General features: G+C 38.7%; 7 protein-coding genes and 1 long non-coding RNA gene across 13 annotated transcripts; 3 read left to right on the top strand and 5 right to left on the bottom strand.

Annotated features, from left to right (window-relative positions):
- Window positions 1-324: 324 nt before the first annotated feature.
- On the bottom strand, window positions 325-8,731 carry LOC114252915 (inositol oxygenase). Its single transcript, XM_028187606.2, has 7 exons — window positions 8,649-8,731; window positions 7,471-7,651; window positions 6,384-6,592; window positions 4,274-4,410; window positions 2,893-3,027; window positions 1,954-2,049; window positions 325-1,200 (listed from the first exon to the last, which is right to left on the bottom strand). The coding sequence occupies exons 1-7, from the start codon at window positions 8,661-8,663 to the stop codon at window positions 1,092-1,094; spliced, it is 882 nt and encodes a 293-aa protein (XP_028043407.2). The 5' UTR covers window positions 8,664-8,731; the 3' UTR covers window positions 325-1,091.
- An 11,085-nt stretch (window positions 8,732-19,816) lies between these two features.
- su(w[a]) (suppressor of white-apricot) lies at window positions 19,817-34,974 on the bottom strand. 2 transcript variants are annotated; one of them, XM_028187511.2, is made up of 13 exons: window positions 34,706-34,974; window positions 33,986-34,155; window positions 33,489-33,649; window positions 32,902-33,118; window positions 31,635-31,696; window positions 30,608-30,791; window positions 29,779-29,970; window positions 27,664-28,590; window positions 27,082-27,212; window positions 26,156-26,243; window positions 24,824-24,878; window positions 24,122-24,154; window positions 19,817-22,804 (listed from the first exon to the last, which is right to left on the bottom strand). In XM_028187511.2, the coding sequence occupies exons 1-13, from the start codon at window positions 34,897-34,899 to the stop codon at window positions 22,489-22,491; spliced, it is 2,730 nt and encodes a 909-aa protein (XP_028043312.2). In that variant the 5' UTR covers window positions 34,900-34,974; the 3' UTR covers window positions 19,817-22,488. The 2 variants fall into 2 exon arrangements, with proteins under 2 accessions (XP_028043312.2, XP_028043313.2); XM_028187512.2 differs by having other exon boundaries at window positions 34,499-34,954.
- Window positions 34,975-35,671: 697 nt separating this feature from the next.
- Window positions 35,672-74,135, top strand: LOC114252861 (eukaryotic translation initiation factor 4E transporter). Of its 3 annotated transcripts, none has more exons than XM_089733615.1 (26): window positions 35,672-36,128; window positions 46,338-46,509; window positions 47,123-47,219; window positions 48,165-48,372; window positions 50,411-50,558; window positions 51,713-51,805; window positions 52,640-52,705; window positions 52,996-53,095; window positions 53,461-53,562; window positions 55,704-55,817; window positions 56,221-56,329; window positions 57,610-57,726; window positions 58,463-58,581; window positions 58,901-58,975; window positions 60,363-60,503; window positions 60,634-60,669; window positions 61,671-61,770; window positions 62,682-62,803; window positions 63,286-63,367; window positions 64,427-64,486; window positions 65,048-65,247; window positions 66,367-66,462; window positions 68,384-68,461; window positions 69,437-69,499; window positions 70,288-70,378; window positions 71,371-74,135. In XM_089733615.1, exons 1-26 carry the CDS (start codon window positions 36,050-36,052, stop codon window positions 71,541-71,543), a joined length of 2,841 nt encoding a protein of 946 aa, XP_089589741.1. In that variant the 5' UTR covers window positions 35,672-36,049; the 3' UTR covers window positions 71,544-74,135. The 3 variants fall into 3 exon arrangements, with proteins under 3 accessions (XP_089589741.1, XP_089589739.1, XP_089589740.1); XM_089733613.1 differs by lacking the exon at window positions 35,672-36,128 and adding an exon at window positions 41,579-41,951; XM_089733614.1 differs by lacking the exons at window positions 35,672-36,128; window positions 64,427-64,486 and adding an exon at window positions 41,581-41,951.
- Window positions 74,136-81,360: 7,225 nt separating this feature from the next.
- On the bottom strand, window positions 81,361-87,965 carry LOC149501233 (uncharacterized). The gene is made up of 2 exons (XR_016324335.1): window positions 87,826-87,965; window positions 81,361-86,881 (listed from the first exon to the last, which is right to left on the bottom strand). It is a non-coding gene; the product is annotated as an uncharacterized LOC149501233 (long non-coding RNA).
- LOC114252753 (uncharacterized) lies at window positions 86,626-112,126 on the top strand. Of its 3 annotated transcripts, none has more exons than XM_028187369.2 (9): window positions 86,626-87,041; window positions 94,195-94,372; window positions 94,544-94,610; window positions 94,689-103,320; window positions 103,829-103,923; window positions 105,335-105,520; window positions 105,925-108,164; window positions 108,724-109,158; window positions 110,296-112,126. In XM_028187369.2, the coding sequence occupies exons 2-9, from the start codon at window positions 94,203-94,205 to the stop codon at window positions 111,587-111,589; spliced, it is 13,119 nt and encodes a 4,372-aa protein (XP_028043170.2). In that variant the 5' UTR covers window positions 86,626-87,041; window positions 94,195-94,202; the 3' UTR covers window positions 111,590-112,126. The 3 variants fall into 3 exon arrangements, with proteins under 3 accessions (XP_028043170.2, XP_028043171.2, XP_028043172.2); XM_028187370.2 differs by having other exon boundaries at window positions 86,851-87,902; XM_028187371.2 differs by lacking the exon at window positions 86,626-87,041 and adding an exon at window positions 88,091-88,287.
- Window positions 112,127-113,192: 1,066 nt separating this feature from the next.
- On the bottom strand, window positions 113,193-116,655 carry LOC114252918 (uncharacterized). The gene is made up of 4 exons (XM_028187608.2): window positions 116,460-116,655; window positions 114,935-115,048; window positions 114,083-114,276; window positions 113,193-113,445 (listed from the first exon to the last, which is right to left on the bottom strand). The coding sequence occupies exons 1-4, from the start codon at window positions 116,530-116,532 to the stop codon at window positions 113,254-113,256; spliced, it is 573 nt and encodes a 190-aa protein (XP_028043409.2). The 5' UTR covers window positions 116,533-116,655; the 3' UTR covers window positions 113,193-113,253.
- Window positions 116,656-120,820: 4,165 nt separating this feature from the next.
- Window positions 120,821-127,300, top strand: LOC114252925 (uncharacterized). Its single transcript, XM_089733935.1, has 3 exons — window positions 120,821-120,866; window positions 125,856-126,049; window positions 127,073-127,300. Exons 1-3 carry the CDS (start codon window positions 120,821-120,823, stop codon window positions 127,235-127,237), a joined length of 405 nt encoding a protein of 134 aa, XP_089590061.1. The 3' UTR covers window positions 127,238-127,300.
- A 906-nt stretch (window positions 127,301-128,206) lies between these two features.
- On the bottom strand, window positions 128,207-135,644 carry LOC114252916 (uncharacterized). The gene is made up of 4 exons (XM_028187607.2): window positions 135,410-135,644; window positions 133,601-133,714; window positions 129,467-129,663; window positions 128,207-128,331 (listed from the first exon to the last, which is right to left on the bottom strand). Exons 1-4 carry the CDS (start codon window positions 135,492-135,494, stop codon window positions 128,245-128,247), a joined length of 483 nt encoding a protein of 160 aa, XP_028043408.2. The 5' UTR covers window positions 135,495-135,644; the 3' UTR covers window positions 128,207-128,244.
- Between the last annotated feature and the right edge of the window lie 8,535 nt (window positions 135,645-144,179).

Raw genomic sequence — 144,179 nt, 5'->3', positions numbered from 1 at the left:
TAATTTAATGCAGTTGTTCCTCTATACAATACTTATTAAAGCTAAAAATATCTATATAATAAAATAAAATAAGTGATATTGACATTTATCCTGTGTCAATCAAAAGATGACATGAAAAATAGATTTAATTAATTGAATAATGAATTAATGTAAAGATTTAATTTATTAATTAAATGATAATATTCGACTATGGAACTACCACCAGAGCTAGTCGGAAATTGAAAATATTTACAAAAGTTCTAGAAAGACGTTTGGTGACGTTTACTTAACTATAAACAAATTCTAATGAAATTTACTTTTGGTCACTTGTATGTTATTAATTAATTTGCTTTTTTTTTTCTATTTTGAAATTCTCCCCATAACGTCCAGATATGTTTTTAATAAAACTAATGTATTTCACAACCAATTATTCAAAATTAAATTCCATCTAATTGTTATTTAATTCTAATAACGTTAAATTAACTAAAACCAAATGTTGACTCAGTTAAATGCTGTCAAATTTATCTTTTTAATAAATTAACCTGGAATCGCGGGTACTTGCATTTTAATGATTCAATGTCCAGTCCGTCAGTATAATTGTTCAATGAGATACAAACTTAAACGTATATAGAATCTAGATGGAGTAAAATAAAACAAAAGGGGCAAGCGAGTTCTTCTTTTTTTTATGTTTGATTACTGGTGGCCCGGAGGCCTTTCCGGTTTTACCAGGACAGGTGGGCGAGCAGGCTCAGCCAGGAGAGGTGGGATTTGCTAACAGCTACAACAGCTACCCGGGCGCCTCCAAAGGAGACCTAACAACTCAAGAGTAGCTGTTTTGCGAATGAATCTACTACCGGATCGGAATCGCAACCCGCTGAGAAGATCCGGCGTGAAACTCAGCGGGCTGATGTTTAGGTTAGGAGCGAGTTGTTCTCTGCCTTGTTATTGAGTTGAGTCAAACTACAAATGTCAAAAACAATTTAAATTTTCGCGCGGTTTTCTGCACTGAACGCCCAAAATAAGTGGCCACGAGGGTGATAATACTATTCATAAATATAATTTACTTATATAACTACAGTAATTATGGTTGTTTCGGTAAAGATGTGATGTTATCACCATTCGCAGATTCCGGGGATGTACTTCTCAATGAGCTTTTCGTAGTACGGCCAAAGGGCCTCAATGTCCGGCACCTTCTCACTCTTCGTGTACAAATCATATTTGCTACAAGGAAAACAGAAGTCGTTAGTTTATCCGGTGCGAAACTAGAGCATTTACAAACTGATTAGATACAAACATAGTTTTATAGTATTTGCTTCGAGGTTTTATATTTAGTTATAGTTAATTAGTTTTAATATAGTCTTATAGTATTTAGATTCATTTAATTCTTGTACTAAATGGACAAGCAACCCTGCAGTCAACTGGTGTGAAATGATTGCCTAAATCCACACACGTCCCAATGTGCCCTCATTTTGTCCCCTGTTTCTATTTGGGTGGCAGCACTGTGATTTTGGCTGTAGAAATCACTTAACATTAACCGAACCGTGATATCGTTTACCAATGTAATCATGAAAAAAAATGGCATCGCTCGATAGGTACGTGTCTTGTTCAATAGACCACATAACATAATGTTTACTTTGCTATTATTGACATCAAGTATCTAACGCCAAGATACAACTCAGTTTGACTTATCAGGAATTAGCCTTTACCAATTACATAATGTTCTTTATTCAGCAAAACATTATTTATAATTCAAAATGTGTATGAATAAATAAAAAAGGACACTGAAAATCTTCCGAATTCCGGCTTAGTAACGAGCCAAACTAAAGTGTTTTAACTGATGATCCTTGTCAGGATTTTAGTTTGGGGTTTGGTGATTGTTTTTTTTTTCAATTTTTTTTTCAAATTTAAGAGTAAGAACAAATTCTATTTTCAAGTTATTCCTATGTTTTGAAATTGTTAAAATGAAAGACTTACTTAAATTCGGTCACCCATTTTAGAATTTCTTCGTCTTTTTCATTGCTCAGATGGCGGTAGTCTCCGCCTGCGTGCCAAGGATAGAATGAGTGGTACCTGCAATTTAAACACATTTATTTTGTCCGCCTTTATATAGTAATTAAGACATCACGTATACTCGTACATATGTACGTAGGCTATGTAATTATGCCGACATGATATTTTCGTATATAATCTATTAATCGAAAGTGTGGTCACGAATGATTGCCATGATAAATATACAATATTGTAATGTAATGAAACTTTCAATTCTTTTGCTTGGTAATTACTAAACACCGAGCACCTGGTTGAGCGCGCGCTCGCCCGCCTGCCCAGGAGAAACTGGTATGGTATCTGAGCCACAAGCAATATCTATATACCTATTATATAAAAATGAATTGCTGTTCGTTAGTCTCGCTCAAAACTCGAGAACGGCTGGATCGATTTGGCTAATTTTGGTCTTGAATTATTTGTGGAAGTCCAGAGAAGGTTTAAAAGGTAGATAAATATGAAAATGCTCGGATTTAAAAGAAAATAACAATTTTGTTTTCCCTTTGATGTCCCCCCGTCAGACGGATTCCTTTTGTTTACGTCTTTTATTTATCGATTAAGGCACTACGAAGTATGCCGGGTCAGCTAGTCTCCACTAAAAAAAAAACTAGATCTGTGGTGTTAATACGGAACCGGTAGAATTAGACTTCTAATTTTGTAGGTTAAGTTCGTGGGCCCACAATTGCAGCCGTAAAAGCACAATAGCGACTATAAAACAAATGAATTTTTTAACATGACGAACATGCATCCGCCTTAAAATCTATTGACATATTCATTAACAGTGTCGCCGGGATTCCAATATTCTCATTATCAGCTTATTAAATAATAAATAAGTTTGTTTAAAATTTTGATTTAAACAATGTTAATTACCTGATCATGTATAGACCCTTCTCAGGTATCGTAGACTTGTTATGAAGCAGGAATTGATACAGATACTCATCGTGGCTCCAGGACATCAGCAAATTATCGATTCCGCAGTGGGGCTTGTACATTCCATATTTGGTGCTAGAATTTTGTTTTTTAAAGACTTGCTTTATTGGGAATTTTACTTACGCAAAGTTTGACAGGTGAATTGTTCAACATTCTTTAGTTATTACTTAATAATTATGTTTATAAATATGATTCTAAATGCGAATAGTACGAATTTTAATGAAAAGGAAAGTAGACTTAAACAAAACGAAATAAAATTAGAATTTCGTTGCTTTGGTGAAAATAGTGGTTGAAGTCAATAATTATAATTAAGCATTATAGAGAAAAACTTAAAAAGTTTTTGTTTATAACTTTATAATATTTAAAATTTGTATAATCTTTGTAGCGTAAGTAGAACTACTAGAAGGGGAACCGAGACCTTGCTGGTCGCGGGAATCAAGTGGATGCGAGTATCGCAGGGCAGACTTAGGTCCTGATGATGCTCTTTGTTAAAAATACTGTTTGTTATCAAACAAAATATCGTTTGATTTATTATAAATAATTAACATATTATTTCGTTAACAAACAGAATGTTTACCCTATTTAACCTATCGGGGTAAACTTATTTTTTCGTTTTCAATTTATTTTTACCCGTTACGGTTTTAAATGTATTCATAATAATATATTCTTCGACCCTTGTCCACACAATGCCGAGTGTAGGTCTCTTCAAATGCACTCCATATAATACATCATAATATATCAAAATATCATCATAAAATAATAGTTTTGATGTTTATCTAGGTAGATACAGCATATACATCTGAGGCTACACACTTGTACTTAGCATTATACGTGTTAGGGTTGTCCTTGAAGCTCCAAAATATCATCATTACTATTATAAAATAACAGTTTTGGAGTTTATCTACGTAGATACAGCATATACAGATATCTCAGGCTACATACTTGTACTTAGGATTATAAGTGTCAGGGTTGTCCTTGAAGCTCCAAAATATCATCATTACTATTATCAAATAATAGTTTTGGAGTTTATCTACGTACATACAGCTTAAACAGATATCTCAGGATACTTAGGATTATAAGTGTCAGGGTTGTCCTTGAAGCTCCAAAATATCATCATTACTATTAGTAAATTGTATTTTTTTGGAGTTTATCTACGTACATAGAGCATATACAGATATCTCAGGCTACATACTTGTACTTAGGATTATAAGTGTCAGGGTTGTCCTTGAAGCTCCAAAATATCGTCATTATTATTATTAAATAATAGTTTTGGAGTTTATCTACGTACATAGAGCATATACAGATATCTCAGGCTACATACTTGTACTTAGGATTATAAGTGTCAGGGTTGTCCTTGAAGCTCTCGGGACCATAGACGATAGAGTCAGCCCATTTACAACCAACGGGGAAAGTGTCTCCGACCACGCACCACTGCGGCTCGTCATAAAATGCCATTACCTAAAACAGACATTTACAACATGTTGTAGGTATTTTATCTTGCCTCCTCCCTCTCCTTGTTTGTAACCTTGTAATCCCGAATGCTGATGGCCATGGCCCCCTCTTATAACTGTCTCCTGGAGTATCCTGCGCCACTCCCGCCTATCCTCGGCTTTTCTTGCGTAGTCAGCCTAAGACGAGCTTTTGTCTATGCCTGTCTTAAGGCAATTAGTACTAATCTGGACGCTAAAAGGTTGTCGCAATATACCATAAGATTCCGACTATGCTGTTACGTTATGTTTCAAATATTTTACGATTAATTTCAGCAAAGCGTGACAATGAATACTTACTTAGATATAAAATTGCGCGTACCTACGTCACATGAAAAGTATGATAACCTTCAGTTTTTACGAGTGTCTTGACTTTTCATTAAGAAAACAATGTCATGTACACGAAGGTCTCGGGGCGTTGATAGCCGAATTATTTGCCGAGTAGAAAAGTAAGGTTGTTTATCTTGGCTCCCCTAAATACGAATCATTTTTTTTGTATTTCAACTTATTTAACTAGAAAAAAACAATTTAATGTAAGAAAGCACAACAAAACAACTTTCATTTAACTAAAAAAGTATTTTTCTTCGTTTAGATCAGGGGCTCCCAAACTTATTTTGTCTACTGCCCACTTTGAGAATAAATTATTTTTAGCGCCCCCATTTTTGTCATCTACTTAAAAACCACTATAGCGAGAGCTCAGTCGGTCCTCCTAGATGAAATTACAAATCGCCTCGCAAGCCTCTACACAACGTCCCCATTTTTTTTCTGAGTCTCTTACCGCTCCCCTTTAGGATTGCAGCGCCCACAGGGGAGCGTTATCGCCCACTATGGGAAAGGCTGGTTTAGATCGTTACGCCACTGTGGAGTCCATAACCGATTGTGTGTGTGAGGCGATGGTGAGGCGACTCGCGGTAATTGTCAATCGTTTTTGAAACAATACCAGAAGGTTCCCTAATCCTAATAGCAACCTAATTATTCATCAAGTACTTGAGTGAATTCAAACTCAAACAAACAGCCCAATAAATAAACATTCGTTTAACTACAGCAGATCAATAGAAATTTAAACTCAGACTAGGTATTCCAAAAAAATCACAATTTCTTTGAGTTTCGTAGAATAAGATGACGCCAATAATAGGATAGACGAAGCAAAGCTAAATTTAAAATGAATATTGAAGCTGTTACAGTGAAATCGTTGTTGTTAAATTATGAATTCTTAAAATATATATTGTGACAATTTACCAAGAAATAAATTGTGACAATGTATCAAGTCTAAATGCAATGGGTCATAATTGAATTAGCGCAAGATAATGAGAAAAAAACTGGGAGAGAAAAACAGCCTGAGTAACATTCATTGTAATATTTACGACGCAATTTTTGAGCCACGATCGATTTGAATAGAAGTTGATAAGTAGATTAAAAACGCAAAGAAGTAATTTGTATTACATAAGTCGTATTATTTTCTCTAAAACTGCAGAGAGTAAATTAATCTATATATTAATATGTGAAGCAAAACTTTGTACTCTTTTTTACGAAAATTGCGCGGACGGAGGATTACGAAATTTCCCACACTTATTCAGAATATAGAGAAGGAGTGCACAATGTTAATATTATTTTAAATTATGCATAAAAAATACATTAAATATATGAATAAAAACATTACACACACTGCCATGTATTTGACATACACACGCATGCATTCTACTTGTTTATTGTCAAACTTTTCTTATTGCTTATAGTCTGTGGTCAAATTGAGAATAGTTTAAAATATATCATTGTTTATCTCTATTAATATTTGTCTAAAGTGTAGTCTTGGCGAAATCTATGATTATAGAAGTGTACAAACTTATAATTACAACTAATTATAGTCGAATTTCGACTACTGCGGGACCACTAGTCTTATTTATTCTGCTACAGAGATTGACTTTATCTTCTGGACAACGTTACCTTGCCTAAATCATGAATGAGGCCAGTAAGGTGGAACCAGTCCTCATCAGGGTGATCCTCTCTGATCCTTTCAGCGGTCTGGAAAGCGTGCACGATGTTTGGTAGGTCCGTGTCGGGGTCTGACTCGTCCACCAGCTCATTGAGCTTGATGAGAGCATCCTTCACTGTGGCCTTGAAGTGGTTGAACTTTAGCCATTTCTCGCGTTTTTCTGGTTATAAACATTACATTTTTATTACTTATTCGATTTTTCCTGTAGTACTTTGATTTGAATAAAATAATAAGACATTATTTTTTTACATAAAAACGTACGTATAGACATTTTACGTAAAAATATCATTATATTATCGAGAGGTGAAAGGTTATTTGGTTTAAGCGACATGTAACTTTACAAGAGAGCCACATAAAGTTAAAAAAATATCATAACAAAAACTCAAAACTTCCTCAGCTATTTGATTGAATAGGCTAAGCTTAATTGAAGTTCAATCAAAACATCGAACTGTTGATGCTAATGCCAAAGCCAATACCAAATTTTAAGTCGTCGTGGCCTAAAGGATAAGACGTCTGGTGCATTCGTATGTAGCGATGCACCGGTGTTCGAATCTCAGGCGGGTACCAATTTTTCTAATGAAATACGTACTTAACAAATGTTCACGATTGACTTCCACGGTGAAGGAATAATATCGTGTAATAAAAATCAAACCCGCAAAATTATAATTTGCGTAATTACTGGTGGTAGGACCACTTGTGAGTCCGCACGGGTAGGTACCACCTCCCTGCTTATTTCAGCCGTGAAGCAGTAATGCGTTTCGGTTTGAAGGTTGGGGCAGCCGTTGTAACTGTACTAAACCTTAGAACTTATATCTCAAGGTGCGTGGCGCATTTACGTTGTAGATGTCTATGAGCTCCAGTAACCACTTAACACCAGGTGGGCTGTGAGATCGTCCACCCATCTAAGCAATAAAAAAGGCAGCGGCTTAGCTCTGCCCCTGGCATTACTGAAGTCCATGGGCGACGGTAATCACTCACCATCACCTGGGCCGTATCTAGTCTGCCTACAATGGCATTTAAAAAAAAATAGATGCTCACGTTTGACCAAATCGACGGTAACATTGGAGTGCATCAAGTAGTAAGTGCGTCGGACCCGTTCCTTGATGGGGTCCGTGTCGTCGACGCTGTAGTCCCTGAACGCGTCGATGGGCTTGTCATTGAACGTCGGCTCTGGACGCAGAAGCTGCGACGGGTCGATCATGGACACGGGCTTCTTTTCCTATTTATTAGTTTGAAAGCAGATTTTAAGAAGTCGTCGTGGCCTAAAGGATAAGACGTCCAGTGCTTTCGTATCGAGCGATGCAACGGTGTTCGAATCCCGCAGGCGGGTACCAATTTTTCGAATGAAATACGTACTTAACAAATATTCACGATTGTCTTCCACGGTGAACGAATAACGTCGCGTAATAAAAATCGAACCCGTAAAATTATAATTTGCGTAGGTAATTACTGGTGGTAGGACCTCTTGTGAGTCCGCACGAATAGGTACCACCGCCCTGTCTATTTCTGCTATGAAGCAGTAATGCGTTTCGATTTGAAGGGTGGGGCAGCCGTTATAACTATAGTGAGACCTTAGAACTTATATCTCAAGGTGGGTGGCGCATTTACGTTATAGTGGTCTATGGGCTTCAGTAACCGCTTAACACAAGGTGGGCTATGAGCTCGTCCACCCATCTAAGCAATAAATACAAACGATATAATAAAGTATAGTAAGCTACGACGGTGTGAGGCCTAAAATCGCAGGGCCGCATCTTTTGCAGTAAGGGTCGTAAAGGAGGTTAACCGCCTCACCGGAGATTGAACATCAGCCTGCTCCGACGCAGTGTAACCGTCAACTGGTCTATACTAGTTATATTATAAAGCCTATTAAAATCCTGAAGCAATAATGCGTTCCGGTTCGAAAGGTGGGATAAACGTCTCAAGACGCATTACGGTTTAAAAAAAATCCGCCTGTTAAATACTGTGACGAGGAATCCATTGGCGGTCGAATTCTAACTTATTTGAATGCTTCACGAAAAAAATAGACAGGATAAATATATAATATTTGATATGCTTGATTTTTTAATTAGTTACCTAATTGTTAGAATTTTTTAAATACACTTAGTAGATACATAGCTATTTAGAATATCTTTGTACCGGCATAAAACTTATATTAATACTCTTCGCGATCACATTTTTAAATTTATTTTATTAACGTAACATCTTTAGCTACTTACAACTTCGGCGGCCATTTTGTTATTTGTTAAAACACACAATAATACAAAGACTAAAAACGAACGTCAAATGTTAAATATTTATAACATCTTAGTTATTTAATATGGATTTATATACCTGTCGTTAACATCTCGAGTACATGTTATCTGATAATGGTGGCTTTAGTTAACTTTGATAAAGTTAATTCTATATTGGAGTGTTTTAGTGTACTTCAAATGTTTAAAAATATATATATATTTAAAAACAAGAATATATCAAGAATATATAATATTTAGTCTACGTGGCCTAAAGAATAAGACGTCCGGTGCATTCGTGTTGAGCGATGCACCGGTGTTCGAATCTCAGGCGGGTATCAATTTTTCTAATGAAATACGTACTCAAGAAATGTTCACGATTGACTTCCACGGTGAAGGAATAAAACATCGTGTAATAAAAATCAAACCCGCAAAATTATAATTTGCGTAATTACTGGTGGTAGGACCTCTTGTGAGTCCGCGCGGGTAGGTACCACCACCCTGCCTATTTCTGCCGTAAAGCAGTAATACGTTTCGGTTTGAAGGGTAGGGCAGCCGTTGTAACTATACTGAGACCTTAGAACTTATGTCTCAAGGTGGGTGGCACATTTACGTTGTAGATGTCTATGGGCTTCGGTACCCACTTAACACAAGGTGGGCTGCGAGCTCGTCCACCCATCTAAGCAATAAAAAAACAAAATATTTTTTCTCTACCAAAGAGACTTCGTGTGTATCCACTTAGAACGAAGTAATCTCTTGATAGACCTTCATTGTACGTAAAACTGCTACAACTATAACCCTTATACACCCTACTATCATCCCGAGTGACGATGCATTTTTTTTTAACTATAAAATCAAAGCGACTTAAATTGCTGCTACAGTTCAAAAGACAGCTTCACTGATTGTTAGTTTAATATTAGCTCATTGTATTGTAAGATAGGCATTTAATGCACGTTCCAACAATTTCTTGTGTAAGCTATGTCTTGTTCTTGTTATAATTACTTATTGTTGTTATATTTCTTATAAATATTATTATTTTTATATTGTTAATAAAAATTGCTTTGTCTCTACTGTCTGTGTCAATTCAATCAATACTCGAAGGAAAGTCCTTCCACAAAGTCCTTCTATTATAACTTAAGTCTTAAATTTAAGTCCTCGTGGCCTAAAAGATAATATGCCCGATGCTTTCGTATTGAGCGATGCGACTGTGCCGATGTTCGAATATAGCGGGCAGGAATAATTTAAAAAAAATATTGAAATACGCACTTAACACATGTTCACGGATGACGATCATGGAACAATGATGATGAATCCACGATGATGGAATGTTATTGAATAAAAATCAAACCCGTGAAAATACTTATGGTAGGACCTCTTGTGAGTCCGCACGGGTAGGCACCACCGCCCCGCCTATTTCAGCCTTGAAGCACTAATGCGTTTCAGTTTTAAGGGCGGGGCAGCCGTTGTACTGTATAAACTGAAACTTAGAACTCATATCTCAAGGTGAGTGACGGCATTTACTTTGTTCATATCTATGGGCTTCGGTAACTTAGAATCAGATGGGCGCTAAGATCGTGCACGCATTTAAGTAATAAAAATAAAATTAACCAACACAAATCATAATTAGTATATGCGCATTCTACACAAAATTCGTTTCAATTCGTTTTATTTTAAATCCACTACTTGTGTTTTGTTTAATAAAATTAAATAAACTAGAGGACCCGCAGTAGTCGAAATTCGACTATAATTTATTGAATCGTAAGTTTGTACACTATTATGATTGTATTTTATACTTCTATAATCATAAATTTCGCCAAGGCTACACTATAGAAAACATTAATAAAGACAAACTATATTTATTCTATTCTCAATTTGACAAAAGACTTAAAGAACAAATGTTTGACAATAAATAGCATTCATGCGTGTGTGCGTCATATACATGGTATGTAGTGTGTGTAACGTTTTCTTTATTGATTTAATGTATCTTTTATGCATTATTTAAAAAAAAAAATATTAGCATTATGCACTTCTTCTCTATATTCTCTATAAGTGTGCAAAATTTCATACTCCTCCGTCCGCGCAATTTACGTAAAAAGGGATACAAAGTTTTTGCTTCACGTATTAATTAAATAAATGTCCGGAACCAACGTTCATTCAATATCAGTAGCTCCCCCCATTGCGTATCAAAGTCAAACATAACATACAGAGGAGGGCCGTTCGGATTGTCGATAATCCCGGTCTCACGGATCGTTTGGAACCTCTGGGTCTGCGGAGGGACTTCGGTTCCCTCTGTATTTTGTACCGTATGTTCCATGGGGAGTGCTCTGAGGAATTGTTCGAGATGATACCGGCATCTCGTTTTTACCATCGCACCGCCCGCCACCGGAGTAGAGTTCATCCATACTAATCCGGCTATGGAATGAGCTCCCCTCCACGGTGTTTCCCGAGCGCTATGACATGTCCTTCTTCAAACGAGGCTTGTGGAGAGTATTAAGCGGTAGGCAGCGGCTTGGCTCTGCCCCTGGCATTGCTGAAGTCCATGGGCGACGGTAACCACTCACCATCAGGTGGGCCGTATGCTCGTCTGCCTACAAGGGCAATAAAAAAAAAAAAAAAAAAAAAAAAAAAAAAAAAAAAAAAAAAAAAAAAAAAAAAAAAAAAAAAAAAAAAAAAAAAAAATAACCCAAAGCTGGAAAACGTACATCATATTAAATGATATGAATAAAAAACAAATGAAGTGAATTTCGACAGTACGACAGTAAACGGAAGCTTTAAATTTTATCTTTAACACAGACGCGCAGAGTTCAATCTATATATTAATACGTGAAGCAAAAACTTTTTATCCCTTTTTACGAAAATTGCACGGACGGAGGAGTATGAAATATTCCACACTTATAGAGAATATAGAGAAGTAGTGCACAATGCTAATATTTTTTTAAAATAATGCATAAATGATACATTAAATCAATAAAGAAAACATTACACACACTACATACCATGTATTTGACGCACACACGCATGCATACTATTTTTTGTCAAACTTTTGTTCTTGGCGTCTGTTGTCAAATTGAGATTAAATATTGTTTGTCTTTGTTAATATTTTTTATAGTGTAGTCTCGGCGAAATTTGTGATTATAGAAGTATAAAATGCAATCATAATAGTGTACAAACTTACAATTCCAATTAATTATAGTCGAATTTCGACTACTGCGGGACCTCTAGTTTTTTTTAATTCTCTTTTAAAGCATAGACGAATGTACGGCCCGTCTAGTGTTCAGTGGTTACCAGAGTCCTTAGAAACCACTACGTCACCGCCGCCCACCTTGAGACATGAGGTCTAAGGATCAATGGTATCTAGTACAACGGCTGCCCCGGTAAGCCCACTGAGTTTCTGAAAAAAAAAGGTGCTACGCCGTGCAAACGGAAATCATAAGTAAAATTATCGTAATTAAAAAACCTACTCGTGCGGGATCAAAAGTCGTCCTAGCAACGGTAAAATAATGATTTTTTTATTTTATTTTTATTGCTTAGATGGTTGGACTAGCTCACAGCCCACCTGATGTTAAGTGGTTACCGGAGCCCATAGACATCTACAACGTAAATGCGCCATTCACCTTATAAGTTCTAAGGTCTCAGTATAATAGTTACGTATAGTTGAATTAAAAATGTGGATTTTTTTTAAAACAGCGATTTACTAACATTGATCCCGAAAACATTATTCAATCCCAAGTGACGTAATTAATCCGCCTAACGATCAGATAAGCGATGTAAGATACAATAGGCGTGGTTGCTGGTTAGTGAAGCCACCACGGTCACCGTCCTCGTCAAAACTAGTCGCTTGCGACGAAGGGCTCGACGAGCGAATTAACCCACAGACACAGCCCACTGAGTTTCTCGCCGGATCTTCTTAGTGGTGGTAGATTCTGCAAAGCACTGCTCTTGCCAGGGTCAGTGTTAGCAACACTCTGGTTTGAGCCCCGTGAGCTCACCTACAAACGTTAGGGTGAAACTGAAATAGCCTCTCAAGGCTATCATCAGTTATCAGCATAGGTAGAAAAAAAAAGAAGCCACCTATTGCGCGGAAATCATATTACAATGGAAAATATAGACATTCCAGATAAGATACATGGATTTCTATTTGTGACAAGTTAAGATGTTTTGCATGTCCGCTATTTGTTAAAGAAAAAAACAGATGCGAAATCTCTTAATCTGCAACTCGAGATATCAGGTCGAGATGCGATTCTGGTTTTTTCACATTTTTGTTTGTGGTTCGTGGTAATAACATTTTGAAGATTTTAAGGAATCTTAGAGCTGAATCGGTAAGCTGGAGTGTTCATTCCCTACGCAAATAATATATATTTTTCTATCCTGTTGTCGTATCTGCGGGTTGGAGGTTTGGTGGATCACTTCAATGAATAAAAATATAAGCTTTAAACTTCATGTATCGTGGTACGTAGTGTTTTTTTTTTGAGTGAACTTTTTGCATCAATTAACCCGCGTGGACAACAATGGTGGAACGGGCCATAGTTTACAATGTCATAAATAAAATTAAATAATCTAGTACGATCAGTTTTAATCTAGACCCTCTGTAACCAGGAAGCCTGGCTCGTTACTGCATAACTTCATCCATTTGTGTGACGGATATCTAAATCTGTCCACCCCTGATTCCAAATTACAAAAATATGGATGTGGCATTACGAAGTATAGAAATAGCATGTAAGTCTTTTTTCAAATATCTTCTATCCTTTTCTTGTTCTTAAAGAGGATTTTATTTTATTTGGAAAATAATAATGATACATAATTTTTCATGCTCGAAGCGAATGATTTCCTTGATTTCAATTTATCAACGAAAACTATACTACCACTTTAAAATTAAGCAGTATACTTTGAAACACGAAATCGAAATTCGTACCTATCGATTTATTTTTTGTTGCATATTTGTATAGATCTGTGGTGGGCAAACATTTTCAATGGCGGGCCACAAAGTTTCAGAAATTCTAGAGGAGGGCCAGAATTATAGAAAAAATGCATGCATATGAAGCAATGCATGTTAGATTTTATTTTACGCGCAAAAATACTGACTAGAATATTTAGGATGGATGGATTCTCGGCGGGCCGGATTAAATACGGCCGTACTTTGCCCGTCACCGGTATATATGAAGGAACTCACAGCCGGCTTGTTATAAAGTGATTATAGAAGCCCATAGATATCATATCGTGAACGCCACTAATGTTAAGACTTGAAATTTTGAGACAAGTCTCAATTGACGCCTGTTTCATCTGTTCCCGTGCGGGCTGATACGTCCTAACATTAAATGCTGAATTGTGATCGCAGTAAGCTGATTAAGACTCGGAAAACGCTGCCGCCAATTCCACAAAAGCCTTAGTTACGTTTTAAAACACCTACGGGAAGATTTGGATTGGTTTATTCTATTGTATTTTAATATATTATATAATATTATAGACAGATATATATATAATATTATAGACAGAAACCACACAACCTGCTACGACACGAATTGTACTCATAAGCAACATATCTGCCGTGTTTCCAACATCCAAGCTATAGGTCAATTGACCTAACCTTCACACTTGTTGCGTATTCACGTGCGGACTTCTTTTAAACCAAGCAAGGATCTGAATGAGGACACATTAATTGATAGAATTATTCTGTAGCTATACCTAAATGGAGGTATTGTCGGTTTAAATGACACGAAATGATCAATCAGTTCTTCTTGAAAAGCTTAGGTACCTTTGAAGGATTCAAATTGTTTCAATTCATATGATTGTTACTACTGTAGTCTATTACATGTATACGAATAACTCAAGTTTAAGAACAAGGAAAGAGCTGATAGAATGGAATTATTTTAGGCAACTTTAACAGCTTACAAGCCCCGTGATCTTTGATTTTGATGTGATTATCATTACGTGAAAAATGTTTACCACTGCCAAAAATTGTGGGCCGAATATTTTAGATTTAACAAAACAAAACACAAGCTGTAGGCAGCGGCTTGGCTCTGCCCCTGATGGTGCTGACGTCTATGAGCGACAGCAACTATTTACCATCAGGCGGGTCGTATGCTCGTTTCGTTGCAAAATAAAAAATCACATAAAACCACCCAAAAAAAAACCACTTCATATTAATCGAAATGATGTTTTGACAAATGAATAACAACAAAATGATTAACTGTGTGAACTCATTATCTTAAATTGCGTTGATAACGACGTTTCACGTCACCGAACAAATGACCATGAAATCGTACCAACAAGATGTTAGGGTTCGTTTTTGTTTACACCAAAACTGTTATGTTATGTTTACTAGAGGTCCCGCAGTAGTCGAAATTCGACTATAATTAATTGGAATTGTAAGTTTGTACACTATTATGGTTGTATTTTATACTTCTATAATCACAAATTTCGCCAAGACTACACTATAAAAAATATTAACAAAGACAAACAATATTTTATCTATTCTAAATTTGACAACAGACGTCAAGAACAAAAGTTTGACAATAAATAGTATGCATGCGTGTGTGCGTCAAATACATGGTATGTAGTGTGTGTAATGTTTTCTTTATTGACTTAATGTATCTTTTATGCATTATTTAAAAAAAATATTAGCATTGTGCACTTCTTCTTTATATTCTCTATAAGTGTGGAAAATTTCATACTCCTCCGTCCGCGCAATTTTCGTAAAAAGGGATACAAAGTTTTTGCTTCACGTATTAATATATAGATTATGAATTACGCCTACACTATATTTAGACAGCGTATTAGAATTTTACACTGACATGACACGAAGCGAAAATTAATGACTTAAGGGCGGTTTAAGCTGACTTATTTAAGCTATTATACATCACAGCTTAGACAGCTACCTCACCATTCAAGGCTTGCATCATTTGCGTTATGAATAAATTTTATGTGCACTGTTTGCTCTTATATATTAAGTGTATTATTCACGCTCCAGAGAGCAGAGCTACATTATCTATGTTTACAAATATTGAGAGATCACGTGGTTAATGGGTTAGAATAACGATAGATTTACCTTCAACGTATAGTATTCAATGAACTAGACTATGATATTGTACTAAATTTTTTACTTGTGGTAGAACCTCTTGTGAGTTCACACGGGTAGGTACCCTACCTATTTCTGTCGTGAAGCACTTACGCGTTTCGGTTTGAAGGATTGGGCAGCCGTTGTAACAATACTGAGACCTTAGAACTCATATTTCAAGGTGGGTGGCGGCATTTACGTTCTAAATGTCTATGGGCTCCGGTAACCGCTTAACAGCAGGTGGGTTGTGAGCTTGTCCACTCATCTATGCAATAAAAAAAAATACAAAATGCCCTCCGCGCCTTCAGCTACGATTTTTTTTAATTCCTGAGAAATGAGTTTTTCAGAACAGAAATAGCTGAAATAGTGGGTAATCAAATTAACACACTTATTCCTGTTTATCATCTGCATCCTGATATTGTAAGTAGGTATAAGATGGAAGTGTTCAGAATTCGCCAAGAAAAGAAGTAACAGTGGCATACCATTACTAACTGTGATTAATGTTTACACCACAATTTCTAAAGGGTATTCAATTACTAATTTACATTGAGCTTGACACTCACTAAAATTATCGAAGGCTGGATCTTAAGAGAGTTCTTCCAAGATCGACATGTAGTTTTGTTTAACTGTAGAGAACTCATAAGTTATACATATTTTTTTTTTAATATCACTTATATCAGAATTGACCTGTAATTTTACGAGTTATTTGACAGTGTTATCCGTTATGATTTATGACTTAATAAGTACACTACCATACATACATACGTATGATAATATGCGCAATTAAAAACAATGTTTACTTTGATAATTACGCGGTTTGTATATTACGTAGGTACTAACTACACTGGAAGAACTCGAAAATGGTATTGATAGATAAAATTTAAAAAAACAAAATGTGTACAATTCACACGTGGTAGAAGTGAAACCTTCCCATAAAATACAATTATCCTAAACGTCTTAAGTATATGTAAAATTTTGTCATTAGTAAATAATTGTAAGGTAGCGCCCTCTGTGAATTGATATTTTAATTTCACGTATAATCCTAAATTAAAATTCACTACAAGAGCTTTCATACACACGTTAGTATTAAAAAATCTCACAGATGGCGCTGTATTAAATAGTATGTATATTTCTGTCTCATTCTTTGCTGGCTTCATCCTACACATTTTTGTATTTGTGTCTCTTACCTGTCGTTTTTTCCGTTGCATCCGGTTTGAAATCACAACGATTCTAAAGAAGTTTTCACTTCAAAAACAATTATTTTTCAAGCTAATCGCCATTTTATTTTTTGTTGAATGTTCCGTGATGAATTCGGAATAAACGTTCTTGGTTAATAAACAGCGTCAACAAGCTTCCAACCTAAGCAAATCCATATATACATCACATACGACCTGGAATATTCTTGTCCTGGTGAAACTGGAAAGGCCTCCGAGTCACCAGTTATCCTTCAATCATAAAAAAAAAGCTGGAATATTGAAACTCTAGTTTGAGGAATAGGACAGCCGACGATTCAGTTGATTCAATTTGTAGATGGGTGAAAGAACTCGTTTTGTGATGTCTATATATTCTGGTGTCTCGAGGTGGGTGGAATATTGTGATGTCTATACATTCTGGTGACCATTTAGCACCTGTGAGCATGTTTAACCATTTAAGCTATAAAAACTAACACAAACTATTTATTAACCTAACGCTAACAAGAAACAGTATTAAGTATCGCATTAAATTATGATTTCTTGCTAAGATGGCTCGACGAGCTTTCGGACCACCTGATGCTAAGTGGTCAATGGAGTCCATAGACATCAACAAGCACGTAAAATTTCGCCGCCCATCTTGAGAAATGAGTTTTAATCTCCGTTTTTACAGTACAACGGCTGCCCCGTCCTTCAAACCGAAACGCATTACTGCTTCACGGCAGAAATAGGCAGGGCGGTGGTACCTACCCGCGCGGACTCGCAAATTGCCCTACCACCAGTGCAAGACGTATGAGACATGTTTGTAGATTATGTTAACAACAGGAAATTCATAAAATATCGTTAGCCTGGATTCACCGCATTAGCTTATAGCTATTTTTTTGCAATTGTAGGTAGACAATACGATCCACCTGATGGTAAGTGGTCATAATGGACTTCAGCTATGACAGGGGCAAAGCCAAGCCACTGGCTACCGGCATTAGGGCATTACGTAAACTAATTTTAATAATTAGTCTTCTTGTTTCTCCAGTTCTAAATCCGCTGACGAGTATGTTTCATATATTCCACCTAACCAATGTACCATGTAGCATTGACCTTTGTTTTAAAATTGCTTTGATTGAAAAACCTTTTCGAGGAACACGTAAGGCGACTACAGAATTTATCTTCCGAATCCTGATCACGCAGGAGCAAGTCACCGTCGTTGCTCTAGACACGTCCTTACGGATCCATCAGATCCAATAACTCTTGCATTAGATACCTTCAGCTCTAACACTAGGAGCAGGCTGAGGAACCCCGGTAACCGTACTCGTCGAACTCGACAAAGAGGTCGACGTGCCACCTAACCTATGCATCAGCCCGCTGAGTTTCTCGCCGGATCTTCTCAGCGGGTCGCGATTCCGATCCGGCAGTATAGTCGGATTTTTTATTAGACGAAGTCAACTGACGTTTACTGTGTTGTCAGTTTTTTATGAAATAAAAATAGTGTTGTGACAAAGTGAACGATTGAAAAAACTCCTGAATTAATGAAATTGCCTCGATTGTCTAGTGAATAGTTGGTGTGCCGAATTGCCGATATCGGGTACGGGATTCGAATTTTAGGCGTGTTTTGTACATACCAACGAGTTTTCGACGAAATATTATGTTCCTATAGTATCTACCTGAAATGAATACCGAGTGTTTTAAACATTAAGAAAAACATTGCGGGGAAGCTTGTTAGACTGTCCTATTTCCAATACATCATATAGTTGAAACTATAGATGTATAAAATATAACAATTATAGGTAGGTTATGAAAATAAAAAAAAACTGATTGTAGTTACATACTACTAGTAACGTATATTGGAGCACTTTAATACAATTTTATTGTAAAATATAAATAATATTCTTTTATAGTTTGAATTTAATGATTAACTCTTCACACTCATTGTTCATTCATGTGATTGAACGAGAACCGAACGCATCACTATTACTTTAAATATAGCAACATTATTTCACAAAGTGACATTAGCTACTGTCAGCTGGCTTCGTCTAATTAAAAATCCGACTATAGATTCATTCGCGAAGCAGCTGCTCTTGAGTTGTTAGCTCTCCTTCGGAGGCGCTCGGGCAGCTGTTAACAAATGCCACCCCTTCTTGCTGAGCCTTTGCTCGCCCACCTGTTCTGGTGAAACTGTAAAGGCCTCCGGGCCACCAGTAAATCTTCAACTACGAAAAAAAAGATTTTTTCTTAAAAAATAAATCTATGAATATCAATATTTTTTTATCAAATCTGTTTAACCTTTGTCCTTAAATGTCGTCATCATTGAGTTAGTTAATTTTAGTCTATATTTTTATTCACTTTGTGTTACAACACAAATGTTAGTATTGCATAGGTAATAAACACTTAATATTTAAAACAATTTTATTATGTTATTGATAACCCCAAAACACTTTTTTAATTTCAATTCAAAGCATAAAGCGTAGTCTTAATTAAATTACTTTTAAATATGTAACAATCTGAAAGTGCTTTCAGGGATTTGTAGTTACTCCTAGAAAAAAATAATTAATAATTAAATTAAGTATGTACATATTTATTTAAATATTATTTAATAAATGAACGGGTAACATTGATTAAACTAGTTTTTTTTTTTTTGAGGCGACGGCTCCACTTTCATTATGCCACTAACGATGCCATAACTTTAAGAGCGATGAGATTTTCAATTATTAATTAAAAATGAACTACAGTGATTAAGAAATGTTTAAATTTAATTACTTAAATTGGTACATATATATACCCTAAAAAAAAATTGAAACCACAACTCATATTTACGTTATCTATTCCATTTTTTTTACTGATACAAGCTAGTATGACGTTTTGGAAAATGAACCTTAAAATAAAAGAATTAAGGATAATCATGAATCAAAAACAAAACATTAGTTAAAAGAATTATTTTTAATTTATTTTATGGTATCAATTGTACAGAAAATTATAATAGCATTAAAAATATATACAACTTTTTGTTGAAATATCTTTTATTTTAAACCTATGAACGAGCTTGCGGTCTATCTAGCATTAAGTGGTTACCGCTCGAGTCTTGAGGTCTATTGTCTTAATTTTTTTTCTTAGTTGCGTAGACGAGCTCACGCCGACATCGACGAGGCCCGACTCGAAAGAAAAAAAAATGCTGCAAAGGCGAATAAGACACTCACCCAAGTCCCCCCCCAAGTAAGTAGTACAATTTTAGTTAATTCTAACGCATAGCAGTGACGCGTTCCGGTTTGATGCGTGAGACAGAGGCCTCATGTCTCAAGACGGCGGCGTTTACGTTTCAACGTGTGACCACTTCACGGAAGGTGGGCCGAGAGCTCGTTCCCTCCCATAACGACCTCCATGTCGTAAGCAACACATTCCCGGTCAATAAATACAAGGTCAATCTCAAATAACTCACACGAACTTTTCTTTCTGTAATTAGTTTTAACACAACTCAGAAAAAGCATCGATTTCAGATGATAGATTATATTATATCGATAGGTAAAAGATCATTTGGTTTAAGCGACATTTAATTTTATGACACTTTACAGGAGAGTGACATCTTTACAGTGAGTGCCATTTAAAGTTTCAAATTTCGAAAAAAAATATCGTTACAAAAAATACTACTGCCGCTATATCAATAGAGTAAACTTAATTGAAATTCAATGAAATACATCAAACTGTTGATGCTAATCTATACATATAAATAAAATTGGAGTGTCTGTTTGTAATATTGAAATGGCCTCTTTTTACTACACGCATATGAATATACCTAGTCAGGTCATAAGTATTGTCACACAGTAAAAACTTTTCTTTTAGAATGCTGGCCACAAAAAAGTTTATTGAATTCGAATTTCAAATTGTTCATGAAAATAAAAATGTATACTTTTAGAATTTTACTCATTTTTAAATATGGAGTGGACGCTTAAAGAAGACCGTGTTGCAGTTATTGCGTTGCATCGTTGCGGTTATGCGCCAATTCAAATTTTTAACAAACTGAAAATTTTGAATATAACCAAAAGATTCGTTTATCGTACCATCAAACGATACAATGAAGACTCTAGTGTAGATGACAGGTCAAGAAGTGGTCGCCCACGGTCTGTTAGGACTCCAGCAGTGATAAAAGCTGTTAAGGCGCGAATTCAAAGAAATCCCAAACGTAAGCAGAAACTGTTGGCCCTTCAGATGGGGTTAAGCAGAACCACGGTGAAAAGGGTGTTAAATGAAGACTTAGGGCTTCGGGCATATCGAAGAAAAACAGGACATCGTTTGAATGCTCGTCTAATGGACCTGAGACTGAAGAGATGCCGCGCTTTGTTGAAGCGGTACGCGAGAAAAAAATATCGGGAAATTCTTTTTTCGGATGAAACATTTTTTACCGTAGAAGAGAGCTACAACAAACAAAATGATAAGGTGTACGCACACAGTAGTGAAGAATCGAGCAACCGTATTCCGCGTGTCCAACGAGGTCATTTTCCATCCTCGCTCATGGTATGGTTGGGAGTTTCTTCTTATTGGGGCTTAACAGAGGTACATTGTGAGGAAGGTGTAAAAACGAATGCAGTTGTGTATCAAAATACAGTCCTGACGAACCTTGTGGAACCTGTTTCTCATACCATGTTCAATAACAGGCACTGGGTATTCCAACAAGATTCGGCGCCAGCTCATAGAGCGAAGAGCACACAAGACTGGCTGGCGGCGCGTGAAATCGACTTCATCCGGCACGAAGACTGGCCCTCCTCCAGTCCAGATGTGAATCCGTTAGATTACAAGATATGGCAACACTTGGAGGAAAAGGCGTGCTCAAAGCCTCATCCCAATTTGGAGTCACTCAAGACATGCTTGATTAAGGCAGCCGCCGATATTGACATGGACCTCGTTCGTGCTGCGATAGACGACTGGCCGCGCAGATTGAAGGCCTGTATTCAAAATCACGGAGGTCATTTTGAATAAACTTTAGTGTCATAAGAATCTATGTTTTGTTAAGTTTATTTTGGTATATGAATGGTTACATAATGAATAAACTTGTTTCAATTATTTTACATTGAACATGTGACAGAATTTATGACCTGACTAGGTATATACGGTACATACACCAATATATATTTTTTTACAATTTTTGTCTGTTTGTCTGTCTGTTTGTTCCGGCTAATTTCTGGAACGGCTGGACCGATTTTGACGGGACTTTCACTTATTGGTAGCTGATGATATAAGGAGAAACTTAGGCAACTTTTTTTTAGACTAGCTTCGCCCCGCGGCTTCACCCGCCGTACGACAATAACCGCGAGTAACATCGCGGGACTCAGCTATCAATAATAAAATTTAATGTTTCCGAAGCAAAGCGAGGGCGGGTCGCTAGTATCCAAATAAAACAAAATTTTAATTACAAAAATAAATGTCGCGTATTAAGCTAAAACCAATTAAACCTTTTATCCCTTGATATTATCATTTTGAACAATCACACTGCCTAGTAACTAAGCGAATCGTTGCTTCTAAACTCATAGAGCTAATAATAATTACAATACAATGACAATCATTGTTATCTTCAACGGATACAAAAAAATAAAACTTAATATTATCCGTGTTGACTCTCCGAAGACTTTGAATCTTCCTCACTATCGCTGGACCACTCGCCCTCGCTGTACTCTCTGTCTTTCTTTCTCTTTCTATTCTTAGCTACGTCCTCGTCGGAGTTCCGTCTGGCGGTCGTGTTCACTTCCAAGTTCTGAAGCACCAAGTCTTTGGTCGGAGAGTTGGTCCGCAGCTCCTTGAGGGTGTGCGTGAGGTCAATGTCCGGCAACCTCTGCTCACTGTCCTCGTCCTCTTTTCTCCTCTTCTTCTTGCTTTTCGAGGCGTGTTTCTTTTCCTTCTTGCGTTTCTTCTTTTTCGAGCTGAAATTTAATGGTGATGATATTATAAATGCGAGCAATTTTTTTTTTATTGCCATGATGGGTGGACGATCTCACAGTCTACCTGATGGTTCAGTGGTTATTAGAGTCCATCTACAACGTAAATGCGCCATCCACCTTGAGATATAAGTTCTAAGGTCTCGATATAGTTACAACGGCTGCCCCACCCTTCAAACCGAAACGGATCACTGCTTCACGGCAGATATAGGCAGGGCGGTGGTACCTACCCGTGCGGACTCACAAGAGGTTCTACCACCAGTTGTCTGAACGGACGGACGTTTGAAAACTTCACAAGGCAATGGTTTATATAGGGTGGACTATAATATAGTACCTTCAACGACCGACAGGTGGCGACTAATTTCAAGAAATCGATATTTTTCATACAACTAGCGATCCGTGATCAGTGGAACGTGCCCGATTGAATTCGTATATATTAAATGTTATCATATAAATCTACAGTGGTTATTACGGATGTTCCGTTATAACTACTGAACCGTGCATCCGATTGACTTGAAACTTGGTATCCATGTAGAAAATACATCGACGCTTGAAAGGCAAACGTGACTAAGCGACAATGCGTGAACTTTACAGTAGACTAATTTAAAGTTGAAATACCTGAAAACAAAATTTATTTTAACGAATCTAGCTGTAGTAGAATCTAGCTAGTAGCTGTAGGATTAAAATGATTTTAATAGACCTAGAAATATATTTTTTTTTGCGCATCGAATATGGTTATTGGCTATCATTTATGTACAAAGCAGTTATTGTCGCTTAGTCACGTTTGCCTTTCAAGCGTCGACATGTACTTAATGGATAGGCTAATATTTATAATATGAGTGTTGGACTCCCTAATAATAATGACGCATAACATAGATGTGTTCGTTGATAAGTAGATGTCGGTCCGGGGTCCACACGAATACATCACAAATAGCGCAAACCGGCTAAGACATAAGGTCGAATTTTGCATTTCATTATATAAACGGATGCCTTCAAATCGAAAATCCGAACTGCTTCGCGGCAGTATTAGGCTAGATAGTTGGACCTATCTACAGTTTTATATGCGTTTAGATATTCAATCTAATTCAAAAAGTTTTAAATGTTAATGAAATTTAAAACATTTCATTTTTTAATAGATTTTAATTTAGAATAAAATTCCTTTCAATAATTATTGATATATAAAATATAGTGTATAAGGCGAATGGAGTTTTTTAACGGACATCCGACCTCATGGTTCTTTGATCAGGTAATACTTACTGTATTCTCGAACACTGTCATTGATCGGATATTGTTTTAACTCACCCATCGTTATCGGCGTCTTCGCTTTCAGACGATCTGCAAAGGAATAAAAACAATTAATTTCAATCATTAATAAACGACTGATGAGTATTTGTATGTACTTCTGTAGTCGAAATTCGACTATAGTTATTTGAAATTATAAGTTTGGACATTATTATGGTTCTATTGACAAAGACTATTTATTATACTTCTATAATTACAGATTTCACCAAGACTAAACTATAGACAAATAATATTATTCTATTCTCAATTTGACCACAGACTTTCAACAATAACAAAAGTTTGACAGTTAACACAGAGTATATGTGTTGTGTCAAATACATGGTAGTGTGAGATAATTAAAAAAATATTAAAACATATTCCGCACTCCTTCTCTATATTCTCAATAAAGAAATGTGTTTTTGTCCGTTTCTAATCGTCACTGTCTAAAATGACGTCACAAAACACTACGCGCGGCATATGACGTCACAAGACACTACGTGCGGCATATGACGTCACAAGACACCGCGCGCGTCATATAACGTCACAAGCGCGGCCTATGACGTCACAAGACACTGCGTTGAATGGACAGTTTTGCCAGAAATAGTTATTTCTGAAGTGTTCTAATGAACCGCCGTGGAGACTCCGACCTCATGTCTCAAAGCGCAACTCACGAGCCATTCATTATCTTACAACTCATTTTAACGTATTAAAACCCTAACTAACCTGCGCCTTCTTCTTTTGCTTTTATGATGCATTTTTTGAGACTCATCGTCGTAATCTGTAATAAAAGAAAAAAAATCATTAAAAATTATTGTATAAGAATAAGGTCCTAATTTAATAATTTATTTTTTGTTTAGCTTTTAATGAAACATCACCTTTACGTTTGGTCAAGTAAAACTAATTACATATATTTAGTTTGTATTAAAATAATTGCTTTATATTTAATTATATTTAATAATAATAATTGTTAATTTTCGACTTTAAACGAAAGTACAGGTTTTAATATATATTTTTTAATTTTTGGTATTTTTTTATTTATTGCTTAGATGGATGGACGAGCTCACAGCTCACCTGGTGTTAAGTGGTTACTGGAGCCCATAGACATCTACAACGTAAATGCGCCACCCACCTCGAGATATAAGTTCTAAGATCTCAGTATAGTTACAACGGCTACCCCGCCCTTCAAACCGAAACGCATTACTGCTTCACGGCGGAAATAGGCGGGGTGGTGGTACCTACCCGTGCGGACTCACAAGAGGTCCTACCACCAGTGAAAAAAAAGCTCAGAGCTCAAAGATTTTGCATACAAAAAGTCGTTGCGAAACCAAAATCTGCTATGTGCACTTTTTGAGATTTTTACTTTTTGACCTTTTCGTATAGTTCACAGCCCTATCTACCGTATAAAAAAAAAACTGTTATGTGTCTATAGCTTTAATATTTATCTATCTATAGCTTTCATTTGATATAGTTCTTAAAAATTCACCTTCATATAAAATTTTATACGAAAATGTTGTTACTCGTTAATTCAAAATAGAGTTTTTGCACATAGCAGATTTTGGTTTGACAGTGACGATAATTTTCATAAAAGCATATACTTTCAAATCCGTTAACATATGGTTGAAGGACGGCTTTGCATTGCCGGAGTCTGCGACAGTGACCACTCTCCACCAGCTGGACTGCACGTTTGTCTACTTACTGAGCCAATAACAAAAAAAAAACTATATCGCTACCTTTTTTCGGTACAATTTTCACTAGTCGTTTCAAACGTTCTGTGTCGTTCGTCTGCTGTCGAACAGATGGCGTTAGTGTCGTATTTGTTAGTAACCGCTACACGCCAAGAGATGGCTCTCGCTATAAGCCGGGTTTTAAGAATATGTGAATTACACCTTATGACCTCTACACTGCAGATTTCTGTTACTGTTATATGTTTGAAGTATATCACAGGTTCTGTAAAATTGCGACTGGGTTTTCATTTAATAGTAAGGCGGGCCGTGGGCGACGGCCGCGTGTCGGTCCATATAATTATGTATACACATAAAACATGCACACTCTCACATTTTTCTCGATGTCTTCTCTTTTCTCTTCTCCGTCTTTTTTCTTCTTCTTCCGCTTTCTTACGTTTCAAAGACTCCAACGTATCAACCTGGTAAATTTTATCAATTTTTAACTTCGCATTACAAATTGGCACGACTGTCCACTATCATGCTACTTGTACCACGAAGAACCAGTAATAACAAAAGAACACCAGTAATCTGTACATTTAAATTTACGCAATCAAGAATGACCTTTAATAAGCAGATCCCCTACACACTTTACTGTGGTCCGTCTGTGTCGACATTTCAAATATTTCGTGTGCGCGACAATTTTGACAAGATAAAATTTTAAACCTACTTGTATGTTTCAGTGGCTGCTCAGTGTACACTAAGTAAAGGAATACAATGGAAGGATGAATCCAGAGTAACTATACTGTGGGATTAACTATACTGAGACCTTAGAACTCATATCTCAAGGTGGGTAGCGGCATTTACGTTGTAGATATCCATCATACCCGATCCTGTAGACCGAATGGTAAACAGTCGATGTCGCCCAAAACACGTCATTACGGATCCTCCCGATCCATTAACGGTGCTTTTAGGTACCACAAGCACCGGTCGCCGACCTCGTCGAACCCGTCGCTTGCGACGAAGGGCTCGACGAGCGAATCAACCCACAGACACAGCCCACTGAGTTTCTCGCCGGATCTTCTCAGTGGGTCGCGTTTCCGATCCGGTGGTAGATTCTGCGAAGCACGGCTCTTGCTAGGGCCAGTGTTAGCAACACTCCGGTTTAAGCCCCACGAGTTCCCCTACATGTTAAGAAGAAACCGAAATAGCCTCTCAAGGCTATCAACATAGGTAGGAAAAAAAAATTACATCTATGGGCTCCAGGAACCAGCTGAGCTAGTCTACACATCTATGCAACAAAAAAACAGTGTCGTTTACCATGGCGCTGGCTAGCGAGGAGGTGGGCAGCGCGGCGGCCCCGGGGTCCACGCCCACCTTCTTGAGGAACTCGGCCGCGCGCCGCCGCCGCTCCCGCTGCCTCTCCCGCCCGTGCTCCGCCTCGCCCTCCACTGTGGGAAACCAACCAAGATCATCGAGTTGTAGCCAGTTCATTCACTCATATTATCTCACTATTTTATGAAATTAGTACTGGTGGTCTTGTGAGTCCGCGCGGGTAGGTACCATCACCAGGTGAAGCAGTAATGCGTTTCGGTTTTAAGGGCAGGACAGCCGTTGTACTGTTACAAGTGAGACCTTAGAACTTATGTTTCAAAGTGGGTGGCGGTATTTACGTTGTAGATGTCTATGGACTCCAATAACCACTGAATACCAGGTGGGCTGTGAGCTGGTCCACACATGTAAGCAATAAAATAAAATAAAAATTGTTTTGTTTATTCCAAACGTAGGCCAGGATAAAGTATATTTTCCACTAGAAGTGTACCGCCGATTCAGAATCAGGCATCAGAATCGTCTCAACTTGTTTGTTAACTTTTTAAAGTTTAATTTTCATTAGAAACTTACGTTTACTGTCGGACTGATCGCCGGTGAGATCAATCAAATCATCTCCGTTGTCTTCTAGCGAAATAATTTCCGTCTCAAAGTTTTCCTTGACCGGTTCACTCTTCTTACTACTACTAACTTTCTCATCTTTTTCCCGTTTTTTCTCTTTCACGGAATTCCTCACCGGACTTCTTCTCTTACTACTTCTACTCCTAGATTTCGACTTGTATTCTTTCTTGCGATCTTTCTTTCTCTCTTTTCTACGTTCAGAGTTATCTTCTCTTGTTTTATGCGTGTTTTCCTTGACATAAGTATTAGTTACCGGTCCGACAAGTTGTGGCTTCTCTACGAGACCGGGAGGATCTATTTTAGGTATTTCTTTTACTTCGTGTATGACTGGCGTAAGCTTCGGTGGGCTTGTTTGGGATGTCGGCGGCTTGACCGGCTCGATCGTTCTGACGACGGGGAAATCGTGGATCAACCCGTCCATCTTGTACACTACTATAGGCGGCAGGACACTTGGAGTCTGAGCGACTAATTTCGTGTGATCCTTTGGCTCAATGTGTTCCTGATTCTCCGTTTGCTTATCCTCGTTCTCGTCGTCCGTACTCGACTCGTAAGGTAGAGCTGGTTTCGGCAAAATAGGATCGGGCTCTTTCAATTTCTTTATAGAAAAAGAAACAGGCAAAGAATTCTTCTTGTCCTTTTTCTTTCCATTCACGTCGACGCCTTTCTTCTGCTGCAGTAATCTTTTATAATACGGATGATGTTCGTGATCGGGCTCCAGAAACGTGAACCTGGGATCGTTTTTCGAACGCACTATGTCGGCGAACTCGTCGCCATTTCGTGCAACGTAGGCGGCCATCTTGTCGATCACCGTCTGGACGTCTTCCGGGGGCGTCAATATTATTTGATCTTTACTGTCCGATGACGAAGAATCTTCAGAATCTGAATATGGAATGAAATTAAAAATTAGAAATTATTTATAGAAAATAAATAATAATTATTATTCTTCTTATTCTTTCTGCAATCAGGCAAAATTATCGACTATAATCAGAAGGGTTGTTGGCAACATAGTTAGGCGTTGAGAACAATACCCCCAGCAATGTGCTGGTCTATATGAAATCTTTAAATTTATTCGACTCATTGGTTCTGGTTGAGTTCTATGATGTGCGCCTTCTTGAGGCGAAAACCGAAAATTATTTGTATTGTAATGTTTTTCTCCTACCTACGCCGAAAGTTCGGTTTTCCTCCCGCTGTACAGGGAAGAAAGTGTAACTTTTCCTCCCTGGGTACTGACAAGTGCGCATGCGCGTTAGTGTCTACGTCTGCTCTCACGCACCTAAAATTCTCCGCCATTGTTGTGCTCGGGTAATTTGCAATATTGTGTTTAGTGTAAAAGTGAAATAAACAAAAGGCAATAAAATTTAATAGTGAAGTATTAAACAAAGATGAGTTCATCAGACAGTTCTTATTCAATTAGTAGTAGTTTATTTAAAAATTAAAAAACAGTTAAATTGTTTTTTTTATGAGTGGCCACCCAACCCCCTGCCAGGGCTTCGCTCCTGGACCCCGGCTCGGTACTCCACGGGTGCTAAGTTTTTTACAAGGTCCAACTTTCGGCCTGGTAGGAGAAAAAATAGTATGTGCACCGTGGGCAAAAAGTAGGACATCTCATCCCGCGTGTTTGCCATTTTACACGCGGGAGGAAATGTCCTACTTTTCTGCCTTGGTGCACATTCCTTGGGCCCGCGGTCTGCTCTCAACACCTGCAGATCGTAGAGTCTCACATACCCCGCGCGCCCCCTAGGCGCGGGGACCTCGTAGGAGGTTCGGCCCTCGGCCCGGAAAAAAAAAAAAAAAAAAAAAAAAAAAAAAAAAACAATTACTATTCTTATGAATGTTCATTTAAATCGTATTTTATGTATTAGTTTCACATCGTAACTGTTGTTAATTATTTACGTATTTAACAATTCTTTTTATATTCTTACAACTATCAAAACTGAAAATTTCAGTTGTAATGATAGATAGTAATGCAAATTACATAAAAATTTGAAGGATGCAATCTTTTTTTAACACTTACTATGGGTTATGCAATGGTTGCTTGGTTTAATAAATAAGATAAAAATTACTCGCCAGTATCGTCGGACCCGGAATCAGAGTTATAGTTCTTCATGAGACTAAGTCCAGTAGATTTCGTTACGGTGATTTCTTTTTTTTGTTCCGCACGTGCTTGTGCTTCAGCCTGCGCCATGTACTGGTGGTAGTACGCTGCGTACTGCTGGTAGTACGTTGTCTGTGCTGCTTGTAGCCTTGGATCCGATGTTCCTATGTTGCAAAAGATGATTTAGTCTATTAATGTGTTTACCTCAACCTTTGTCTTACTGTGTAATCTTAATTATATTTATACATAATAAACATGACATTTGCAATATAAAAAAAAGTATTAAATTTTATCTCACTTAGAGATATATAATGTAATTTTAAACTATGAAGGTGCCGACCATATTTACTGGTGGTAAAGCATATTGTAAATCAACACAGGGCAGATATTGCCTAAACCAGTGATTCTCAACCTTTTATTTGTTGCGGCACATATTTAACGATTTTAAAATTAGGCGGCACACATTAAACGATTTTAAAATTTGGCGGCACACAAAGAAAAAGATTTAAACTATTTACTTTCTAAAACAATGCATAAAACGTTTATAGAAAACCATTAAATATACGAAATAAACTAATATATGCTTTAATAATATTTAAACGTTTAAAAAGGGATTAATTACAAGCTAATAATAAAAAAAAAATTATATGATATAATTTAATAATATTAACATCATTATATATTGGCAAAATTTGGCGGCACACTTTTGAAATTTCGCGGCACACAAAAGTGCCGCGGAACAGTGGTTGAGAATCACTGGCCTAAATACTTGTAACACTTTAAATACTATAAAGTAGATACCTTGCGTGTTATACATGATGGGTTCCTTGGAAATATGGGGATGCGGAGCGGAAACTTCGGTCCCAGGCGGGGGCTCCTCCCCGGGACAAGGCTCCTCGGGCGGCGGCCCCACCAGACTGGACACCAGCATCGTGTAGTCACAGTCCGCTGATGGCTTGTATTGGATGCTCGGAATCGATGGAGCCTGTATCATGTAAAAGTTACCATTAAATACATTTCACTACTCCTTAAGAGAGACAAGTCTTTTGAGTGGTGTCATGTGTGCTTAGTGTTCGTAATTTAATGTTCTCGATAGCGTAAAAGTTAACTCAAATTTGTATGCAGTTGGAACAGCGCCCCTAGCGGCAAACGTAGGCAAACGTCGCCTGCGCGTTTGGTATAGCTGAAGTATAACAACTTAAATTGACTATACTTAGGCCAACCAGACGAGATAATAAACGTAAACAAGCGGACCGTTACTGAGTTACATTGCGATAGCGAGGGATTATTATCTCTGTCCTTATCACTCGTACGCGCAGTTATGGCGTCAGTTGGTCGACAACAGCTGTCGTTGTGTGTTTCGTGGTACAGGAAAGCACTGAGTACCGCAGTTGTCAACATTTGGTCCGCCATTTTGTGAACAAGTTTATTCCTGTTTGGATTGCGTTCGAAGTGTTATAAAAGTCGAGGACAATTTTTATAGCAATATTGACAACATGATTGATAATACAATAGATAGTTTTATCATAAACACAGCTGACTCGGACTCTTCCGACGAATCATCTTTGTCTAGTACAGATGACAGCGATTAAAATTCAAACTTTGTAATAATTTATTTAAATAAAAATGTTTTTTACTCCTGAAACTTTGTTTACATGTTTTATCTCATCTGGTTGGCCTTACTTTAGTTACTACTAGACCAGATAGTTTTATGGGCCAGAGAGTGGCACAGGCAACATTTTGTAGCAGAAAGGTGATAATATAAATTCTTTCAGAGCAAAAATTTAAAGAGAGTAAAAATGTGTGGTCAATTTTAAATACGACTTACAGATTCAATTATGGTTGATGCTAAGCTCGGATGGAGATATTCATCATTGTCAGGTGGTCGTTCTGAAATTATAAGTTTATATGAAGTCAGTATTTTGTTGGTTATCAGAATATATAGTTAAAACTACTTGTTAGCACTTCGCAAAACACATTATTCAAATATCAATGAATAATTGCTGTCGTTAGTGACCACGAAAACTGTAAATTTGTCTGAAACATCAGATATAATATAAGGACAATAAAAATGGGAGATTAAACCATAAAACTAGTTTTAATTATAACAAAAAATAATTGGGCTTTTTTTTTTTTTTTTAAGTTATTTGTGTAAATTTAAAACTTATAGTGAACAATATATTTTAATTTTGAAACAAATTTTATTATAATGTTACAAAGAATAGCTGCTTTCATTTACTGACGATTATTAAAAGAAACACTCTGGTACTGTTATAAAGTTAGACTATTAAAAAGCGAATTTCTCTCGCATATATGTTTTCATGTTTTGTTTGCGATTGAAAAGGGATTCTTTATCCCTATTGCTATATAATTAACTTTTGTATGAAATAATGAAAATCCGTCAACATGTAATAAAAGAAAAAATCAACAGATCAGTCAATATCATGAATAGATTCTTAATTAGAATCATGCACAGTTTTCTATTTATGGAATATACTATCTTCCAAGTCAATTCGGTAGTTTTGGAGTAAATTCGATCTGCACTTTGAAGTCGTCGTGGCCTAAAGGATAAGACGTCCGGTACATTCGTATCTAGCGATGCACCGGTGTTCGAATCCCGCAGGCGGGTACCAATTTTTCTAATGAAATACGTACTTAACAAATGCTCACGATTGACTTCCGCAGTGAAGGAATAACATCGTGTAGTAAAAATCAAACCCGCAAAATTATAATTTGCGTAATTACTGGTGGTAGGACCTCTTGTGAGTCCGCACGGGTAGGTACCACCACCCCGCCTATTTCTGCCGTGAAGCAGTAATGCGTTTTGGTTTGAAGGGTGGGGCAGCCGTTGTGACTATACTGAGACCTTAGAACTTATATCTCAAGGTGTGTGGCGCATTTACGTTGTAGATGTCTATGGGCTCCAGTAATCACATAACATCAGGTGGGCTGTGAGATCGTCCAAACACCTAAGCAATAAAATATATATATATATATATATATTTGAAAATTACCGCAAGCAATGTAATCTTCAAATATGTATTTATTTGTTGATTGATTTGTTTTGTAGTAAGTAATAAAAAAACAGGACTCACCTTCAACAGAATCGACTTTCTTCTCAGGCCATTTACCGGCTTTGATGAGTGCAATGAGCGCACTATAATATGGGTGCAAAGGGGAGTCTTTGTTGAGGAACTGGAACTGAGGATTGTCACCCTGCTTGGCTTTGATGAGGATCTCCATCTGGACACCCTGACTTGCTATAAAGTTGGCTGTCTTCTCTATGATGGCATTCAGTTTTTGTGTCTCAGGCTAGTAAAAGAATTAAATGATTTTTATTTATAGTTTTGGTGTACCATTTCTGATAAATGATAGAATGCACCAAACAGATCAAATATATTATGTGTTACACTTTTGTCTTACTTATATCACTATTAAGATTAAAATCAGCCAAAGAAATAGCTCATTGTTAACTGAAACAGATCGCTACGAGACATTAAAACAAAAGAGAGAAAAAAAACCACTTGTCTTCTTTCATTATGTCTGTATACTTCTTAGTACGTAAATACAGTAATGCACTCGATAGTAAACATGTAATGAATCATGTGACATTAATAGTAAATATTATCTTGTCCAATTATTGAGATTCAATAGCAATTGAAATTAATAAAATTATACTTACTAAAACAATATCTTCAGGTAGCAGAGTTTCAAGAGTTGAAGACGGAACAAATGGTTCATCTACCTCAACTGGCTTCGCGGGTGGCTTAGGTGGAGCTAATGTATCATAATTGAAACCAACTTGTCCGTAACCAGCCGCATGGAGACGCTTCAGTTCTTCCTCTGTTTAAAATTATTTAGAATTTTATGTTTGTAACCTTCTTGCCTCAAAGGCAGACTGTGATGTGATATGATGTAAGATTCCTACCACCCATGGTCTTAAATAATGGATTCTTTTACCTATTAGAAAATAGGTAAAATGGTCCTGTAGCCTCCCTTATTACCTCCAGTACTTCTGGTACTCTCAGGAAACAACTTTAGACACTTCAAGAAGTAATAAAAAGTAAGAAATATATAAAATTGGTTATGAATACAACTCACAACTTACAATACTATAGCAGTCAAATTTATTAACAATACAGATAAAACATTGCAAAATAATGTCTAAGGTGCTTTTACCTTTGTACATTTCTTCTTCATCTTCATTTGTGTATAGAGCTCGGTAACGTTCATCATCGCATAGTTGCTCCACATCAAGCTCAGATTTTGTTAACTCCACCCGCCAGTCGTATCCTCCCGGCGGGGCTTCCAATGCTGACACATCGTGTAGGGCTCCTCTTGCATCATACCTGTTCACATAAATAGCATGATAATCCATGAACTATCTTGTCATTAGACCTGCAAATAATGTGAGGTTTTTAATATAATTTCCAAACTTAATTTCCTATGTTGAATGACATTTTAGCTTTCAGTACATCCATTGGAAGTTTTCATTGTTACCGGTAAATTACATAAATTATTTCAACTGTAGATTTATACTAAATACACTTCGTTTTTAATACTATAAACAGCATATACAACGTAACCATAATCAAAATTTTAATAATAAACTATGGTAACATCATTCGCATGTGAAACAATTAGATTACATTTTTATACATACTCAATTATTCCGTTGTAAGTTATACATACCACCGGAGAGTGTCACCATAAGAAAAGACGTCACCACGACGGGCCCGCGCCCCTCTCTAAGTCCCGTCCCGCTGTAGGCTTTACTCATCATCCTCTGCGAAAATCTTATAAGTCTTCCAAAATTTTATTACATTCTGACAAATTATTATCGTTTTTTATGGTTTTAGCACCACAGTTAGCAGTCTGATAGTAAAAAACGGATCGAACCTGTCGATTTTCAACGTTTCATCCCCCATCCACGGAATGAGGTGTTTCCCTTGGTCAATGAACAAAGCTTTGTCATCGTCCCTGAATATTTTGCATGAATAGCCGAACACGAGTAACTCTTCTTTTTTCTCATTGATTTCATTCTTTCTTAATATACCGGCTTCACTACGACGTCTAGTCCATTTTGATGCCATTTTTGATAATTTTCCGTGAGCATTTCAACTATAATGGACACAACGCTGTCATACTGTCATTGAGCTACAATCAGTGACATTAGGCAATTATAATTTTTATTTGATTGATTTGTATACATGCAAAGGAAAAGAGGCTGATAAGGTTCAATCTTTCAAAACAAAGGCCAACGGAATATTTATTGTATAAAAACAGAAACCAGAAATGAACGAAATCAAACTAAATATTAAATGATACGAAATATTACAACTTACAAGGTGAAATAAAACAACATTGTAAATATTCGATGAGATGAAATAAATCAGTCAATAAAATGGTGGTAATCTAAAAGATAAAAGGATTTTATAATTGAACTTGAAAAGCCATGTTCCGTGATTTTGTATCATTTTTCCACACTCTTGCTAAGGCTTTGGTAACCGCTTAACACTGCATTGGTCGTAAGTCCATTTACCATTTCAGAATAACAACACTTTTCATGATAGAGAACGAGTAAGGTAAGAGTACTGGATTAGTTTTTTGTTAAATATATAAATAGTGTTCTACGGAATCTTATATTTTAGTAGGTAATTAGATCTGCTTAATATTTAAATATATTTATAAAGTTGTAACAACATACATATTTGATCGATATAGTAGGTATACAATTTATCTGGTTACATTCTCAAAAAAATGACCCTAAACAAAAGTAGTGGCAACTGGATATAACCTCATCAAATAAAACGTATTCTTGTGTTCTATCTGGACACGTATTCGCTACTGACTTTTAGTTTACCAGGTTAATCTATATTTTCAAAAGGCATATGGCGGACGTTTTATATATTTTTGCATCGAAAACTGATAAATTATTTTAGTTATGAGTATCTTGTGACCGCTAGAGCGTATTTGTTAAAATTAGATTGTAAACGTTAGTTTTTAATGTGTAAATAATTTTATTATATCTAGAGTCACATAATTATTATTAAAAGTATTTAAGTGCGTGGACGTTTTGATCCGTATTGTTGAAAAACGAAAAGTCTGTGATATAAACAATACTTTAGGCTATAGTTTAGTTTCATTAACAATTTTGTAAATATTGTATAGTTGTTAAAGAATTTTAATAGATTTAATATATTGAAAGAAGACTGAATAACTTTGTGAGGAAGATTGCTAGCTATGTCAGCTGTAAACCTATTGTCTTCACTGAAGGAGAAACCAAATGACGAAAAACAGAAGGATGGCTCAAACCAGCAGGGTGAGTATTTTTTACACCCTACAACATAATTCAAATAAAAATCTACGAACCTACCTTCATAATTTATGATAAAAGTACGATTTGTAACGATTTTTTTGAGGCCCTAACTGAAATTTCTGGATTTTTGTTTTGCTTAACTTCTCGAAAACATAAAAAGTAAAAACCTCTTCGTAAAAAAGTAAACATGCTATTACTATTAGATTCTTAATCAAATCAAAACAGTTATATTCAAAGTAGGTCAACTGTGTCACTATGATAGTGTTTACACTGCATTAAGTTATGCTCCACTTGTTTCTTGGTACCATATAAATACGCAGACTGTACTCATTATTGATACTAAAGAAAATTATGAAAATGCACTCCTATTTGCTTCTTTAAAAATGCTCATTTGTTAAGTATATTTAATATGAAAAATTACCATTTCGATCATTATTAACGTTCAAGGACTAATTTATAATATTACTAATATTGCATTTTAGTGTGAAACCACGAATGATAAGTATGATTAAATATATCTTATTAGAAAAATTAAAATTTGTAAATATGATAATTTATTGAATAGTGTGAAGTTTACAGTAAACTTCATTTCATATTGTGCATGTTTGCAAGCATAAGATTATAATAATATTAAATAAAAATAACAGAATAAATCTGTTAATTCATACATCATTTGTTAATAAATCTAGTTGGCCAACATGTTTCATTTTCTACACAAAAAAATACAGCAAGTTCTTATTAGACTTTGTCAGGTTGTATAGTTGGGACGAATGCACATATAGTCAATTGAGGCTATGAAATACAAGTTATCCACTTAACCTATTTGTTTGTGTGAAAAATTCCTGTAGTTTTTATATTATATTCTTTTTTCTTAAGTCAAACTCAGATTAAGATTGATGGATAGACTTATGGAGAACATGGTCTTAAACTATTATAAAATTTCTTTGAAGTAATGCAGTGGTGGCAAGTATTTTCATGTAGTTGCCCAGTTGATAGACATACAATCTCACCAACTCACTCTCACTTTCTTTTTCTTGCATAGTTTGGTTACCAAGCTACCAGTGCCCTTGATATTAAATAGTTACTAGACTTAATAGATATGAAAATGTGGATGCCGTTTTCAACCTTGAGACATGAGATCCAAGTCTCAATTGTATCGTATAACAACTGCCCCAACCGTTTTAATGAAAAAGTATAACTGCATCACGTTAGAAACAGGTAGGTGGTGGTATTTGTCTGTGCGGGCGTGCAATACTCCCTGCCACCAAGAATAAATATATGTGAAAATAAAAACAAGTTACAAACATGCTTATGGAAAAATATTTTAAATTTTACATTCCTTAAAGAATTCTAGGTGTGTCTGTTGCTAAATAAATAGATTGTTTTTGAGGCAGGTAACAATTAAAAGTGTCTTTTTTATGTTGTTAGGTAATTTGTCAGTGCCACAGTAAAGATTTACAAAGTTTATTAAAAAACTATTAAGATTATTAAAGAGGTGAAATTTGCCTCCTTGGATTCTACTGGAAACCTCTTAATAATATACTGCAGAGATTCAAGAAAATCATTCACTATCAGTTAAAATAAAATATTCCATTACAAATTAATTTTTATATGGTAACAATGGGTACACAGTAATTACATAGTAACTTAATTGTTCTGGTCATTATTAAAAGCTTAGATAGAGGAGAAGGATAACAGTTGAGATTCACTCTGGCCTTGGAAACAATTATCAATCAATTAAAATTTCTAATGTCTAACTTTCAGACAAAACACAATTTCAAGTCGGAGTCATATATGATATCACAATCATATATAATATCACCACGATCATGAATTCTCTCGCTCAATGAATCTAGCATGACCTATCGAGGTCATTAGAATAGGTAGGAAAAAAAAATTAAGTCTGGCCCCTATGGGCCCTTAGTGAAAATATACAAATGGTTGTGAAAAAAAATTAGCTACACCATAGAGAATGTAAACATCGACCAATCTGTCTTTTTCTGAAATGAAACATATTTTTTTTAAGGTTTGAATTTCCTTAGCAAAAAAATACATCTTTAGCGACTTGAGAAAGGCGATAATTTTATAATATATTTACGATCTTGCCATGGTGAAATTGCGCAACTGTATACTCCATGCACCCTAAATTCGCGTGCTGGGGCGAAGCGGCTGTGTCTGAAGGTCAAGGGTAGCAACCCCTCTATATAACACAATAGACTTAAATTATTACACACAGATGGATTCTACGTTCGCTCATTTGTTATGCATATTTACTGTAACAAAAACTAACTAAAATAATACTATGGACTCATTTAGATATAGAATTCTCCTGGCCACTACATTCTACATATAGATTAAACTGACAGGAAGTTTGAAGTACCTTTATTGCTAATCTCTAGGCTCCTTAATATAGAAAGTCAATATTTAAGACACTTTATGTTCTGTTGCAATATCAATCAAGTTAATAATGCATTGACAACCAATTCAGAGTTATCTTTAAAATTTCAAAGCTTTAGCACATTGGGAAATAAATTTAAAATGTTTTATACCAAAAAATTCAAAAGAAAGCAAGTTCATAAGAAGATTTTTCATTAAAATAAGTTATTAAATAAATACAAAACAAATACAGTTTTCATTTTAATGACACTAATGCATCCTCGTAATTTTTCAAGAACAGTAGTAGTAGTAAGACAGTACCATAATGTGTGCTGCATAATCGCATGATTCAACGGATACCTCAAAAACTTCATCTATTAAGCCTGGACACTTTGTATTATTTTGTGAGCACATTATAACTCATCACGATCATCATTCCACCCTTTCTTAGTGTAAACATTTTTAGAACTGGCCCAACAACTCCCAAAGACCAACATGCAATGCAAACAAACAAAATCACCGATTTCCTATCAATCAGTTTGATTGTAAATTGCATCTAATACTGTATTACATTATATAGATAATTCTATTAATTTCAAAGTAAACATTTTAATCAAAACATACAATAATAATTTATGACTCCATGGCGGTCATTCGACGATTATCTGTGGACTCGATTTTAGAGATAAGAACTTTTATTAAATATGCTGTCAGCATTTTAATATTGTTTTTTTTTTTGCATGGTCAAGTGCAAGGTTACTCGATACAGCCCATTTAGTGCTTAGTGGTTACCTGAGTCCATGGGCATCACAACGTGAATGACTACCCGACTGGAAACGCCACGAAATGGAATTCTTAAAGTTTAAATATAATAAAGATTCCAATTCAATCTAATTGATGTCTAATTTGAAAGGAAGATTATTGCAATGCGACTTGAATTTAACTATACTTATTAACGCGACATTCCACTTTTGGTGGAAATTGACTACATTTAACAAACCGTTGACTACTCACAACCAATAGTTTTTATTTATTATTTTTTTATCTTCTAAAGTATTTATGTCAATAATATTTGTGATGCCTTTGTGTTGTACTTTGGGGTCCGTGAAAAGATGAACGTGACGAAAGCTACCAGTTTTTTTTTGTCTAAAGGGAACCGCATTTTTATGTATAGCGATCATAACATAAGGGTAGGCCTGTCTTTTTCATTGGTCACTTTAGTGTCCGTGCCTAGGGCCCCCTAGTCGTTGCCGGATCACGAAGAGATTACAGTCGAATGTAAAATCAGACAGCACTCGGTGTATGTGTGTGTGTGTGTCTTATTTATTTTGGATGTATTTAGTAAAAAAATATATTATCTGTTATGTATTTTTCTTAGTCCGAGAAGCGTCATTGCTGAAGTTCTAAACCAACCAGCCCAAGTTTTTCTTTCTTGTCGAAATCTTTAGGTTAGACTATCACCAATAAACATGTATATTCGACATTTTACTGGTGGTAGGGCCTCATGTGAGTCCGCACTGGTAGGTACCACCACCCCGCCTATTTCTACCGTGAAGCAACAATGCGTTGCGGTTTGAAGGGTGGGGCAGCCGTTGTAACTATACTGAGACCTTAGAACTTATATCACAAGGTGGGTGGCGAATTTACGTTCTAGATGTTTATGGGCTCCAGTGACCACTTAACACCAGGTGGACTGTGAGCTCGTCCACCCATCTAAGCTATAAAAAAACAAAAAAAAGTTAATAGTCGGTAAAACATTCTCGATCCTGCGGCCCGAATGGTAAACAGTCGACTTCGCCCAAAACACCTCATTTCGGATCCGCCCGATTCACTAACATAATATTATGATCTCAGACAAAATTACGACAAATAATTCATATCAACGTCGGTCCATATTTAATTTAAATATTTATTAAGATAACATTGGTAAGTTTGTAGGGTAATTTTGAATTAAAGTTTAAATTTTTATATTATTTCATAAGGGTTAACGCATACTTCCGTTGTAGAAAACATTAATTACCCTTTAGGTTTTATTAACTGTTTGTAGATGTTCCCATTTTCAATTAAGATCTATCATCATCTCGGTCTGTTAGTACTAAACCATAGTTTTGTAGTAATGATTCAAATCAAATCAATTTTTTATTTTATCAAATCACTCTTAACACCGTAAAAAAGTGTTGCAGTTAAGGTAAAAATTCACCAGAACCTATTTTTTTTATTAAAAATTCTTATTAAATACATATTATTGTGTACATGTAATTAATTATAAGTTTTGCTAAAGAATGCGCAGCATGAAAAAAGTATTGAATATTGAACATAAACTATTGAATTTTTTTTTTGTTAAAGAACTTCTTAATGCTTGCGGCCTGTGCGCACAATAATTTTTTATTAAATTTTTTATCGCATTGATGGGTGGACGAGCTCACAGCCCACCTGATGTTAAATGGTTACCGGAGCCCATAAACATCCAAATCGTAAATGACGCCACCCACCAAATGTGTAAAGCGTATTTATTACTACTACTAACAAACACCCGGAAATTCACATGTACTTTATTTTACTTTTTTTATTTTTTTATTTCCCTTGTAGGCAGACGAGCATACGGCCCACCTGATGGTTAGTGGTTACCGTTGCCCATGGACTTCAGAAATGCCAGGGGCAGAGTCAAGCCGCTGCCTACCGCACCTACGTAATTTGATTTTGATTTTTTTTCTGAACAGCGTTAAGTCTAAAGCGAACCTTAACCTACAAAGATATTATTAAAACGAAGGTAGTTTAAATGTTTTAATGTCTACACGTATTTCCTTTTGTCTTCAGTCTTTGAGACGAACCCTTTAACTACGCGTGTCCCGCGATAGATTTTGGTGAAAACTATTTGTTTTTTCGATAATTTATCAAGTTATTTGTCCATCTCACACTGACAGCAAGCTGCGTAGTATCTTACGCAGACATTAACTGTACCTACGGTTCTTTGAAAATACGCGTGACGGATTTCGTCTCTCAGACATCTAGTCTTAGGTTTAAATAAATACTATATATTCATATATATATTTTTAAATATTTATTTATTTGTTATTTTAGTAGTTTAAGTGTTAAGTTTAGTTTTTGACTCGTTAACCGCCATTTTGTTGTGCCGTGTCACGTGTGAACTTTTTCGAGTTTACGTCATGGTGAGCAAGGATCCACCACCGGCGAACGAAACCATGAAGAAGGGCCGTCGTAAGAGACGCAGGGCCGGTAAGAGGGCGTCTAGGAGGCGCTCAAGCAAGACATCGGCAGCCCTGGCCGTGGCAGCAGCCGTGAGCTATGAGAAGTACACTTCTCCCATGAAATGTGCAGTTCACGCTTTCCTGCTGCGTTACCAAACTTCCTTGAGGAAGGTCCCGACCAGCCTACCCCCGAAGGTCCACGCCGGCCCGCCAACGAAAAGAGTCAAGCGTGTATCATGGTGTAAGTGACGTCAGCTTATAACTGCACTGAATTTAGACTTTGAAAATCGAATTATGTAACGACCAAGTCGGAAGCGATGAGTACCTGTAACGTATAAATGTCGTTGGCTGTTCAGGCGTAACAAATTTTTAATACAAAAAGCGCTAATGTCTGTTTTATGGCAATATAGCGACCCGCCCTCGCTTCGCTTCGGAAACTGTAATTTATTATTGATTTCTCCACTATTTCATGGGTGTTATTATACATATAAATCTTTCTCTTCAATTACTCTATCTATTAAAAAAAATCGCATCGAAATCCGTTGCGTAGTTTTAAAGATTTAAGCCTACATAGGGATATAGGGACAGAGAAAGCGACTTTGTTTTATACTATGTAGTGATTAATTCCGATTCGCAAATCGTAATGCCGTGTTGGTTCGTTCGATTGGAACGGAAATGTTTGTGACGAATAAAAAATATAACCGGCACGGGTAGGTACCGTCTTTAATATTTGCAATAATGTCACTAGCTCAAATGCACTAGCAGGTGTAGACCTGCTAGTGCATTTGAAAATACGATAATATTTACTGGTGGTAGGACCTCTTATGAGTCCGCGCGGGTAGGTATCACCGCCCTGCCTATTTCTGCCGTGAAGCAGTAATGCGCTTCGGTCTGAACTAGCCGTTGTAACTATACTGAGATCTTAGAACTTATATCTCAAGGTGGATGGCGCATTAACGTTGTAGATGTCTATGGGCTCCAGTAACCACTTAACACCAGGTGGGCTGTGAGCTCGTCCACCTATCTAAGCAATAAAAAAATAATAATGAAAAAAGCACACACGGCTTGACCTGTGGAGGTGGGTTTAAATTCGAAACAGTATGGCGTATTTTATTTTCCATTAGCTTCTTCGTAATTAAATATTCTTAAATCGGATTTCATTCAGCGGACATAGACTTGGGGGATCTAACTTCATAAAATATTTTTCGAACATGCTGCTGGAAATTGAGATGATTTTTGTCTTCGAACCGTGATACGAAAATGTTTTGAGAAATTTACATGTTTCGATGTGTAGTGATTAAATGTAGGTAGATGTAAATAGTATTGGAATTCAATTTGAAATTATTAACTTGTTTACTCTATTGATTCAAGGGCTCATTAACTTTTTCCAATAATGTATTTTTAGATTAATTGAGGTTGTAATGATGTGCTATTTAAATTGAGATTATGAGTTATCTATGACAATTTTTATGTAAACAATTGAGAAAATAACCCACTGAGTTTCTCGCCGGATCTTCTCGGTGCGTCGCGATTCCGATCCGGTGGTAGATTCAGCGAATCACGGCTCTTGCTAGGGTTCTAAGGCTAATCATTTTTTTATTATCCAAAATTAGTACATATTTATAAAATTTGAAAGGACCAAGCAAACAGTTAATCGTCGTTGGGAAATCACTATTTTGAAATTCATGTCGAGTAGGTATGTTGGTCGATGCGACGCTTTGATTTTGAACGAATCCTGTATCCTGTAATTAAATCTTCACGTGACCTAGAATAACTAGTGCGTCAATATTTCCCGGGGTCTAGTTCATCGATCGCATGACCTAACCGTCCCGGTAACAACAAACTGATTTATCCGGGAACGCAGCCCGCCCCTATTAGATGAAGTCAGTAGCTAGGTACATCTAAAAGGGTTCCCGGAATGCGTTGTTGCACCGACCACCGCCCTACGTGGATACGGCAGTGTCGACCGTAATTCGGTCGTGCAACTAGTCTCAATATATGGGCGTCAAAGAGGCCTGTCCATAGAAAATGGAGTTTTTCGATGTTTCAAAGATTTTCGGTATTCATTTTTCTCAAATTCTCTAGAACTTTCTCCGTTGGCTCGGGCTTGTAAACAGTTAGATTATTTGTAACGTGTGGACGATGTAGCCGATTGTTGTGCGGCTGATTTTTTTTTTCAAATTACCTGTGTATTATTGATTGGAGCCTAAAATTTGTATTGATCACCTTAACAGATGATAGTCTATTGGATGCGAAGTGAGCTGTATTACCGATAGTAACATGCTATGACAATGAATACGGGCTGACGATCTGATCAAGAGTGCGGGACATATTGCGAGAAGGATGCCCCGCATTAGTCACTTCGAAATTAAGGAGATAGAGAATAAGGAACGGGACATGAATAAAAAAAAAAACTTTTAAATTACTTAGATGATAATGCGTGATGTCATATGTGGCTAATCGATGTGTTTTGGTGCATTCTCTATTAGCTTTCAATTTCAATAGCTATTAGCTTTCAATTTCGAATGATGTCACACCTAAAGAATTTTCGTGTAGCATTTTGTAAAGTTGACGGAGTAATTTTGAAATATCGATGTTCGTCGAATTATTGAAATATTAACGCAAAAAATGTTTGTTTAAATTCTATTGACGCTAGAGTGCTGGATATAAGTTACAATAGGTATACAATACATACATATCCATTAACGGTACTAAACTAGGAGGGGAGGGGAGGTCTAAATTAATATTTTTATCCATTTTACTATATAATCATAAACCAACATATGTTTCCAAATACGAATATGTAGAGTGATAAAGAGAGTAAGTGAGTGATAGAGAGAGAGTGTGACTGAGTGAGAGTGAGAGAGTGTGACTGAGTGAGAGTGAGAGAGTGTGACTGAGTGAGAGTGAGAGAGTGTGACTGAGTGAGAGTGAGAGAGTGTGACTGAGTGAGAGTGAGAGAGTGTGACTGAGTGAGAGTGAGAGAGTGTGACTGAGTGAGAGTGAGAGAGTGTGACTGAGTGAGAGTGAGAGAGTGTGACTGAGTGAGAGTGAGAGAGTGTGACTGAGTGAGAGTGAGAGAGTGTGACTGAGTGAGAGTGAGAGAGTGTGACTGAGTGAGAGTGAGAGAGTGTGACTGAGTGAGAGTGAGAGAGTGTGACTGAGTGAGAGTGAGAGAGTGTGACTGAGTGAGAGTGAGAGAGTGTGACTGAGTGAGAGAGAGAGAGAGAGAGAGAATATACAATAATGCGCACTAAAACTCTACATTAAAAAAAACCCGTCAACAAGCAGATATATTTGTACAATGTAGGTATGAAAATATTTGTACAATGTATAAATATGTAGGTATAAAGAAAAAGAATCGTACAAGTCAAATCGCCTAGCTCCTTAATTTAAAACTATTGTTTTTTATAAACTATGAATTGAACAGCTATCGTGCGGTTATTGTTTACATTTAACATGATTTAATTCAGTTTTATTTACACAACGTTCGCTTTTATCTGCATACGTTAGGAAGTTGTGTCGTTTGATAAACTGGAGCCAACAAATTGTTTATCGATTGTGTTTAAACAAAGCCCCTTTCCGCTTTTAAATGATTTCGTCACTCATTACCTCTAACCGTTTAGGTTATTTGACACGTATTTTGGTTTTGTCAAGTCGTCTAATGATTGTGGATAAATAAACTTGCGTCGTTTATAAAAATAAAAGCGTTGTGATCTAGTTAATAAAGCCACTAAGGACCTAAGGACTAACGATTAATAAGGTCTTCTTTGCCACGTACCATCCGGCTATGGAATGAGCTCCCCTCCACGGTGTTTCCCGAGCGCTATGACATGTCCTTCTTCAAACGAGGCTTGTGGAGAGTATTAAGCGTTAGGCAGCGGCCTGGCTCTGCCCCTGGCATTGCTGAAGTCCATGGGCGACGGTAACCACTCACCATCAGATGGGCCGCATGCTCGTCTGCCTACAAGGGCAATAAAAAAAAAGGTCGGTTCGTCGATTCGAGACCAATATATTTTGTAATATAACAGCATACGTACAAATAAATACGTATTTGTTTCAACGATAGTCTAGTTGGAGAAAATTAATAAAACACAAATATCTGATTAAGGTTATAATTTGTTTGATAATATGCTTAGGTACTTGACTCCGGTAACCACTTAACACCAGGTGGACTGTGAGTTCGTTCGCTAATCTAAGCATTAAAAAAAAGTACTGGATACAAAAACATCAGTATCGATGTTTTACGAAGATAAATGGTTTATGCTTTGTATATGCTTGGCCTATAAATTGAGATTATTTATTGAGATTACTGACCCGGCAGATTTCGTAGTGCCTCAATCGATAAATAAAAGACCTAAACTTTTGTATAAAATAAACTTAAAACAAACAAAAGGAATCCGTCCGACGAGGGACACATCAAAGGGAAAACAAAATTATTTCTATCTAATTCCGAGCATTTTCATATTTTTTTCTTTTAAACCTTCTCAAATTCCACAAATAATTCAAGACCAAAATTAGCCAAATCGGTCCAGCCGCTCTCGAGTTTTAGCGAAACTAACGAAAAGCAATTCATATTTATATATATAGATTTATTAGAAATTGAGGGTTTTTTTTTTGTTTACAGGTCACGAAGAAAACGGTGTGTCGAGTGGCGGCGGTGATCCGGCAGTACTCGCCGTGGGACCAGCTCGGAAACCTCTCACGTATACTCGAGAGGAGCTGATGAAGCTGAGGAATTCTCCGCTCGTCAAACGGAACTTGGAGAAGGCGTTCGTTGGCTGTGACGCTTTGGCGCTGTATGTTTTGCTACATTGTCATAGTTTTTATCGGCCGTTATTGCTTCTGCCATTTCGATAAAGCGGCACGATACGAGAACCCTCTCATCGTGGCCGCCGGTAACTACATTCGCGATCAGAGGACGTAATGTAGAGATGGATTGATTCATGGTGAGCAGTGTTGTATGCATACGACTCATCTGATGGTATATACTCGTAGTAAACGTCGTTCAGGAACATTAGTAATGCCAGGGCAAAAGCTGAGCCGCCGCGTATTTCTAATTAAAAAAATCTCTAAAAATCAACTATTCATTTTCGATGGTTTCGTTCGCTTTTATAGTTTAAAATGACTTTAATAGTCACAGTGATGAAAAAACCTTTGATACATTGTGGTTTTTTTTTATTCCTTAGCTGGGTGGACTAGCTTACAGCTCACCTGGTGTTAAGTGGTTACCGGAGCCTATAGACATTTACAACATAAATGCCGCCACCCACTTTAAGATATGAGTTCAAAGGTCTCTATATAGTTACAACGGCTGCATCACCTTTCAAACCAAAACCCATTACTGCTTCACGGCAGAAATAAGCAGGGCGGTGGTACCTCTAGTAGTAATAAATGTTGTCTTTTTTACAGAGTCTTGAAGAAACGGTCCGAATCGCCTAACGAAGATGACCGAGGCACCAAAGGCGATGCTCCCAATGAAAATCATAATAATAGTAATAGTAATAAGGTAAAAACCATATCTATAATACCTTAAAGCTTCTAGATTTGAAAAAATAACATATTTATTTCAATACAAAAGGCAGCTAGCTATATTTAATACATGCGGAATAGTGAGGTCCCTGCAGCTTGAAGAAAACCAAACTAATTACACGTAATAACTAACGTATTAACTTTATTTTATTGCTTAGATGGGTGAACGAGCTCACAGTCCATCTGGTGTTAAGTGGTTACTGGAGCCCATAGCTATCTACAACGGAAACGCCGCCACCCACCTTGAGATATAAGTTCTAAGGTCTCAGTTTAGTTACAACGGCTGCCATGCTCTTCAAGCCGAAACGAATTACTGCTTCACGGCAGAAATAGGCGGTGGGGTGGGACCTGGTCGTGCAGTCCTACCACCAGTAATTACGCAAATTATAATTTTGCGAGTTTGATTTTTATGACACGATGTTATTCCTTCACCGTGGAAGTCGATCGTGAACGTTTGTCAAGCACGTACTTCATTAGAAAAATTGGTACTCCCCTGCGGGGTCCGAAAACCGGTGCATCGCTAGATACTCATGCACCGGACGTCTTATCCTTTGGGCCACGACGACTTCAAAACTGTACAAATCGTTATAAATTTACAGTACAGATATAGTTATAAGGTGTTGCGTCGGAGAGATGTATTTGAAATGAAACCAACGAGAGTCTGAATAATACTCTGCTTTATTTGATAGACACTTAGTTTATATAGGTTTACATTAAGTAAGTTAACATAGAATAAAAGGAATGTTTCATACATCACACATACACATACATACAGTATATAACGTGTGAAATCGCGGCGTTATATCGAGGAATAGTGGGAATACCCATGTTGTACGGGGGACTGAAATCGCGTAATACGAAAACGCGTTACAAGAGTACCATGTTATAAGGGAGATTACAGTATGTATTTGCGTCACGTCAGGGCGTATACGGTCGCGGAGGTCGCGCGGCCGACCCTCGTGAGCGCGTGCGGCGGGAGAGCGAGGCGAGCGCGGGCGGCATCGTGCTGTCCCCGCAACGCCGCTCGTTCACGTCGGGGTGCGGCGCGCCCGCCCCCCGCGCCGCCTCCCCCGCCCCCGCGCCGCCGGGTAACGCCCCCAACGCGCACGCACACCAAAAAACCGAACAAGGTATACTATATTAGTAGTCTATTATATTTAGCCTACCTATGTTGTAGTTTGTAGTTAGCTAGTAAGGAAAAAAAAAACCGGAGCCGACGACAGCACGACGCCGCGCCGGTGGGAGCTTGCTGCCGGGCGTCACTCCTGGCAGGATTCGATTCAAGCCATCGTATTATATTTATGTATGTTTGTCGATGTAGGTGTGCTGAGCACGCTGCGAGCAACCCCCTCTCATGTTCCCCCCGCATCAACTTCACCCCTGCCTTTCATAGCAGGGAGCTTCTGCCCGGGCAGTGGGGTTCGCCCCGAGGCCCGTTCCGTGCCCCCGTAAGGGGGTACGACGACCCCCCTTGCTACCGCTGGTAGCCGGCTGGTAGGTTCGCCAGAAATAGGTAAGGTGGTGGTACCGATCCGTGCTCACAAGACGCCCTACCACAAGTAATATAAGTATGTACTCTATAACACGGACTTATAGTTTAGGACCAGGCGACCGTGTGTGATTTTCCCTCCATTTTTTCCCTACCTATTCGCTGGTAGCCTAAGGGGCTATTCCAGCTTGGCGCGGACGGTTAGGTGAGCCCTCGGGCTCAATCTGAAAGCCCTAGCCCTAGCCTCCTTAGCAAGAGCAGTGCTTCGCTGAATCTACTACCGGATTAAAATCGCGACCCACTGAGAAGATCCGGTGAGAAACTCAGTGGACGTTGACGGTTACTGTAGGATATCACTAATGCCTATTGGAAAAAACGCTCAATATAAGGCGGTTTACGTGTCAGATACAAATTTGTAAATCATAGATTAAAGCCTTCGTCAAACAGAACGCGTACTTAACGACGCGTACTTAACGTCGCGCTCTTCAAATTGACCAGATGAGTCTAACGCTCCTTGACGCAACGCATTCGCCAAATCATAGTGCCTTTCGATAGCAGTGTCAAAATTTAAAAGTATTAAGAAATCGAGTGATTCAGATGTGGCATTGTATAAGCATGTGTATTTTCTAACTATTTATATAATTTTTTCGGGCATAATCTAGTATTTTAATACACATTCACTCGGACGCTAAAATAAAATTTGTAAAAAATTACAACGCCTGACGTCAAAGCGTCCTAACGCCGCGACAGAGCGCTGCGTACTTATAGCGCTGGGGCTCTGTTTGACTGTATGTTACCATAGTAGTACAACACATCTCGCCGTCATAGCGCGGCGTCAGTTTAGCGCTCTGACGCGCGCTAATTACGCGTTCTGTTTGACGAAGGCTTTATAGGAACAATAATGCACTCTGAAAATCAATTTAATATGCTTTGTAAACAACCTTGCATGTATACAGCGGCGCAAAATGTTTTCGATTTGCAAATGGCGTTTTGAATTTCAAATGTGGCCTCTTAAATAGTAAAACGTGTTCTGGTTTGTATCTGTTGTATCTAGTCGCATTGGAGGCCTAGATGATAAGGCAGTAACAGGTGACGCGTGTCTTCAGACTGACACGACGTTGTAAATTACGGCCGACATTTTGTAATCTACTTTTTTCATTATTATCAATATGTATTAGCTTCGTGTTAAAAAAATCATTTGGGGATGTAGTTGGAAATAAATAAATAAAACATATCGCACTCGGTGTATCGATATCCCAAGATAAATCCCGTGGAAACGTTCTCGTATGTAGCAAGCACATCAGTACGTTTCTGTTATTTATAATCGATAAATAGCTTTTGGCGGGCTTACGATCATACATTCACGTGTAACTTTTTTTTTTTTAATAAAAATATTCCGTGTTTAATTTGGGAAGTTGCTACTCGGGCTTTTTAGGCATTACGGTTTATTTTTCTTCACTAATTTTCCCTTGCTCATATTGATAATTCAGTTAATGCACAAAAGGCTAAATATTCCTGGATTCTCAGTAATGTTGCCAAGAATTTAAGAAGAAATAAAAAAAATGAGTTTTCATTACATTTTGGGTAAGAAAGTTTCGGCAACACGATTAGTGATAATTAATATAGATAAACTATATAATTGAAGATGTTGTGTTTGAACGTTCGTTGTTTGCACGCAGCGGGTCGTCGTATAGGTTCGGGTCGCATCATGGTGCGCGAGGCGGGCGGGGTGGGGGGAGCGGGAGGGCCGGGCGGCGCGGCCTGGGAGGAGCCCGAGTACCGACCGGAGCCCTACCGACCGCCGAGGGAACGACAGAATGCTGACAGGTCAATAATTCATCATTATCTATTATCTCTATATACAATATATAAAAATGAATTGCTGTTCGTTAGTCTCGCTAAAACTGGAGCACGGCTGGACCGATTTGGCTAATTTTGGTCTTGAATTATTAATGGAAGTCCAAAAAAGGTTTAAAAGGTTTAAAATATGAAAATACTCGGAATTAAATAAAAATAACAATTTTGTTTTTCCTTTAATGTGCCCCCCGTCGGACGGATTTCTTTTGTTTGTTTTAAGTTTATTTTAAATAAATGCTTAGGTCTTTTATTTATCGATTGAGGCACTACGAAGTCTGCCGGGTCAGCTAGTTTGAACTAAAAACCGCCCTTTGTAACAAACTTGTTCGTTCTTACTTAAGTAACACAACAGTCTGTTGTTAACAAACAGTACTGTTAGTTTACGATTGAAATCGAATTTTAATTGTATCCAACATTATCCTTTTGGAAATGTTGTTTAATTATAAATTACGTATTTGAGTTATATGTGAGCGAAAAATTACTTTTTCATCCATTGGATTTTGAGTCTGGTATTACCAAAGTCCGGAAAGTCGTGGTCTCATGAGGTTTTGTTGGAAAAATACATATCGTGGGGCCCCGCGTCCTTCCACGGCAGTGCTTTTGGATTTAGTGTTTTGAGGCCGCTAAAGCCTTCTTGGGTCCGGCTAATTAACCACCGCCAGACATTCGGCGTTAACTCCAACTCAACCCCTCCTTTTTCTCATCCGGACTTTGGACCGGCATTGGCAGAGATACATAGAATCTAATAATTTCAACAGCTCATGATTTGTAGAGTCGTTGCCTGCACTGATACTCTATGACTATTTACCGAGGTATTATTAGAGTGCGCTAACATTTGAAAATACTAGTGATTTTTCTACACGGTAACTGCCGTGAAACGTCATTAAGGCTCAAGTCAATAGATCAAGATCAAGTTTGTAGATTATAACGAAAAAGGGAAGATCTTCCACCGAACTGGTGATATTGCTTGGTAGACCGACGGTCCGATTGTTGTTGTTCGGAACTTATATATATGCAGGCTTATCTTGAAAATGTCGTAAGCGAGATTCAGGCATCTGTCAATTATCTTGCGTTGTATGATGGCTACCGCCACACTTAGTAATGTTTCTGTGATAATGTAACAGGTACGAGCGTCGTTCTTTCGGCCGCGACTCCTACCCCTCGGACCTGAAGCGAGAACGCGACGACCGCTTCAACAACGACAAGATCAGGGACAGGTGAATATTTATTTATTTTATTTATTTATTTGGGAAACAAACAGTACAATACAAACATATAATATTTAAAAAAAAGGTAAAACAATAACCAAAATATGTTTTCACAATCAAAATCACATATAAGTAGAAAGTGAACAAAGAGGAGAAATTTAGAAATTTAATTGTGAAAGCTTTACATTATTTAGTTTAGAAACTGCCAACCCTACCGGTCAGTGGTAGGGATTGGACCGCCATTACTCTATAGGAATTGGTAGACGATGTTTTTATTTTCTCCGTAAGCTGATGATAACCTTAGAGGGTTATACCAGCGTAACCGGGCAAGTAGGTTCAAGGGGCTCAATCCTGACGTTGTTGTTAACACGAACCCTAGCAAGAGCAGTGCTTCGCAGAATCTAACACCAGATCGGAAACGTGACCCACTGAGAAGATCCGGCGAGAAACTCAGTGAGTTGTGTCTGTGGGTTAATTTACTAGACTAGACCTTCGTCGCAAGCGACGGGTTCGATAAGAAAGTTAGGGGTGTGCGAAAGTTGGATTTTTGATTAATTTAAATGCAATGGTGCTTCACATTAAGCTTTGATGCACTAGAAAGCAATGTCTTAGTTTCGTTTGGGGTACTGTAAGATTACTTTTGAATGGTGTTAGATATATTCGATTTAAATACTGAGACCTAAGAACTCATATCTCAAGGTGGGTGGCGGCATTTACGCTGTAGGTATCTATGGGCTCCGTTAACTACTTAACACCAGGTGGGTTGCGAGCTCGTCCACCCATCTACGAAATAAATAAATAAAAAGTGCTGATAAATCTTACAAGTTGATTCGTCCGTTTCAGAGACGAGCCCCGCAGGAATAACCGGTACAACCAGCGCCGATACGACAAGGAAGAGGAACCCGAGTGGTCGGTATACATTGGATTAATTTTATTGCTTTAAATGGGGTTTGCAATTAGTAAGCGGGGGTTCCACGACAATTTATTCGATGTGTAGAACTAAAAATATGTCGGTTTGACTTCACCTATCAATGTAGGCACATAATATTTTAAAAAGCTCAGCGATTATTACCTATAAAGACTTTCATATTCCGTACAAAAAAATACTATTTTTAATTTTTACCACTCCGAATAGGTAGTTTTCTAAATGAAATAATTGAGAATTGACTTAGATTAGGAGCATTCAATATTGATCACAGGTTCAGTGGGGGACCGACGTCTCAACTGGAGACCATCGAGCTACGCGGCTTCGACGATCCGCCCAAGAAGAACGGGACCGCCAGCGAAAAGGAGACCGATGTAATTAATAAAATTTAAGTTTTTGTCATCTTCCATTGTATGACGCTGTTGTCCACGTGTAGCTTGCCGTTTGTTTGCAATTCTGAGCTCTTAGACTACATTTTCTTTATTGCGTTTATGGGTGGACAAGACACAGCCCACCCGGTATTAAGTGGTTACCGGAGTCCATAGACATCTACAATGTAAATGCGCCACCCACCTTGAGATATAAGTTCGAAGTTCTCAAGTATAGTTACAACGGCTGCCCCGCCCTTCAAACCGAAACGCATTACTGCTTCACGGCAGAAACAGGCAGGGCGATGGTACCCACCCGCGCCGACTCACAAGGCGTCCTACCAGCAATAAGTCGAGGCTGAATGTTGCAGAAGCGCAGCAACAGCGGCGGCTCGCGGTCTCCGTCGGAGCGGTGGCGCGAGACGTCCTCGCCCCTGTCGCAGCCCACCATCGACTCTGTCAATACCAGCAATGTAAGTAGATTTCATTTAAACTTTTCCGCGGCCTCCCTGACGGCGAGTGGTCGGTGGCAACGCGGGCGGACAGTACACGTGTTGTATTGACTATAAGGCACAAGAGCGCATTATGCGGCATAATGCTCAACTAAGCTTCAGCATAATTTGGCATTGTGCGGCACTGAGTCGCATTATGCTCTGTAATTGGAAAACTACCATTAAGTAATGGTTAATGGAATGGTTAAAGGAAAATCACCTGAACAATCAGTAGTATTCCTTAAAATTGAATTTAACGCGTTATCACATCACTTACGGAATGATTGAATGTTAATTATTAGTTGTCACTGTCAATCTGTCATATGACGATTGACAGTTGTTTAAATAAATATTTTTCGGTTTTAATGAACGTTGTAAAAGAAAGTTTTGTGTGTGATAAAGAATTATTGAAATAAATAATTAAACCTGAAGAAAGGGCATTAAATGTTGTTTCTTGTTGTTTTTTCAGAGAAACGCAATTTCGTCTTTTCTTTATTGAACACCATAAATACTATTATCTTCTTATTCTTCTTTGTCGTTTCCTCATTACTGAGGGTCGTGACCACCTTGGTCCAGTTTTTGCACCAGCTTCCACCAATGTTGCCTGCATTCGGCCTGCTTAATGGCGCCCGGGACGTTGGTGTTTGTGGCATCCTTGACAATGTCCGTTCACCAGGTTGGCAATCTTCCTCGACTTCTCTTTCCTTCCACGTGACCTACAACTATTAATTTTTCCAAGTTCTCAGGATTTTGTCGGGCCACGTGTCCGAAGAACTTGAGGAGACGCTGCATACAGATTGTAGATAGACGGGTCTTGACGTTTAGCTCCTCGAGAATTGACACATTTGTTCGGCGCTCCGTCCATGATACGCCCAACATTTTGCGCCAACACCACATTTCAAATGCGTCTATACTCGATCAGGTACGGGCCTTGAGGGTCCACGTCTCAGAAGCGTACAAGAATATAGAGAAGATAAGGGTTCTCATGAGCTTTATCTTAGTTTTTTTGTTTAGGCTGCGATTTCTCCAAATCTTCTCCAATCGCTTCACGGCTGATTTTTACATCTGGGCCTTCCTGACCACCTCCCTGTCACAATCACCGTCACTGGATATGAATGACCCCAAGTACACAAATTCCTGCACCACGTCCAGGTCACGCAGTTCGTGAGTGCATGTCATTGTGCCAGCTCTATCGAAAAACATCAATTTCGTTTTGGATCGGTTGATAATAGGTGTACTTAAAATAGGGAATGTATTAAATTTGTTTTTATTTTATTTATTTCGTTAGTGGGTGGACGACCTCACAGCCCACCTAGTGTTAAGTAGTTACTGGAGCCCATAGACATCTACAACGTAAATGCCACCGCCCACCTTGGGAAAGAAGTTCTAATGTCTCAGTATAGTCAAAGGAACTATATCTGTCGATTTATGTGGGTAGTTCATCTTCTTCTTGTTTACACTAGGGCACAATTGACTATAAATACTCCTTTGTTATATAAAAAAAAACATTATAAAAAAAAGTAAGCAATAAAAAAAAGCATTGAATATCTACAACATGCAGCTTACCATAGAATTAAACAAATTAAGAAACTTTGTTAAATGTTTTTTTTTTGTATAGCATCGCATTACTCGTAATATTAACTTTGCAAATCATGTAATGGCTACCTTTTTATTTAAAAATAAACCAAATATAAATTTTGTTTCAAAAATACATGAGTTATGTTAAACTTTGCTCCTATAGAAATAATGTACATTTTTCCTTGAAAACCCGATACGTCGAAACGAAATTAGCGTGAAGAGTTAGTGATACATTCTATCGGTTTGAGTGATATATATCTTTTAGATTACTCACTCAGGAGCTACACATCTTTAGATGTAACAAAATTACGTTCCAGTAAAACGGTAGTGAATTTACTGAGACTTTGTGGGTTTTTTTTTTTGTTAAACCCGAATGGCCTCCTCCGGCGACTGTTATTATATTTTCCCAATACTTATGCACATTCAATGAACTGACAAAACAAAACAATCCGCACAACTTTGTTCCTCGCGTTACCGCCAAAAATTACTAGGGGGGGTACATTTAATTTTTTTCATGTGATATTTTTTTTTTTGATGTATTCAAGGACAAGGATTCAGGAGTGGAGTCGAAGACGGAAGACGTTCATCAGAACAACGACCAGCCGGAGTTCAATCTGGACGAGTTCCTCAAGTTCGACACGATTCCTGATGTACTCACGGTAACCGGTCATTTAAATACATTATACTCCGTTCGCTTCTATCGTTGTGACGTCATTGAGTTTGTACCCTGTGCCCCCAGGGATTGTCGTTGTCCATGCCCATCGGACCCCTGGACATCATAACGTGAATGCCGCCACCCATATTGAGACGTGAGGTCTGATGCCTCGATTGTAAAGCCGGTGACCCAATACATTTTATTATAGGAATACATTACAATACGGCGCATTATAATTGCAGTTTCTTAATATAATACTTGGACAACTGCTGTCTATTCGCCGGTGAATCCCCTGGAATCTCTTTTACAACACCCACGAGAAGGGGGGGGGGATATTTTAATAATGATGTTGAATCATGATTCTAAGTCTGTATGTAAACTTAATTCGAATCATTTGTACGTTTTAGAACGGCGGAAGCGAAACCGAAGGCGGAAGTCGTTTTAGTCAATGGTTCAGACGGGAGAGTCCGACAAACGACAAGCATTACGAGAGACTGCTCCACAATATTGTCGATGGTAATATATATTTTTTTCTATCTATTTCTAAGGTGTGGGTCAGTGAAAAGCGTATTATTTCCATGCTGACACTGTATTTGAGGTTTTCTATTGAGGTTGGGCCAGTGAAACGGTTGAGGACTTTATACAAACTTGATTTTTTATTTCGCCTTAATCGTCTTAATCTATGTAACTAAAATATAAACGTCTTACGTCTCGGAGTTACACTCCTCACGCTTAAGAAATAAAACTAAGTGTTCCGCATTCATTCGCCGTCTTTCTTACTTTCTAACACGACATCTCCTGTCTCTCTCACTCAGTCATGCTCCAAATCTGTCATTTATCCATACCGTTCCGTTCCTGCATTTATTTGAATCGAATCAATCTTATTTGCCGATTCCAGAAACATCAGTAGGCTAAGGAACACTGGTAGGTCGTGAGCTTCGTCAGCGATCTAAGCTATAAAAATGTAATAATTCGCGACTATCAGTGTACCTTTATTGTTCTGTCACCTGTCACTGCTCTTGCTAGGCCTAGTGTTAGCAACGTCACCAGATCAGAGCCCTGCGAGCTGTAGCATCACCCCTCGAGGTTTTAGGTATACGACAAAGGGAAGATCTTCCATCGAGCGGGTGATATTGCTTGGTAGACCGACGGTCCCAATGTTGTTGTTCGGAACTTGTATATATGCAAGCTTTTCTTGAAAATGTCGTAAGCGAGATTCAGGCGTCTGTCAAATATCTTGCGTTGTATGATGGCTAACCGCCACGAGGTCACTAGAATAGGTAGGAAATGTACATGAGCCCATAGACATCTACAACGTAAATGCGCCACCCACCTTGAGATATAAGTTCTAAGGTCTCGAGTATAGTTACGACTGTCCCACTCTTCAAACCGAAACGCATTACTGTTTCACGGCAGAAACAGGCAGGGCGGTGGTACCTACTCGTGCGGACTCAAGACTCATTCCTGATCCTGTGGACAGAATGGAAAGCAGTCGACGTCGCCCCAAACACGTCATTTCGGATCCTCCCGATCCACTAACGGTGCTTTTAGGTACCTCAAGCACCGGTTCCGATCCGGTGGTAGATACTGCGAAGCACGGCTCTTGCTAGGGTTTGTGTTAGCAACGTCGCCAGGTTCGAGCCCCGTGAGCTCACCTACTAGTTAGTAGAGTAACTAGTAGGTAACTTAGGTGCGGAAAAAAATACAAGAGGTTCTACCAGGATTAGATTGTATTGTGTTATAAAGTTGTAGTCTTAGATCGTAGTTATAGTGGAGCGGGGTTGGTCGCGTTGCAGAGCTGGAGAGTCCGCCGCCGCGCGAGGCCGTGTTCGCGCCCATCGCGCCCGCCGCCCCGCCCCGCGCGCCCCCCTCGCTGCTCGACCTGCTGCTGCGCGCCAACGACGCCCGCCCAGGTACGTACGTGCGCGGATAATGCCCTCAACTTCTAATGAAAAAAAACGGTGCGCGTGCAACTAACTTGGTGCACGTGAATGAAGTGGAACTTCTTTTTCGATGTGTAGTATTGTGGTTTTTGGTTTTTTTATTTTATTTATTGCTTAGATGGGTGGACGAGCTCACAGCCCACCTGGTGCTAAGTGGTTACTAGAGCCCATAGACATCCACAATGTAAATGCGCCACCCACCTTGAGATAAAAGTTCTAAGGTCTCAGTATAGTTACAACGGCTACCCCACCCTTCAAACCGAAACGCATTACATTACTGCTTCACGGCAGAAATAGGCGGGGTGGTGGTACCTACCCGTGCGGACTCACAAGAGGTCCTACCACCAGTTGGTGTTGTTGTCCTTGGTTGTTTCAATTTTCTAATTTCAACCCTTGAACGTGTGCTTGCGTAGCGGCAGAAATATACAAGGCTGATTCTGCTAGCTGATTCTATGAGCGGTCGCCCGCGATGCGCTCATTTAATCGATATTTAATTGTAGCTGCTGGACAAATGTTGCCTAGTCGGATTGTCGGACTAGATACGCTCAACTCTTAACATTTTAGTCCACGTTGCTATCCACACAGCCGAGGATAGACAGGAGTGGCGAGGATAATACGGGAGGAAGTTGTTAGAGGAGGCCACGACCCTCAGCATTGAGGATTATCGACGCAAGGAGGATGTATGTAATATGTAAATATGTTTCAGAGGCGACATCGATTGGCGGCAAGGTGCACAGTCTCGAAGAGTTGGAGGCTCGACTCCGGCCGCAGCCGGTGCAGCATCACAACGTTCCCGACCACGATCTCACTGCATTTAAACGACTCGTGAGTTTTGTATAACTTTTAATTTTGCCTAAATACGAGGTAACAATAAATATTTTGGTATAAAAATCAGGAGCAAATATCAAATTATATTAAATTAATGTATAAAAAAAAAAATTCAGTTTAATATCGACATTTGATAGTATTTTGTCTTTTGCATTAGCATTTCAAACATGATCGATGATATTTATTGATAAAAACCTAGAAAGCATATTTGTGTTACTTTCTAAAGTTGCATTCGTTGGCTTAAACCGTATTGATGTCATTTTGGCTTTGCAATTGTATGAATTGTAACGTACGATGTGTCGATGTTTTGTTCCAGCTGGCGCAGGTGTCGGGCGGACACGCGGTGGCAGCCGGCGACCCTCCGCGTCATCAACCCATGACCTTACTGCAGGTATACCACACGCACACGCTCGCACACAATCACACAAACTGAAATATGCACTCACACGCACACACTCACTTACTCAAACAAATACGCATTCACTGGCACAGACTCACTTATTCTAACTGAAAAACGCACTCACACGCACACATTCACTTACACAAACTGAAATATGCACTCACACGCACACATTCACTTACACCAACTGAAATATGCACTCACACGCACACATTGACTTACTCAAACAAATACGCACTCACGCGCACACACTCATTTACACAAAGTGATATACGCACTAACACGCACACACTCATTTACACAAAGTGATATACGCACTAACACGCACACACTCATTTACACAAAGTGATATACGCACTAACACGCACACACTCATTTACACAAAGTGATATACGCACTAACACGCACACACTCATTTACACAAAGTGATATACGCACTAACACGCACACACTCATTTACACAAAGTGATATACGCACTAACACGCACACACTCATTTACACAAAGTGATGTACGCACTAACACGCACACACTCATTTACACAAAGTGATATACGCACTAACACGCACACACTCATTTACACAAAGTGATATGCGCACTAACACGCACACACTCATTTACACAAAGTGATATACGCACTAACACGCACACACTCATTTACACAAAGTGATATACGCACTAACACGCACACACTCATTTACACAAAGTGATATACGCACTAACACGCACACACTCATTTACACAAAGTGATATACGCACTAACACGCACACACTCATTTACACAAAGTGATATACGCACTAACACGCACACACTCATTTATACAAAGTGATATACGCACTAACACGCACACACTCATTTACACAAAGTGATATACGCACTAACACGCACACACTCATTTACACAAAGTGATATACGCACTAACACGCACACACTCATTTACACAAAGTGATATACGCACTAACACGCACACACTCATTTACACAAAGTGATATACGCACTAACACGCACACACTCATTTACACAAAGTGATATACGCACTAACACGCACACACTCATTTACACAAAGTGATATACGCACTAACACGCACACACTCATTTACACAAAGTGATATACGCACTAACACGCACACACTCATTTACACAAAGTGATATACGCACTAACACGCACACACTTACACAAACTCACACACTCAAAATTAAGGACGCACACGTGCATGTACCCACACGCGCTCATACGCACGCACTCAAAGTGCGAAGAGAATATAATGAATAATTGAACAATATTGCTTACTTATATTAGTCTGAATTTTAGATTTGTAACACTTTGAAACTGAATTGTTAATGTGATCAAGAAATAAAAAAAAATTGTTTAAATCAGATGCTAAATAAAAGCATGGAGCAGCAACAGCAGCAACAACAACAACAGCAGCAGCAACAACAACAGAAGGCTCAGCAACAACAACAACAACAACCGCATATACCTCAAGAGCTCCTATACAAGCTCTTACAAGTCCAACAGGTATTTAGTTTTAACTGTTAATTTTAAAGCTTTTTTTTTTGTGATGATTCCATTATAATCGAACCAAAATTCCGCGTTGCAACAAAACTCAACTAATTTGTTACAAAATTAAAATATTATATCATTTCAGCTGACCAATACTGACGAGCATCCAGCCCACACCATGGTGAGTAATAATCAATAATTATGTTTTATAATAAATATGTACTTTAGAAGTAATATATAAGCAGATGGTAACGTAAGAGGAGGGGTGTCCTAAAAATACTAATGGATTGCGTGAAAGACGATATCTATATGCGAGAGAGTTCTCTGAGCGCAGAGGTGACGCACGGATAGGCTTCAATGGAAAAAGAGGAATGCTGCGCCCACTCCGCGTCGTGGATGAGATAAGGGACAAGAAGAAGAAAAGTTTGGAAGTATGTAATTGATAATACTTGGGGATGTTAAGTGGACTATTAATACTAAAAACTTCGTTATCTGCTATATATAAAACATTAATTTGTTGTTAGTTTTCTCCTTCCATACTCCTCTATCATATACCATTCTTCGTTCACTCCCCTTTTACACATATCGTCTTTCACGCAATCCATCCATTTTTTCTTAGGTTTTTTTTATTGCTTAGATGGGTGGACGGGCGCACAGCCCACCTGGTGTTAAGTGGTTACTGGAGCCCATAGACATCTACGACGTAAATGCCGCCACCCACCTTGTGATATATTATGAGTTCTAAGGTCTCAGTATAGTTACAAGGCTGCGCCACCTTTCAAACCGAAACGCATTACTGCTTCACGGCAGAAATAGGCAGTGTGGAGGAACTGTTACATATACCCCTCAATAATAACGCAATATAGATAATAATGCAGACTAAGGCATTCTTGACTGCATTGTTTCTATATAAGGACGATTTAATACTAAAGCGTGGCAGAACAGATTTGGCTTGAGTAGCGGAAACACATATCAATTGTTCTACTTCTTTAATAAAATGAACTCCGTGCCAGTCACCGTTTCCTTTTTTTAAAAGAGCTCCTGGACCCACCCCGTAAAAGTACCTACCCATGCGGACTCATGAGAGGTCCTACCACCAGTAAAAAGTAAAAGTCTACCTCTTCCTCTTCCTCGTCCGGGTGCCTGTCATTAAACTGTTGTTGATCGTTGTGATGTTAACAGCGACCGCAGCAGCCGCCGGACCTGCCAGCCCACGGAGCCGTCATCACGCCCTCGGACCGCGAGCTGCTACAGAGGCCCGAAGCTCAGGCTATCGTGCACGGTCAGTACCGGAACCTCGTCAAGCAACGAGCTTGGTGTTCTCACGAACCGTAGACATCGTTAAAACAACTCTTACGGTTTTTGAAGTGAAACTATTTTAGAATCGTTGTGATTTCAAATTCGATGAAACGAAAAAATAAGTCCATAGAGACACAAACACATAAATGTATAGGATTCAGCCGGCGAGAGAATGAGATAGAACACATTAGACGGTCTCAGTGTAGTGTTTTTTTATTTTTTTGGCAAAAGGTAAATTGATTAAACAGCCAAACCTCAAGACACTGCGTGAAATGAAACATAAAAGTCTAGAAATATTTTTTAGAGAAAAATAAACGGTAGCTGTCACCATAATATATGAATGTCTCGGAATTCGAAAGGTTCACAAATTTTTAAAATCAAACAGCCGTAGTAGAAATTGTTAATAATATAAATATAATAACCTCGTATCGAGATTGGAACTGTACCCGATAATGGAGACATTATGGTTATTAAATAGAGGTTGACAACAGTTGACTTCTTTGTTTGATGTTTACTCGGACCGAAATGTCTGCATGCTTGAAACTTATAAATGATTGCAGATGAAGAGTACAAGTTTAGGAGGATCATAAAATATCTTTAAGGGTTGTAATGTCAGATAACTCTCTCCTCAACCCCCTTAATAAATGAAGACATGAGTGGATGAAGGGGATATGACACAATTTGTTAATTTTGAGAAAACGGGCAACAAACTTGTTACTTGTAATTTTTCTCTAAAATTTTTTCGCTCTAAATAGCATAAAAAATCTAATCTACAAACAAAACTACATACCTGCTCTGCGGTAGAAACAGGCAGAACAGTGGTATCTGTCTGTATTGAAATTACGCCCTACTTACTACTAGCTTGAAGGAAACACTAATATTTAATTGTTATAGGCTTAAAAGCTGGCGAGATCACGGTCCAGCACCTCATGCAGCAGCTCAGCAACCCGGGCCTGCAGAGCAGACACCGCGAGATACTTCTCACCATCCTACGTTTGCATCACCAACAACGACAGGTACCGGAGTACACTGCACTGTAATTTGTTCGCTAAATATACACCAGATCATGGTATGGTGGTCTTATAAAACCAAACTGATATATATTAGTGTTATATTAGATTGGCATGTAATAAATAAGACCAATAAACTCTAGTAGTGTAGTGACAAACTACTTCCCACTTCGAATATGATTTGACTCAAAACCCACCCTGGAACACTGTTAGAAATTCATATAATTTTACTGAGATTTATAATTTGCGTAATTACTGGTGGTAGGTACCACCACCCTGCTTATTTCTGCCGTGAAGTAGTAATGCGTTTCGGTTTGAAGGGTGGGGCAGCCGTTGTAACTATACTGAGACCTTAGAACTTATATTTCAAGGTGGGTGGCGCATTTACGTTGTCTACCAGGTGGGCTGTGAGCTCGTCCAACCCATCTATGCAATAAATAAAAAATGGTTGTAGAAGGTTTTCAATGTTCATTTTGTTGGTCGTGCAGATGAGTTCCCCCCTCCCGTGCGGCGCGCACCTCGCCCCCCCGCCGCACCAGCCGCTGCGCCTGTCGCCCCTGCCGCACCAAGGTACGCAGTCGCCGGTGGGACTGGCAACACTAGACGTCTATGATGATGATGACGCACAGTGGCGGATTTACCCTAAGGCCCGGTAAGGCCTAGGGCGGGCAGATTTAGGGGCAGCCACGATCGTGTCAAAAAACTTATATGGCGGGCTGACTGCACTGCATGGTGCAATCTATGCCGCATCCTTAAAAACTCTTCTGTTTTTTAAACTATTTTTTTTCCTAAATTTTTAAATCTATTTAAATAAAAGTTGGCAATAAAGTAATTTTATTATGTAGTCTATATGGGGGATCTGAAAAAGGGGCGGCTGATGGCTTGGTGCCTAGGGCGGCCGAGACTGCAAATCCGCCACTGATGACGCAAGTCTGTTCGTGACGTCAGCGAAAATTAGCAAACAATATAACAAGCTTTGGACTGTGAGAACCTCAGAAACGGATGTGACGTGCGACCTGGAACAGAGCGCTATTGTTTTTTTTTTAAGTCTGATAAGCGTACGGTCGCAGTAATCACTGTCGCTCGTGGACAACAGCAATGCGAGAACATGTTCAGAATTCAAACGTTAACGAATTTCGATCGAACTGAGTCGATGACGAAACAGCTAGTACAAATGCGATCTTAAAGTGTCTGTAATTAGAGTCGAATTTCGATCGAACTGAGTCGATGACGAAACAGTTAGTACAAATGCGATCTTAAAGTGTCTGTAATTAGAGTCGAATTTCGATCGAACTGAGTCGATCACGAAACAGTTAGTACAAATGCGATCTTAAAGTGTCTGTAATTAGAGTCGAATTTCGATCGAACTGAGTCGATGACGAAACAGTACAAATGCAATCTTAAAGTGTCTGTAATTAGAGTCGAATTTCGATCGAACTGAGTCGATGACGAAACAGTACAAATGCAATCTTAAAGTGTCTGTAATTAGAGTCGAATTTCGATCGAACTGAGTCGATGACGAAACAGTACAAATGCAATCTTAAAGTGTCTGTAGTTAGAGTCGATTTTCGATCGGACTGAGCGCTAACACTAATATGCATTGTGTAAATTTCCTCCCGATGGACGCAGCGTTCTGTGTGTCCCCAATAATGGCGACCAGTCCGAACACGTTGACGGTACATCACACAGGTACAATATTTGTAGAGCTATATTTTAATTATCGATAAGTAGTACTTAATTAGTTTGAAAATGTTTGAAATGAAAATTTGCGATTTGAAACTAGATCGAACGAAAAATTGGAATCAATTTGTTTTGATATGGTTTTTCGCTTTCATTCATTTTACACAAGGATTTTGGGTTATAGCTTACGAAAAAAAAAAGTGCGTGCGTACAAAGTACACATGTCAGAAGTCATACACATGTCACAATAATTTATAAATTTAACTCACTGTTTACACATTGTATATATACTAATGATAATGTAGATAAATAAAAAAGATCTGCGCTTACTGTAGTACAAGACGTTATGTGCTAGAATTGCCATTTAAAGTTCTAATATTTCACTACTGAACAAAACATCCAATTAATAGCGTGTATTTTTTCTCGATCTCCATTTCTCTTTCCAGTATGGTAGCGTTGAACGTTTAACGCAACCTTGTCGGAAGTCGCATTAGAAGTTTCACTTCAAAATTACCCTCATGCAAGAAGTTCCACGTCGCAACTCGTACTAACGATTAACGAACTACGCAGCGAGCGGCCCCGCGCGCATCCCGTCCCCGCGCGAGCTGGCCGCGCACACGCAGTCCATCATGCACAGCGCGCTCATCAAGAAGAAGCTGGAGGAGCAGCGCGAGAACTACCGCCGCCGACACGAGATGCAGCAGCTCCAGCAGCAGCAGCAGCAGCAGCACGTCAAGCAGTCGACGCCGATCTCCTTCACGCCGACATCCGTAAGCCTAACGATTTCTTAGTAATCTTCCAAATGTACTGGCGGTAGGACCTCTTGATAGTCCGCACGGGTAGGTATCACCACCGCGCCTATTTCGGCCGTGAAGCAATAATGCGTTTCGGTTTGAAGGGTGGGGCAGCCGTTGTAGCTATACTGAGACCTTAGAACCTATATCTCAAGGTGGGTGGCGCATTTACGTTGTAGATGTCTATGGGCTCCAGTAGCCGCTTAACACCAGGTGGGCTGTGAGCTCGTCCACCCATCTAAGCAATTAAAAAAAAAGTACTAGGTTACTCCTATGCTTACCGTAGGCGGCGGCTTGGCTCTGCCCCTGACATTGCTGAAGTCCATGGGCGACGGTAACTACTCACCATCAGGTGGGCTGTATGCTCGTGTTACAAGCACAAAGTACACGTGTACAAAGGCAATAACAAACACAAAATTCGACTATAGTTCATTGAAATTATAAGTTTGTACACCACTAGCCGTACTCGCCCGCTTCTCTGGGGGATTTAAAATTAACATTATTATTTATTATCATTATTAATAGTCAGTCCAACACTCATATAAATATTAGCCTATCCATTAAATACATGTATTTTCTACATGGATACCAAGTTTCAAGTCAGTCGGATGCATGGTTCAGTAGTTATAACGGAACATCCGTAAAAACCACTGTAGATTTATATATTAGTATAGATAGATTATGACTATTGTCAAAGACTATTATATATGTTCACAGATTTCGCCAAGACTACACTGTAGACAAATATTAATAAATACAAACAATATTTAAATCTATCCTCAATTTGACCACAGACTATAAGCGATAAGAAAAGTTTTACAATAAACAAATAGTATCCATGCGTGTGTGTGTCAAATACATGGACTACCAAGACATATCGATTTTTTTATTACACACTAGTCTATAATCAAAAAAAATGATTTAATGTATTGATTTTTTATGCATAATTAAAAAAAAAATAACATTCTGCACTCTTTCTCTATATTCTCTATAAGTTCCAAATATGGAATGTACTGCACACAGTAAAATATTACAAAATATTTATATTACATATTTGATTTGAGTTTAATGATTTAAATGCTTTTTTTTTTCAAGGTGCTACGTAAGATGACAGCTGAGAAGGAATCCGACTCGCCGAGCCCTAAACAGTGGCAGTCCAACAAGATACCGCAGGGACGACCCATTGTCAAGGTATCCTACTTGTTTATACACTCAGCGGCACAATAATTACTGCTCCGACTGCGGGCCGAGGGCTTGGGTTCAATACCCACAACGGCAAACATTAGTGTGCTAAACAAGTTTGCTCTATATCTGGTTGTTTATTAGGCAATCAAAATTTATTAAAAACCTATATAAGTACTACCGACTGCAGCGCCATCTGCCGGGATGATTTGTGAATCTAAACCATCCAGGGCGCCACCCAAACGCATACAAAAAACCCATTCAAATCGGTCCAGCCACTTAGGACGAGTTCAGTGACATACACACGTACAGTAGAATTATATCTATATCTAATATATAAAATTCTCGTGTCACAGTTTTCGTTGCCATACTCCTCCGAAACGGCTTGACCGATTTTGATGAAATTTTTTGTGCTTATCCGGTATCTATGAGAATCGGCCAACATCTATTTTTCATCCCCCTAAATGTTAGGGGTAGTCCACCCCTAAATTTATTTTTTATTTTTTAGACAAAATTTTTAATTTCTATTTTTTTATGAAACAACATACAAAAATACATACAATCCTCAATTTTCACCCTTCTACGATCAACCCTTATTTTTTATTTGCTAATTAAAAACTTTAAATTTTTTTGCGGGAATTTTGTTTTTATTTTGTCATGACGTAGAATAAAAAAAATCATATTACTCTGAAATTTTCACCCCTCTACGATCAACCCCTATTTTTTATTTGTTAATTATAAACTTTAATTTTTTTGGCAAGATTTTCATTTTTATTTTTATTTTGTCATGAATTAAAATAAAAAAAATCATATTACTCTCAATTTTCACTCTTATACGATCAACCCCTATTTTTCCATCCGCAATAAGGTTGCAAGATGGCAATCAAATATTATAATTGTAGTACGATAAATTCTTATTCAGAGTTTATAATTTCAAGTTCCTTTAATTATGATTTTTTTAAAATTGAATTTGATCTCCCGCGCTCTCCGGTCGACTACTGATCAACTATCAATCGATCAGCTATCCCCACCAGGTGTCACCACTGATCCAGCAAACATCACGTAGTAGGGATGGGGACGAAGCCGGTCTCCTGTCTTACTTACTCACTATACATCATAAATTATACACTTAATATATTTGAGAGCTATATAATACTATACATTTTTCAGCCATGTTTTGTTGGTTTTATTTGTGTATCAATAGTATGTTCAGTAGGTCTGAGAATCGGCTACTATCTATTTTTCATACCCCTAAGTGAAAAGGGTTGTCCACCCCAAACATTTATTTTTTATTTTAATTTTTTGGATATATTTTTTTGTTTATAATGAGGTATTATGTGGTTAAATGAGGTTTTTTTTCTACAGTAGAATTTCCCTAGAAATCTTATTTAATAAGGCAACACAACGTTTGCCGGGTCAGCTAGTATGTATATAAAAATGAATTGCTGTTCGTTAGTCTCGCTAAAACTCGAGAACGGCTGATCCGATTTGGCTAATTTTGGTCTTGAATTATTTGTGGAAGTCCAGAGAAGGTTTAAAAGGTAGATAAATATGAAAATGTTCGGAATTAAATAAAAATAACAATTTTGTGTACCCCGTCGGACGGATTCCTTTTGTTTGTTTTAAGTTAATTTTATACAAAAGTTTAGGTCTTTTATTTATCGATTTAGGCACTACGAAGTCTGCCGGGTCAGCTAGTCTATCTATAAAGATGTATATTTTTAGTATCGAAGATCTCAGTTTAGTGCCAGGTTATCTGGTGGGATAGGCAAAGATGAAGACTTAGTACTAAACTTAGTGATGTGCTATGTATTTCAAGATTTCAACCTCAACATCTTTACGTATCGAGTCTAATAAAAACAACCGAACAAGCAATCGCTTAGTTTTGTATTCTTGTGAAAGTTTTGAATCAATTATTAATAATTTTCAGGGGAACCAAAGCGGCCCCGTTCCTATGAACTACAATCCTGTGTCGAACGATTACCAACACTATATGAACCAACAGCAGGTACGTTTCGAATTATCTACCCATGTATATTTTTTTTAATACGCTTTTATTAGCTTCAGACGTATGTATGTATGTTAATATGTTAGTATGTAACGGAATCTTTGAACATGATTTTGACCCCCTTCAAAACGTCGCATTAACTCGAAATTTGATATAATTATTAAGGACCGATGACAATTCAATGCCTGTCCTGGTGAAACTGGAAAGGCCTCCGTGCCACCAGTAATCCTTCAATCATAAAAAAGACCATTCAATATTTTAAAAAAAAATTGAAATTCAACTAAAAAATGAAAAATAAATAATACTTTAAAAAAACTATAAAAATACGCTTTTATAGAACATCCAACTAAAAAATAGAAAATAAATTTGTAATGATTTTATTGTAAAAAAGCGTGGGGTGCTTTTCAGCATATTATCAAAATAACCCTTCTACTCATATCTGTTCATAAAATATTTATAACTGCTGATACCATGCACCCCATGCACCCCTAGTTTTTTAAACTATCATTTATTATTAGTATGGTATACTAATTTAATTGAAATTAATAACAAATGCTCATAGACTATATCACTAAGGTAAGTCGAGTCGATATGATGACAAAAAAAGTGTATATAATAAGTTCATTTTATTGCAAATTTCTGAATGATCTATAGACAAATTTTGAATGTTATTATAGTGAAATACAAAATTCACTTGTTAGAATGAGATACCTCAGACGTCGACTTCTTTAAAATTGTATTGAATGCAACAAACAGACAAAAAATACATTTTTATTACACCTCTGTAAGTAGTTTAAGAATACTCTTTAATATACTCTTTTGTATACTACTTTAAATACTCTTTTGCGATTATAAATTAGCAAATTCACAATTGAAACTCCCATATTACTTACACACACATCGGTGCGGTATCTGTATATGCAAAAACTGTTATGACCGACTTGTTATTGATTTAACATCTACATTTGCTCACAGCAAATGCCCGGCGGCGTCCGTCAGTTTCCCCTTCAACAGCAAAGACAGCAAGGACCCAATACGGTGAGAACTCATCATTACATTCGTTTGATCCTAGCATAGCGGGTAGCCATCATAGATCACGAGATCCCATCTTATTTAGTTTCATTTAATAAAATTTTATCCCAATTAATTACAGTCTCGAATTAATCAACTTAATTTCATTTCGCTCCATATTATTTTTATGTTAAAACAGAATTTTTTAAGAAAAAATGAGATTTTGGCTTAAAGGTCTCGTTACCGGGCTATAAAAAATAAAATAAAAATAACTGGTATAAATTTACTGGTGGTAGGACGTCTTGTGTGTCCGCACGGGTAGGTACCACCACTCTGCCTGTTTTTGCCGTGAAACAGTAACGCGTTTCGGTTTGAAGGGTGGGGCAGCCGTTGTACTGTACTGAGACCTCAGAACTCATATCTCAAGGTGTGTGGCGGCATTTACGTTATAGATGTCTATGGACTCCAGTGACCACTTAACACCAGGTGGGCCGTGAGCTCGTCCAGACATCTAAGCAATAAATAAATAAAAAATCGATAGGTGGGGCAACGCACATCACGTCATTGCATATCATTAATTGTTACTACATTGTTACTGTTGATTTAACTTGTACGTAATGTATACATACGTGCAACGAAATGGAATGTAGGAAAATCTTTATATTAAATTTGGAATTGATTGTTTTGTCATCACGATACTTTGTGATTGTATCTACTTTTTATGACTACACTATAATAAAAATGTTAAATTAAATTTAGTTGAATAGTATGATAATTTTGGTAAATAAACTAATGAATAATACTTGTATTTTCAGTATAATAACATGAATAACATGAACCGAGGTATGTCCGGTGGAACCACTCTGCATCAGCTGCTCGTTCAGTCCCACCAGCGAAGCATGAATGGTATGTATCATAATCACTACTTAATACATTCTTTTTTTATTGCTTAGATGGGTGGACGAGCTCACAGCCCACCTGGTGTTAAGTGGTTACTGGAGCCCATAGATATCTACAACGTAAATGCGTCACCCACCTTGAGATATAAGTTCTAAGGTCTCCGTATAGTTACAACGGTTGCCCCACCCTTCAAACCGAAATGCATTACTGCTTCACGGCAGAAATAGGCAGGGCGGTGGTACCTACCCGCGCGGATTCACAAGAGGTCCTACCACCGGTAATAACATTACAGTAGTATTAACATTGATTGAGTATCCGATTACTTGGCACACAGTTACTGTTGGTATTCCTTGCATTTAGTGCGATTTTTTTTAACGTTAGCGATAGCGTAAAAGTTACTCAAACTTGTATGCAGTCGGAACAGCGCCCCTAGCGGCAAACGTTCCAAATCCATACAAATTTAAGTTAACTTTTACGCTATCGAGAACGTTAAAAAACTTGAACTATCCACTCTGCTATATTGCAATACGCGCCCACTTCGAATAAGCGGCACGACACGAGAACCCTCTCATCGTGGCCGCCGACAACTACATTACCGATCTTGCGGACAGAATGGAAAGCAGTCGACGTCGCCCAAAACACGTCATTTCAGATCCTCCCGATCCACTAACGGTGCTTCTAGGTACCTCAAGCACCGGTCACCGTTCTCGTCGAACCCGTCGCTTGCGACGAAGGGCTCGTCGAGTGAATTAACCCAGAGACACAGCCCACTGAGTTTCTCGCCGGATCTTCTCAGTGGGTCGCGTTACCGATCCGGTGGTAGATTCTTCGAAGCACTGCTCTTGCTAGGGTTCGTGTTAGCAACGTCGTCAGGTTTGAGCCCCGTGAGCTCACCTACTAGTTCAGGTTACGCTGATATAGCCTCTCAGCTTAAGTAGGAAAAAAAAAGCAATACGCGGTCGAGTAAATCAGTTTGAACATTGTTCGTGTATGTCCAGAGCTGGGCGGAGGCGGCGCGGCGGGCGGCGACAACCAGCTGGCGCGGTGGTTCTCCCCGGAGCTGCTGGCACGTGCCTCGGCCGGGAAGCTGCCCTCCGTGCACGTGCCCAACGCGCTCTCGCTGGAGGAGCTGGAGCGACACCACGCCCCGACCCCTCCCGCGCGCAACTGAACCCGCCCTGCAATACATCGAAACAACTGAACCACACCACACGGCTCTCCGTCGTAAACATCACTGCTCTGTATGCTCAGTGCGAGTTTTTTAACGTTCTCGATAGCGTAAAAGTTAACTCTAATTTGTATGCATTTGGAACAGCGCCCCTAGCGGCAAACGTAGGCAAACGTTGCAGCTCTGTAGCGTTTTTAACGCTCTCAATAGCGTAAAAGTTAAATTTGTATGGAGTTGTAACGTTGGCCGCTAGAGGCGCTGTTTTACCAGCATACAAATTTGAACTAACTTTTACGCTATCGAGAACGTTAAAAAAAGTTAACTCTAATCTGTGTGGGGTTGAAACGTTTACCTACGTTTGCCGCTAGAGGCGCTGTTCCAACTGCATACAAATTTGAGTTAACTTTTACGCTATCGAGATCGTTAAAAAACGAACACCAAGCACACTAGTATTAGAATATAACAGCGGATTTAGGTTGCGACTAGATAATTGACGACCTTTTTTGTTGATCTCTCAAAAGTTTAATACTGTATCGTAACAAAGCAAGATCGTTCACTTTTGAACACACAAAAATTGCTGAATATTGAAATTTTTATTGTGTGTCAAAACAGCAATGCGTTTAGTGTTTAATGTCATATAAGAAAATTGTGCTGCTGTATTCTATACGGGTGAGTTCACAGAATCGAATCGTTTCTCTATACAGCAATGTTTACTAATTTTTACACTACGATTTTTTTTTCGACTATCAAAAGTAAACGGCTACGTAAGAAATACCGCCTTTTTAGTATAAAAAACTTTGAGAAGCTACGGAAAGATTGGAAAGACTAAAAATGAACAGAAAGACAAGATGTGTGTCGTCTCGCATTCCGATAAAACTATCGACGATTACGAAGATTGACGACCGTAGCATTACAGTTGATTCGGTTCAATTTGATATTGTAAATGCCATTAATTGAATTGAATACAGCCTTAGGTCTCATTCGCACGGGAGTTTTTTTAGCGCGCGTTAAAAAAGCGTTCAAATAGAACAGATTCATTTCCTAGTGTATGTTCATATGTCAGCGCTTTTTTATCGCGCAGTATTGCATTTTGAGCGCCAAGCGTTGGCCGTTACGGATTACACGTCACATCGAGAACGTTATAAAAGCGCCAACGCCGAGTTTTAACGCGACGTTTTTAAAACGCCCGTACGAATGAGGGCTTATTAATTGTGAAAATTATGGAAGCGTAAATAATAATGGCTGTGATTGACCAATGGGCGGCCACTCGATTAGTCTATTCGTGCTTACGTCATTAACGAATTGAAGGGATCCTTTGGCAGCGTTAACAGTCTAGAAGTGATGACGTCACGGAACGCTTTCCTCCCAGTGTTATATCGTCGAGAATAGGGATGTTGAAATTATCGAAATTTTTGCTCAATTTAAGGACTTAACGTTTTGTTGTTGTTCTCCGATCGATTGTTCTTGTACGCTTTCAAAAGCTCCCGCCGAACGCTAAAAGCTAAGAATTAACGTTGATGATGTCACAATTCGCGTCACCTCACCCGTGCTCCCTGACAAGGAATGTTTTTAAATTGAGTGATATATTTTTTTAATTTTTTTTCGAAATTTGTAAACATCCCCGTGATTGAGAATAATGTTTTTCAAATGACGTAATGTGAATTTTGAGGTACGGGTGTCCGCTCGATAGTGTTCAGTGTGTTTAAAATGCTAACATCCCGTATGTATTCATAATTAAAAGAAGCTTTGAATTGTCGATGAAAATTTTGAAAACACAACAAAAAATTCTGACTAGTACAACGAGACTGATCGTACAATTAATTGTTTGTAATCATCGAAATACTATTTAAAAAAATAATAATACATACATAAATATAAATTTAAGAAATGTACTTAAACTATAAAACTTGTTAAATGTTAAACATTATTAGATAGATTAAAGGTACGTATTGATGTCTCGTCGGTCGCGAATTGATTAAGAACTTTTTGGCTGTTTTTTTTTTCGAATAAAACTTTTTTTTTTATTTAGCCTCTACTAAAATTTTTAAAGAGCTATTCGGTTATATTGAATATATTTTTTATTAATTACATTGAATAAATATCAAGTAGCAGATCAGTGCGAACCATCCGCGATGGCAATGCGGTATGAGAGTATGGCAACCCTAACTGGTTTTCCGGAAGCGGCGTCGTTCGGAAACCGGTTGCCATGGTTACCGCGTTACACCCAAATCGCGTCCAAATTTAACCGTTTCCTTTTCTAGCTTTTAAACGCACTCACACTAGTACCGTCCCAAGCCAAAAAAAAAAATACATTAGCAATAACAGAGTCATTGACGTGACTGTCTTAAAATTGTAATGTCAAACGGAAATTTGTAACGTTCCGTGTCCGATATGAATGTGCTCGCATCACGAATAGTCAAATGAATAAATAGAAATTGTAATTTGGTGAAAAATGAGTGGTTCCTTAAATATTATATTGTAAAACCACCATTTGGTTGACTGTTGATTGAGGTTTTTGAGTGAATCGATATGTCGAAGAGAAAGATGAAGCAATAATTTAAAATAAATCTCAAGCGCGGTTCGTGTCTTATTTAATGTCGTGTTTTTTTATCTGAATATTAAAAAAAAAACAATCCAGTCAAATGTAATTCAGTGGTATTTTTCTTTTCTTCTTTATACATACATTACAATAAAGTCGACGAATTTAAAAATGATTATGATTAATTAATAAACAAAACGAAATTTTCATAAAAGTACCACTGAAAATATTCAGTTCATAGTCACTAACACCGATCCAAATATCGATACTGAACATCGATTTTATAAACAACCGAGAACGATTGTAATCGATTTATATATCGATATCGAAAAGAATGTTTAAATGTTTTGATAGTACAAATACAATCATTAATGTGTTCTCAGTTAGAAAAAATATATATATAAATAATCGAATTGACAAAAAAGAAAATAGGAGGAACATTTGATAGCGTTTCCGCTCAATTCGAGCTTCCGTATTTAAGCTCCTACGAAACTAAATGTATATCGAGAGCTCAACAAAATTGTATGTATATTGAATCGATTACACGTGGGCATAGGGAATTAAAAAAAAATTAAAAAAAAATCGTCTAAGCAATTGACTGACTGGCAGCCGACTGGCGGGTGTTCAATAAAACTTTTTGGTGTATTAATTTCTAGCGCGTCTCGTATTCGGCTTTGAGGTGTGTTATTGTTCTAGAATAAAGTTTATTATTTGTCGAATCTGTCGGCTGCCTCGTCCGGGGCGACGTGATTTTAGCCCGGTATTTTTTGTTCTCTATGGAATCCCGGGAAAACGAAACGTCCGACTGTACCCCGGGAAATAAGCCCAGGTTTGTGTATTTTCGTGAAATTTGTTTAGTTTTCGACGGGTTTGAGTCCCTTCCTGTGAATATATCGGGTCGGTGAAATTTGTGTTTCGTCACCTGACTGCGGGATACTCGGTCGGTCGAGCTAATAACGTCTGAGATAAAATGTCGACTTTGGAGCTAATATAGTCTATGGTGTATAATGTATTTTTTTTTAATATTGATCAAGGGTATAAGATTTTGATGGAGCAATTGTTTTTCGAAGTTGACTGCTGAAAATTAGCGACGTGTTTTAACTGGGCCGTTAAGCTTGAGGTTATATAGACAAAATGTTAACGTTAACACAGATGAGAATCTTAGCTCCGACTTCGTCAAATATACGTTTTTGTATGTCCACGGTTGTGTTTCTAAGCATTTGTTACTGAGTCATTTGTCGGGAGGAGAAAGATTTATGTTGAATATATATATAGAAAAAATAAAGATGAATATTATGTCCTTATACATTTGCGAGATGAGGGGCGACAGATAGCTACCGTTTCGCTTAGGGCGGCTCGTGTGACGCGCGTATCCGCCGCACAAGCGTAAGGTAAACTCAACTTAACTACCTACGTGCTTGTGTTCAAATTCTCGTGATATATTTTTTATGGATTTTTACGAAAAGCTCATTTGGAATTAACGAAGCTGTGAACGTTAATTTTTTTCTCGTTTCGACCGGTCGGCGTGTTTCCGGGGGAGGAAGGGAGCGAGGTAGGTTGGGAGGGGGTGTTGTCAATTAGTTAAGCGCGGCTGGGCCACGGCGCCTACGCGAATGCCCCCCGTGTCTCGTTCCGCTAAATATCAAGCGATTTGTGTTGTATGACGTATTTAAATAACGCGCACGCCTGTGAATTAGGACCGCGTTTGGCGTGCAATCGATAAGCGGCGAGCGTTTTGACGAGAGCCGCGCGTCGTCGGGCGGGATATGTTTTTAACGTTTTGCGATACCGAGGTTTTGAAATGGATTTGAAAATACTCTTTTTAGAAATCATGAATTGATTGTGTTCTCTTGTTTGTTTGTCTTCTTTTTTTTTTTTTTTTTTTGTTCTTGGTTGATTTCGCTACGAAGGACGACGCGAGCGGCGCATTAGATGCGAGCTGTTTCCAGGTACTTGCGTAGTTCGAACGTTGTGGTTGTAATTTCAGTTCACTTGATCCCTGAATACGAACGAGCGGCTATCCGCGTTCGTTCGTTCGAAACACAAAAAGAATATGTCTCCTGTAAGCTTTAAATTATTGATTAAAAACAAATTTAAAGTTGTCTGCGTTGTGTTTTATTTATTCGCGTCGATGACGTTGGTACCTAGCGCGGGCAGCGCATCGTGCGGCCTCGTCTGGGATCTATCAAGGTAAGAATCGCGTATATCATTTAATTAACGATTTTAGTTGTTTTCTACAGAAATGTCTTAAATCTCGTCCGGTTACGCTGGCATAGGCCTCTCAAGGCTAAGGTCTAAGCGTGGGAAGGAAAATTAAGTTGTTTTAAAAATTGGAAGGCAAGTTAATGTTTCCTGTTTGAAGAGTTGAAACCGTGAATATCCTATCTTCTCTTTTGAATGTCGGGATTTTACAAAGACTAATTAATTAATCATCGTCCTGCGATCCTAATACGAGCGTCATCACTGGTACCGTGAGAATTTTTTTATTGCCCTTGTAGGCAGACGACCATAGCGCTTACCCGATGGTGAGTGGTTACCGTCGCCCATGGACTTTAGCAATGCCAGGGCCAGAGTCAAGCCGCTTCATATTCAGTGTATATTTCGTTTTTGTTCCACGGAATTATGGACCGTCGATCTACCGAGCAACTACTCCCGCTTGGTGGAAGATCTGCCCTTTGTCGTACACCTCCAAATATATCTAAACCAGTAAACAGGACTGATTACAATTTTAGCCCGCTGAGTTTATTGCCGGATCTTCTCAGTGGGTCGCGTTTCCAATCCGGTGGTGGATTTTTTTTTATTGGTTAGATGGGTGGATGAGCTCACAGCCCACCTGGTGTTAAGTGGTTACTGGAGCCCATAGACATCTACAATGTAAATGCGCTACCCACCTTGAGGTATAAGTTCTAAGGTCTCAGTATAGTTACAACGGCTGCCCTACCCTTCAAACCGAAACGCATTACTGCTTCACGGTAGAAATAGGCAGGGCGGTGGTACCTACCCGCGCGGACTCACAAGAAGTCCTACCACCAGTAAGATTCTGCGAAGCACTGCTCTTGCTAGGGCCGTCGTGAGCAACACTCCCGGCTTGAGCCCCGTGAGCTCGCCTACACGTCAAGGCAAAGCTGAGATAGCCTCTCAAGGCTATCGGCATAGGTAGGAAAAAAACGCATTAGTATCTTACTAAGATAGTAAGTATTTATGCTTAGCAATATTAAGTAATAGAGTAATATTAAAATTATACGTTACAATAGTAGTTTATTTGATTTGATTGCGATTTCAACAAAAGTAATGAATTTCCTGCTGCATTTTAAATATTAAGAAGTGGACGAGATGATCCGAATACCGTGTGCTTAGTGATACGTTCTCGATATCGTAAAAGTTTACTCGAATTTGTATAGGGTTGGAACGTTTTGCATACCAATTTGAGTAATTTTTTAAGATTAAATGACTAAGCACACTGGACTGTTTTTATGAAAGACTGTGGGGTTCGTGTTATGTTGTTTTCAGTTTGCGGTAAGTCTTAACATCGAGCGAACTATTATATCTTCTCTCGATCTTATATCAAATCATGTCTTTGTCAGCGGTACCTACTATTGCAGAGAGTAAGGTTCTCTAAATTAGATAATAGTTCTCCGAAAACTAATATTCTTTTCTGATTACATATTAGTTTTGAATACTAAAATAAAATTGTAAGCATGTTAAAAAAAAAGTGAGTTTAAAATTGTCAGCAAAAAAGTAGTATCCGAAATTTTGCAGCAATATTTCATAAGGAGCGGAAGAGAAATTATGCTTATTTCCTTATTTTATCACATTTTATTTGTTTGTTGCATAGGGTGGACGAGCTCACAGCCCACCTGGTGTTAAGTGGTTACCGGAGCCCATAGACATCTACAACGTAAATGCGCCACCCACCTTGAGATATAAGTTTTAAGATCTCAGTATAGTTACAAAGGCTGCCCCACCCTTCAAACCGAAACGCATTACTGCTTCACAGCAGAAATAGGCAGGGCGGTGGTACTTACCCCTGCGGGCTCAAAAGAGGTCCTACCACCACTAATTACAGAAATTATAAATTTTCGGGTTTGATTTTAATTACACGATGTTATTCCTTCACCGTGGAAGTCATCGTGAACATTTGTTGAGTATTAGAAAAATTGGTACCCGCCTGGGGTTCGAACTCGAACACTGGTGCATCGCTCAACACGAATGCACCGGACGTCTTATCCTTTAGGCCACGATAATGTTAGCCTTAGTAACAGAAACAGAAACAGAATTCGAGTAATTTCAAATTACTGGTAGACTATATACAGATAGGAAAACACTATATTCTTGATAGCAAAGATAACACTGCCCACCAACAGCATCCAACTAAAAAATGTTGAATTTTTATCATAAACTAAAGAAACTCATTTGAAACGTTATATTTATATTCCTACCTATGCTGATAGGCTTGAGAGGCTATTGCAGCTTTGCCTTAACGTTTAGGTGAGCTCACGGGACTTAAACCGGGATTGATGCTAACACTGGCCCCAACAAGAGCCGTGCTTCGCAGAATCTACCACCGGATCGGAAACGCGACCCATTGAGAAGATCCGGTGAAAAACTCAGTGGACTGTGTCTATGGGTTAATTTACTCGTCGGGTTCGGCGAGGACGCTGACCGCTGCTTGAGGTAGTTTTGAAACGTAAATCTATTACGATTTTTAATTAGATTTTTAACTAGAACGATTTTTATAGTCCAATATTAATATACCCAAACCCATGTATGTATATGTGCCACAATAATTTCGTAAAACATTAACTTCTTTAAAACAAATTACATATCTACAAATCACAATTCTCTTATCTATGTAAATATTTGTTGTTTAAATATTACCGTCACCCAGCTAACGACTACTAGCCAGTTTTATTACTAGTACACTAGTGAATAGTATCGATTAAAGTGGCCAGTGTTGGTCACAAACAGTCATGGAGTTACTATTCTTTTATTAACTCCATGCAAACACTATAATGTTAGTCGCTTATCTTATCACTAGTGTGCTTAGTGTTAGTTTTTAACGTTATCGATAGCGTAAAAGTTAGCTTAAATTTGTATGCAGTTGGAACAATGCCCCTAGCGGCAGCGGCAAACGTTCCAGCACCATACAAATTTTAGGTAACTTTTACGCTATCGAGAACGTTAAAAAACTCGCATTTAACACCTTGAACAGTGATCTGGATCTTAGGCTAAGCTTCTCAGGCCGTGATGACTTCCTTCAGAGTTGCTTTCATTACTGCAATCACATCTTAATCGTGTATTGTTACTGTATCCTTTTGCTTTCTATACAGTATTAAACTTACACCGGGAATTATTATAGTAATAATAATAATCTTTCTCCGCTGGCGTTCATTATTCACTGAGTGAAACTAGTATAGAGAAAGTTGCTAGTTTCAATGTCCGTGATGGAAATTATCCGGTCCGTAACAGCGTTATTCAATATGATATTAGCATATAATAACAGATATCTTTATTTTTGTTTAGAGATTTACCGAGGCCCGTCGATAACATTACCAATAATTACGCAAAAAAAAACCTGGTTAGATTTTTAGTACATGAATCTATGAGCTGTTATAGTTTACTGGTGATAAGTTTTATGAACTTGAACTTATAGGTTACCATCGTGCTGACTATTTCTGTCGCAAAACACACCTACGATTCGCTTTGAAGGACGGGATAGCTGTTAAGTAATACAATTGAAACTTCAAACACGTGTCTTATTATTCCAATCACGTTCCAGCGTTAAATTGGGCAACCTCCTTGTTTCAGAGAGGCTATGGAGGATAGAGGTAAGTAGCACGATCTTGTATAGAGATTATATATGAACTGTATAATCTATGGCACACAGTACTGTAGTGACGCCGTGCGCCGTGGCGACTGGCGACTGGCATTTACAAGGCCGTAAGTGGCAAATGTAGTTCAAAACGAAAGGCAAATTAGGGTGAGGGGTGTGAGGTGAGGTAGGTGGGCGGGAGGCCCTCGATTACTCGGCGTAGCTCAATGCCGAAAGTTAACTGAGCATGCGCAGTGAAAACGATACTGATAATTTTTACCAACACATTTTATCGTTGATAACCAACTAGTATTTACGTCTAAACAATCTGTCTGATAGCGTAGTTGACTATTGTGTGGATATACATTCCGACATGAAACTAATTGTATTAATGGATCGAGAAAATGTTAATCGACTTATTAAAGAAAAAGTGGGCGAAGATAAAATTAAGATTTAAAAAAATCTATTGCCGCAACCTTCGAGCGATTTTCTCGCATAGCACAGTGAAGGCCTACGAAAAAAAAAACACATTATTGAATGAACAAAAAATTTTAAATGTATTTGAATATTGACCAAAAAGCGGATAATAACAAATATGTTTTATTAAAGTGTATACAAGTTAAACGTTAGGCAGATAATATAGCCAACGGGAACAAACAAAGAAATAAAACGTGTATAGGTATGTTTAATTAAACACGGAAAGAAGCAAAGAAATAAACCATGTATGTTTAATTAATCACCCCCATAATTGAAAAAAAGGCTTTTTTAATACTTAATTCAACAGACGAATTTACGGTCCCTCCACCTCGCTAAGGTAGACGTGTATGAATGCCCGTTTTCTGTTGACACATGAGAAACTAACAAAAATAATAATTAATTTGCGTATTTGGGCGTGTTTTAAGAAAAACGGTCCTGCTTATTTCTGTCGCAAAGGAATCATGATTTGAAGGGTGGAACAGCCGCTATTCAATACTACAGAAAGGCTTCAAGCTGGGCGACGGCATTCATATATCTAATGATTGCCGTGAACTCCGGTAACCCCAACAGCAGAACCATTAGCTCGTTCTCCCAGGAATGCAATGAAAAACGACCCTTGAATCGTAAATACATTTTTTTTCATTGCTAGGACGAGCTCACAGCCCACTTGGTGTTAAGTGGTTATTGGAGGCCATAGACATTTAAAACACATTACTGCTTCACGGCAGAAATAGGCGGAGTGGTGGTATCTACCCGTGCGGACTCACAAGAGGTCCTACCACCAGTGAAAAGATAGATGGCTTCGCAACAGAAACGGCAGGATGCTGGCATAGTGTTACTTTGGAGAGTGTAAGCCCGGTGCGAGCACAAACTGCGCCTTATGCCTAACCCCAATACTTTAGTACTAAGCGAATACGAATGAGGTTGTCAATCATTTCAGTTGGAGCTGGTCAATTATAGAACGTGAGCTTTTCACAATAAAACGATATGAGTGTAGGGAAAGATTCGTTTATTTATTAAATGGTTACATTATCAGCAGTTCCTGTAGTACACCTAACAATTTGCTTATCGCTACAGACGCCTTTGAAACCTGGCTTGAAGAAAGGTTCATTATAGCGCTCAGGAAATATCATGGAGAAGAGTTTATTCCGGTGCCTTTGTTTTTTTCTCCATAAACGGGCCAATTATCTGACAACCTACCTAAAATGCGAATAGACATAAGGCCAAAGTCTCATTTGTATACTATATCGGGTTTTCCGCTCTTCAAGCCGAAACGTCTTACTGCTCAATGGCAGAAACATTCAGGGCGGTGGTAACTCCCAAGCGAACTCACAAGACGCCCAAATACCTCCCGAGTGCCTCATAATTGTATTACCAGGGCTCAATCTATGTATTCTCTGGTATCATTTTAAGAGATTTGCCTGGATTGGCGAGAAGCGAGAAGTATTTTTGGAATTATTATTGGCAACGCGTGGAGTGTATTTGTGTGAATTGTATTATTGTATAGGTACGTTGTTAATTTTGTGTTTCTTTAGGTTTGAACGTGTACAGAAATCTCGGAGAATTTTACTGTTACCTCATTTCATTCCAATACTTGTACATCAAATTCATTTCATTCTGGAAACTGGCAACAATGGCATCGCATTAACTTCAAAACAGAATTAATTGAACTTGGCTTTTGTGGATCCGAAACTTTTTTGGGAATGTTGCAAATCAGTTGGCTACCGTTTTATTTTTATTTTTATTGCCTAGACGGGTGGACGAGCTCACAGCCCACCTGGTGTTAAGTGGTTACTGGAGCCCATAGACATCTACAACGTAAATGCGTCACCCACCTTGATATATAAGTTCTAAGGTCTCAATATAATTACAACGGTTGCCCCACCCTTCAAACCGAAACGCATTACTGCTTCACGGCAGAAATCGGCAGGGTGGTGGTACCTATCCGTGCGGACTCACAAGAGGTCCTACCACTAGTAAAACTATCCAACCAACCACTATCCAATATCTATGGTATATACGTTGTACCGTTGCAATTGAAACTTAAATTTTGCTCGGAGGTTAGCAGCGAGCTTCGGTACTAGTTTAACTATAGTAGAATTATTTTGTCCGTGCAGTTTGGGTCATAGAAAATCGGAGCGGTGAAGCGAGTATTTCGCTCTCTCTTCCACTCACGAGCCTTATGGACGGGCATAGTGATGTGCATTATTGTTGTCGATAAGGGTTATCGATAGTGTATTTAGTTTTTTCATTTTGTGGGTTAGTGATAAAAATGAAAGAAAAAATCACTAATCGAACACTTACACCACATATCGCCGCAGCAAGTTAACGAGAACGGCAGAAATTAACACTTTGTAACTTTTCGGGATCTATTTTTATTTCAGTGAAAAATTTTAACACATTGTTGATAACAACACGTGCAAAGATTATTTTGAATAAATCCTGCCGTTCTGATACAAAACAAAGGAGTAGCCATTGTGTCACTAAAGAAATTCAGAGAACGAATGCATAAAAACACATTTCTCTTCGACATAATGTACTATAATTTGCAGGTAAGTACAAATGACTCCTAACATAACAATGTCTCACCACCCTTCGTATACCACCCCGCCGCCGTGTACCTGCCTTCGATGACTCATTTGTTTTTATCGATAATGGCGTTGCGCCCGCGTAACATGCTCCCCGCTCTAGCCGGGCCATGTTTTATGACCCAAACTGCACAGACAAAATAATTCTACTGTAGGCCAAAAAATATTTGATATTCGCTTTAATTAATCTAGATACACTTATGGATCGGATGCAGACAGCTTAGAACCGCTCGTGGCAAGCCTTGAGAGAGGTCTATGCCCAACAGTGGAAGTCTGTAGGCAGATAAACACATAAGTGAGCTTCCAGCCTTGAATCGTAACGTAGCTTGGCGGCACATATAGGCACGAGGTACCTACTATTGCGAGTTTAATACGTCCTTACCACTATTTGTTTTTATTACCCGACGTTATACCTTCACAGCATACTCCGTTGTAGTCGAATAATTAGATACGAATGTATAGTATCTTACTCGACATTGAAGGGGAAATACTTATATCAATATCTTTATATGTATAATTTTACTGTACGTGTGTATGTCACTGAACTCCGCCTAAACGGCTGGGCCGATTTGAATGAATTTTTGTGTATGCATTCACAGGACAACGTCTGTCGGGTCCGCTAGTATATTATAAAACTCATACTATTCTAATCTATCCATCCAAGTTAATATGTAGCAGATTCCAATAGTAGCTACAATTTTTATGCGAACAAAATCATGTTTGACCCTTACGGCCTGGCCACGGGGATCGGCGGTGCGAACAGCGAAGCGGTGGACGAGGCGACCATTCGCGCAGCACCGTTTGCAGGCCACGGGTACTCACGTTCGCCGCCGCGACTAGTAAGGAAGTCCGACAGCTAATTGTCTATATCGAAATTATCTCGATATTGCTTACAAATTAATAGTTTTTTGGTTCAGGACCTATTATTTGGAAAAGATTGTGAAGTACATGATTTGAATAAGAATCGGAGTATACCTATAGATGGAGAATTCCACAAGAAGTACGAGAAATACTTTGGGTGGCTAGACTTCCAAATAGCTGGTCTAGCTAGTATTTCAGCTAAATTTTTTTTATTGCTTAGATGGGTGGATGAGCTCACAGTCCACCTTGTGTTAAGTGGTTACTGAAGCCCATAGACATCCACAACGTAAATGCGCCACCCACCTTGAGATATAAGTTCTAAGGTCTCAAGTATAGTTACAATGGCTGCCCCACCCTTCAAACCGAAACGCATTACTACTTCACGGCAGAAACAGGCAGGGTGGTGGTACCCACCCGCGCGGACTCACAAGAGGTCCTACCCCCAGTAATTATGCAAATTATAATTTTGAGGGTTTCATTTTTATTACACGATGTTATTCCTTCACCGTGGAAATCAATCGTGAACATTAAAATTTGTTGAGTACGTATTTCATTACAAAAATTGGTACCCGCCTGATATACGACTACCGGTGCATCGCTCAACACCGGACGTCTTATCCGTTCGGCCACGACGAGTTTAAAAATATAAAAAAAAAAATTAATAAAAAATATAAAATATAAAAATTTCGGCGTTCATTTTTCGCGGCGAAAACAACTAAACTCATTTAATCACTGCACTATTCGCCGCGACTACCGCTCGACTCCGTGGCTTGCGCCGTCCTTATTCATGCATTTGTTTTGCTCGCCCGCCACATCGTAAGTCGCCCGCGCGATTCGCTCGGTACATTCCGCCGGTCGCTTCGCCGGTCGCCGGTGCGCGTGGCTTGTTAGGTACATTTCTATACTCTTATTTTAGTCGCTAGACGCTTCGCCGTTCGCACCGCGCGAATATTCGTATCGGCGAATGTCCCGTGGCCAGGCTGTTAGTCCCCATTTTATCAGAGATGCAGACATTTACTATGAAAAAATATAGTTTGGCATGTTTAAGTTTTTTTTTTATTGCCCTTGTAGGCAGACGAGCATACGGCCCACCTGATGGTGAGTGGTTACCGTCGCCCATGGACTTCAGCAATGCCAGGGGCAGAGCCAAGCCGCTGCCTACCGATGTAGATAGTGGCATTGTTTTGTCCCTGGCTTTAGTGTTCACGAGCGACAGAAAATACTTACCATTACGTGGGTCGTATGTTCATCTGGCTAAAATGGACTAAATCTGATATTTCGAATAATATCTCTACTTATCTTATTCGATGAATGCGAGTGGGATTCAAACAAAATTAAATATACATGATAATATAAATGTCAAGTTCAAAATTATTGGATTCAAATAGTTTTTATTTTAAATATTAAGTACAACTTACAAGCTTCAGAGATTGTATTTACAGTCACAGATATATGGTACTATTGTTGTATGAAGCACAACAGGTAGAATAGAATCTCTATTGTTATATTCCCTGTTATTATTGTCTATTTGAAAGAGAGAAAAAAAGTTTTTATATTGGTATTCAGACGCACCAACTTAATCCTATATACCTATTAAATATTAACTTCACATAATTTCTCGTGTATACGAGTAAATTATTATCGACGGCCGTCTTTTTGTGGTTCAGTTTCATTTAAATTAGTATTGTTACAGATCTTCTGTCTGACCTACCATCATCAATTCTATAAGATACACCGTGATCTGGCAAATCAGTATAGATATACATATTTCGAGTTAGATTTTAAATACTACAGAACCGAGACTTGGAACTCATGTCTCAAGGTGAATGGAGCTCGTTAAACCTTCTAAGTAATCTTCTTTATATATATAAATGAATTGCTGTTCGTTAGTCTCGCTAAAACTCGAGAACAGCTGGACCGATTTGGCTAATTTTGGTTTTGAATTATTTGTGGAAGTCCAGAGTTTAAAAGGTAGATAAAATAAATATGAAAATGCTCGGAATGAAATAAAAATAACAATTTTGTTTTTCCTTTGATGTGTCCCCCGTCGCACGGATTCCTTTTGTTTGTTTTAAGTTTGTTTTATACAAAAGCTTAGGTATTTTATTTATCGATTGAGGCACTACGAAGTCTGCCGGGTCGGCTAGTAAAAAATAAAATGTAATTTCCGAATTCGCATTTACATCGAACAAGAAACCTTACACATTCCCGCACGCAATGATTTTTTTGGTAGGGCAGCCTTGTTTTTTTATTTTATTTTAATTATATACGAAATGAGAAAGTCAGCGTTTTTTAAGTTACGATTTTTCAATCCACAAGTGCTTGATACTGCAAGAACTGCCGTTAGTGTTAAAAAAACAATGATACGGTAAGTATACACTTCAGTTTAAATACCACGTATTCACGAGACAAGTCTTAATCACTGTCAATTTTGAAACGTATTCCATACAGATACAGTCGGTTTTTGCCTTCGTTATCCATATTCGTGCTACAGCTCACTCTATTACCGATATAAAACTAAAATATATTTTTCTATTACGCGAAACACAATGCCCAGCCACTATCTTCAAGATACTGAATCACACTATGATATCATATCTTTTTATAACACACAAACTATATTTTAATTATACTCACTATGTATATACATTAATCTATAACAAACACGGTAAATAGCATTGTTAGGAACGACATTAAATTTGTCAACCAGCCAGAATCCGCTTCGTTATCGTTTTTAAAAACATTACGGAAAGCATTATTTATAACAGAGATAGAATAATAACATTTTCGTCTTTAGTGTGTACGTGCGTCCGTGTCGGTTACTGGAGCCGAATGGTTAGGCGTTCGAGAATAATCGATGCGCAGTACGTTTCGACGAGAACCACCGCACCGTGCGAATGAAATATAAAATACAACTCAGTGTGTTGAGCAGGCAATGCAGGCACTAGTAAAGTGTAGTATTCGGGCTGACAGCAGCGGTGCTTTGGCCGGTGGGGCGTGGGTCGCTGTCCTTGCCTTTGTGCACGCCACGCCAGTTCCCCTAGCAGTCGCCATCCGCTCCCGGCTGAGACGAACAAAGAATAACCAAACTTAAACCCGTTAAAGAAATCATACCTTTCCCAGCGTTTGGCTCTTGAATATGGGCACCTTAAATATTGTGAATAGAAACGTCTAGGAATATTATGGAACATTAATAAAATTTTATTCATAAAGATATTTTACAGGTTAGTGCATCTTTTTAAATCGTGCTGTTGGTTGATATATTGGGTTGTTAAATTAACATGCGCAATGGCGTCGGTCTGAAATCGCGTAGATTCTCCATATTGTGTCGTGACGATTGTGTCGAAACTTGAAAGTGTGTATCGCGATGAACAGAAAAACGTTTAAATGAGAACGACTACTAAAATGTATTATTTACGTGTACAAATTTCGATACATTAATGGTGGAAATATACATTATCATTTTATTATCGTACCTAATAAGTACCTAGTCAAATTAGGTACTTACATCATACATCAGTGGAAGACATAGGACTTGTGGAAAACGTTTTGAAATTGTTTTTAATACGATAGATACCTAGCGACCCTGTACAAAGTCTAAGTACTAAACAAGTTTATAATGTACGAGGTATAAGCACAATCAACGATAAAATAAACTTGAAATTTAGCTATCTATTTATTAACCATTGTGTACTAGTAACCTATAGGTACTTATGAATAATGTAAGTGCACAGTGCAGGCGTCTTATAATAAGAATTTTCCTGCATCCTTTTAAACTAAATAGGTAATACTACAAAGGTCTAATGTAGCGTTTACATAACCTTTGTACAGAGATTGCCCGACGATCACTATTCAATTTTGTGCAATAGGTATCAAAAATTTTACCTAATTACGTATGATTTCGGGGTGATATGTCGAGTTTTTAATACATTTGAATCGAAGTTAGAAGTGTGTGTTCAGTGTTTTATTTTATTAATAATAATATAATTAAACTTCAAAAAAACAAACCTGCTTCCTGAATCATCAGAAAAAATGGCAGATGCTGACTTTCAAGACAAATGTATTCAATTGAATAATTATAAAAAGTAAGTCGCTATAAAATGGAATAATAATATAATATTTTCATTCAATTAAAAAAAATCTTTAATACGGTGTAATTTAGTAAACGAAGCCTAATAGTAATTAATATTAAAAACAACATATGCAACATTCGTGGAAGACAATATCCGGTACGTGGCGTCGCGCGCGTCGCCATTTTGTCGACCAACATTTTAGTGCAAGCCGCTTCAGTGGAACAACGAACAACATATAGTCGACAGTCGATCGAATTTCCTGACGGCGTCCATCTTGTTATGCAGAAATAATATTCTCAATGGATCGTGTATTACTTAAGAATATTGTGCTTATAAAACAAAACAACATAAAAATTGTTACGTATTCGTTGATTGTGTATTAAGCTTGGCGTGAAAGGTAGGTTTGTAAGAATTCAATTCGATTTTAAACAATCTATTATATTTTTATTTAAAATTATTTTTATGAAATTATATTTAATAATGCAATTTTCCAATACCTGACAATGAATTAATGTCATCTTTCTGTTTTTCATATTAATGAGAAGCAGTTATTTGTTATGTGTCAAATATTAAAATATACCTACCTATCTAGGTACAAACGTCCCAAGGTATTTGAGTGCCCTTGCAAAAGTGATCCAATATAGATACTTCGCGGACATAACAAAACATGGCTCTTTTATATAAATTCTTACAAATAAGAGTTGCAGACGCTCGGAAACTGGTGATTGATATCCTAAAATCAATTGAGGTTGGTCTAAGACTTATTTGAGATTACCTATCTCGTCTACTCGTCTATCGTACGATCACCATCGATGCAAAGTTGATGCCCTTAAATCGTTATGATCGTCCACCGTGGTTATCCAGTTCACACCTGCCTTATTTAAGAATTACCTAGCGTCATGATGCCTTCAAACGATGTTTGAAGAGTTCTCGACGGTAGGTAGCGTCTGGAAGATGCCGATTAGACTGACCACTTACGATCAAGAGGGCTGTATGCTCATCTGTTTCCGATTAAAGAGAAAACCAAACGGTTTCTGATTTGATATCTGTTGTGGGTAATAATACATTTTTTCTTTTAACAAAGGAAGATTGTGGTTCTTGACACTTTTCTGCAGTGTCAGTATTCAAGAGACGCTAGTGTCCTCAGTTAAAGAAAGTAACATTCAAGTAATTAATAAAATGATAAATCATATTGTTTTAGGTACGTATATATATTTATGTATATACATTTCTCTCTATTGTTTTTCACTCGTCAATTTGCTTCAAATTAGGAATACGAGAATAACAATGTTGCTGTTCCCTTTATTCCTCAAAAACTTATGCATAATATATTTTTTTGTTTTGTAAGCTTCACGTATGCTAGGAATGAATGATATGCCGTTGCCGTTACTTAAATTTTGTATTTTTTTTGTATTATGTTAATTGATTTTTAATACCCGTACTGGTGTACGTGATTTTTTTCTGTTTTAAAGTAAAATATATATTACCAGTTATGAGAAAATATCAATAGGAATGCGAAGTACAAGCTTCGATGAATTTACGTTATTACTTGTGATAGTTGGCAATAAGGTTAAGAATGATACGTATTCTGTTAAAAAGTTAATTTTAGTTAAATAAAACAAAATATAATAAAAATGATTAAAATAGGTTGATGCCATAGATTTTGGCAAAAAGGCGAAGCGTAAAATCTTTGATCCCAGTTTAGCTTCTTGAATTTCCAGCAGTAATTCGTTGTAGGTATACTTGTCTCCTGCAGAAATACATGTAAAGATACTTTTTAATAGATATAATAATCTAACTTAGAAATCTAGTATCCTAGCTATTTCTTTTGTTAATTTAGTTAACTTCTCTATTGACATTGATCTTAATTAAATTTGTTCGACAACTTATTGATGGTGAGGCAGTCGGTATAACAATATACCTAATTGTTGAGAGCTCCACCTCATATCCCAAGGTGGTTTTTAAGTTAAGATTGTCCTGAATACCGATAAACAGTGTGCCGTGAGCTCATCTGCCCATTAAATTGATTAAAACCATAGCTTAGAGGCCGCAAAACGGATTATTCTATAAATACCTACCTCGCCTAACGAAAATATAATTTGATCACATCCACTTGCAGTTCTTCACCGTTTTATTTTGTGAGAACTGTATGTAGCCGGAAGTCGAGATGAATAGACGAAATAATATTTAAATTGGTTTTCTCCCAATAACCGCAGTGAAAACCAATTGTAAATGGAAGGAACGCGAAATTCCAGATGCTCGTAAATAACGCGAAATTTGACTGATGGTGATACAGACATAAGTATGCTCGATTACGTCCATTAAACTTTTTGGCACTTAATGCTTTTAAAAAAACTTGAAGATTGCATACAAAGGGGGTACCAGAATTACGAGAAAATTAGTGGGGTGGCATACATAATTAAGACTACTATAAAACTAGTGATAGAAACGGTGATAAAATTAAAAAAAAACATTACATTATTAAATACATAAATTGTTTTGTAAGTGAATAGGCTATAAATATGCATCCTCGCTTATAAAATCACTTGTAATTTTTGAACTATGATGGAATATTGAAAAATTGCTATTAATTATAGACATGGAGCTAAAACTTGGTTAGTTTTTAATTTATTTCCACAGAAATAAAAGGTTTTCTGAAACTTTACAGTAAAAAAAATTGACACACAAGTCAAAAGTGTGGGCGAGAGCAGGTGCTCAGACGAGAGGGCAGAGGTTTTCTAATAATTGAGTACCTCAAGGCCTCAGAAGTCAGAAAATTGCTTCGTGAATCGATCTACTACCTTATCGGAGTCGCGTTTCACTGGGAAGATATAATGAGAAACTCAGAGGGCCGACGCTCTAGGCTTAGTGTCACGTCGAACTCTTCGATAAGTCTTTAACGAATAAAGTGCGTATGGTTTGACTGCTACTAGTAGCCTCCAACAGCACCGAGGGATGGATCGGCGCGGATTGATCAGTATTGAAGTCAAAGCCGCTTGTAAAGGAGACGCTCGTACAATTTGTCTAGAGAGAGACATGAAGAACTATTCGGATAACCGCTTAGAGAGTGGGCTCCACGGAACTCCACGGTACTTTCTGAGCGCTATGAAAAATCCTTCTTCACATAAGATCTGCACGGAGTGCTTAGTTACAGGCAGCGGTGGCTTGCCTGTACCCAGGCATTACTATGACTAGGCAAGAAAAGCTGTAGTATTTCAAGAAGTTGATAATCAGTGACATCCACTAATTGTATTCACCATCTTTAATGGTTTTTTTTGTGACTATGCGATTACTGGTGACCCGGAGGCCTTTCCAGTTTCACCAGGGCTGGTGGGCGAGCAAAGGCTCAGCCAGAGGGGTGAGATTTGCGAACAGTTCCCGATTCTCCAAATGGAGACCTCAAGAACTCAGGAGCAGCTGCTTCGCGAATGGCTCCAGTATCGAATCGGAATCGCGACCCGCTGAGAAGATCCGGCCAGAAACTCAGCGGGCTGGTGTTTAGATTAGGTTGCATGTCGAACTCTGTCGGCTACCGGAGTCCCTAAGCCTACTCTTCATGTTAGAGCTAAAGGCGTCTAATGCAAAGATCTAATGGATCCTTTAGGACATCTTTAATCTCTTTGCTGTGAATTGATACTTGTTCTTCTATTGTGTACCGAATATGGAAAATTTTTGACTTGCTGTCTGTGTACCTTTGTTTAATTTTTACTTTCTTAACACGTGAGCCTGTGACGTTCGGTTCGTGTGTTTGCCTGTTCCTCTGAGGTTATAATGTATTTTAACACAAATAACTTGTCATTATTATTGTGTGACAACAATAATGTGTGCCTTTAACAGCTGGCGCATATGTACGTTTGGAGAGTGTGTTTATCGATTAGCGCGTGTAATAATACACTGTCTTTCGTAATTTCGCAAGCTATCGGTTGTATATTTTTGCGTTGGTGTTATGCCGCTTTTTCCGATGTTGCTTGAAGTGTACCCTTATTATGATTGTGGTTTCTCGATTGACTGTACGAGACAGGCTAATTGGAGACTTATTCATCAAGGCATTTTTGTAACACAATAGTTCCGTGAACTGAGTTTGATAATGTACCAATATCGTGGAATATATTTAATACGAATATACCTTAATAAGAATTTAGGGTGGGTGTTTTTTCCTTTCTGAATACATAATTATGTAGCGTTTGCTAAAATCTTGAATGGCGAAGGCATAGAATCGCTCAATAACAAAACCTTATCATTTTTAATTATGTTGCGCAATCACTGGTAGATAATATCTTGTTGTCGTCCTCAATCATGAGTTTTGTTTTGAGTTTTACGACAGTCGTTATTTCAATTGTACTTTGACCCCCTCTCCCACAAATCAAAGCTGAGCTCGTCCACCCATTTAAGTAATAAAAAAAGGGTTTGATATGATTTTGTACCACTTATGGGTTCTGGTATGCCCTTTACAGCATGTTAATTTTGAGCATATCCTCCCGTCTCTTCGTAACAAAGTAAAATATCTAAACTTTATAAAACCACAACAGAAGTGATATTATAGGACGAAACTGTGCTACTTTTAATCGATGTAACGAACTTGTGACTGTGGTACTGGTGGTAGGACCTCATGTGAGTCCGCACGGGTAGGTGCCACCACCTCGCCTATTTCTGCCGTAAGCAGTAAAGCGTTTCGGCTTGAAGGGTGGGGCAGCCGTTGTAACTATACTGAGACCTTACAACTTATATTTCAAAGTGGGTGGCGCATTTACGTTGTAAATGTCTGTGGGCTCCAGTAACCACTTAACACCAGGTGGGCTGTGAGCTCGTCCACCCATATAGCAATAAAAAAAAGAGTGGAATATTCACAAGGAAAAAACCTTGAGTAACTTATTAAAGCTGCCCGTGAAGCTCTCTAAAATACCTCAGTCACTGTTAAAAAACCGTTCCGTTCGAGTATTTTCAAAACATTTCATATTGGTTTGGAAGATCGTCTAAAGAATTTGTCTTAGTATCGACATACTCAGGTATGCGACATCAAAATGTCTTAACGAAAACCAATATAATATTATTATAATTTTTAAAGCGTAATAAACATTTGCTCATACACATCCGTCATTAGTACGACGAACTCTGAACATAAAAAGAGGGCTTTGTTTTACAACATTGATAATACTGTTCATTCACTTGACAGACGCAGATTTGTATGCGTATCGAGGAGTAAAAGGCTATTTGGTTTAAGCGACATTTTTGAAACTTTACAAGATAACCATTTTTAATTTGGAACAAATTGACAAAAAATACTTCAGCTATTTGAATGGAATAAACATAATTGAAGTTCAATTAAAGACATCAAATTTTTTATAATTATTATTAAATAAAAGGGACCTCGATGGGGTATTAAGAAAAATGTCGCTTGAACCAATTATCCTTTCACCCCTCGATTATGCTTGATATTTATTATTTATAAATGAAATTATGTAAGGCTACACGTATAAGTAAATCCCGGTAAATGTGTCGCGACAATTAAAGCATTCGAAAATAGGAAAAAGTAAATTGAAAACAAAAAACACAGGATTAAATTTCATATAAATCTTTTTAATTATGTTTATAACCCGGGAAAACCGAAGAAATGTGTTATTACTAAACTATTGTTAAGCTATATAATTATCTGTATTTATTATAGAGATATGTTTGTTGTGTTTACAATTTAAAAAAAAACTATACTGAGTAGGATTTGAAATGGGCTCACGAATGGAGTGGACAATTAACTGGAATAGAATTACCGACTTTCTTTAACACACAAATAAAAATAAATAATCCTATAAATGAATGTGATGTGAATGACACAGAAATGAAATACATGGTTTAATCGCGAGTTATTTATACGTTTTAAAATTCTCCTCGTTTTAAGAACTTTATTATTCTCATAGAGACATTTCAAAAATAATTCTAGCACAAATTCAGGATGTTCAATATTGATCCGAGAAATAAATCGATGATATGTATTGAATAACGTAATTGTTTACAAGGTAGCAAATTAAGAAAAACCACATTACTTATAAGAAAGCATTACCATAAGCATTTTGCTTTGCATGACCATAATAAATGTGAAGAGAGTTTTCTTTCATTACGTTAGATATTAATAATGACCACTACATCAATGCTATTATCGAGTGTTGTTTTATTGTCTACAACTTTTGTTATTGAAATTGGCTGTACTGTAACATTGTAAAATTTGAAACATTTTTGAGTTCTTTGAATCAAACAAGACTGATATGTTACAGGCACTGTTAGAATATTCTAAAAGGTATTGTTGTTGCAGTCGGCGAAATGGCTTCGGCTTACGAGAAGAAATTCGCGGAGATGAAGAAGTACATTCCGTTTCTGGAGAGCATGATTAAAAGGCTCGAAAGCACGAATGCCCTGTCCGCGAATCCTAGACAAGCTCAGTTGGACAAAATAAGGTCGCTGAGGGACCTTTTGATGGATAAAAACAAAAGGTTTGGTGTAGTTTATAATTAGGCTTCAATTGTCATGCGGTTATTGCTTCATTTTAAACAAAAAAAAAGTTCAAAATTATATTATCATTTACTTACGGTAATTCCGTTTATAAAAGCACCAATTTTATAAAATTTATTGTATATAGTTAATTAATCCCACAATATTTGCAGGATGAAGATGGAAAACTTGTTAAAATGTGAACAGGTTTTGATTAATCTGTACTCAAAAGTGGAACAGGTGAGTTGTTTTGTAAGTTTTTTTTTATCTAGATAAAGATTTGTTGAATGTTTTCCTAAAACGAAATTATAATTTTAGAAAGCTTCCGTGCCAAAGGAAAAGCTTCCAGAATCACAGTCTCCTAATTCGTCTAAAGAGAATTTTGATTCCGCAAGATCTAAACTCAAAACACTATCGAGTAAACTTTTAAAGGATACTGACACCCTACCGGAAATAGCAAGAGCTAGTGAAATTGAAGAAGTCTGTACACCAGGAAGTAAAGAACCAGCTCTTTTCCAAAGACGACCAAATAAACATTCTCCATCTCCTACTACTTCTCAAGAAAACAAGTCTATGTCACCACATATGTCAAAAAGCAAAAAAAAATATACTCGAATATTGGTATCACCTGATTCTAGTCCACGGAGAAGAAATGATAAATCTCTAAATAAAGAAAACGCGATGTACACACGAAGGTCTCCACGCAGATCGCCGAAGAGACCACATTCACCAGTCAATAAAAAGAGTGACCGGAGTAAGTCGCCTAAAGGAAGTATCAGAAATAAAAATTTGAAAGATTTCAACATAACTTTGAAAGTTCCTCAAGAAAGTCTCAATTCTTTAAATACCAAAGATATTTTATCAAGGATTATTAATTGCAGTGACGGAGATGTTGATATTAAAACGTTGAGAGAACTTAGGACTCAAATCCTAGGTGAGTTAAAGCAAACCGGTGGGAATGATGACATATCAGACTTAATATTAAAGTCATATAAAAATAAAAAAATAAAAGAGAAACGAAAAGAAGAAATAGAAGAGGGTGAGCTATCCGATAGTGAGAGCGAAGCTATAGAAAACATATATGGTAGCGTGGTTATTGTTGATGAAAATAAAAAGACTGACAGTCATACAGCTACTTCAAAAGAAGAACCTCGAAAAATTCAAATTTGTTTGGTTTTTAATTCTGCTTTAGATGAAAAATCAAAACAAAATGAAGAGGCTGAAAAAGCAGTAGACTCTTCCGATTTTCAAATATACAGCGCGAATGAAACCGAAAAACAATTGCTTGAAGAACGTAAAAACGAAATTTCCCAAAAACTTTTAAAAGAAAGTGAATACGTAAAAGAACTTCTAAAAGAAGAATCTAGTTCTCTAAACAAACCTGTTAGTCAGATTATAACTGCTGACGATGGAGACGATTTTAATACTATACAAGAGACTGTTAAAAATAACCATAAAAGGGATAACAAAGATGAAACTTTTCAAAATATTGCCAATCTCAAAGACGTTTCTATAAGCGATAGTTCTAAACGCTCTACAATTGTTGATTTACGAAATAATGATTCAGATCAAAAGGACATTGAAATAATTCATTTAAAAGATGAATTATGTAAAAAATCAGATAATCTTACCAATACAATTTTAGAATCTACAAAATCATTTAGAGCTAATTTCTACAAACCTTTGAATGATGAAGAAACTGAAGAAATTAAGAGCAGTTCCAGAGGCGAAACCGAATATATTTCGAACAAGGACTGTGTGAACATTGCAAACACTGAAAACAATTCATCAGCAATAGTATCAGCGACTCTTGATCGACAAGATGATGCAGTGCAAATACCTCTATTAAATGAACCAAGTGTAGAAGAAGCTATTGCTGACAAAGATGTCGTGTCTCAAATAGACATTCTTCAAGCGCTGAAAAATGAGATATTAAGTGAAAGTATGAATATACAAAGTCCTGAAATTGAAACCCCGTCCTTACATCAACCGAAACTCATAAAAGTTTCAAAAAACGGAGACTTAATGCCTAGAAAACGCATATCGATTGAGAAGTACAAAGAAAAGTCGATTCCATCACCATTCGTTTCCTTGCAAGATAGTCGACTGTTCATGTCGAAAGAGGAAAGTAATAGAAAACAAAGCCTTAAATTGACTGATAAAGAATGCGAAAGATTCCAACTGCCAGTGAAATCATTGGTTGATAATATAAGTTCCGAAGAAGAGGAAGAACCTAGTGAAATAACAACTGATGAAATTTACAGTGATCTCGCACCAAAATCTCCAGATAACGAAATCGACTTAAATTTGGACCAAACCCAGCCTATAATAATACCCAGTGATCCCGTGAAGGTAGTAAATCATGAAAGTACTCAATGGGACATTGATATGCGAGAACTTCCTTTGATAAGTCCAAATACATCAAATATCAATTGCAAGCTAGCTACTTCTCAACACAGTGATATAAAACTAACCAGTAATGAGAAGACATCCACCGATTCTAGAACTTGGGATGAAATTAACCAAACAATAAAAGATAGTCCTAATTCTGTAAATTCCGACAAACAACAAGGACCATATCCAAACGTACACAATTTACTTCCAAGTACACCAAGTAGAAACCCCAGTATGACTCCAAATTCTAGAACTTATGAAATGACTCCTAATTACCAGCCATTTGAATCTGGAGATAGTGATTCTAGTCGTAAACACGTATACGCCTCTTCATTTGGATTCTACGAAGGCAATGACTCAAGAGGACAATCCAATGGTACACATAACCTTTGGGGCAACGGTACAAATAGACGTAAATCTCGCTGGGCCGAGAATGATGAAGTGTTCAGTAAACGGGATGAGGATTCCAGAGGGAGCAATTCACAAAAGGATTCTAGTTACAGTATTTCTTATAACCATGATAAGTACAAGAAAAGCGGAAATCCAAAATATAATCCAGAAAATAGAATGGAAAGCCCTCGACCATTATTATCTTTATTCGGACGACATGATGGTCCTAATGTCAATAATTTTAGGAAGTTAGACCCGATCAATCCATTAGGTTCTGACCTTAATAGATTGGAATGCCCTTCGACCCCAAGTCATCCGTTTGGCCGACTTGAATGTCCAGGGACTCCCGCTCACTATTTCGGTAATAACGAATGTCCTCAAACTCCAATTCATTCATTTGGCAGGCCTGAGCCTCTCATAAAGCCAGGGCATCCGTTTGTTCGATTAGAGTGCCCTTCTACGCCTAATACTACATTTGGTAGGGTTGATTGCCCAATGACGCCAACTCACTCGTTTGGTAGGACTGATTGTCCTCCGAATAAAAGCTACCCTTTTAATCGCTCTGATGCGTCACATAGTAATTTATTCGGTAGATCTGAATATGTTCAAAGTGACTTCAATAAAACATTTTCTAAAGACCCCAGACTAAATAGAAAACAATGGATGCAAGATACAAATTCTAAATATAATGACAGGGAACGAGGGTATAAGGATAGAGGATTTTATCATGAAAGATCTTATAATTCATACAAAATGTCATACGATGGGGCAGAATCTTACAGACATTACGATGGGGCAGAATCTTACAGACATGATAGAGATCAGAATTCGTTAAGAAATGACCGAAACAGATATTCAAATTTAATTTATGATCAACCGTATCGTTCGTCCTACTCACGGCGAGAAAGTGGCGAATTTTCCAGAGATCATGATGGCTTTTATTCTAAAAATCGCAATGGTAATTTATATGCATCTAATAGTCGAGCAAAATCTACCGAAAGAGAATCTAGAACTGATTTTAACAGCGGACAAAAGACTGGAAGGCATCACATGAAAGATAATCAAAGAAATATCGATTTTAATTCTTCTGATAATGTAATGGCTATAAAGTCTTATTCAGGGCGATCGTTTACTATTGATACAAGTGTGAATGCATCTTTCCAAGAATTTATGTCGAAAAAAGGATTACAAATTAACGAGTCGTCTTTTGATTCACGTAGAAAACGTGCGGCAAGTGTTGGTCGAGATTTAGGAGCGTATTCAACGACGACGGGACGCGACTTGCGTGGTGATAAATCATTAATTCGTTCTGTTAAATCCCACAATGTTACTAAAAATTTGTTTTCAACTCAGTCTATTGATACGAAAAAAGACCGATTTAGAAGAGCTTCCAGTGTCGGTCGCGACACAGCAGGACGCGACGGTCCTAGTAAAACTTTCCAAGAAATGAAAGATCATTTCGAACAATTTAAAAAGAAGATTGAATTAAAACAATGCCAAAAAACAGAAATAATTGAGGCTCGAAAAAGTGAAAAAGAAGTTTCTCCCAATACTACACCAGAAAGAGTGTTACGTAGTAAAAAAGATTCTTACGAAGATCGCCGAGAAAAGTCAAAAAGTGGCAGCCTGCCTTACTCTCCTACAAAAAATCGTAGGGACCCAAGAATGCGTCGTGATGATAAAGACTACAAAAATAAATTACGGAATGAGAACCGATACAAAAATACCTATGGAATTGTGTATTCTAGCGATAATATTGCGAAGGGTGCAGTCTTGGGTTCTGGATATGGTGTAAAAAATTATAAGATTCCCAAAATTAAAAGAGCTCCAGAGGAAAACGAGACGTTAAGTAATGAAAACAAAGGAAATCAAAGCGATATTGCCAAAAAAGATACTGAAACGTCTAAAAAAGAGGAAGTTACTCTAAAACAAAAGGTTAAAGACTCATCTTTTTCTAAAGATCTAAAAGTTAGTGATTCTGAGGATAGTACATCAAGCAAAGATACTCAGATGACTGACATGATAATAACGAGGTCTCGAAAGAAACATATTAAAAAAGAAGATCTTAAAGATGAAAGTGTCCAGTCAAAAGATTTAAAGCAGACCCTTGTTGATAATTCTGCTCCTGAATCGGAAACAACTATATCAGAAAAACAAGATAATGAATGCATTCAGTCCAAAAATCGCGATGAAAATTTTAAACATATCAAAGAACCCAATAACGTTACAGACAATTCTAGCACTGGATTTGGTTCAGAAATCTTGGATCTCAATACAGAAAACATTACGTCAGATTTTGTTATTGATAGTATTAATGTTTTAATAGCTAATTCCTGTAATGAAATTTATACTCCTAAAAATGAAGATACTGTTGATTTCACTGAAGACATTATTTTCGAGAATATGCTAGATAATATTACTGACTCTAATCAAATTGTAGATCGATCATTTGAGGACATTGACGAGGTAATACGAAGAGATTTGAAGAAAACGTCAGTATGTGAAAATGGAAATGAATTGACCACTTCAAACAAAGATAGTGAAAATGCCGAAGATCTTGATTCAATACAAAAACCTGATGAATATGAACAGTCTTCCATGATTTCAAGTAAAAATGAATGTAGTATAATAAATAAAGAAACTAATAGTTTTCTGTTATCCCCAAAAAACCAGAGTACAGTAGTAGTAGAAAAAAATGAACTAAATGTCACTTTAAAAGAGGACGATAATGCTAGCAGAGATGCAATCGTTTCCACTACAGAAGTTGAAGAAGATATTTCTAAAATGGCACCACGTAACACAAATGGTCAACCAGATGAAAGTGACATAAGCAATGTTTGTTCTACGTCTGATAATCCAAATACTGAAAATTTGCACACTTCTAAAGAACAAAGCCTACCTGATAGCACTAATGAAGTCCACGTCGATGACAATTCAGACGTATCGTCGTCACATATTGAAATCAATTCCAAAAGCTCTGTAGAGTCTAATCAAAAACTAAAAGACACTGTACCGCCCATTGACTCTCTTGGTAGTATTCTGACCCTTTTACAAGATAAATCCAAGATAAAGGAATTACTGACTATGTTAGACGATGATTCAGCTGAAAACGAAAAGATAAAAAAGAAACTTGAAAAAATAAGCCAAATAGTATCCGATGAAGACACGAAAGAGGATGAGCCCAACAAAAACACAGTGAAAAAAGAATCAGAGGACGCTGTTGAAGTGGGTCGAGACTTGAACAAAGAAAAAAATGTCCTCGATGCAACATCTGTGACAGAACATAGTGCTGAAATAAAAAATGATGAGATTGTAAATGTGCCAAAAATAAATGAAACCCCCACTGCACAATGTACAGAAATATTAAGCGAGAAAGATAAAGAAAATGAATCTGAAGCTCTTACGAAAAAAGAAAGTATTGAAACGACAGAAAATGTCTCTGTTAAGAAAAAAATCGCAGGAAAGAAAGGCAAGAGAAAACTAAGTAGGAAATGGAAATGGAAAAAACGAGTGACTAAATCGATCCCAGTAAAAACTGAAGTAACAAAGTCTAAATTAAAGAAGCCTTCACGAGAACTGTTAAAACTGCGTGAAGACATAAAAGAGATGTTTACTAGCGACGATGTTCTGAATGCAACCGGCCTCAGAATGTGTCGTCTAGCAAAATTAGTTGACGAAAAACAAACCAACTCTAACGATGATCTGCAAGCTTCGAAATCATTAGTGCCACGAAAGCTTAAAGAAACGAAAGATGAAGAACAACCCGTTGAAAAACCGACAAGAAAAAAACCAGGACCAAAGCCAAAACCAAAAATAAACGAAGACGAAACTAAATCAAGGAAAATCAAGACATTTGGACCAAAGTCCAAGACAAAATTTGTTCAGAAACGGGAAAATTTAGATCCATATGCATTTGAATCAGATTCCTTAGAATCAAGTACCTTTAAGGGCAGTGATGATGAAGACTCTGGAAGCGATCCTAGCTCCGATAGCTCATCTCAAAGTTTTGGCAGCACTGAGGCCCTTGGTGAGATTAAAAAGAAAATCATACGTAAACGGCGTAATGTTTCAGCATCGAGTCTCCAAAAGAAAAAAAATAAGAAACCAAAGTTGGATGAAAAACAAACAGATAAAACACTTCATAATGAAACTGCTGTAATTCGAAAAGCTACTAATGTAATGGACAAAGAGTGCTTTACCGATACATCATACTGTTTTCAGAGCAAGTTGACTATTTACTCTTGCCGTTTGTGCGATTATTCCGGTGATGATATCGTGTGCCATTATAAAAAACAGCATCCGCATACTGAAATCCCCTTGTCCAGAATGGATCCATTGACTACAAAGAAGGCAATAGAACAGTGTGCACGAATTAATTTCCAAATAATTAAACAAATCGAAACTAGTAAGTATGTATGCAGATTTTGTTCCAGGGAGTTCGCTAAGTCGAAGGGTAATTTAGAAGCGTTTTTCTGGCACATTGTTAGTATGCACACCGGAGAATATAAGTTACCATGTTCTGAATGTGTCGATAAGCCTTGTTCATTCCAATTGGATATTCCGCCACCGCCCACAGAGAACAAAGGCCAGCTTATTGGATACGTTTGTAGTAAATGCAATTTCACACAGATATCTATAGAGAATTTGAAGATTCATGTAGTACTACGTCACAATGATGAGCACACTGAAGTCTTCACTGTGAATCTCGCATTGCTCTCCAATAAGGCGTTTTCTGAACTCTTGAAACAATTGACGACGATCGAAAGCGGAGCAAATCAAAACGGTCAACCGAATCGTGTTTTAAGAAGCACTCGTTCGAATCAAAGTTTTGAGGTCTCAAGGAAGGAAGATAGAGGCAATGACGACGAGAACAGCAACGTTACCATTGAGGACAGCGCGATACCATCCCCATCTTTAGAGACCGTTCAATCTGCGCGTAAGCAAAAAACGAAAATGTCCGGTGGTATCCAGTCAAAAATAAGATTTGAGAGCGAGGATGCTGTTGAGTCTTTGGAGAATATCAAAATAAAAAAAGAGAAAGACAACGTTGACGGTGAACTTTCGAACTTTGGTGAAATTTCGGCAACGCCTGCGGTGGATGGTGTTCCGAGCTCTTCGCCTGTTGTTACGGATTCACAGCTCGACATGCCTTCTGCGGATATAGTCGTAACTCCCCATTTCAAGATTAGCTACAAAGAATCCGGAGCTAAAGAATACGTTTGCTGCATTAACGGAAACAATCATTACAAAATACCCCTTTTAATCTCATTGAAAAAGCACGTTCAGTTGAAACATAAAGAGCCATGGGATGGTTATTGTTTCATGTGCAAAGTAATCGTTATGTCACAAGGTGTGCACCAATTCAAGGATTGTCTACAACATTTCTTAGATAAACATGCAGATGAGTTTCCTGTATGCGAAGAAGCTCCTGAGAAATCTACCCAACCTGAATCATCGGATAGTCTTCTAACACAAACGGAAACTATTTCTGCCGTTACTAAACCTTACATAAACGTGCGACCTCTGGCGCAGCTGATGTCAGGTCCGATCGAGGATACGCAATGCAAATCACCGCTGCCCGTAATTGAGAATGTCATGAGTTTGGGCGATAAAAGTGTTCCGTTACCTCATTTCAGTCCTAATTATCCGATAAAAAATATTAAGGATATTCCGAAAACGCCAGTCGTGGACTACGAAGAATGGCAGGCGGAGATTATGACGAAAAAGCACCGTGTCGTGTTGGAAGCGATGATGGATAGGGGCAAGCTGATTAAAATATACAAATGCGCTGGTCGTTTTTGTTCGTTCGCCTCGGATAACGTTGAGGAAGCGTTGATGCACGCGTCTACCCACCAGCGGATGGGTGGCGAGAACGCGTTGTGTTGCTCCTACTGCGATTTTAACACGTCGAAGAACGGGATCGATTTAGTGATGCACGTGTTCAAGTCGCACGGCGCCTGTCAGTACTGTTGCGCGTTGTGCTTCTACAGGGCGGCGGCTAGTCAATCGGTGGCCGCGCACATTGCGAAAGCCCACAAAGATGCAACAAAGAATGGGAACATCCTACACTCTGCAAACGTCTCGCCGATTGCCGAAGACTCGTCCAATCTGCTGTCACGCGAAGAAGCCGTTGCCTTCTATTTATGTGGCCATTCCGAGACGATAGGTTAGTAAATCGTTGTACTAATCACGTTACGTAATGCGAATGAAGTGGGAAATGACTTTTTGGCGGGAACGCGAGGAATGAAGTCGTGTGATTTGTTTTATTTTGTCTATTTAGTGTTTCTTCAGGTTTAAATGTGTAATAACGGTGGTTTGTTAACTGTTTAATATCTGTGAAAGTGCACAAATGTGGGAAAATGAAACAAAGCCGCTAGACGTAACTTCTCGGGATCCTCCAAAAAGCTCAGTGAAAAAATCTCAGTAAATGACCACCGTTTTACTGAGATTATATTTTATCCCATATCATTTCATTTAATTTCATCCCAGTTGGCTAATATCTCAAATTAAACCTTCCAAACCTTCATTTCATTGCCCTCAATATTATCATTTTTCATAAAAATAAGATTATAAATTAAAATAAGACATGACCTAAAGGTCTTAGTTACCAGATCATAAAATCCCTTTAAAAAAAAAGAAATGGGAAATGAAAATTGGGTATTTGTTCATTTCAGGTGACGTTAAGACTACGTGCAGCTTCCGAACTTATACCGCGGCAAAGTTTTGTGACCACTTATATGAGCAGCACACGGCTCCTTACTCGTGTGGGGTACGTATTTTTTTATTTTAATTATCGCATTGTATTTAGCAACTAAGCTAATACGACTAATATATTCTAAATAACTGTTATTCAATCAATCAAGAAACTGTTTGCTAATCGAAAGATCTTGACTATTCTCGAAACGAGGTCTGTAGAGAGTAATCAGCGGTATGCAGTGATGTGGCTGTACCATCTCTGGCATTGCTGACGTGCATGAGCGACGGTAACCACTCACCATCAAGCGGGTGGTGGTATGCTTCCCTGCCTAGAAGACAATTAAAAAACACGTGTGGCACTCGGGGACTGCCGCGGTAAAGCTATTGCATAGAATTTTTTTATCAACTTATGCAATTATAATGAGACAATAATAATTTAATATTAAAACAATAATAAAATAAGACCACGCTATATTTATAAACATTAACAAAAGCAAAACATTAACTGTCCCCTTCACACTCATAAGCTAGACCGCGCGAGAGAGAGATGGGCAGATTTTTCATGATGCGCATGCTGTGCGATGTCCTGCCGCGCGCTTATTCACAAACACTACACAAGCGAAACGTATGAATGTGTTGAACGCGAGCTACATGGTAGGCGGAGTGGGGGTATTAGGTTTTATTTTCGTTACGGAATTTCTTGATTCTGTCGACGCGCTCAAAGCCCGCGATAAAAGTTATGCAATAGCTTCAAAGATCGCTCATATGTCCTAAAATAGATAACAATACCATTTTGTGGAAAATTGTAAAAGTAAAAATCTACCCTTCTACTTACATTCAATTTTGAATTTAACGATAAAAAATATTTGTATTATCAAATAAATGTAAGTAGTACTTGATCTGCTTCTCTGTTACAGAGAAGCAGATCAAGTACTCAGTAACAGAGACTCTGTTTCACCTGTGTTAATATTTATTTGGAAATAATAAAACTAATAGGTACATATAGTATTTCCATGAATATAAATACATTTTTTTTATTTGCTTAGATGGGTGGACGAGCTCACGGCCCACCTGATGTTAAGTGGTTACTGGAGCCCATAGACATCTACAACTTAAATGCGCCACCCACCTTGAGATATAAGTTCTAAGGTCTCAGTATAGTTACAACGGCTGCCCCACCTTTCAAACCGAAATGCATTACTGCTTCACGGCTGAAATAAGCAGGGCGGTGGTACATACCCGTGCGGACTCACAAGAGGTCCTACCACCAGTAAAAAACATAAAGAAATATATAAAAATATAAATAAATATAAATAATTATATAAGCTAACGTTTTCCAAAGAAAAAAAAAACAGATATTCATTCATTGAAGTTTTTTATTTCAAAGTCGTACGCGAAATATTTACATTGCAAGATTTTTCATAATCTCGAAGCCAACGATAAAGCTGTTCTATATTTTATATGTCCTTTTTTTCTACATCTAGATTTGCGGTGAGCTGGTCACAACGGTGGCTCAATTGGTGCAGCACATGAAAGCTCACAATATGGGAATGTATCAGTGCGCTTGGTGCGTCTACGGAGCTGATTCGGAAACGGACATTATGTCGCACTCGTCGGGGAAACATCCCTTCAAGCAACCGCAAGCTTACCTACGAGTGATCACCAATAAAGTATGTTCCTATTTGTATAGCTTAGACGTTAATCAGTAAATCACTAGTGACTTAATTAAACAAATGATTGTAAATAGACATGCTTTAACAAAAATCGACTTACAGCGGCTGCCCCACCCTTCAAACCGAAACGCATTACTGCTTCACGGCAGAAATAGGCAGGGTGGTGGTACCTACCCGCGCGGACTCACAAGAGGTCCTACCACCAGTAAATATGTATGTGTAAATCGTAAAATCGATAATGTGGGTACACAAACAATAATGTATTATTATAATCTATTCTTATAAATATATTCAATGTACAAATACGTATGTCTTATTTATATATAAATATTAACTAACTAACTATTGTTACTTCGGTAAGGGCGGAAACTCATTAAAAACGATCTTTGTTGATATTTCAGGATGGCTCGAACGGATACAGGGTTCTTCCGTTAGCAAATATGAGCCAAGGTAAATTCAAGATACCCACCGAGACTGTCACCCCAGGTCCCCCAGAGGATCCCGTCAGAGAAGCAGAGAGATCTTTGGACTTGGAGAAACTCATCACGCACATTGATTCCGTTACACAGTCGCAACCATCAAGAGAAGATGTTAGGAACGAGGAGACAGATAATCTCACCGACACAAATTCGGAACAGTATGAACAAGCTCAAGTCGCCGGTCCAGTATCGTGTTCACTCAGTGAAAATGCTGACGGTTCACTCGAGCCGCCTATTGCTGGACCAGCATCACCAGCACCACCAGTGGTTCTTCCACCTACACTCAAAACGGAACCTCAGGACGAACCGTCCCCGACGTCCTCCAAGGACGCTGAAGTCATCTACTGCTTGGACAGTGACGAGGAGGAGGACACTTCGCACACCGCCGCTGAGACGTCGCCCCGACGGTCGTCGATCGAAAGCATCAGGAGTCGCTCGCTATCGACGGCCTCCAACGCCGACTCTAGTGCCGAGGAAGACTACGTGAAGGTCCCAAAAGCAGAACTATGTCGGTGTCCGTATTGCAAATCCCTGTTTCGGACTATGGCCGGGTTCAGGAGTCACGCTATAGCGTGCGGAACGAACGCCAAACTCAAGGATGTTCCGTGCCCACACAAGAGATGCACGAAAGTGCTCTGTAGTGTTCAGGACATTATCTCCCACTACGACATACATCACAGACTACACGCTATGGGGTCTTCGAAAACTTACATGTGTGGGATATGTAATCAGAGATTCCTGACCATGGTCACGACAAAGAAGCACGTGAGATTACACCACAACACTGAAAAATACGTGGTTGAGGTTATCAGGCAAGGGCTCGTTCAGGTTTACACGGTCCGGCCGCACGGGGCTACGGTGGCGGCGGACAGAGTACCCTCGAAGAGGAAGCTCTCGGTCGACGCGAACAAAACAAAACGTTTCGGCCCTCAGGACGTCGGTCGATTGCCAATAAACCCCATACTCGACAGCTTCGTGTTCTGTTCGCTGTGCGAGTTCAGCACCAAGGTCCGCCTGAACATGGTGCGGCACTTGCAGCTGCACGCCGAGCGGCAGTGCGTGCCGGAGACCCAGCCCGTCAACCCGGTGCCGCACTTGGAGACCAACGAGAAGCACTTCGACAGGATGGTGAACCTCGCGTCCAGCTCCACGCTCAACCGCACCCCCGACAAAGTGAATCGGCAGGACTCGGTCAGCGTCACTATACCGGTCGAAGCGGCGACCCGCTACCCCAAGTACGTCCCGGAGCGACAGCGCTACGTGTGCGGCGCTAAGGACTGCACGTACATATCGCTGGACGAGGACATGCTGAGGCGCCATTGGGAGGCGCTGCACCCCGAATGCACAGATTACCTCTGCGCCCACTGCCCCCCGTTCCAGTACTTGGACACGACCAAGCCGCTGACGTCGGCGCGTGTCATCGGACACTTGAAGATGCACGAAGCGACGCTGTACGCGTGCTCCTCCTGCTCGTACTATCACTTCAAGCGGCAGGTGCTCGAGAAACATTTGGACAGTCATAAAAACGCGCACATTATAACTGTCAGAGAGGAGTCGTCAGTAACGTCGGGTGCGATAATGCCCCCAGCCGTGGCGCCCACGATGGACCTCAAGGCCTGGCAGTGCGGCCTCTGCCAGTTCAAATGTATGCTGCGACCAGAAATCGTGGAGCACTGCTCGAAGCTGCACCAGTCCAAGATGCAGTTCAAGTGCTGCTACTGCCCGTTCCGGACCTCAGACGTTGAGAATATCGTGAAACATCAGAGCAACGCGCACCCTACCAAGGAAACGGACGTGTTCTATTACTTTTATAGGGAGGGCTCGTTGCCGGATGACGCCGACGGCACTCCCAGATGGAGGAAGCAGCAAGAGAGAATGGGCGTATGCGAACCCGAAATAAAAAGTGAGGTTGGTGTGACGTCAACTCCGCCGCCGACAGGACTAGAGCCGCCGCGACCAGCCGTAGACCTGAACATTGTCAAACAAGAAATAACAGAAGACTCAAATGACGAGATCGAATCTATGGACCAACTGTGCAAGATATACGGCCAGTTCAGTGAGCCGAATGGCATCAAATACAAGTGCTCTCTCTGCCGAGTTGTCTTTGAAGATACCAGAGAAGCGATGCAGTCGCATTTATTCGAAGAGTTGAAGTATAGAAAGTAAGTGACCATAGTATTACTGAACTCATTTTTTTAATTGCTTACATGGGTGGACGAGCTCACAGCCCACCTGGTGTGAAGTGGTTACTGGAGCCCATAGACATCTACAACGTAAATGCGCCACCCACCTCGAGATATAAGTTCTAAGGTCTCAGTACAGTTACAACGGCTGCCCCGCCCTTCAAACCGAAACGCATTACTGCTTCACGGCAGAAATAGGCAGGGTGGTGGTACCTACCCGCGCGGACTCACAAGCGGACCTATCACCACATACATGGAACTCATTAGTCGTAGCAGTGTCCTTCACAATAATTACCTTATCCCTCCCACACTTCTCGTCCCCAAGTTTTCCTCTAATCTCATGGTGGTGAGCCCTGCCTATCCCTGCCACGAATTCGTGCGCTTGTAAGGACATATATATACTACTGTGACTGGCCTCATATGTTAAGGCGATTGGCGGCATTTACATTGTGATGTCCATGGACTTGATCGTTGTATTTAAATGGCAAATAAAAAAAGTAATATGAGATATGTGATAATTGATTAAATCATTTTTTAGATGGGGATGCGGATTGTGCTCTTACAAGGCATTCCACAAGCTTGGTCTGAACGACCACATGACCTCCGAACACAGGAGCCACTATCAGGAACCAATACAACTACCGAAGAACGCCAATATCGAGAACTGGGTCCAAGGTCACTTGGAATTCCAAACGGACCTCATCGAGCGCAACAAAGAGAATTTGAAACAGCAGAAGGTACTGGTACCGAGGGCCGAGCCGAGACCTCTGGCGGCGCCGCCCGCCGCTGCTGCTGAGAAAACCTTGGAGACCGAGGACTCTGTAAAGAAATACACCGTTGAAGATCTAGAGAAAACGTTTGGTAGCTTTTGTACTCCGTCTGAGATGCAGTACCGCTGTCCGAAGTGCAACTACACGGTGAGGGAGGAAGCCGCCATGCGGGAGCATCTGGAGGGCGAACTGTCCAAGATACGGTAAGTGGCGCACGGGCATTGCTCAATTGCTTATATATCGACGCTTGAAAGGCAAACGTGACTAAGCGACAATAACTGCTTTGTACATAAATGATAGGCAATAATCATATTTGATGCGCAAAAAATATATATTTCTAGGTTTATTAAAATAGTTTCAATCCTACGGCTAGATTCGTTAAAATATTATTTTTTCATGTATTTCAACTTTAAATTAGTCTACTGTAAAGTTCACACATTGTCGCTTAGTCACGTTTGCCTTTCACGCGTCGATATGCTTTTGTAAACTTTTTGGCGGGAACGCGACGAGTGAAGTTGTGTGATTTGTTTTATTTTGTCTATTTAGTGTTTCTTCGGGTTTAAATGTTAAATAACGGTGGTTTATTAACTGTTTAATATCTGTGAAAGTGCACAAATGTGAGAAAATAAAACAAGGCCGGTGGACGTAATTTCTCGGGATCCTTTTTTTTTTTATTGCCTTTGTAGGCAGACGAGCATACGGCCCACCTGATGGTGAGTGGTTACCGTCGCCCATGGACTTCAGCAATGCCAAGGGCAGAGCCAAGCCGCTGCCTACCGCTAAAAGTCCACTGAAAAAATCTGAGTAAATGACTACCATTTTATTAAGATTATATTTCATCCCATATCATATCATCTCATTTCATTTAATTCTTCATCCCAGTTGATTAATGTCTCAAATTAATCATCTTCATAAAAATAAGAATATAAATTAAAATAAGACATGACTTAAAGGTCTTAATTAGCAGGTCATAAAATCCCTTAAAAATATATATATATCGACGCTTGTAAGGCAAACGTGACTAAGCGACAATGTGTGAACTTTACAGTAGACTAATTTAAAGTCGAAATACCTGAAAAAATAATATTTTAACGAATCTAGCCGTAGGATTGAAACTATTTTAATAAACCTAGAAATATATATTTTTTGCGCATCAAATATGATTATTGCCTATCATTTATGTACAAAGCAGTTATTGTCGCTTAGTCACGTTTGCCTTTCAAGCGTCGATATGTGCTTTTGTATACGCAAAATCGCCAAACGGTATTTTGATGCTACTTGCAGATAAACACAAAAGCTTAGCCTTTTAAAACTATAGCGTCTACTGGATGTGTTCCCAGGTGGTGTTGCAGTCACTGCGCGTCGCACTTCCAGACCTACCACGAGGCTCAGTTCCACTGCAAGAGTCACGCGGGGCAGGCGGCGCGGCCCGTGGAGGCGGCCAGGGACCCCGCCATGCGCAGGGAGTGGGTCGCGCACGTCATCGCCACTCAGAAGGTCTTCCTGCACCAAAGCACCCCCGCTCCCGGCCCTAGCGACGAAACGAAAACCGCCCTGCAACTAATGGAGCCGGACGAGAACTCGCTGCTGGTGGTGAGGTACGAGGAACGCGTGCCGACGCCCGAGCAGACCCCGCCCGCGCCCCAGGACAGCGACGAAGAGAAGCTCATCATAGACGAGCCTAAAATGCCGAATAAAAACAAACCGAAATCCTGTAAGCACTGCAGCTACTCCACTAAATACTCGAAGGCGTTGCGCGAGCACACGCTACGTCACTACGGGCTGAAGCCGTACTCGTGCGGGTACTGCGACTACACGGGACACCGCCCCGCCCTCCTCGCTCACTTGGACCAGGCGCACCCGGGACAAAAGCACAGCATTAGCTCTATACAGGTACCAGATAGACCGCCCCTCAATTTGAACTTGAAGGTATACGGTAAGAAGACGATTGCCGATGAAGCTAACAAATTGATTTGTCTGATTTGCGAGAAGACTGTCCTGGAAAAGGACTCGGAGACGCATTTGCATGATAATGCGGAGGGGCAGTTCGCCAAGAAGGGAGATGTGGTCGTAAAGTGTGGCATCTGTCTGGCCTTGCGTAAGGACGTGGGCTCGCTGCAGGAGCACTACTCCGCAGCCCACGCTGGAGCCACTATTATCAACTATGCCTACTTTAAGCTGCAATGCGATTCTAGGGACACTCACCACTGCGACTATTGCAACAAACGCTTCCGGTTCCTGATGGATCTGAGGTCGCACCACAGCGCCGTGCACAGCACCCTCAAGTTAAAATACACGACAACCTCCTCCCTCCCGCCTAACGAGGAGGTCGAGACGTTCAAACGCAAAACCAGCGAAGAGTCTGCCCAGCCGCCACCGAAGCGCGTCGCCAGGAAATCTACGACCAAACTACCCAGAGTCAACGCTGTCGCTAGGAAATCGACAACCAAACCGCCCGGAGTCGGAGACCAGCAGTACTCGTTCTATGGGTCGAAGCCTCCCCCCGCGGACCAGTACGCCAACGTGACCACCATGATGTCGTTCTGCAACAGCCTCATGCCGTTCACCGTTAAAAAGCTCAGAGAAATCATAAAAGTCGACCCAAAGGTCGTCCTCAAGGACATACGAAATTGAGAGGCCATTTTGTTGACAATCAACTGCCAAAGGACTTTTTTATAGTATTAGAGCAGAGAACTGTTATAATTAAGTGATATTATTTATATAAAATAGAGAGTAAAGCATTTTACTACGTTCCAGTAAGTATTCTAAGTACGAGGACATTATTGGGTCCTTATCGTGTTAGGGCAGAGTCTGTGATTGTGAAATTAGTTTAAGTTTAATTAAACAAAAAAAAAACATTTAGCATATTATTTAATTTTGCAAGCATTTATAGAATAAGGACTGTCTTTTTGTTTTTTTTTTATTTTTTGTTCTCAAGACGAGGATTTTTGTTTGTTTAAAATTTAATAGTTTAGTTTTTCATTTTGTGTTATATTATGTGTCATCCACGAAAAGTTTTATTTGTCTCGATTTAAAATTGAAATTGGATGTTTTGGACACGAGAATGATTAGAAACACTGAATAGCAAAAAAAAAAATCATTTTGTAGCTATATTTATAGGCAGGATGTAAAATATGCCATTTGATTACTTTCTAATAAATGTATTCTGATAATTTTTTATTTTTTTTATCATTAAAGTGGCTACATCTGGAAAAACGTAGCGATGTTGCATTCCTAATCTCAGGAGACTCTGTCTCTAGAGATTGCTAACACTAGCCTTAGCAAGAGTCGTGCTTCGCAGAGTCTACTACCGGATCGGAAACGCGACCCACTGAGAAGATCCGGCGAGACACTTTTTTTGTTTTATTGTCCTTGTAGGCAGACGAGTATATAGTTCACGTGATGGTGAGTGGTTACCGTCGCTCATGAACTTCAGCAATGCCAGGGACAAAGCCAGCCAAGCCGCTGCCTACCGTGTAGTACTCAGTGGGCTGTGTCTATGGCAGCAGCTAATAATGTTATAGCAATAAAAAATCATTTTGAAAATTGAAACTCATACATTTTTAATATAAATCTTTAGGGGTAGTGGTAAATTGTCTTGATAATTGCCGAGTTTTTATTAATGAGCGAATACGTAGATAAAATTAATTAAAAATTCTGGCGAATGGGGAGCCAGAGTTCAGTGCAGTGTAATGAAATGAATTCTCTCTCACTGGCGGTAAGACCTCTTGAGAGTATGCGCGGGTAGGTACCACCACCCCGCCTATTTCTGCCGTGAAGCAGTAATGCGTTTCGGTTTGAAGGGTGGGGCAGCCGTTGTAACTATACTTGAGACCTTAGAACTTATATCTCAAGGTAGGTGGCGCATTTAAATTGTAGATATCTATGGGCTCCGGCAACCACTTAACACCAGGTGGGCTGTGAGCTCGTCCACCCATCTAAGCAATAAAAAAAAAGAAAAAAAAAGCTGTCGCTCGTGAAGTTCGGCAATGCAATCGTATGTAATGATGTCAAATTGAATATTAATGAGATTCGAGTTCAGAGCATTCATATCATAGCTAAATTTGCTAAATATAAATTACATTATAATAGCTTAAATAAAGAGTGCAATTCATTTATAGAAGTAAATATTAATCCATGCTTTTTTTAAAAAAAGTTCATTAACCAATTACAATTGAGCTGTGCACTGTAAAAGTGTTCTTATTAAAGTTTCTTATTAATAGAAGAAATACAAAAATTGGTTTTATAGGCATTTGTTATTTAATCAAAAAATTATACAAAATATTTAGGACGTAATATCAAACGAAAATGTCAGCATGTTGAACACTAGCGTCATCTAGTTTCGTTGCGTTGTAAACATGTTCAATTCTTAGGTGGTGTGTTTTGGTCGGGCTTGTTAGGGGCGGAGCGATCGTGATTGGAACTCGGAGGCACAAAATGGGTACATCCCGTTCATCCACGACCCTGAATTCGATTGTAACCGCAGTACCCTGAAAGGAAATGCACATTAAAATCTAGAAAATATTGCATTCATTCTTTGCTATCGTTAGCTAGGTAGGTTCCTCAAATTTTAACACATGAATCAAGATAAAGTACTATGCAATGTGATTAGGTTTGAGCCCCGTGAGCTTACCTAGTTGTTAGCATGTTAGGTTAATCTGAAATAGCCTCTCAAGGCTATCAGTTTAGGTAGGAAAAAAATTAATAATCTGGCTTGCACTTCTTTAGAATAAAATCTCTATTGTCACCATGAGTTTTCGGGCATTACTGCCGCGAAGAAATTATTGATTTCCGGTTCGAAGGGTGGAAGTTTGAACATCTACTACATAAAACGGTAAGACTTCGGACGGGTGTTTTTTAGTGGGGTGGCAGCATTCTGGTGGTGAATTCGATAAGGCCGGGTAACTATCTAATACCAGATGGATCAGGAGCTTCTTTAGGCTTTTAGAGGAAATAACAAACTCTAATGTATTGTAGCTAGACAATGGTCATACGAAATTTGAATAAAAATAAAATAGTTTGCAAAACATTTATCTATTCCGTGTGCAAAACCAAGTGCAGCTTTGGAGAATTCTCATGAGCGCGATTAAAAACTCTGGGACAACGTTTTAAAAGTATCATCTTCACCTGAGGGAAGAACGGCTCGATGAACATTTTCAACGTGTAGGTCGCAACCTCGCCTGCCAGCAGCGGGCAGTAGGTGTTTGTGAGGAAGTTGCAGGTGATGGCGTGTTCGCCAAGATCGTACGGGATCGGCAGATTGATGATTCCCAGGTTCATGTAGGCCGTGGCTAATGTTTTCATATTGCGAAGAACGCGAGCTGTCAGAGAAAAGTAATTTATTGAAAAAATATTGTTAATGTGTATTTCGTGTTTTTGATTGACGATGGCTTAGTGTGAGTACAGTTTCGCGTTCACGCGTCATTCCCGATCCTGCGGACATAATGGAAAGCAGTCGACGTCGCCCAAAACACGTCATTTCGGATCCTCTCGATCCACTAACGGTGCTTTTAGGTACCTCAAGCACCGGTCATCGTTCCCGTCGAACCCGTCGCTTGCGACGAAGGGCTCGACGAGTAAATTAACCCACAGACACAGCCCACTAAGTTTCTCGCGGGATCTTCTCAGAGGGTCACGTTTTCGATCCGGTGGTAGATTCTGCGAGGCACTGCTCTTGCTAGGGCCAGTGTTAGCAACACTCCCGGTTTGAGCCCCGTGAGCTCACCTACACGTCAAGGTGAAGCTGAAATAGCTTCTCAAGGCTATCAGCATAGGTAGGAAAAAAAGCACTAATTAGATCATTGTTGACAGGATTCCTCAGTGGTGGTCAGAGGTGCTTAGTGGTCCCACATTGCTGACGTCCATATGCGACGGGTACCATTCACCATTAAAAAATCCTGACCTCTGAGACTTCGACTTTTAACTCTTTATATTTCTTTTCGTACAATAATAATATATACTTTTGTGGGATGTACTTACGTGCTTGGAATACGATGTCAATAACGCAGTCCTGCAGCTGTGGCAGAGAGCATGGCGGCTCCGAACATCCGTGGATGTACGTGTTTATCGGAAGGTCTCCCTCGTTTCTTATACCTAAAACACATTAATAAACATATAGTTAGGAATGAAAAAACATCAAAATGAAGTACTAAAATCGAGCTAGTAATAATCTATTTAAATAAAAATGAATTGCTGTTCGTCAGTCTCGCTAAAACTCGAGAACGGCTGGACCGATTTGGCTAATTTTGGTCTTGAATTATTTATGGCAGTTCAGAGAAGGCTTAAAAGGTAGATAAATATGAAAATGCTCGGAATTAAATAATTTTATTAAAAATTTTATTTTCCCTTTGATGTTTCACCCGTCGGACGGATTCCTTTTGTTTGTTTTAAGCTTATTTTACACAAAAGTTTAGATCTTTTATTTATCGATTGAGGCACAACGAAGTCTGCCGGGTCGGCTTGTAGTCTTGTAGTCTATACAGGACTTCTAGTTTTTTTTTTATTGCTTAGATGGGTGGACTAGCTCACAGCCCACCTGGTTTTAACTGGTTAGCGGAGCTCATAGACATCTACAACGTAAATGCCACCATCCACCTTGAGATATGAGTTCTAAGGTCTCAGTATAGTTACTAGGTAAGTTGGCTATTATCGTGATAACCAAAAAAAATTATGATTTTGACGTTGAATCACTGCTGTAGATCTTCGTCGGTAGCAACATTTTACAAACACAATTAAATTTATTCTTTTACTATATTTATTATCTTTAATCTATATCTTTTAAAGTAAATACACACATTGCTCGACGGGGAGCCAGATTGTTTCTGTGTTCTGTACATTATGTTCTATCGGAAGGATTTTGTTGAGGAACTTTTATGTTTCTATAATCTATCCATCAGCCACGAGAACAGAGCTCTTGTGTGTAGAGTATAGCTTATTTGGATAGGTGGTACCTCATAAATAATTACATTAAATGCCACCACCAATCTCGAGAAATGAGTTCTAAATGTCAGTTTTAGAGAGTACAACGGCTGCCATATCCTTCAAACCGAAACGAATTACTGCTTCACGACAGAAATAGGCGGGGTGGTGATACCTACCCGTGCGGACTCTAAAGACGTTCTAACACCAGCAAAAGAGTGTTGTCGGTACTACACTGTGAACGCAGAAGACTATCCAGTGGTAAGTGGTTCATCTAATTTCTACGAGATAGAGCTCAAAAGAGACCGTTTCAAATCACTGTAACAGATGAGGATATTGACATGAAGGAACTATTTTGTCATTTGATTGTGAACTCTATTATGATTTAGTTCATTGGTCATTTTCAAACATCTCTCAAGACCGTCGTGTGATCCGCTAAATTCGTCTATGTACCCTTGTGGCGCTCAATCGGTCGTTCAAAATAGAATTCATATTATTATTTCTTCGAAACATGTCAGGATTTGTCGCTGTGGCAACGTATGGTAATTTGTGTCGTAAAAAACGTGATATTATCTGGGAAACTTACATTGACTAACCCCTGTGGTTTGTCCGCTAACAAGCGTTACACAAACACCGAACAATAAAAACAGAAGCGACATTTTTATTGTAGATTTAAAATTAAATTTAAACTTTTAATTAATTGGCACGTTTATCGATGTGTCCATTGAAACAACGGTTTTATAGAAATCATTATCGTTTTTTGATAAATAATTCCTCCAATCACGTAAATTGGTAATTGATTCATTGAACACCTGCGCTCCGATATAATCCTTAGACGATAGCTTAAGCAGGTTAGGTCGAGCTTAGTTATACGTTTTATCTTATCTAATGTCTACATTAGTGATTTTAACGGTGATATAACAATCGAGAATGTATCGGAATCAAAGCCAGCCATTATTTAAATTAACTAGTCCCTGATATAGTTTTGAATAGATTTATAGTTATTGTAGGCATATCTTTTTTTTTATGTTCGTAAGTCGATTATTAAATAAAACCGTAGGGTATTTATTACGCGAAATCTTTCCGTGTATTACAGATTTAAGATTTTGTTGTGGTACTTGGGAATTTTCTCAAAAACATTGATCAGTACTGTTGCTACCTGACACGAAAATGCTATCAAGAATAATCTTACTTCTATCTATCTATTTATCTATGAACAAACAGCAGTATTAGTGTTTTCGTTCCTTACTTGGCTTTCTTTGGAAATAAATAGTTTGAGTGGCAAATGCTTTAGATGAGAATATATTCAAGTTTTTTGTTTTTTTATTGCTTAGATGGGTGGACGAGCTCACAGCCCACCTGTTGTTAAGTGGTTACTGGAGCTCATAGACATCCACAACGTAAATGCGCCACCCACCTTGAGTTATAAATTCTAAGGTCTCAAGTATAGTTACAACGGCTGCCCCACCCTTCAAACCGAAACGCATTACTGCTTCACGGCAGAAATAGGCAGGGTGGTGGTACCCACCCGCGCGGACTCACAAGAGGTCCTACCACCAATTTTTTTTCCTACCTATGCTGATAGCCTTGAGAGGCTATTTCAGCTTCACCCTAACGTGTGTAGGTGAGCTCACGGGGCTCAATCCGGAGTGTTGCTAACACTCACCCTAGCAAGAGCAGTGCTTCGCAGAATCTACCACCGGATCGGAAACGCGACCCACTGAGAAGATCCGGCGAGAAACGCAGTGGGCTGTGTCTATGGGTTTATTCGCTCGTCGAGGACGGTGACCGGAGCCACCAGTAATTACGCAAATTATAATTTTGCGGGTTTCATTTTTATTACACGATGTTATTCCTTCACCCTGGAAATCAATCGTGAACATTTGTCGAGTACTTATTTCATTATAAAAATTGGTACCCACCTGAGATTCGAACACCGGTACATCGCTCAACACGAATGCACCGGACGTCTTATCCGTTAGGCCACGACGACTTCAAGTTTATTTTTACTTGAACCTCGACATTTGCAACTTGAATTACATCCTCTGCTTTTCAGTGTGATATTATCTTCCCGTCATGACTTACGCGAGTGTGGTGTTCGCTCACGCGGCCCGCACACACATAGACACCCTCCAATCCCTACAATCCCGCTTTTGCAGGTTAGCCGTCGGGGCTCCGTGGTTCGTGAGGAGCGTTGACCTACACGACGACCTGGGCCTCGAGTCAATCCGGAAACACATGAAGTCAGCGTCGGAACGGTACTTCGATAAGGCTATGCGTCATGATAATCGCCTCATCATTGCCGCTGCTGACTACTCCCCGAATCCTGATCACGCAGGAGCCAGTCACCGTCGACGCTCTAGATACGTCCTTACGGATCCATCAGATCCAATAACCCTTGCATTACACACCTTTAACACTAGGAGTAGGGACCCCGGTAACCGTACTCGTCGAACTCGGCAAAGAGTTCGTCGTACAACCTAACCTAAACATCAGCCCACTGAGTTTCTCGCCGGATCGCGATTCCGACCTGGTAGTAGATTCATTCGCGAAGCAGCTATCCTTGAGTTGTTAGATCTCCTTTGGAGGCGCTCGGGCAGCTGTTAGCAAATCTCACCCCTCCTGGCTGAGCCCTTGCTCGCCCACCTGCCCTGGTAAAACTGGAAAGGCCTCCGGTCCACCAGTAATCTTTCAAACATAATATATATATCCTGCAACACTTTTGGCATCCAATGAACACAAAAGTACATTTAAAATGGCGACCACCGACATTTGGCGACCAATATGCGGTCGCCACTTTGTTTCTCAATATTTTTTACACCAATCAACTGTAGATGGAGTTATGGTTACTATATCAATTTTTGAGATGGTCACCAAATTGCCTCAGAAACGTTTGGAAAAGCATATCGCAGTGTCGAGCGGTGCCGCCAGAGGGTGTGTATACGTAGCGCTGTATATTGGCTTTTACCATACCGATGATTTGGCGTCGCCAGCCAGCTCGAAATTTCGCTTGTGAACAACGTGACGTTGCCGACTATTCACTTCGGATTCAAATTATACAAAACTATGTACTTATTATAACGTGCGTGTCGTGGGTGTAACCCACTTATTAATAGTAGTACTAGTAATTATTTCGGTATTACGGTCGGTACATTGATATTGATATTTTTTTTACTAAAAAAGATTTTTTTGTGTCATATTTGCAATTATACCATATATGATCATTATAGACCTGATGAATGTGACTGTAATTATCAAGCTAGGTTCATCTAGGTTTACTTCTACAGATTGATTAGTGGTTAATTCTCTTTTGTTTATAATCAAAATGGATAAAAAGCAAACAAGAAACGGATAATATTATAACAGCCGGCATTATAATATTCTAGTCGCTGTTTATGCGCTAAGATTTCTTGTGTAGAAAAAATAAATCACCCTCAAATTCCTGTGACACTGAAACTTTGCAGATTACTAGGTGTGTGTAAGGTGACACCTTATTTCGGATTTTGATTCTTAAGATAACAAAAATCATATTTAAATAACTATAGCGAAAATCAAGAATCGAATAGTCATAACAAGTCTCTTTCGTTTTCTCATTAATGTTCGAAACATTAATTTCAGATTTTTCAACACTTCTGAACCAAGACTTGATGATTATACTAAATTATAATAAATAATTAATATATTAATATAATATTAATAATAAATATTAATAAAATAGGTATTTGGATATGATTTTCTAATATGGCAGTGTAACAAATAAATTATTTAAACTCAAGGTCTTAAACATAACTAAATCTGCAGGTACAGGTGGCAACAGAAATTTGTGACGAAAATAATCTTGAAAAAAGAGCGAATTTCACATTGAATTCTAATTTTAATTCAAGTACATTCACAAATTAGTACATTGTGCACCGAGGGAGAAAAGTGGAACATTTCCTCCCGCATATGAAACACTGCACGCTTTTTTTTACAATAAAATCATTTTTTCTTACACTATTTTTCAAATTTATTAAAATTTATTTTCTATTTTTTAGTTGGATTTCTATAAAAGCGTATTTTGTTAGTTTTTTTAAACTATTATTTTTTAGTTGAATTTCAATGTTTTCAATTTTGTTTTAATATTGAATTGTCATCGGTCCTTAATAAGTATACCAAATTTTGAGTTAATCCGGCGTTTTGAAAATCATGTTCAAAGATTCCGTTCCAAACATACATACGTCTGAAGCTAATAAAAGCGTATTAAATACCACAAACACACAAAAATAAAATAAAAAAAGGTTACGTCTTGCTGCTTGAGCAGTGCCCATCTGCGGAGGTGGTGGTCCTTGGTGACTTTAACGCTCATCACCAAGAGTGGTTGGGGTCCAGAACCACTGACCTCCCGAGTCGGGCAGCCTACGATTTCGCTTTGTTCTACGGCCTCACTCAGCTGGTGACACAGCCCACCCGTGTCCCAGACGTTGAGAGGCACGAGCCTTCTTTGTTGGACCTTCTGCTGACATCTCACCCAGCTGGATACAGTGTGGTGGTCGACGCTCCACTTGGATCGTCTGATCACTGCCATATCCGTACTGCGATACCACTCTCTCGCCCTAGTCGTCGAATGATGACCGGGTTTCGAAGAGTTTGGCGGTACAGGTTAGCAGATTGGGACGGAATGCGTGAATTTTACGCATCCTACCCAGGGGGGCGCTTCTGCTTTTCCTCCGATGATCCTGACGTCTGTGCAGACCGGCTTGAAAACGTGGTGCTTCAGGGGATGGAATTATTCATTCCTTCTTCTGAGGTGCCTGTTGGGGGTCGCAGCAAACCCTGGTAAATAAACCTAGCAGGGATGCTGCACACCTCAAGCGGTCCGCATACGCGGCATGGAATGATGCTAGGAGATGCCAGGACCCCGACATTTCGGAGGAGAGGCGGAAATTTAACGCCACCTCTAGGTCCTATATGAGGACTATTGCCAAGGCGAATTCGGAGAACGTTGCCAGAATTGGTAAGCGACTGAAAGGCTATCCCTCTGGGAGCCGTGCTTTCTGATCGCTGGCTAAGGCTGCAGAAGGCGACTTCTGCAGGTCTTGTCTCCCACCACTACGTAAAGTCGATGACAGTCTGGCCCATAGTGCAAAAGAGAAGGCTGACGTTCTGGTCAAATTCTTCGCCTCGAATTTTTTTTTTTTATTTATTTATTTATTTATTGCTTAGATGAGTGGACGAGCTCACAGCCCACCTGATGTTGTTACTGGAGCCCATAGACATCTACAACGTAAATGTGCCACCCACCTTGATATAAGTTGTAAGGTCTCAAGTATAGTTACAACGGCTGCCCCATCCTTCAAACCGAAACGCATTACTGCTTCACGGCAGAAATAGGCAGGGTGGTGGTACCTACCCGTGCGGACTCACGAGAGGTCCTACCACCAGTAATTACGCAAATTATAATTTTGCGGGTTTGATTTTTATTACACGATGTTATTCCTTCACCGTGGAAGTCAATCGTGAACAATTGTTGAGTACGTATTTCATTAGAGAAATTGGTACCCGCCTGAGATTCGAACATCGGTGCATCGCCTCAACACGTATGCACCAGACGTCTTATCCATTAGGCCACGACGACTACATTCGACGACGACGAACTCCACTATGGATGACCGGGGCGCCACACCACCCAACATCCCCTGGTGTGATAGCTCTCTACCTGAGATCTGCTTTAGACAGTGTGCAGTCAGGCGGGAGCTGCAGGCTCTGGACGTCCATAAGTCGAGAGGGCCAGATTGCATCCCTGCAATGGTTTTGAAAACCTACGCCCCTGAGTTGACACCTACGCTAACGCATTTGTATCGTCTCTCGTATAGTACTAACTAACAGGGTCCCGTCTTCATGGAAAACCACCCACGTCCATCCTATCCCCAAGAAGAGTGACCAGTCGGACCCATCGAGCTAAGGCTTATACACAAGTCCTGAAATGACCGACAATACGGTTTCCGTCACGGTCGCTCAGCCGGCGACCTTCTTGTATACCTTACTTACAGGTGGGCTAAAGTCTTGGAGATCAAGGGCGAAGCTCTTTCTGTGAGCTTCTTATCACGAAGGCCTTCGACAGGGTCTGGCATAGGGCACTTCTGTCGAAGCTACCATCTTACGGTATCCCCAAGGGACTCTAAAAGTGGATCGCTAGCTTTTTGGATGGGCGGAGCATCACGGTCGTTCTAGACGGTGGCTGCTCCGATACCATGACCATTAACGCTGGTGTTCCACAAGGTTCGGTGCCCTTCCCCACGCTTTTCATCCTGTATATCAATGACATCTATTGATGGCATGCATTGCTATGCAGATGACGGCACGGGGGATGCGCGATATATCGGCCATTAGTCTTTCACAGAGCGTTGTGCAAGAGAGACGATCTAAGCTTGTGTCTGAAGTGGAGAGCTCTCCGGGGCGAATCTCCGAGTGGAGTGAATCGAACTTAGTTCAATTCAACCCGTTAAAGACAAGTTTGCGCGTTCACTGCGAAGAAGGACCCCTTTGTCGTGGTGTCACAATTCCATGAAGTATCCCTGAAACCTTTCACGAGTATCGGAATACTTGGAGTCGACATTTCGTGCGATGTCCAGCTTCGGAGTCATTTGGAGGGCAAAGCCAAGATGGCGTCCAAAATGCTGGGAGTCCTCAACAGAGCGAAGCGATACTTCACGCCTGGACAAATACTTTTGCTTTATAAAGCACAAGTCCGGCCTCGCGTGGAGTACTGTTCCCACCTCTGGGCTGGGGCTCCCAAATACCAGCTTCTTCCAATTGACTCCATACAGAAGAGGGCCGTTCGGATTGTCGATAATCCCGTTCTCACGGATCGTTTGGAACCTCCGGATCTGCGGAGGGGCTTCGCTTCTCTCAAAATTTTGTACCGTATGTTCCATGGGGAGTGCTCTGAGGAATTTTTTGAGATGATTCCGTCATCTCGTTTTTACTATCGCACCGCCTGCCACCGGAGTAGAGTACATCCATAACTACTTGGAGCCACTGCGTTTATCCACAGTGCGTTTTCAGAGATCTTTTTTTTGCCACGTACCATCCGGCTTTGGAATGTGCTCCCCTTCACGGTGTTTCCCGAGCGCTATGACATGTCCTTCTTCAAACGAGGCTTGTGGAGAGTACTCAACGGTAGCCAGCGGCCTGGCTCTGCCCCTGGCATTGCTGAAGTCCATGGGCGACGGTAACCACTCACCATCAGATGGGACGTATGCTCGTCTGCCTACAAGGGCAATAAAAAAAAAGGAACTTAATAGAACAAATTTAAGATGTCTGCAAAGTTACCACTTACAATATTTTAGAGTAAACCTTAATGTAGATTTTTTCAAAGTAGTTTATCTGTTTCTCCTACTGAACAATTATGGCCTTAAGTATATTATTTTCATAATTGACTGCACATGGGTTTCGACAATTATAAGATCTGTGAATGGTAGTATATTTTGTCAGTAAGTGAACATGTCAGAAGTACACGCTAATGGGAGGAAGTCCGACGTTTGTAGGAATGAATTAAGTATACGGAACAATATACAGAGTTCCAATTTATTTCCAAAAAAACGGTAGACTTATCTGTAGTGAATTGATTAGTAATATATTTAAATATACGCGGATGGAGTAAGTACACCAATGTAGTTTGGTGGTCAAAAGTACTGCGAAGAATATTGATATTAGTATATTACTATTTTCTAGGATATTGCAACAAGGTGAATTTCGAGTTGCACAGTCAGTTTCATATTCGTTAATACGTTAATATACATGATTCATTTTGCTCTAAGTCTATTAGAAGTGGTGGTTGTCAGAAGGTTGGAAAATGAAAGGTTGCCAAAAGAGTTACGGGATTTATATATATATATATATATGACGGCGTTAACGATATTTATGTTATATAGCACGTGCAATAGGAGTGACTCACACAAGCCAGGTGCGCCGGCCGTGTCGTTCCACTCGTAAACAACAGCTGCAACAGAAGTGACTCATAAGCCAGCTGCGCCGGCCGTGTCGTTCCACTCGTAAACAACAGCTGCAACAGAAGTGACTCATAAGCCAGCTGCGCCGGCTAGTATAAAAAGGCGGAACGTGCCTTGAAATGAACGCCCCCACATCAAGACGGTACGCGACCGTGCCGCCTTCATCCTAGGACGTCTCTACCCGATGATATGTAGGCGAAGTAAAATGTCCCTTAGAAATAAGGTGACACTCTACAAAACTTGCATACGCCCCGTCATGACCTATGCAAGTGTAGTGTTCGCTCACGCGGCCCGCATACACTTAAAATCCTTTCAAATCATTCAATCCCGTTTTTGCAGGATAGCCGTCGGAGCCCCGTGGTTCGTCAGGAACGTCGACCTCCATGACGACCTGGACTTAGAGTCCATCAGTAAGTATCTTCAGTCGGCGTCCATGCGCCACTTCGATAAAGCGGCACGACACGAGAACCCTCTCATCGTGGCCGCCGGTAACTACATTCCCGATCCTGCGGACAGAATGGAAAGCAGTCGACGTCGCCCAAAACACGTCATCTCGGATCCTCCCGATCCACTAACGGTGCTTTTAGGTACTTCAAGCACCGGTCACCGTTCTCGTCGAACCCGTCGCTTGCGACGAAGGGCTCGACGAGTAAATTAACTCTCAGACACAGCCCACTGAGTTTCTCGCCGGATCTTCTCAGTGGGTCGCGTTTCCGATCCGGTGGTAGATTCTGCGAAGCACGACTCTTGCTAGGGTTCGTGTTAGCAACATCGTCAGGTTTGAGCCCCGTGAGCTCACCTACTAAAGTTAGGGTTACGCTGACATAGCCTCTCAAGGCTCTCAGCTTAGGTAGGAAAAAAAAAAAAAAAAAAAAAAAATGAAATGAACATTCGTTGGACTGCGTTTGCCTGGTGCACTTACTATATCGTTGTTACGTTGTGTGATTCAGTGACTGTTGTACGTACTGGTTAAAGTTGGACAAGTGTTAAAGTGAATTGTTAAGATAACATATTGTTGATTAAATCAGGAATCAAAAAGTGACATCGTTTTACTTGGTGTTCAACAAGATAATATCTACCCTCAAGCCAACATATATTATCCTGTGAATTATTTAAAATATCCTTTTGTGATGCAGTTGATTGTTTATCTATGAAATCACGTTCTGATATCAATTACTAATTACTTAATGACTTCAAATAGTTTTAGATTATAATTTAAGGGTTAAATCACATTGTATATTTTTACACTGCTCGCATTTGACATTTGTAATCGGATGACAAATCCCATAAAATTGTTTTTTTTGTTGCTGATAAGGGTGGTTGCTTAAGTCATTACCAGAGCCCATAGACATCAGCAACGTATTAAATGTCATCACCCACCTTGAGACATGAGTTCTAAGTCTCAGTTTTATAGTACAACCGCTGCTTCGCCCTCCAAACCGAAACGTATTACTGCTTCACGGCAGAAATAGGCACGGTGGTGGTATCTACCCGAGCGGTTACCCGTTGAGAAGATCCGGCGAGAAACTCAGCGGGCTGATGCATGTATACATATGCAAGCTATTATAGAGCACCCGTTAGCGAGTATGAACTGTAAGCACGGGTTTGAACAGTATCGAAGTCGCAAGGGTGACGCCATTAGTCACGAAGGGTCGAACGTGCTGATTGTTTCTCCCGCCGATATCTATATATTAGTATAGATTAAGAGTTAAAAAATCAAAATTTCCCCTAAATGCGCGAATTGGTTTGACAAAATTGTATGAAATACACGTCATGTTTTTTTTTTTACGGTGAATGATACCCGTCGCATCTACGGCGGGTTGTAAACTCGTCTGGTCTGCCAAACTGTAATCAAGAAACTGTTTTTTTCTCCCAACTATTCGCTGATAGCTTAGGAGCTATTTCAGCTACGCGTGGACGGGAAACTCTACTCATACTAAGTCATCGTCAATCAAACTGGAAATACACATTTACATTCTTTTCTCTGACAGTTCGCGTTATTCGCAATATGAAAACGTTAGCCACGGCTTACATAAACATCGGTATCCACAACGTGCCGGTCCCGTACGATCTTGGCGATCACGCCATCACCTGCAACTTCCTCACAAACACCTACTGCCCGCTGCTGGCAGGCGAGGTTGCGACCTACACGTTGAGAATGTTCATTGAGCCGTTCTTCCCTCAGGTGAAGATGATACTTTCAAAACGTTATCCCGGGAATTTTAAGCGAACTAACGAGAACTCTCAGAAGCTGCACTTGGTTTTGCATAACTATTTTATTTTTACTGGTGGTAGGACCTCTTGTGATTCCGCGCGGGTGGGTCCCACCACCCTGCCTATTTCTGCCGTGAAGCAGTAATGCGTTTCGGTTTGAAGGGTGGGGCAGCCGTTGTAACTAAACTTGAGACCTTAGAACTTATATCTCAAGGTGGGTGGCGCATTTACGTTGTGGATGTCTATGGGTTTAACACCAGGTGGGCTGTGAGTTCGTCCACCCATCTAAGCAATAAATAAATAAAAAAAATTTAATTTCGGATGACCATTGTCTAACTACAATACATTAGAGTTTGTTATTTCCTCTAAAAGCCTAAAGAAGCTCCTGATCCATCTGGTATTAGATAGTTACCCGGCCTTATCGAATTCACCACCAGAATGCTGCCACCCCACAAAGAGACACCCGTCCGAAGTCTTATCGTTTTATGTAGTAGATGTTCCAACTTCCACCCTTCGAACCGGAAATCAATAATTTCTTCGCGGCAGTAATGCCCGAAAACTCATGGTAACAATAGAGATTGGATTCTAAAGAAGTGCAAGCCAATTTCATAATCGCATTGCATTGTACTGTTAGACGCTGGGGCTAGGGATAAATAAAATTTCAGTAAAGTACAACTAAAAAAAACTGTATTCAACACTTAAAACACTTAAACACTTCACAAACATCTTAAAACTCTCAATTCGCTTGTTCTGCTTCGCTTCAGGTGATCGAGAATATTCTACACATCTCTAGTCGTAGTTTCCGCTATCTGTCAATAGACGGCGTTGTAATTCTCGAGCATTCTGTATCCTTCGATATTCATACGACTATTCGGCGATAGATGGTGTTACTCTTACCAGCGTAACAGTACTTTATCTTGCTTCGTATATTAAAATTTCAGGTAGCTAACGAATGCAAAGTACTTTCTAGACGTTGATAACCATTTCCTTTCAGGGTACTTCGGTTACAATCGAATTCAGGATCGTGGATGAACGGGATGTACCTGTTTTGTGCCTCCGAGTTCCAATCACGATCGCTCCGCCCCTAACAAGCCCGACCAAAACACACCACTTAAGTGAACATGTTTATAACGCAACGAAACTAGATGGCGCTAGTTGAGCATGCTGGCATGTTCGTTTGATATTACGTCCGAAATGCTTTGTTTAATTTTTACAATATAAATAAATGCCCACATAAACAATTTTTGTATTTCTTCTATTAATAAAAAAACAATTTCAAACCAAAGCTCAGCATTGCAATTAGTTAATGAACTTCTTTTTCAAAAAAGTATGAGTTACTGTTTACTTCTTTAAATTAATTGCACTCTTTAGCTATTATAATATTATTTATGAGTTAATATTATTTGATGCATGTGACTAGGAGATGTATGGAATTGGCAGTGCAAAGTAGAGGGGGAAGAGGTCGATCGAAGAAGACATAGATGGAGTGTGTGAATGACGATAAGAGAGAGAGAGAGAGGAGTGAGTGTTGAGCTGACGGCTGATAGAAGAGAATGAAAGAGAAAAATTAGCTGTGCCGACCCCACCTAGTGGGCTTATCCCACTAGGGGAAGTTCTTCACTAGTGAAGAAAAAGAAGGATATTATTAATTAGCTATTTTAGAAAATTTTGCTGTGATATGAATGCTATGAATTCGAATCTCGACACGGCTATCTACTACTCGTGTAAGAAGAAGTCGTTATTACTTCGGCGACTCCAGACCGCAGCAACCACTATGGGACAGTGGTTCCGGAAATGACGCATTGACATTAATCCCACCATGTAGGTAAGCTCTCGGGGCTCAAGCCGGAAGTGTTGCTAACACTGGCCCTAGCAAGAGCAGTGCTTCGCAGAATCTACCACTGGATAGGAAACGCGACCCACTGAGAAGATCCGGCGGGAAACCCAGTGGGCAAATCGGTCTCGATCGCTCTGTTCCTCTTCTTGGACAAAAACGTCCCACATTTTTGTGTCTCTTATATTATTATTATTATTACGTTTCATCCGTAAAAAATTTACCCTCAGGCGCGCAACGAAGTCTGATTAAAAAACTCATATTTGCACTAAACATTCGATTAAAACATCCTCGTTTTCTTATTGATTTATTAATGCAATAGAATTTCTAAGCTATACAATTACAATTGGTAGCTCAGCACAAATAAGAGGTCTGTTGTCCTGGTCTTCTATGATGAGCTCGACTGTCAATTGTTGATTCTGAAAAGATGAACATGGAATTTACGATTTCAGTGTAAAATTATTGACTTTTTTTTTCAATATGAACATTTGTCTCTTATTCAATAAAAAATGTTTGCCAATCGTTCGTGTTACATAATTTCCTGGTACTTAATGTAAATTGATGTTTTTGAAACCGCTTTTTACTGGTGGTAGGACCTCTTGTGAGTCCGCGCGGGTAGGTACCACCGCCCTGCTTATTTCTGCCGTGAAGCAGGTTTGAAGGGTGGGGCAGCCGTTGTAGCTATACTTGAGACCTTAGAACCTATATCTCAAGGTGGGTGGCGCATTTACGTTGTAGATGTCTATGGGCTCCAGTAACCACTTAACACCAGGTGGGCTGTGAGCACGTCCACCCATTTAAGCAATAAAAAAAACATTTACATTTACGAAGGCATTTACACCATAGAATAAATACTATGGCCACCTAATTACATGAGGTCGGAGATCGCCCGTGGCCTAATGGGTTAGACGATCATTGTATTCACCCAGTGATGAGATTAAGACTATCAAGGTCTCCGCGGGGAGGCATGTGTTTCATAAATTATGACCTACTGACCCATATGACTTCATAGTGCCTCAATCGATAAATAAAAGACCTAAAATAAACTTAAAATAAACAAAAGGAATCCGTTTTTTTTCCCTACCTATCAGCACCTGAGAGGCTATTTCAGCTTCGCCCTAACGTTTGTAGGTGAGCTCACGGGGCTCAAGCCGGAGAGTTGCTAACACTGACCCTAGCAAGAGCAGTGCTTCGCAGAATCGGAAACGCGACCCACTGAGAAGATCCGGCGAGAAACACAGTGGGCTGTGTCTATAGGTTAATTCGCTTGTCGAGCCCTTCGGCGCAAGCGACGGGTTCGACGAGGACGGTGACCGGGGAATCCGTCCGACGGGAGACACATCAAAGGAAAAACAAAATTGTATTTTTTATTTAATTCCGAGCATTTTCATATTTATTTACCTTTTAAACCTTCTCTGGACTTCCACAAATAATTCAAGATCAAAATTAGCCAAATCGGTCCAGCCGTTCTCGATTTTTAGCGAGACTAACGAACAGTAATTCATTTTTATATATATAAATAGATAGATAGATTATGAAATTTCGAGCGCTCACCTTAGGAAAGTCATCTTCTATTAGGATCTCGAGTGAAAAGTGCACTTCTTGACCCGACGGTATAGGACATTTTGTGTTAGTGAGGAATTGGCAAGTCTTCCCCATGTCCCCGAGTTCTAGTTTGTAAGTCACTGGGAAGAACAGGGCCAAGTACGCTTTGGCTGAGGCCTTCGTGTGCATGTGTCGGATGGCGTGAGCTGGAAAAGAGAATCTTTTTATTTTTTTGTGAAAATTAAATAACTGTGCTTAGTGTGAGATTTTTTAACTTTCTCGATAGCGTAAAAGTTAATTTACATTTGTATGGAGTTGGAACGGATGACGTGACCTGGAAAAGAGAATCTTTTTATTTTTTGGCGAAAAATTAAATAACACTGTGCTGAGTGTGTGAGTCTTTTAACGTTCTCGATAGCGTAAAAGTTAATTTAAGTTTGTATGGAGTTGGAACGTTTGCCTACGTTTGCCGCTAGGGGCGCTGTTCCGACTGCATACAAAGGACAATGCCCATTTCTATGGGCGTTTGGGCCCCTAAAAAAAGTTGTCCTGTTATGATGGTTTTAACTTAATTTGATAGACAAAGAAATATCGTTTCATATTAAGAAAACGATTTTTATATTCTCACCCAGGCTTAAGAGAAATCTGTTTTTTTCTGCAGCTAAAATTAAGTTGTTAATTGTTTTCTTCGAAATCAATAATCGCTCTCATAATTATTTACAGTATTAAATAAGTTAATTATGGTTAATGTTGCTAGAAATAAGCCCTTACGTACATTTTATTATTATTATATCCTCGTAATAATAATAAAATGAAATGAAAATCCGGAAGCCGGCAACGATATTGTTGTTGTTGTTTTTAAATTCACCAATAAGCAGGCAAAGAGCGTAGCCTATACAGCCTAGTCTGTCGAAGTTATATATTTTTTATGTCAATAAAAAGCCGGTGATCTCTTTTTATTGCTTTTTGGGAGTTTTGACGTCAACTCGACGAATACCACATTGACTGAGCATGAGTTTACGCAGACCTTTTATACACAATATTACAAATACAAATAATACAAATAACACAATAAACTATTAAAAAAACATTATAATAAAAATTCAAGTGACGCTTCACTCGGGTTGCTGCCAAAACTCTCTGATCATATATAATAAGAATAGAGTAATGGTAGGCCATTGATATTTTTACTAATGGAATCATTAATATCTAAAAATATTAAATAATTCATGGTTTTAAGTAATTATTATTATTACAATATATACATATTGAATAACAAAAATAAACTAAGAAGCCTGTGAATTATAAGCATTAGCTATTTTTTTTTTATTTGTTGTTCAAGTCACAAACAACTCTTTCGTTTGACAGCATATAGGTTTGCTATAAGGCTGTATGGGCTAAGCCCTTTGCCTATTGGTGAATTTAAAAACTATGGCATGGATAGTTTTGGGATGTTATCAAATAAGTAATTTATTTTTTTGGAAAACAATGCCAGGTTGAAAGAAATGTTGATACATAAACTAAACAACGTGAAAAAATAAGGCATAGTTTTTCAAGTACAAATAGTTTTGACATAAAGTTGGCTCACTTTTGGGCATTGTCCTTTGAGTTAAGTTTTACGCTATCGATAACGATAAAAAGCTCGCACTAAGTGCACTGGTATAGTTGTTGCAAAGTACGAGCGTGCGTCTTTTATTTGTAGTTGTAATTGTAAATACACATTTTCATTAGTGTGTGCACCCGAGGGAGAGGTCAGTAGCATAGATAAGCACCTAATATGTCAGTAACAGGTCCCTGAAACTGCGACACTTTAAGACAAATACTTTTTTGTATGGAAACTAGCGACATCTTGTAACGGATGCTCCTAAACTTATACGTTGTTAAAGTTAAGACATTTAATTATTGTGTAACTAAACATAGAAAAAAAAAAACCATACAAGTCTTTATTTGATAAAGACAAATTTATTAAATTTTATCAGTTAATGGTTTCTGAAAGTTTACAAAATCCTTCATTAAAAATAAAATATAGGACAGGTAATATGTTACTGCCATCGACAGGAGCCGTGAGAAACTAATCGAAGCGAAGCCATCTAGTGGCCGATGCCCGTAAACATTTTTGTTGATTGTTTGATTTGCTTATCTATAATTAGTTTATGTGTTATATATGATTAGTAGCGAATGAGCCATCAGTCGATTTGTACTTATTGTTTCCACGTTGCTCAAGTTCCACATATTGTTCACGAAGTACGGTCATCATGTCAAATCTTAAAAGTTTTTTTTTTCTTAAGTTTTTTGTTTGCTAACCGTACGTGCTCTCACGCCTACATTGACAGCACGCAGTCGTACTTTGCTACAGCTATAACAATATTCTTAATTAGTCAGTATGTGCCTAAGTTACTTACTGTCTAATCATTGTATACAAAACGTGATAATTAAGATTAAACATATACTAAGATCTACGTGACAATAATACGTAAGTCAGTGGCTCTGACTCCCCAGCCCCGCCTGCTGCCTCCGGTCCCGAACAACATGGACGAGGCCTGGACCGTGGTAGTGCGGCGCGGGCCTGAAGGTGGCGACGCCTGCTGCGCCGCGTCCCAAGCCCAACTTTGCGGCCGCCGCTTCACGTCAAGAGGGTCGAGTGGAGCCGAGGGGCAAAACTGCTAGGAGAAAACCGCGCGCCCCGCGGTCGGCTGCAGTGGTAGTATAGCTGCTGCCGGCCGCCAAACAGAAGGTGATCACGAGGTGATGGCCTGGACGTGCGGTGGTGTGAATACAGACGCCCTTGGCGTGGAGGATGGCCTGAGGGTCCGGCAGACGGCCAACGAGGTTCGCTTATTATTAGAATGCTCTGCGTCGCCCGAATGCTCCCGCTGCCGAGGTGCCCCCTCCTCCCATCAAGAGGGTGGATATTCATGCGGCCGTGTTTAAAATGAGAGTAAAAGACTCGGTCCCCGGCCCGGACGGCGTTCACGGCCTGGTCTGCGACTTGGCCTTCGAGGTCCTAGAGGACCGGCTCGGGGGGCTTTTTGAAGCGTGCCTCGTCGTCGGAACGGTTCCCGTCGAAATGGAAGACGAGGGTGATGGGAGAGATGTGCTCCGCACTAGACGCTCCACTTTCCCCCCTTTGCCTTTCCATGAGTTCTGTCTCATGCAAGGTTTGGATGCTGGTTGTTGAGCGACAGGAGGTTTTAGTCGGTTCAATTCCGACATGCTCCGCCCTCCATCCCCAGTGGAGGGCGGAAGACTATTGATTCCCCCCTGACAAAAAAAAAACTATAAAACTAATATAGCTTTCACCACATTATCAAGTTGTCTTCTTTGTTTATGAAACATTTGTTGCTGTTTTTCCAAATTTGCGGTAAGCTTCTGGATTTTGTCTGCCCTTAATAATTAATTGTCCTGTTAGTGAGTGCAGCGTAGCATTATTAGTTGAGTACTAATGCCTTTTTATATGGAATCTTTCCTCACTGAAATGAGTTCATTACACAGCAAACAAATAGGCCTACCATTATGCAAGATAAAAAAGAATTCTTCAGTCCATTTTTCATGATACTGGCGACCCTCTGTATCTATCTTTTCGTTTCTTTCTACCAGACATCATTTTTGTTTACTTTTCATTCAATAAACTTAATAACAAACTATAGTTAGTAACCACCAGCAATTAGTAGTTTATAGTGACATCGATCCTTGATGCGTGTACAATTTTTCAGGTCAATCTGGCGTCTCGAAGTTGATCAAAATTACTTAAAGATTAGATGGATGATACAGGTGAAATATTTTTTTTTATTACTTAGATTGGTGGACGAGCTCACAGCCCACCTGGTGTTAAGTGGTTACTGGAGCCCATAGACATCTACAAAGTAAATGCGCCACCCAACTTGAGATAAGTTCTAAGGTCTCAGTACAGTTACAACGGCTGCCCTGCCCTTCAAACCGAAACGCATTACTGCTTCACGGCAGAAATAGGCAGGGTGGTAGTACCTACCCGTGCGGACTCACAAGAGGTTCTACCACCAGTGAATAAAAACGTATTTAAAAAAAATTAATTATTTTTGTGTTACGGATGAAAATGAAAGATGTGGAAAAAATGAGCAGCTGTTACTCGACAATGAGGTCATAATTAAGCGAATTAACACCAACGGGCGTTGAACTTTAGGTTCAAAGTAGCGATTTGACCCCGACGGAGCTTGCATCTTGGTTTCTCGCATCCAACTAATTCCACTGATGCGGGCAGTGGTCCTTTTCCCTTCGAGCCTGCGAACAAAAATTATAGCATAAGCACGCCTTAATAGTTTCTTGTTTAGAATAATACAAATTTGAAATCGTCGTGGCCTAAAAGATAAGATGCTTCGTGTGGTCGTATCGAGCGATGCGACATTGCCTGTGTTCAAATTCCGTTTGAATTAGCTTCGTATGATATATTAAAAAAAAAAGGGTGCGTGTACTTATGTACGCGCGTAAGAAGTTATACTTTATTTTTATTAAATTTATTTCTTTTTTATTTTAAATATTAAATAATTAATAAGAAATATTTAACGCTAATAATTTAATAATATTTAGTATGAATTATATTAAATAATAATTTTGTCATTTATATTACTAAAAAATGAATGTTAATAACACTTTTTTTTACGAGTGTACATGCGCGAAAGTTCTCCTGCGGCTATATTCAGACTCGCCAAGTTACGTCGGTCGTATTGTAATGAGCGATTTAGTGGGCAACTTCTTTCTGTTAATTTTGTGTCACGGTGCGCGCGCATCGTAAAATTTCACTCTCATCGATTTTTCATAACGCCCCTAAAGAAGTATAACTTCAAAAACAAAAATTAATAATAGTTTGAAAGATCATTATAAAAACACGCTTTTGTAGTTAGCTGAACTAAAAAGTAGATTATAATTTTCTATTAAATTGAAAAAAAAGATTGATAAAGAAATAAAAAGATGGTGGCACGTTTTGAGGTCTATGAGCTTCGCCACCCACTTAACGCCAGGTGGTTTAGGGTGCTGGCACACTTCTTCTGCCACGAAGCGTTTGCCTTCAAAAGTGGCAGCCATCATGGAATGCAAATGAAACTTCTATCTCGTGAGATATTGTGTACATTGCGGCGTTTATAAACTCCGATAACTCGTCTGTTGGAATACCTTATAAATTATACAAAAACATTATAAGACTAACTGTACCTGTCCGCTTCGCTGGGCATTTCAAATTAACACTATTATTTCTCACCTTCCCAAAGATTCTCATTATTAACGCCCCCGCAACTGGTGTAGGGAGTCCAACACTCATATAAATATTAGCCTATCCATTAAGTACATGTATTTTCTACATGGATACCAAGTTTCAAGTCAATCTGATGCAGGGTTCAGTAGTTATAACGGAACATCCGTAAAAAGTACTGTAGATTTATATATTAGTATAAATAACGTAAAATTGCGGATGAAAGAAAAAAAATACTATTATTATTATTATTATTTTTTTATTGCCTTTGTAGGCAAACGAGCGTACGGCCCACCTGATGGTAAGTGGTTACCGTCGCCCATGGACTTCAGCAATGCCAGGAGCAGAGCCAAGCCGCTGCCTACCGCTTAATACTCTTATAACTAATAATAATAATACTCTTAATGAATACTCTCAATACTATTATAACTTATGCTAGTTTAGTTTGCCCTATAACTTGTCACTCATTCTAGGTAAATACTACACTGAAAATCTCCTTTGAAGTACTAACGTCAAACGAAATACAATCACGAAAAAACCCCACCAATTCGTTTTGTCTTTATTTAATAATTTTATATTCTATATTTTTATTAAAATAACTGTATTAATTTCCTTTTTATTTATTTATTATTAAAGGAAATAGTCAGTGTGCTTGTATCGTGCAGTCATTAGTACAGCGCCATTAAAAAAATGACGATTAAAAGACGAGAAAATTATGAAAAAAAACTTACATTTATCAACATCAGTCCCTTGGATTACGACAATTGTCCACAAACACAAAAACGTCGCTAAATATAAACGAACCAGTACTGTCATCGTTATATTAATTTGAACACGCGACTAATCCTTCGCGTCGTCTCTTTAAGAGCTCATCGCTGTTACAGATTGCAATGCGTTTTGCATACCTCCCGCATGCGGTCTAACCTTGATTGCAGATAGTTATTTTTTTTTTGTTCTATTTTATGCGTAACATCTAGTCGTAAAGGGTAAGACGCTGCGTGTTGTCATATCGAATTATACAACTTAATAATTTTTTAAATACCAATGCTGATATCCTCGGGAGCGTTACCTTAGCGTGTAGGTGAGCTCTCGGGGCTCAAACCGGTGGTGTTGCTAGCGCTGGCCCTAGCCAGAGCAGTGATTTGCAGAATCTACCACCGGATCGGAAACGCGACCCACTGAGAAGATCCAGCGAGAAAATTAGTGGGCTGTTTGTGGGTTAATTTACTCGCCGAGCCCTTCGTCGCAAGCGACGGACTCGGCTACCGGTGACCGGACAAACTGACCTAAAGCTAACCGACCGACGACCACGATGAAGGAATAAAATAGTACAACCAAATAAATCTAACTTGTAATGTCTCTAAGCTTACTGGGCTTTATTTTAAGGCTACTACGGTTGGTTTTACAGTACTTTGACGTTGATTACATGCGTCATTCACGTAGTGATATATAAGGAGCGTAATAGCCATCAGACAACAGAAGAGGCGATATATTAGCTTATACTCAATGGTTAATTAAGTACAATAAGATATATGATTTCCATCAGAGACTTAGAATTGCCCATGAGTAGATTTTGAGCGCAGTGCATTCTCTTCTCCACTTTTTAATTGATGACACCTCAACATTTAATAGTTAATTGATGCCCATGTCAGAAATCAGTTATCTGTTCGTCAGTTCGTCATGACTAGAACTGTATTATTATGTATCTATCTCATAGAGTATAATTCAAAATGTCATTATAACTTTTAATAAAGTCGGTTAAGTCAGTGCGATATACTCTCACACAGGTCGTCGTACTCGACAAAGTGATCGAGGAGGTTGACGTGAATGGCTGCCCCAACCTTTAAGCCGAAACGCATTACTGCTTTACGGCAGAAATAGGCAGGGCAGTGGTACCAAATATAAATTTTATGCAGCTATTTTTAGACTAGATTAGATTAATTTAGAATTGTAACTATGACAATATAATTAGAAACTTTCATATTTGCGAGTTAAAGTAACTTGTGATTGCAAATGCGATAGATATTACTCAAATCTCGCTGTACTTGGACTTAAATTCTTAACTAATTATCAGAACTATGTCAGCCGTGGTGCTCAAACAAAGAGATATGTAAATAACATAACAAATCAGTCATAGAATTATTTCCGCGTTTATACAATGTTTATCACTGAGAAATACGCAAATAGCACTACGAAATAAAGGGGAATATGTGTTAACGGGTTTTTAATGTTCACGGACTGCCGTGCGCTAGTTTGTTTTAAATTTATCGGTGACTAGGAAAAATGCGAATAATGTTGCTGTACAATTATAAATTGGACGAAAAAGGAAGGTGTTAACCTCCAAACCTTTAGATTTCGATTAACAAAATATGAGGAGATTTTTATTCTTAGTTTTTAACATCTTGACCTTAATTTTGTGTTTCTTATATGATTCTTTAAAGCAAATTTAAAGTGAACCATTAATACAATACTGTACATCTAGAGCAGGGATTCCCAAACTTATTTTGTCTATTGCCCATTTTGAGAACAAATTATTTTTTAGCGCCCCCATTTTATCATCTACTTAAAGACCACTATAGCGAGAGCTCAGTCGGTATCTAAGAGTCCTCCTAGATAAAATTACAAATCACCTCCCAAGCTTCTACGTTGTACGTTTATTCTATAGGTGAGAAGAAAATCAAAGGACACATGTACTTTAAGGCGTTGACCTCCAAACCTTTGGACTTCGATTAAGAAAATTTAAGGAGATTTATATTCTTAGTTGTTAACATCTAGGCACCACTTGTTATTTCTCCTCAAGATGAGAAAGCACTCATCAATAGTCCAAGATAGGTCGGGATGACGTCTAATATCTAAATTTAAGTTATTGTTTGCATACCTTTTCGCGACTATCGACCTTAATTTTGTGTTTACGTGGTGGTGTTAAATGAAGGCTTAATCTCAAATGATTCCTTAAAGAAAATTAAAAGTGATCCATACAGCACAATACCGTAGATCTAGATGATCCAATGGATTCAGTCTTTCAATGAAGACGAGAAGAAGAGACCTATACACAGCATTGGGTGAGCACGGGTTGAAGAAGAGAGAGAAATCCAAACAAACAAACAATAAGAGCGAAATAAATTTGAATATCTACGATTTGTAGTCAGGATCACTTTTTCGTAACTCTTATGCTAGTAACTGTAGTATTTATTAAATGAGGGGCATCAAATTTAGCTATAGTGACATTATACGAAAATTTATAAAATGGCTTTTGTGTAAAAATTTTATAGTTTTGGATCATAATTCATGGGTGTGATTAAGAAAGTCAAACCATAAACAAATAAACAGATTAATTTTAAAGAGTTAATAATAATTTAACAATTGCTCGAAATTTATTTTAGTAGCAAAATGTAATGTGATGATCCTATCAATTTAATTTTTAATATAAATTTTTTTTTAAAAGTCCTTTTAATCATAATTCTGGCACGGTACGTCCCGTTTTCAAAAATATATATAAAAAATTTATTAAATCTGTCAATTTAAAACCGGTACATTGCCTGTTGACATTTGGGCTTACATTTTAATCCGGAGCAATCACACGGCGGTCATAAGATCGCCGTACGCCCCATCATCGTCAAACAATGTTTTAATTAAAACTTCGGAATCGAATTATAATCAGTCCTCAGTGACCTACAGATGAAGTGAGAGCTTCGGGCCCGGTCTAAATTGTTTTGTGTATTTATTTAATTGGATTTACGTTATGGACGTTGCCTTTGTGACGAATAAAGGATTTACAGTGATTTGTATATGGTTGAAGTTAATTGTTATGCAAACTCTTGCGTGCTATTGATTTCTGGAATTGTCCTTCTTTTTGTTTTTCCTACCTGAGCTGGTAAGCTTGGGGTATATGCCAGCGTAACCTGGCGAGTAGCTGAGCTCACGTGGCCCTAACCTGATTCCGTTGCTAAAACTAACCCTAACAAGAGCAGTGCTCCGCAGAATCTACCACCGGATCGGAAACGCGACCCACTGAGAAGATCCGGCGAGAAACTCAGTGGGCTGGGTCTGTGGGTTAATTTACTCGTCACGTCCTTCGTCGCATGCGACGGGTTCGACGAGAACGATGACTGGTGCTTGAGATACCTAAAAGCACCAACGTGGATCGGGTGGAGGCGACGGCGACTGTTTACTATTCAGTCCAGGGGTTATGGGTTGTCCCTCTAAGATGAGAAGGTACAGAAGCAGTAGCAACAGTAGAACTCTTAGGTGTATTCCTGATCCGATGTCAGGAATACACGTAAGAGAACGGAAAGGAGTAAAGGAATGCAGAAATGACGGCGTTTAAGATATTTGGCCGTTTGGTATAGAAGCGAAGATTGAATCATGAATAAGTAGATCGACTGCGGATTTTGGGAGCAATAAAGATTGAAACTGGTAATATAGGACGTCTTGTGAGTCCGCACGGATAGGTGCCATTACCGTGCCTATTTCTACCGTGCCTATTTCTGTTCTGAAGCAGTAATGCGTTTCGGTTTGCAGGGCGGGGCAGCCGTTGTACTGTAAAAACTTTGAACTCATGTCCCAAAGTGGGTAGCGGCTTTTACGTTGTAGATGCTTATGGGCCCCGAGAACCACTCAATACCAGGTGGGCTGTGAGCTCGTCTATTTAAGCAATAATGTGAACTTTACCGAATATTCGGCCAAATTATTGCCTATCAAATATGTCACAAGTACTTAAGGCATACGGTGCTATGAATATTGGCGAGATCTTGAACATTATCTCCGCAATCGATGGCTGTGTCAAGTAGATATCGGCAGTTCCTGTAACCCTCTCCTTCGTAATCTGTTTAGGGTTGATAAATATACTTAATTAGAAAATTATTATATGAAATTTTTTGTTAGTGATATGCTAATAACTATTCATAATGTTCATGAAGTCATATCAAATGCAGATTCATATCAATGTTATTGGTTTTATTTAATTCTGGTATACTATATGAAATATTAATGAATGTAATATGGATGCAAAATCTGAAGCAAAAGAAATGAATTAAAAAAAGTGCATGCGTACAAAGTACACATGTCAGAAGTGAAACTTTTTTGGCGAACTAATTTATAAGTCTTGCTTATATTTACACAAATCTAAAACTTTGGATTTCCGAGACTTAGAGGATGGGAAAAAGGAAGATATGTTCCCGCCAAAAGTCTATCAAATATCAATCTCAAACCTCAGTGTTGACAGTCACATTATGTTTAGATTTCTAAATTGTAAATGACTAATATTTTGCAAATTGAATTGACTAATTTAATTTCATGCTATTTGATTAATGTTCCAAATTCTTTTCATTTCATTTCAATTCCTATTAACATTTTTCACAAAAAAAATATAAAATATTAGGCTGTACGGTATGATACATTTGCCTTTCCAGTTGAAAAACTACAACAACTACTAATACTACTGTCATTTGACAAGTACTTAATTTCAATAGTAGTTTGATGTCACTTCCGTTGCATACCTGCGTGACGTTCTGAAAAAATTTTACCCTCATGCTAAAGAAGTTTCACTTCAAAAATGCAGAGGGTATTCGAACGAAATTCTTGAAAACGAAAAGTGGTGAGTTGCAACACCACAGAACTGAAAACACTTTTGATATTATTAATTACGCGTAATGCTACACTATTTAAATCAAATAAAACTCAATAACACGCGAGCGATACATTGCTTACTCACGGGCTATGAACTTACCATAATTACGGGCTTCGTTTATGGATTTTTCGTATAGCAAATCAATAATGTTTACCGGCTCATATCAGGCAAGTTATTTGCTGTCCTTTCGAGATCGTTATCTTCATTAATGCTCTGTAAAAATTTAAAGATTTAAGCGTATGTCTTAAGCTGCGAGCCGATGAGAACGAGTAATCAAATCGGACATCTTTTGGATGGCTGTGGGGAAACCGAACACGTATATTGTCTGCCCAATCTAAAAAAAAAAAAAAAAGTAGTATAGGTACATGAGCCGAGAATGCGATTTCGAGCAATATAGCGCTTCACGGGAATAACCATATTTGGGATAAACGATCGGGAGGTACAATAAAGTTCTATAGGATCTGTGACGTATATGTTTTGTGTTGTCGTTGATTTTAATGTTTCTGTTCAAACAATCGGATCTAGATGGAGCACATGAGATATTTCCATTCTCTTAGAATTCATTGCTTCTCTGTATGATTTAAATAATAAAACAAATAAAAGTATATACGAAAAAATGAAAAATAAAGATTTCTTGTTCCATTAAAATTGGACGCGCCAAAAGAAATTTGTATTATTATTAGTACGAAAGTAACACTGTCTATAAAAATTTTTCATTCCCAAACTGAACCGAAAATATAGACAATTAATTTTTCTTCCAGCTCCCTTTTCTTCAGCTTCTCTTCTCTCTAACGGTAGGCAGCGGCTTGGCTCTGCCCCTGGCATTGCTGACGTCCATGGGCGACGGTAACCACTCACCATCTGGTGGGCCGTATGCTCCTCTGCCTACAAGGGAAATAAAAAATAATAATCTTCCAAACAAATATCTTTAAGCAGGGCCGCGAAAGGGGAATCATAATAAAAATTAGACGTCATATTATAGATGTGTGTATGCACAATGTAACTCTTAAAAAAAAAAATAGTTTAAAATTTATAGGTTTGTGTTGGATTTTCTATAAAAGCGTATTTTGTTAGTTTTTTTAAATTATTATTTATTTTTCATTTTTTAGTTGAATTTCAATTATTTCAATTGTTTATTTTTAATAATTTTTTTAATTGAATTGTCATATGTCCTTAATAAGTATACCAAATTTCGAATTAATCCGACGTTTTTAAGGGGGTCAAAATCATGTTCAAAGATTCCGTTACATTCTAACATACATGCGTCTGAAGCTAATAAAAGCGTATTAATTTTATAGATAATAACTGAACAATGTTTCTAAGCTTTTATATGCACATCAGTATTATGTAATAATTCGCATTGTATCATCCCTGTACCATTCGCGAGACGAAGGGCCCTATCGAGCGAGTGTAATCTCGAATATCGAAATCTCGAAAAAATTATATAAATAGTTAGAAAATACCCATGCTTATACAATGCCACATCTGATCACTCGATTTCTTAATACTTTTAAATTTTGACACTGCTATCGAAAGGCACTATGATTTGGCGAATGCGTTGCGTCAAGGAGCGTTGGACTCATCTAGTGAATTTGAAGAGCGCGACGTTAAGTACGCGGCGCTAAGTACGCGTTCTGTTTGACAAAGGCTTTAACCTTACTACGGACGATTTCCTCGACGTAGGAATAACATCGTGTAATTAATAACGACCGAACGGTTTTTCATTTGTTAGACCAAAGTTCTGAATGTTTCACGCACAACTTGTATTTTCGTAAGATAATTTTACAAAAGTTACGAGTTTGTGTTTTTAGTATTTTAACTTGTGTTAGGGCGTGTTGTGAGGTCGCACGCACTGCCTATTTCTGTTGCGAAGGTGCAATGCGTTGCGGTTTAAAGGGTAAGACAGCCGTTTGTTCTGTTACCTACGCGCTGGGGTTCCGGATAAATAAATGTTCCACCAAAGTACAACTAAAAACTGTATTCAACACTTAGAACACTTAAAAGGCTTCACAAACAATTTAAGATTCTCAATTTGCTTCTTCCGCTTCGCTTCAGTTGATCCGTTCGCTGTTTCGCTTCGAGTAGTTCCGATTACTAACTGACTGCGTGCCATCTCTGCAACGCTTTTATAGCTGATACCACATCCCTATAATTATCGAGAATATTCCACACAAGTCGAGTATTGTGTTTCCCTATCTGACAATAGATGGCGTTTTACTTCTCAAGCGTTCTAGATGCTACTAGATACTTCTATATTCGTTCGACTATTCGGTGATAGATGGCGTTACTCTTACCAGCGTAACAGTACTATTCAGTGTGCTCAGTGCGAGTTTTTTAATGTTCTCGATAGCGTTAAAGTTAACTCAAATTTGCATGCCATTGGAACAGCGCTCCTAGCGGCAAACGTAGGCAAACGTTCCAACTCTATACAAATTTGAGTTAACTTTTATGCTATCGAGAACGTTAAAAAACTCTCACTAAGCACACAGTTGAGACTTAAGCTTCAAGTCAGAAGGTGACTTTTTTTTTTTTTTTTTTATTGCCCTTGTAGGCAGACGAGCATGCGGCCCACCTGATGGTGAGTGGTTACCGTCGCCCATGGACTTCAGCAATGCCAGGGGCAGAGCCAAGCCGCTGCCTACCGAAACCGACTTCACGGTGAAGGTCAAAAAATCATGGGTCGTGAAATCGGTCGCTCGTCTACGCGAAAAATAGATAGGCCGGTGATGGATGGAGGCTGCCACGACCCTCAGAAATGAGTAATGAAGGAGGTTTGTAAATATAAATACATTGTTATAGTTTTCGGATTTTTTCTATAGGTAGGTACTGCCATAATTTAGCTTTATAACTGTTCTATCTACCCTTGAAAACATTTTTTTATACCTGTTCTAGTGACCTCATACTGGTTCATACTGGATTCACCGAGCGAGTAGGTGATCTCACGGGGCTCTAACCTGACGAATTTGTTAACATTGGTCCTAGCAAGAGCAGTGCTTCGCACAATCTACCACCGGATCGGAAATGCGACCCACTGTGAAGATCCGGCGAGAAACACAGTGGGCTGTGTCTGTGGGTTAATTTACTCGTCGAGCCCTTCGTCGCAAGCAACGGGCTCGGCGAGAACGATGACCGGTGCTTGAGGTACCTAAAAGCACCGTTAGTGGATCGGGAGGATCCGGAATGACGTGTATCTTGTGGGACAATTGTCACCAATATTTATAATAGAAAAGTAGCGGTAGCTTAGTCATGAATTCTCTTGAATACCCTCTTAAACAATTGTTTACACACGTTGGACGTTTAGATAACCACCAATATCAACATTAAGTAAACCTTGAAAAAAAAATATAGTATTTTGTTTTGTTCTATGTTCAAGAAATATAGGTTTAGAGTAAGACGGGAATATTTGCGGTCTCTTTCTTAACTACAGAACGAGTTTGGAACTAACAGAGCTCTCGCCGTTTTTTTAGTTCTGGCTCTGCTAAAAATAAGCGTGAAAAAAATTACACGTTTTGGGTGCCGGTTCCAAATATTTTGTTAAGGGTTCTGTAGGAACGATTTTTGAATGAAAGAGGTTTTGGTTAAAACATTATGCCCTGAATAGAGAAATGCCTCATAGATGTCACTGGCGAATTCGAACATCACGTATTGACTTGATATTTTATACAGCTTATCACGCTTCATGAGATATTTCTTTCGTAATGCAAATAAGGAAAATCACAGGGAAGCATGTCGGCTCTCTTAAGAAAGAATATGCATTTTTATGAATCTTAATAATTATTCAACCGGTTTGGTTCGCCTCATATTTGTACGCGGGTAAATAAAATTATGCGAACGCTAATCATATATATATTTTTTGTTGTTATTCATATGTC

The sequence above is a fragment of the Bombyx mandarina genome, chromosome 16 (assembly GCF_030267445.1).
Source record: "Bombyx mandarina strain Sakado chromosome 16, ASM3026744v2".
Lineage (NCBI taxonomy): Eukaryota > Metazoa > Arthropoda > Insecta > Lepidoptera > Bombycidae > Bombyx > Bombyx mandarina.
Note: the sequence above shows the minus strand (reverse complement) of the source record. Positions and strands in the feature narration are given on the sequence as shown.

Bases quoted from the DNA above. Each gene is read 5' to 3' on its own strand.
- LOC114252925 (XM_089733935.1), top strand. From the start codon at position 120,821: ATGAGGACTATTGCCAAGGCGAATTCGGAGAACGTTGCCAGAATTG. The intron at 120,867-125,855 runs GTAAGCGACTGA...TTTCTCTGACAG, and splicing joins GGAGAACGTTGCCAGAATTG to TTCGCGTTATTCGCAATATG. The intron at 126,050-127,072 runs GTGAAGATGATA...ATTTCCTTTCAG, and splicing joins TTGAGCCGTTCTTCCCTCAG to GGTACTTCGGTTACAATCGA.
- LOC114252916 (XM_028187607.2), bottom strand. From the start codon at position 135,494: ATGACAGTACTGGTTCGTTTATATTTAGCGACGTTTTTGTGTTTGTGG. The intron at 129,664-133,600 runs GTTGGTGTTAAT...TCTCTTTTCCAG, and splicing joins GAACCTAAAGTTCAACGCCC to CTCACGCCATCCGACACATG. The intron at 128,332-129,466 runs GTGAGCGCTCGA...TCATCTTTTCAG, and splicing joins TAGAAGATGACTTTCCTAAG to AATCAACAATTGACAGTCGA.
- LOC114252753 (XM_028187369.2), top strand. From the start codon at position 94,203: ATGGCTTCGGCTTACGAGAAGAAATTCGCGGAGATGAAGAAGTACATT. The intron at 94,611-94,688 runs GTGAGTTGTTTT...TTATAATTTTAG, and splicing joins TGTACTCAAAAGTGGAACAG to AAAGCTTCCGTGCCAAAGGA. The intron at 103,321-103,828 runs GTTAGTAAATCG...TGTTCATTTCAG, and splicing joins TGGCCATTCCGAGACGATAG to GTGACGTTAAGACTACGTGC.
- LOC114252861 (XM_089733613.1), top strand. From the start codon at position 41,669: ATGGTGAGCAAGGATCCACCACCGGCGAACGAAACCATGAAGAAGGGC. The intron at 48,373-50,410 runs GTATACTATATT...GTTTGCACGCAG, and splicing joins ACACCAAAAAACCGAACAAG to CGGGTCGTCGTATAGGTTCG. The intron at 63,368-64,426 runs GTACGCAGTCGC...CGATGGACGCAG, and splicing joins GTCGCCCCTGCCGCACCAAG to CGTTCTGTGTGTCCCCAATA.
- LOC114252918 (XM_028187608.2), bottom strand. From the start codon at position 116,532: ATGTCGCTTCTGTTTTTATTGTTCGGTGTTTGTGTAACGCTTGTTAGC. The intron at 115,049-116,459 runs GTAAGTTTCCCA...AATGTGTTTTAG, and splicing joins AACCACAGGGGTTAGTCAAT to GTATAAGAAACGAGGGAGAC. The intron at 113,446-114,082 runs GTGAAGATGATA...ATTTCCTTTCAG, and splicing joins TCGAGCCGTTCTTCCCTCAG to GGTACTGCGGTTACAATCGA.
- LOC114252915 (XM_028187606.2), bottom strand. The intron at 6,593-7,470 runs GTGAGCATCTAT...GTTTATAACCAG, and splicing joins TACCGTCGATTTGGTCAAAC to AAAAACGCGAGAAATGGCTA. The intron at 3,028-4,273 runs GTATGTAGCCTG...ACAAAATTCTAG, and splicing joins ACTTATAATCCTAAGTACAA to CACCAAATATGGAATGTACA.